General features: G+C 44.4%; 3 protein-coding genes across 13 annotated transcripts in view; 1 reads left to right on the plus strand and 2 right to left on the minus strand.

Annotated features, from left to right (window-relative positions):
• The window catches only part of LOC306965611 (serine/threonine-protein phosphatase 2A 55 kDa regulatory subunit B delta isoform), a 5,180-nt gene extending 2,992 nt beyond the window's left edge, over nucleotides 1-2,188 (minus strand). Inside the window, exons 1-7 of the mRNA XM_079560127.1 lie at nucleotides 2,015-2,188; nucleotides 1,746-1,820; nucleotides 1,206-1,303; nucleotides 939-1,104; nucleotides 740-852; nucleotides 486-663; nucleotides 212-376 (exon numbers count right to left, since the gene is read on the minus strand). Coding sequence (XP_079416253.1) covers nucleotides 212-376; nucleotides 486-663; nucleotides 740-852; nucleotides 939-1,104; nucleotides 1,206-1,303; nucleotides 1,746-1,820; nucleotides 2,015-2,021 — 802 coding nt within the window. The 5' untranslated portion in view covers nucleotides 2,022-2,188. The remainder of the gene's footprint in view (nucleotides 1-211; nucleotides 377-485; nucleotides 664-739; nucleotides 853-938; nucleotides 1,105-1,205; nucleotides 1,304-1,745; nucleotides 1,821-2,014) is intronic.
• Nucleotides 2,189-13,491: 11,303 nt separating this feature from the next.
• Nucleotides 13,492-82,569, plus strand: LOC306965784 (transcription factor COE3). Of its 4 annotated transcripts, none has more exons than XM_079560338.1 (16): nucleotides 13,492-14,166; nucleotides 14,480-14,636; nucleotides 14,894-14,957; nucleotides 15,235-15,290; nucleotides 17,060-17,133; nucleotides 18,831-18,899; nucleotides 55,369-55,450; nucleotides 58,020-58,137; nucleotides 62,589-62,722; nucleotides 63,620-63,746; nucleotides 74,850-74,938; nucleotides 79,744-79,809; nucleotides 80,032-80,203; nucleotides 80,550-80,735; nucleotides 81,140-81,307; nucleotides 82,403-82,569. In XM_079560338.1, exons 1-16 carry the CDS (start codon nucleotides 14,036-14,038, stop codon nucleotides 82,432-82,434), a joined length of 1,725 nt encoding a protein of 574 aa, XP_079416464.1. In that variant the 5' UTR covers nucleotides 13,492-14,035; the 3' UTR covers nucleotides 82,435-82,569. The 4 variants fall into 4 exon arrangements, with proteins under 4 accessions (XP_079416464.1, XP_079416466.1, XP_079416465.1 ...); XM_079560340.1 differs by having other exon boundaries at nucleotides 81,140-81,229; XM_079560339.1 differs by having other exon boundaries at nucleotides 62,592-62,722.
• Nucleotides 82,570-92,865: 10,296 nt separating this feature from the next.
• On the minus strand, nucleotides 92,866-113,627 carry LOC306965740 (methylated-DNA--protein-cysteine methyltransferase-like). 8 transcript variants are annotated; one of them, XM_079560270.1, is made up of 6 exons: nucleotides 113,553-113,623; nucleotides 112,239-112,280; nucleotides 110,194-110,339; nucleotides 101,620-101,783; nucleotides 97,096-97,235; nucleotides 92,866-93,078 (listed from the first exon to the last, which is right to left on the minus strand). In XM_079560270.1, the coding sequence occupies exons 3-6, from the start codon at nucleotides 110,328-110,330 to the stop codon at nucleotides 92,962-92,964; spliced, it is 558 nt and encodes a 185-aa protein (XP_079416396.1). In that variant the 5' UTR covers nucleotides 110,331-110,339; nucleotides 112,239-112,280; nucleotides 113,553-113,623; the 3' UTR covers nucleotides 92,866-92,961. The 8 variants fall into 8 exon arrangements, with proteins under 8 accessions (XP_079416396.1, XP_079416394.1, XP_079416393.1 ...); XM_079560268.1 differs by having other exon boundaries at nucleotides 110,194-110,342; XM_079560267.1 differs by lacking the exon at nucleotides 113,553-113,623 and adding an exon at nucleotides 113,406-113,450.
• Between the last annotated feature and the right edge of the window lie 21,662 nt (nucleotides 113,628-135,289).

Genomic DNA, 135,289 nt, shown 5'->3' on the forward strand with positions numbered 1-135,289 from the left:
TAAAAAGAGAATTACGATGCATACTGCTGTACAATGCTGTGAAATCACTTGGATTCCATCAATTAATAATATCTGATAATCAAAACATCCTGCTATACAAAAAATTGCTGTGAATAGTGAAGTAGGGTCGACCTAAAACAATGTCCATAAGCCATCTCGATTGCAATGAATTGAGAAACACAGCGTAAGAGATAATTGTAAACAGACTTACATTTCGAGTGCCTATCACATAGTGCTCCCGCTCGCATGTCACAGAGGCGGATGGTGCCTTTGCTACTGCTGTACACAAATACATTGCATTGGTGTGGATGGCACTCTGCAGCGGTGATTACTTCTGTAAGCTCCTCCATGTTGGCAGGCTTGATGTCTACAATATCTGAGGGGAAAACTGTTAAGGTTATAACTTGACAAGCCTTAATATAGTGATCAATTCAAACACAGTTAAAACTGAAACATGTTTCTCTAATGAGGCAACAAAAGGATACTAAAACTTCTGTCCGTTATTTCCAAGTGCCATAGATTTATTCTTAGGTCATCCGCAGAGAGGTACGTTTCATGATCACTATTTACAGATATGGAATTAATGTGATAGGTGTGTGCGTTTGCAAAGATTCTCCGTGGGCTCGCCTCCACCATGAGATCCATTGGCATCAGCACAGGTACCTGAAAAGCACAGCACACATGTTCACTTGTTTGAAGCAGGAGGGGAAAAAAGAGAAATGCAATACATTTAACATACCCGTAAAGAAGTGATTCTAAAGGGATCTCTAAGACGCCCATCTTCATCTTTTAGGTTGTAACCTTCTGCTCTTTTATCTCGTTCACTAATTTTCCACAATTTGATAGTTTTATCTATTGAAGCATAGAATAGACACATTACATTAACATATGATAGAGTAGCTTGAGGGAGTACAGATATAAAACATGATGAATCTTACCATTTGTTGAAAGTAGAAAGTGAGCAGCATTTTGTTGTGGTAGCCATCGTATTTTATTTATTTTCTCCTCAATTTCTAAACTTTTCAAATAGTCAAATTCTGGCTCATGACTTTGAAAAGTACTATAGACATTGTATTCACCACGCAAATGTGGACGATTCTTTGACTGAAATAAGAACAACATGTATAAAGTGTTTAAATTAGGATTAAGACAACACACTGACTTGACACCGGTGTAATAGATGCTTAAATGTGCGTTGATCTTACCTCCTGTTCATGTTGAAAAATCACTACTCTTCCTCCTTTATCTCCAGTTGCAAGTAATTCTCCAGAATAATTAAATTCAACAGTTGAGATTATGTCAGCTGAAGTGGGCACAAATCAGAGTTAGTCACCGAAAACAACTGAATACACTTCACAGAGGTCCTTGTGGTAGCTAGAATGTCCTTCAGAAATGTCAAGACTATACAAAAGGCACAAACCATGCAAATATGAATGGATGAACTCCAGTGTGATGTCATTTACACAATTTATGGACGCAGAGCATTTGCGTCATGGACGCGGTCGCTCCCCTTTAATAGCTTAGCCACACACTAGCATAAAGCTAACAGGCGGCACACTTGCTTCACCACAATCAGTCAATGTTTACAATAGATTTCACGCAGCTAGACTATACATTACATTTGAGCTCAATCAAAACACTCAATTACCCTCTTACGAACCATCGCTTTTCACACGGAGCATCACCACACAAACTAACTAGCAACCGCTTGTAGCCTAGCCCCAAAGCTAACGGTAGCAACATACCTTCCGCAACATCTTCATCTATTGCTCCTTTCACTTGAGAGAAACACCATTGGAAATCATTTCCACTTGCAACTCCTGCAGGAAAGAGCACATTATTAAGCAGTCAGTAAAAACTGCAAATCCTATCAATTAAATAACCTGACAGTGCACATTTTGACAACTAGCAACTTAGCTCTCAGCGCTAAAGATGTGAGGCTAACTTGCAGATTCAGGCCATCACACACTGCAAGTGAGGTGGACCCCTTTCCCTCCTTCAAAAAGTCGCTTACCCGCCATTGCTTCATTTAGCAGCTCTTATTGTACACAACGTCCAATACCGTATGAACCAATGTAGCTTGCTAAGGGAAATAAATAGCATCCAAAATCAGTGTGAAGACTCGGGTCCAGATCTGTCAAGACCACGGAAATTATCCGTGATTTTTTTTTTCCTCCAAAATGGCGCACGGTACATGGCGAAATGACGTCATGCACGCATGTTACATCCTGGCTCCAGCCCATCCTCATCAAACTTCTGACCTGCTTCTACTCTGGCAAATAATCAGTGAAGTACAGATTCTTTTAATTCACTGCTCCTGTAGAATCAATGGAGCATAGTTTTCGATAAGTGTACACATTAGAACAACGCAATATCATCCAAAAAGACGGTAAACGCACGCATCTAAGTATACTGTGCAATTAAAATCAATTAAGAGAAATCTGTGAGGTACGTTTTTCCCCTCGATATCATTATTTCCGAAAATGCTTAAAAGTTGTCTCGAACTGTTTAACTTTGTTTAACCCAATGCATTTGGTTGGAACTAAAAAACAATCAAAACAATTGGTGGATTAATGTATTTGCAGAGTGATAGGAGACAAGTGCCCTCTGAATTTTCTGATATGACCTTCGCTGTAAAGTAAATACACCTGACACGCTGAAGAGCGTTTATTCCATGATCATAGGGTGACACCTAGTGGTGTAACAAGGGAACTTCACTGATATAAATTTGGTGCTGTTGTACTTTACAAATACTTGTGTCTCACTCACAAACTTAATAAACCCAAGTGTTGCAATATGCTGTATGTTTTATTCTTTTTTGACAGACATGCTTCAATTATGTAATTAATTGCGCATATATTTACGACAATGGGGTCATTTTATTGTATGTCAAATTACATTGGCTGTGTACTTTATGAGGCTAGTTTTATTAACATTGTACATTTATATATAGTGCCTCTTTGGCTATCAATGCAACCTATTTGCTATAAAATTCTGTGGGCAGTGCGTTAAAAGAAAGCGCTGACCATAATTTTACTACAATTCTGTCATTTAATTGGTGTTTAGGACCAAAAAAAAGAAAAGAAATATCATTGTATTATGTGGTTACACAATGATCTGATATAGTCTGGGGGTAACAAATTATTCTCATTAAGCCCAAGTGTGATTACATGAAGACAGCTGAGGATAATACTGCGCATGTGGTGCCTCAGAGCTTTGTTTGTTTTCTACATCTGCAGACTGTCCTGGAGGTGGCAAGTGAATAAATAGGGATGCACCCTGCAAGACCTGGACCAAGTCTCACCTAAACCTTCTCCCCGGCATCTCCCAGGCTCCACATCCCTCTCATCACTCACAACGCGTCCCGTGGGAGCCTGCAGTGCACAGGCCTGGAGGTTAGCAACACACTATCTATATATAAAGGTGGACCAAGACTACTGCTGTATTGGCTGCACTAGAAGTTAGTTAGTCATAGAAACAGAAATAGAACTGCCCTGACAAATGAAACTGGAATACATTATTGGACAAGCCCAAACATGAGCACTGTTGACAAATCATACAGGCAACTTCATTCTTGAAACTTTACTTTTGAGCACTACGTTAGTTGTTTATTACACTGCAGTAATAAAACAAAAATAAGAGCACGAGCTTGTATCGCTAACAATTCACAAGTGTCAAGAGAAAATACAACACAACAAAGGTAATGGCAAAAAGAAATAAATTCCCTTTTTTTAATTTTTTTTTATACCAACAGAACAATTAAACCGATTCCCAATAGCATTAAAATATGTAAAATGATCAATGTGTTTTAACAATGTCTCCTCATTAAACCCCAAATTAGTCTGAAGAATATTGCTGCTGGACCTCTAAGCGCTATTAAAAGCCAAAGAAAGAAGAATGGTCTCAGCGTGAAGGAGAAACATTTGAATTAGGCCTAATTTGAGATTTAATAAACAGCACATCTTAATTGCTGTGTACTTAGTCTTTTTTTCCACATTATTACTACCTCGGTGTATACAGCATGTGTGTGTGGTGTGCCGTAGCTTCATCAGGTATAAGGAGAGGTGTTGACTTTATTCCGAGCCTCCAGTAACACCACTGACTCTGATAGTTCCCCATCCCTGTGGGAATTCATTATAAGACAGCTAGAGGCTGCTTGTGGATGGTTACTGTGCTGCCCGTATGTTAACTTGTCGCTATCGCGCAAGGCAAACATGTGGTGCAGCTGCTTTCTCTGGCTGTGGGCAACCTGGAGAGATTGATTGGTGAGCCTTCTGTTTTATCCAGGATCAGGGCCACATTCAGTAGACACGGCGCCTCCGGAGAAGCAGCCATTTTCCCCAGAAAATATGGCTCATTACCAGCGCAGACAAAATGAAGGTATATTGACTTCCTAACATCTTCCAACATACCTATTCCTGAGCCATTTACCGACCAGTGCTTTTTTTGGTCCAAAAATCTTTACTTCATTTTAACTGCGAGCGAGTCCAAAAACACTTTGTAGGGCCCCCGTGAACTCATCATCATATTTATGCCTTCTAAACTCTCCTGGCCTTTCTGTGTGAATTTTCACTGGACATAAATACCGATACTCATGTGTGTACGCCATCCCTTCCCCCCACTGCTGGCCCATCAGACAGTTTTAACACAAACCATTGGCCAGTGTCTGCTCTGCTCAGGGGCATGTGCTGTGTCCAGACCCTCAGTTTCAACTCTGTCTCGCTCACACTCACACACACACACAGACAGACACTCACACACACCAAAACAGCAAAGACAAACACAATCAATTATTCAACACTCTTGTTTTTGGCTTGTGTGTGTGTGTGTGTATGTGTGTGTATTTTTTTTTTCTTATTATTTCTGTTGTTTCTATAGCATCCAGTGGCGAGCTAACAGCCAGGAGGCCCGACGGGTGAGATGTGAGGCCTGATGACTTGAGGTTGGTCTAAGAAAAAGTCTTTGTAATTTAGATGGCAGGAGTGCAATTTGCATGCACAGCCTTCAACGCCGTCTCATTGTCTGACGGAGATTATCCTTGCGGCTCCCTGCTACTGAAGGTTGTCAAAGACTTGGCTTGGAAGACGAACCTTTGTCTCCTTGTTTATTTCCCCCGAGTGGAAATTTTCAGTGTGGTCATTCGGTGTAGTTAAAGCGCACACATAGACTGTCTCTTTAAATGGCGCTGTCCTTTCGCTTTTATTATTTAGCAGCTGTGGCCATTTGACCAGGCTTTAAAAGAGCACATATAGCTGTAGATTCTTGCATATTTAACTTGCGCCCGGCCCCCCCTTCCCATGCGCGTCAGTGTGCGGCATTGTGCACTAGATGGCACTATGGCACTTATTATTCAACGTCAACCTCCCCTTCCTTGTCCTGGAGAAGAAAGTGTGTGCTGCTGAAACAAGTGGTGATCACAAATTGCTTGTTTTCCCCAAGCCAAAACAAAGTTGATAAGTATCTCAGGAAATGGCTTATGCTTATGCGCAGGAATTAATAAAGTTTTTTTTATTTTTTATGTGTGTTTCTATTGCTTTAAAAATGCCGTTATTGCAGAGGTTCCATCATGCTTCTGAAAGATAGGGATATCAGGCAGAGGAGAGGCGAAATAATTGACAGATTTTTAGGACTTTATTGAAATTCAGACAAATATGCTCAAATGAAATTGAGCAAAAACGAATCATGTTGAGGGGCCCGCTGTATATTAGATGTGAATCCTTGCAGCTGTGATGTCCTTGTAGCAGATCATATTGTAAATAAGATGGGTTAAATTGCACTTGTAGCTTTCCCTTCAAACAGTCAAGCCCCGTCTCTGGGGTGTGGTGAGGGGGGGGGGGGGGTTGGGGAGAGTGCTGCTTGCACCGACTCTTCCTCTAATAACCGCCAGACAATGAGATCCCGGCTCATAACGTAGGCCTCCGCTATATAGAACAAGTATTGGTGGGGGGGCTTAGCAGCTAATAAAGTGGCAAGTCTTCAAATCCATGTCAGAAGAGCGGTAGCGCCAACGGGGGACCTTTCATAACACTTGTATGTGCAGGTTCAACTGCGGTGTAAAGGTTACACATCGGCACATTGTACTCGCCTAACCTGATGAGGTGCCCTTAAGCCCCGCAAATTCTTTTTTTTTTTATTACCGGGGCTGTTACTTATTTAAAGAAGCAGATTCTCGGATGTAAAAATGGATGTTTGAGATTCACTCGACATCAGCAGCTAACAGGGGCTGAATTTGGGGGAAGGGTGGGGGGGGGTGATATCGAGTGCGGCAATTGCGATCAGATTTCCGATACATGCTTTTCGAAATTGCGGTTCAGGCGCACGATTTGAATATAGTAACGTTTGAGAGAAGGCTGAAAGAACAAGAGCTGAACTGATACAAGGATCATGTGCCTTTCAGAACATGTTTGTCAAAGTCTGAACTCCCTTTAGAAGCTTTTGCAAATGTCATTGCACTGCACAGAAATGATTGCGATTTGGATTTGCCCGCCGTTGCCCCGTCATCTTTTGTGCAAAATCGAAACAAAGAAAAAGAATCGGGTTTATTAATTGAGGTTTCTAGGTGAGATGCTTGTTTTGACACAATTCTGTTAAGGTTGTTATTTTTTTTTTAGGAGAATGACAAACACATCAATTTTCTTGAGTAAATGGCGCTGCCCTGTGAGTTCACTAAACACGGTGGCAGTAATTAGGCGCAATTGCTCAGCCTGCGCCTCCTAAATGGCTCTCTCTCCAGTGTACCTGTCCTTCACTCCGGCACAGACACTCCTGCAGCATTTCCACCCACTTTGTTTGTGCCTCTTTGATCCACACTATTCCAGTTAAAGTTACACCCATGCGCTGCAAGTTGAAACTTTGAGCATTGTTGCTCTGGGGAACCTTATACCCGTGGCGCCTTGTGCTTTTGTCCTTCCCTTTAGCTACAGAACTCTCCTATGGTCCCGGACAAAAGACTACTCACGACACCATTTTATGATCTCTGTGATGATACCGGTTCCCTTCCTCTTCCTTTTCGCATGTTACCTAGGTGTGCTGTGCTGCTTGTCCAAAATGTTAATGCCAGACAAAAAAAAAAGAAAGAAAGAAAGAAAGAAAACATCATTGCAGCTCCTCTCTTGAGACAATTGTTGATTTGGAGCAAAGGACAATGAAGTAAAAAAATATCTTTTGTCCTTTTACTGCAAACAGCAAAACTAATTTAGATCAGCGCAGCCTTTTGACTTCTTCTTGATAGATATAAAAATAAAATGGTAAAAACAGATGGTAGTAAGTTGATAATTGAATCATAAAACCTCAACTATAATTTCTTTTTTCCAATTATATTGATGTGCATTATCAGCTGGACCACAATCACGGAGCTTATTGTGCACTGGGTGATTGTGTTTTAGCACGAGGAAATATGAGGTGCGCATGCCAATTTGCTTATGTGTGCGTGCTTGTGTACTAGAATTAGACATGCATGTTAAGCCTAATTGGAATGGCATTAAAAACCATTTTCGACACCAACGGCACAATGCAGTGCATGAAAACACTTAAAGGCGACGACAACAAACAGGCTATATTAAAACAGGGCGTAAAGTGCTGCGGTGTCTTCTGCCTCTCAGTCTGTCTAATCACTATGTGAGTGAAACATTCATGGTACACTAGATCAGTTCAATATTTAATTTCTTAACAAAGACTACATGATGGAACAGATGCTCAAACTTTGTATGTTTCTCAAGAGAGAAGAACTCGCTTTATGGATGCTATTGAACACAGGCAATCCCAGCCAGGCTTTTTTTTCCCGGACACCTCACCTTCGCACAGTTTTTACAGTTATGGATAAGAAGGCCTTTTTCATGTGTGCATAGTGCGTCGAAAGCATGGACTGAATACATCAATTGTTTACATCCAGGGGCGCTGATGACTCAAGTAATGGGAGCCACATTAGACATGCACCAAGGTTGCCCTTTCGCCTTCATGTCACATTTCAAGTGAAAATTTGACTTGGCATGTTTACATAGGATTTCTTCATCTCCCTATTCAAACCCCTGTGGGCAGGCTGAAGGTGAGGGGAACTAAGATTATTATCCCCGCGTTCCTCTGAGGAGCTTTTCTTTATGCACACCCTCACAGATGTCGACATTTGGTTAGGCGGTGTTCGGAGAAGCCCCAGATTATCCTTGCGCTTCAGGAAGTCTGTTTGGCTAAAGTTAGGACTGGTTACTTTCCCTCCACTTTCCCTTTGTGTGTGTGTGTGTCTGCGCACTACTGTTCGGAGACCTGGAGACCTCCGTGCTTAGTCACATGTCTGAGCAAAGAAAAAGAAGAAGAAAAAGAACGATTCGGACTCGACTTTGTGCTGTCCATTCAAAAAAAAGAAGAAGAGATTTTTGGCTGCAATGATTCAAAAATTAGCGCCTGCAAACAGGACTCCCCTCGCGCAAAACCTAGTAACAGGAAACCCAGCAGATGGTGTACTATATGTCATAATGCTATTAAATCCAACAGGAATTGACGACTGAAAATCCCACCCTGGAGTTTGCCTCTTTTAGCTTTGGCATAATCTTCCCCCGGATTTCAATTGCAAAGTCAAAGAGAATGGTGGAAGCACGTAGGGACTAGTTATCTGGGGCAAACGCGGTCTAAGGTTGACAATGCTACGGCTATGTTTATGTACATCACACTTGCTATATCCAATGTTTCCGAGAGTGGAAGAACATCCTCCCCTGAATTCTCTGCTGCTCTTCCCACGTCCCAGTGTGCTGCTGCTGCTGCGGCGGAAAGTAGGCCAAGTGGAGCACCAGGGCGTTGCTTTTTTAAGATGATCAGTTTGTCAGTAGTGTTTTTGTGTGTGTGCGTGTGTGTGTGTGTGTGTGTGTGTGTGTGTGTGTGTGTGTGTGTGTGTGTGCTGAAGATGGCTATTCATGTGGCTTGACTCTGTAAGAACAAAGAGCAGCATTATACAATTTGCTACACTTCCAATGGCATGAAAGAGGGAGAGGTTCGGAGAGATGAAAAAGAAAATAAGGACAGGACAAGCACGGATGAAACAAAGACAGAATTTGGCTTGTGTAGTGTAATTCATTTACTTCCTCTACTTCCACCCCTTTGTTGGAGCAAAAGGGTCCCTTGCCAGTAACACTCCTCGCGCTTGCACCGAGGATGGCAAAGGAGTATTTTTAGCTATTGCTGTGCTGCTTTCACCTTGACTCTTGACATAATAATTAACATTTCTGTTAATAGTGGCGCCGCCTCGATACGAATCCAGATTCCTGCCCCTGTGCGTTGCAGATATCACCCTATATATCTATATATTAAGCCACTCCATTTGAGCTAAAACATTAAGCAAATAGAAAATAAACATATAGAGCGTTTGATGTGGACCTAGCAGGTGAGCGTGTGTCTGGCAGCAGCTCAATCAGCGAGGTCAGCGGTGGAATGAGTTCTCTTGAGTGCTGTGGCAAAGGCTGGCAAACGCATGGCAAGGAAGAAGAAGAAGAGAGAAAAAAAAAAGAGTCAAGGTTAAAGCTGATGCATCCCGTTTTCTGAGGACACGACGCAACACGTGCCCGTATCATACTTACTGATGAGATTTTTAATAGACCTCTAAGTCTGATTTGGCACCTGACACTTGTATGAAAGAGTAAATACGGTCCAGTCAGGGCTGCATTCAAATTTCCATCAGCGAAATGAGTGACGGGCGTAATAACTTTTCAGAAAAATAATTTCAGAAAAGGCCTACAAAACATTGATGGACACAATTGAAGTCGTGGCTGCGTGAGCGACGGCGCCCAGGGTATTTGGTCATGTGTATTTTGGTCTAAATTTCCAGGGGATATTTTAGATGTTAATAGCCCTGAAGTGGTCTCGGTTTCTTATTTAATTTCTCTCGCCTTCTTTAAATGTAATTCGCCCACAGACTTGCGCCGCGAGGCTCTAAACCGCACAGAAACTCTTCTCATCATTTCCACAGCAGAATGGAAATGCAAATTGTGCGCGCACGGGCAATGCCCTTGACAGCAACTCACCACTGCACACAATTAACACGAGCGCTCTGACAGAAGTTAGTGACGAAATGTGAGGTCACGCCGCCGTGTCAGGGGTGGCTCGTGTTTATTAGGCGCGCACTCACACTTTGATTAGGGTCATGCCATTCAATAGGCTAATAATAACAATAATAATAATAATAATAATAATAATAATAATAATAATAATAATAATAATAATAATAATAATAATAATAATAATAATAATATTTCCCTTTTACGCACGATGTATCGCCCTGCGTAAAGCGGGATTGTATGTTTCCATTGTTGTTCCTTGTTAAAATTACGCACGGGATGCAGATAAAAAGTGATGTTTGGAGATGTGCACCCAGGCAGAAGCACCCAGGCCTTTGGATTTGGCCGCTGCCGTGCACGTGGCTTCACCCAGAGCAGTGTGTAGAGATGTGTTGGGGGCGCGCACCGTACTTGCCTCCTATCGACACAATGATCTCAAGTGTAACCAACGAGGGGCGCTGTCCGTCTATCAGCTATTACCACTTGACACCAAAAGCCTGTGTGATTGATCTCATCACTCACGGCCATTTGTGTTTTTACCCCTGTTATTAACAATGAGAGCGAACGCGTTTTAATGCGAGATTTATATATGTGCCACGAGGAATTCCCTCGACGCGCTTTGCAGGCCTTATAAGCCCAAACGAAGTTCGAATGCAAATTCAATCCAATAAAGTCCATTTTAATATTTGACAATTTAATAAACAATTTAAATGTATGCATTTCATTTTGTATTGTTGAGCAATAAAGCGATTGAGTTAAATATATTGGAATAAATCCACAAGTGATGCAATTATTGAAATAAAGCCCCACATATTTATGCTGCCATTTTATGAGCACCTGCAAAATATATACAAATAAATGGGGCCTGGTGACAACACAAAAATGTCACCCCTCTGAACAAAAGTGGGTCTAAACAATGGAACAAACAATGTGCAGTAAACACAGCGTGGGCTGCTGCCTGTTTGTGGCATATGGATTTGGAATGACGCGTAACTGTAGGCGTTTGATTAATATTTAATAGAAAATGGCTCGTTTTAAACCACGCTATGTGATATGTGTCTTGTTATGGTGCTGATAGAACTTGTATTTTTTCTTCCCAATCAGTCCATTAAGGCACAATGCAGGTGAGCGTCTAATCAAAGTGTTGTCCCAATAAAGTGCGCGGATGGACAGCTGGCCAGCGGCCGCCTGATTGACTTTGCCTTGACATCTGGGAGGCCCGCTGGCCCCTGGCACGCGTATAGGCTGATGTCGCCATTTACATGCAAATTTGTGGAGATCATGAGGGCCTCGCCCCGTAAATTCACACAAAAAAGAAGACGTCACCCTCAATACGGAGCGAGCTCGTCCCGGCGAGACGGGAGGTCTTCCAAGTCACCGCGTGGGCATTTTATTGGGAGCCACGCGCGTCCCCTACACTTTGGTTTTCTCTCAGTGGTCAGGGATTGGCGCTATGGGGGTTCGCTCTTTGTGGCCAGTCAATAGAAAGTATGAGATAAGAGCCCCGTGTCATTACCGCGGCTTGAACATAACTCAATTCCAAGATCACTACAGTCAGCCGTCACTCACCCCCACTTCAAACTGCCCGTATAGGAAGCGCTAATGCGGCCGCCTAAAACAAACCCTTTATTTCACCTAATGATGGAGAGCGCATTTTCCACGGTGTAAGCCCAGCGCACAGATGATCCCACAGAATGAGCTGAGACGGATTCAGGCTCCGCGCCTCAGTGTGTGCAGCAGCTGACTCCCTCTCTCCACGTCCAGATGGCTCCTGCACACAGATTTGCATTCATTTTCCTCTCTAATATCTTCTGAAATAGCGGGGCAGCTGCATTTGTTGTCAAATACGGTTTAAAAGTCCCTTTCAGGACAGCATCGTTACCTACGTGACGGCTGCAGCCGAGACCCATTCTGCTTCTCCAGTCAACAGTATCACATCTAAGAGGATTTGTCTCAAAGTCCCCCTAATTTGATAATCAGATTTAAATCGCCCTGGCGCGTGTAATCGCGGGTTAAGTTATAATAAGCGACTTGAGATGTGCGCAAAACGGCCAAAAAGCTGTGTTTTGCAATCGCGCGTTTGCTTAAAAACGTAATCAAACAAAGAGGCCCTTAATTAAATAAAAAAATATATATATATACACATTAAAACATTAAGATAGAATATTCAGAATTTATAGTAAAAATCCACAGCTTCATTTTGTGATTGGGCAATTTAGAGAGAGATCGTGTCGAGGTGAAAGCAACAGCTTATAATTCACTTATCTTTGGCAGCAGCTATTAACCCTCAGCAGCAGCGAGATAGATGGCAGAGGATCCAGCACATCTCTCTTCCCCGCGCCCCTCCTCTTGTCCATCCTCTCCTCCTTTCACCACTAATGAACCGGACAGTGCTTTTTTTCTTCTTCTCTTTTTAAGAAAATACACTGAATAATACGATTTTTTTTTGTATCAGAATAAAGAAGACACACAGTCACGTTTTATCCTGAAGTTGCTTTAATGTCACAGAGAAGACTGCTGTTAGTAGTAGTGTCCAAAAAAAAGAAAAGAAAAAAAGTGACCTCAACAACTCAGAGACATGACATTGATTTGCCCTGGCACGGAAATCTATTGCGCATACCGTGGATTTTTACGCAAAAAAATAAATAAAATCTGCAATTGTATCTGTGCGCGTGTCTAAAAAAGTATGTTTAAATACAATGCAGATAAATATATGAATATAGCCTAATGCAGTATGTATTCAGATTAATATGCAAACATAATTAATAAAATGAGTGCAGTTTAATTACTTTTCATCCAAGCTGAATAACAAGCAATTGGAGAAGCATAACAGAATGAATGAGAAACTTGATCTGTCTTTTGTTGAAATGATTTATGGACTGTATTCACGCAGTTACAGAGATGCTCCCGACGAATTACGGAATGAATTATATCCTCAAATCAATTTGTAGTAATCCGAATCAAATTAAAGTTAATAAATATATCAATTACTACAATTCCTCTTAATACAACGCGATAAATCATACGATTTGCGTTCATTAAATCCAATAAAACAAGACATATTAAGAGGCTATTATTATTAGTATTTGTCTGTATTAGTTTATTAGGTGTGATGTTACGCCCCGTTCAATTAAAAAAGTCCAACTCACCGCGGCTGGGGCCTAAGCATGAGGCAAAAGTAGCGAGAGCGTTGTCGGGCTTGTGCTTGGACGAGTGGAAAGCGCCCGCCGCCTGCCTGCGCGCTGCTCTGACAGGAAGCGTCACCGCTCCATATTTGGTCAAAACCCCGCCTCCCGCCGCGTCACACTCTGACAGCGCCTCTCCCGTGGGTTTAGAGTTTTGGCTCCCGGGAAAGATTTCAGTCCTCGGGGAAAGAGGGCTTAGTTTTGCATGTTCCCATCCATCGTGCACGACGCGCAAGGGCCCCTTATCCAGCTCTCCTGTGTACGAGGAACACCTCCACTGGTGATCAGCCTTCGCCCGTGTGTTTGTCTTACGGAGAAGCAGCGAGCAAGCGGCAGCAGCAGCAGCAGCAGCAGCTACAGCAGCAGCACCGTGTTCTGCAGGAGTGGGTTTTTTTTTTCATTTACAACTAGAAGAAGAAGAAGAAGAAGAAGTCCTGAAGGTTTTGGATGCGGGTGCTTCGGGGATGTGGGCACTTTGAGAGCAGCATCACCCACCAACACAAACAACTGACATCGATTTTTCTGTGAATAGCACCAAAAACAAAGAGGAACAATAGCAAGACAACAACAAAATCTTGTCTCTTCTTGAACACTTTTTTTTCCCAGCGTGTGGATACGGCTCTAACTAAGTAGTGCACTTTGAGAATTGTTCACATCGGACGGACTGAAGAGGGAGGCAAGACCTGTGGACCGGGTTTGCTCTCTATCCCGAGACCCCGAAGGATAACTTGGACGCTTTTTTAATTTCCCCTCGCTTAATTTCACAGGAGGCTCGGCTCTTTTTTTTTTAAAGAAAAAAAATTGTCCTAAATGTTTGGGATTCAGGAAACTATACCGCGAGGCGGGACGACGATGAAGGAAGAACCGCTGGGTGGACTGAACTCAGTCCGCTCATGGATGCACACAGCTGGGGTGGTGGACGCGAACACAGCCGCCCAAAGGTAACGCACTGCCAAAAAAAAAAGAAAAAAGAAAACCTCATCTCCCTTCCCCATGCCTCATCATATCGACCCCTCAATCCCCTGAATACTCTGTATCAATTACCCAATAAGTGCCCCCCCTTCGGCTCCCTTTGCCCGTCTTTCATTACACCGCATTATTGTGACAAATCAAGAAATCTCAAAGCCCAAATGTTTTCCCATCCACTTCTCCCCTCCATCCCATCATCCCCGTGTCTCCCCGAGGTGTCCGCTGCTTAACCGACGTGCTCTCTCCTCTTTCTCCCCTTCTTCTTGTCTGTCTTCCTCCCCGCAGCGGTGTCGGCTTGGCACGGGCACATTATGAAAAGCAGCCTCCATCCAACCTCAGAAAATCCAATTTTTTCCATTTCGTCCTGGCGCTGTATGACAGACAGGGTCAGCCCGTGGAGATCGAAAGGACAGCTTTTGTGGACTTTGTGGAGAAGGAAAAAGTAAGCATCCTCTTTTCACAACACAATCAAGGGGCACATGTGTCCAAATTACGCCCCGCTCTTACCGGACCAGTCACGTGTAATATTGATTTGTTTAAAAAAAAGAAGAAACTCGATTGCTCCATGACAGACAGTCGTTGCAAAGTGTATGGAGTGAAAAAAGTGTTTTTAATTTTTAATTTTTATTTTTATAGCACAAGCGTAAAAGTTGTTTCTGGGCGTGCTTTTTTTGTATTAAAACCTTGTCTCTTGTACAGGAACCAACCAGTGAAAAAACAAACAATGGGATTCATTACAAACTACAGTTATTGTACAGCAATGGTAAGTCAGGTTAAATACGATTTTATACAAAAATACATTTTCAACATAATAATAATAATAATAATAATAATAATAATAATAATAATAATAATAATAATAATAATAGGCTAATATTTGGCTAATGGCACAATCATGAAAAATATTGAATTCATCTTCTGATTTTAAGTTTGACATAATTTTTTGAAAGCTTGATTTTTATTCCTGCAATTTGTTGTTTTATTGTCTGCATTCGAGGTCAATTGTTGACCTGTATTTTTGTGTTTTTCTGCCCACGCAGGCGTCAGAACAGAACAGGATCTTTACATACGGCTAATCGATTCCATGACGAAGCAGGTAAGCTTTGATTCCACGTGTTCTACGCGTTTCTACAATTTTACGCATGCTCCCGTTTCTCGTCAAATCGCTTTTTAAAGATGAGGATTTGATTATTTTACAACACAATAAAGAAACACAAATGAAATAAATATGGGGAATGTTCAGCGTGTGACCTCAATAAAAGGTAATTAGCGCGATAACAAGAGGAGACAGCTTCTCTTTGGAGTGTTTACGCGCGGTCCTATCATGTTCCAAAGTGGATTTTTTTTAGCCTGACACACTTGGGCTTCTTTGTAGGCACGGTTTGTCCGGGCATTAAAATTTCAGCAGTACGTCTACTCCATATGATCTGATTTGACTTTGCAGCGAGGAGTCAAAGGTGACGGCCCAAACTCATTCTCACATTTACATATACGAGCGAGCCCATCTTTAGGAAAAAATGGCCAAACTCTTTTCACTCGAAACACACGCACACACACAACACACACGCACACATAACACACGACTGAGAGACTTTTAACCCGCAGCTCACGTTGCCATTATGGAGGTCTTCCGCGCGCTTTGGAGCGACACACACAGGTCACCATGCGTAATTATAATTAAGGAAATAAAATGAGGCGGCGGCGGGCGCTGGAGCTGTCCACGTGCTGGCTTGCTTTTCCTTTTCTTTTCTTTTTTTCCTGTTACGCGCGCAGATTTAAGACACAGTGTCGCGCGGCGCAGAGCCGTGCAGCCTGGGCCACCGGCTCACAGGCATGCATTCCTGCGCGAATGATCAGAGTCAATGACGCAGAACAAGCAATTTATGGATTTCTGTTTCTACAGCTGCAAATAGTCACATAAATCAAACCGATATAGATAATCGGCGGGGGGAACAAAAAAAATAGAGGGACAGGCATTTATCAGGTCAAATAGGACAGGGTTATAGGAGCAGTCGAGGCGACCTGGTTCTGATATGTCAGTGTTTCAAAGTCGTTTCAGAAATTGGCCTCAAGCGCAGCTCAGAAAATACCGTGATTTATAAAGCTCAACTACGCAGCTTAATAATTCAAACAAGAGCTGCGGCGCTTAAAGAGTATTTATTCAATATTGCGCTTGTGTTTCCACTTGGTGCCGGTTCAGTGTGCGGAGAGAGTAAAGTGTCTCTCCTCAGAAATAGAAGGAGCAGGAGGGAGGGAGAGGAGCGGCACAACTGATAGCTCCACGCCATCTGTTTCAGCCAATGCTCAAAAATTACTCAACCGTACCGCCAGACACCGCTTTTTATCCACAGAAAGATCATTGTTAGCGGCTCAAAATAAACAACAGATTGCCCATTAACACTTTCCCCCAAATATCCCCAGATTATAAGCATATTGATGACACTTCTATTGGATCTGTCCTCATGAAAATCCCTCTCCCCCTCTCCCTTCCTCTTCTGTCTGAGCCACCTAATATCAGCAGATTAAAAAAGAAATACAAATGAATTCGGCTTGTATGATTTTTTGTGTGTGGTAATTACGCTTTTATTTCCACAGCCGTGAAAATGTTGTTAAAATATTTTAATAGTGGAGATTTAATTTCCGCAAATATGACATTTTATAATTTAAAATGTGTATTAATTATTATAATTTTAAACACTGGGGAATTGCTGTGATTAGCTGACAATAATTCTTGCTTAGCCTCTGCACCTTTTTAATTTATTTTGCTGTCCTCACATCATGCTCTGATTTGTTTTATTAAGTGCAAAAGAAGCAGGTCGCTGATTTAAATTAATTGTGGATTCTTGTCTCGTTTTCTTTTCAAAGGCCATCATTTATGAAGGACAAGACAAAAACCCAGAAATGTGCAGAGTCCTTCTTACCCATGAAATCATGTGCAGGTAAGCACTGTGCCTTTTATTCTACGTTTCCCTGCGCTTTATTCGTGGTTGTGGTGGGCAAAGAGCATTTCCCTTCCCTCAATACGTTTTGACAGTGGTGATGTGATGCAGCCATTTAAGGCTTGACTTCCAGTGCTGCAGCTGACATCTGAAACTTTGATATGAGCTGATCTTACTCTGATGTGAAAATGATGCTCTGCTTTGAATATGACAGTTAAAAACCACTCGATCACTGCTGTCTTTTAGACACTCTAAAACTTTTAAAGTTACAGTCAAGGCACATTTGTTTATTTACATGTTCAATGTATTTTTAAATTGAGTGAATACATGCAGGCGAGCTGTAAGCCTGCCACAGACAATATGCCTGCTGTTAAGTTATGCGTAGACAGTGCTTGCATGAGTTTTTTTTTTTTCTGCCAGCACAGAGTCAGTTCTCGGTTGATCCCACCTGTCAACAATGATCAGCGAGCCTTTTAGCGTCATTTAACCACATAAATCTCAAGCTCTCATATTGCGCTGCTATTCAGCAGTGTCATTGATACTAAAAGGAAAAACGTCTTTTGTTGTTATTGTCGAGCTCAGCATGAGCTTTGTGAACATTGAATTCGGATACTGTCGGTTAACCTCTCCTTTGTTGCACCGCTGCATTGTTCAACTTAGTGCTGGAGAGCAAGTGCACACAGCTCCGATGATTTGTCTTTTTCCATGCATAAACTCATCACTCACGCTCAATTTATACATGCATCCATCACTTATTTGTGACACACCGAATATGCTCCTGCGCTGGAGGTAATATTTACATGTCACCAGGATGTGGCTTTTTCTGCACAATAATGAACTGCTTTAACTGCTTCCTAATATACATAAGACGATCAGTCTAATAACAAGTACTGCTATATTACCCCTTTGATATCTTATCTTATCATTCCCTGTGTTTTATTCTAGTCCTGCCTGCTCTTTGAAAATGTTCTCTAGTATTTTTTCTGCACCTCACTCAGAAAATAAATCTTTGTTATTACCCTGGAAAGGAATGTAAATCAGAGTTATTTAAATAGTGTGCTTGACTGGCAGTAGCGTAGCACCAAAATCTTGTTGTTTTTCTCACAGCACCATATGGCGTAAATCAGTCCGATTCACATATGTTTATATGTTTTCATTACCACTGGAAGCTGCACATGATGTATTTGTTTATTTTTGCAGCTTCTGATTCAAGCCTAATCAAAGAACTGAAAGGCAGCTTGCTATAGGCTTAGGCTGGAGATGGCTGGAACATGTGGTGTAAGATAGATTAGTGCTTTTGAGGCCATAATTGATAAATGCCCCGCAGAAATATTGGTTGAGGGTGGCACCTTGCATCTCCCTCAGAAATAGCAGCTTGGCAATTAGAGGTAAACAAAAGCTGAAGCTGTGAAAAGTGACTCCCCTGCCTCCTGGCCCAATCCCCACTCCCCTCCCCTCCAACGCTAAGCCAAACAACACAACATGTTGTTTTCACCATTTTTATCAGCCATCAGCATCAACGCAATGGTGAGATTGAGTGAAGGAAATCTCTTGGCAATATTTTTATTTTTTCTCCTCGATATCAGAACCACTGTGAGGCACTTAATAAATGTATGCGGTCTGTGTGCATTTTTTATTTATTTGATTTATTTACCAAAGCATTGCCCTGACTCAAAACGCACTGTCTTGTCTCCTAGCCGGTGCTGTGACAAGAAGAGCTGCGGAAACAGGAACGAGACCCCTTCAGACCCTGTGATCATCGACAGGTAAGGCCTGCCTTCCTCTGGTGGGAATGAGCGGATGGACGGGCGAGTGGCTGAGAGCTGGAGCACCTTAGCGCGCGGTGGGGCGCCCCGCGGCGCGTCGGGTGGGGGACCTGTGGGCCGCGTGAGGTGTGAGAGCGCACCAGGGGTGTCTTTCCCAGGTATCTGCTGCTCTGAGGGGCGGTCGCCACCTGGATAGGGTTTGTTCAATCACAGGTGGTTCAATCGCTGGAGGATCATGCTGGGAATACTCCTAATTAGCTTCGGCAACTTCACATTCATTTGGCTGGCTTCCCTTCTTTGTTTACGGCCGCGCTGCTTACACTGTCAATAGTTGTTTTTTTTTCATTGACTGTTTCCTTCTCTCAGGTTAGCAGTGAGTGAGGTGCCATTAACTTTAGGAGGCTTTTATGTCCGCTGGTTCGTTGTGCAGCTTTAGGGAAGTTACCTACATCTGCTACAATTACGGCGCCTCCATCACCCCCTAAAAAAGACAGGGAAAAGGCGGCTCGTTTTTGTTTCACCTGACAGTGTTTAGATGGTGGTAGATAAAGAAAAAAAAAGGTGAAGGAGGGGGTTCCGGGCAGTCTCAATGTAACTCTCGCCACGTCGCAGGGAGAGACAGCAATGCTAATGTTTGACTAGGCGGAATCACTGTTTGCTTAGCGGAGAATGCCCGGTATCTGACAGAGGGGACAACTCTCTTATTAGTAATCAAATAGGGCTGAGCAGTTGTTGCTGCCACTCCACTCCAGCGGCTTCTCATGCATCAGGAAGTAGGAGCCGGCTGCCCTGGGAGCCGGGATGGATTACCCGAGCTACTGCTGTCTGAACTCTCCTCCCCGCACAGACAGACACCCACGCACACCCGCCCCCACCCTCTCTCTCATTGCATGTGCCGAATGTTTAGCTACATCCACGCTGGGTCAGAAGCACAACACATGCATTTAGACTTACAGTGGGTGAGGAAGCAGTCACACCACTCTACTCATTTCTATGAGGCTTCTACTGAAAATGAACAAATGACTATGTTTTCATTCCTTTCTGTATCACGGGCCAGCAATGGAATCCCCCACAGACTTTTTGCTCAAAAACAGCACAACTATGACAACTATAAGAGCAATAGAGAGGGTCTGAACACCTACACTTTTATTTTTCAGAACTTTTTCATTGTCTATTTCTAATGTAGCCCAGTGAGGTCGTAAGTGTCATCAGTTTTTATCCACAGAAAAGAAACGCAAACGAACCCAAACAAGAAGGCGAGAATTGAGCTAAATTGTGAAAAATCACGGCTAAATCTCAAACATTGCACATTTTCAAGTCACCGCGAGTTTTTGTTTCAGGATGAAAGATCGAAAAATATCGGCGCTTCTCGATATTATGTCATTCGCCTGTTAACGTCTACTGTCCCAGGTCACCCGCATTAGCGCCCGAACCTGAGACTCGAGCCTAATTTCCGCTGCTTTCATGTCCCCCTTTGTGCCACTCCGCTGCCTTTTTACTGTTTAGAGTTTCGCACAACATTGTTCTTCAATCGGCGGGACAAAAACATGTAACATAAGTACAATAAGCAAAATGAACGCGCCGGTGAGTTAAAGTCAAGGAGAAAGGGGTGGGAAGAAAAGGCGAAGGGGAGGAAAAGAGAAGCGGGGTTGGGATATTGTAAGCTCAAACTGGCTCAGGGAGGGCTCGGATTCTCATTGTGACAAGGCTGAATGGGAGCAGAGTATCCCTTTCCTTGCACAATGAGCGGCTCTGTTGAAACACAAAAGCATATGTTCCTCATTAGACCCTCCCATTGTCTCCATGTCGTAAGTATGAGGCCGTCACAGGTTCCCAGTGACTGCAGGAGGCTGCGCTGCTGAAAGGTTGCAGGGTTGAGGGGAGGGGGGAGAGTTATACCGACCTGGCCGTAGCACCCTGGATCGCGGAGGGGAAGGAATATTTACTGCAATTACCCGACTATTCCCCGCGTGCATATGGCTTTTAGTTAAGGCCCGCGTGTTTTACAGCCATTCCTGTTACATCTGTCATTTTCTCATGCACATCATTACAGGCACCTGTGCTGCGGTCGCTGCTGGCAGAAACTGATTATTTCCAATTGAGTAGAACATAGTTGAGTGACATAAACCTTAGAGGAGAAGTTTGATTGTTGAATCAGGCATGTCTCATCTGTCTACAATTACACAGTGAGAAAAAAAGAAAGAAAAGAAAAGTAAAAAAAAAAAAAAAAAGTGGCCTCGCAGTGCCACTTTTCTCAGAGAAACAGTAGCATGGCCGAAAACCTTAAGAAACAGATTTGGAGTGAATCATTGATGGCGCTCGTTCGCTGTAACATTTTCCCAGATGGTAAGAGAGGGGAAAGCGCACACAGCTCCCTGGCATCTAGCAAGACATTAACTGGCGTTCCCATGGATCTGGCATATCCAACGGAGTTTGGGAAACTTATCATTCCAAATGTGTCCTATTTTCCTGCGGTCAAGCCAGACATCTGTTTACCCTATTTTCTCTCGCGGAGTTTTGATACAGACTCTAGATTTCTGAAGAGGAAGGATTCTCTTTTAAAAAAAGTTGCTGCAGATATAGGCCCAACAGCTGTCACAAAGTTTCAGCGCTGCTCGGCCCTTTAAATATTTCAGCACATACATTTGATGCCCCCTGGATTATTCATACTCATTTTTGTGGATGAAGAAAGAGCCTGTATTTGTTGCAATTGCTTGTTTTTTGTTTGTTTGTTTTCCCTTTCATTAGCCGCGACTCGCATCTCGACATGTTTTAGCATCACTCGCCCCCCCCCCTCTGAAAACGGTTGCCCCTCTAAATTTGCTTTACTTTGCCTCTCCAAACGCGGAAATAAAAAACTCGCAAAGCTGCCGTAATTAATAAAAGTGAAGTTATTTTTAATAGTGACTAATTGCGGCGCTTTTCCTTTGGCCGCAGCACTTTTCTTTTTTCCCCTTTCTGGAGTGCTGTAATCATCTCCCCTCTCTATAAATCCTGCGCGGCTCCACATGCCACATTTATAAGTTAATGGTCCCTTAAAGTAAGTGGGGGTGTAGGTTTATTCACTGATGAGCTTCCCAATATCTGATGAGATGGATTCCCCCATTTACAGTGCGCGTAGTGTATAACCAAACATAACTCAATTGGCTATGACTCCGCTTGGCCCTGCTATCTGTCTCCTGCTCCCCTTGCATATTGACTTTGTCCTCTCTCGTGTGAAAGATTAGATACATTGTTGGGGCTTACGCATGGATTTTGTAATAAGGCGGCACATGTTGTTTGAAAGAGGAGGGAAAATGACTCATTCGGGCCCTGTCAGGGTTCAGAGGTCACCGTTTTTTAGAGGCCAGAAGCCCGCCCCGGCAAATGTATGCACCGCGGGCTACTGCGCGAGCGAGTTGGGGAGGGAAAAGATTCTCCTCAAATATGAATCCCTGAATCTAATACGTGTTCTTACGGCTTAACGCGCTGTGTCAATTTGCGCTGCCATTCAGGAGCAGATCTGAAGTCGTCCGGGCCCGTTTATTCCAGCAGCTCCGGCGCTCCCTTTCACTTCCTGTCACAAAGGTCAAAGAGCGCCGACCTCTGGAGAGCAGCCCAGCCACTGAATAATTCATGTCATTGACTTGTTTTTCCCCCGATTTCTCTCTCCCCTCCTCTGTTTTTTCTTTTTTTTTTTTTTGGTCAGCAGGCTCACCACCGCTACCACCAGCCAGCGCAGCGCGGTGCAAGTGCAAGTGGGAGGCTTTTATTCGTTTAGCTCATTTATAAAGGGGCCTCGCCGCACCTGTTCGCGTGTTAATGCAATTACAATCCGGCCCTAATGTAAATTTTGCTTAGCTTTCCGTTATGTCCCCTCATTAGCGCGCGGCGTATTTCCTAAACGACTTTGCGTTATCGTTCATTTGCCGGAACACCTACGAGGTCATTTCCCAGAGTGTGCGCCCGGCGCGAACGACTCGTTGTTGTCAAGTTGTTTACCCGCCAAACAAAAGAGAGCGCGGCAGCCTTTCTGAAGATGACGCCTTGTGTGTGGCGCCTTTTTTCTTTTTTTCCCGCCTTCCCCACACTCGGCCCATCGCGGAGAAACAAATCGGGAAACGCGCGCGCTCCCATCTGGTTTTTGCAAAAGCGTGATTACCTCCAAAAGCTGAACAAATGCCAGTATTTATAAGGTCAGCCCTTTATGTGGAAATGCGATGTAAATGAGAATCAGCGAAAGGGGACATTAAACAAAATTAAATTCATTGTCTCCTTTAATGCCATTTACATTTTTGGCTAAGCCCCGGACTGTCAAAGAGGATTTCTAAAACCATTTTAATTGCACATCAGCATTGGAAAGGAGGGGGCGTGTCGCCGTCGAGCCGGCGCTGTGATAACCTGCGAAGAGAGAAGTCTGCTCACCAAGTACCTAAATGACATGTTCCCACTGCATCCGAGCAATTAAGTTGGCACTCGGTAGGTAGTGTTAATCTCGCTTTTTGCACCCCGCCGTCCATTAGGGGAGCGGCGCAACCTCGCAGGTCACTGTTGTTGTAACTGAGAGCGAGATGCTGCAGGTGTGCTTTCGGATTCGTACAGTAGGGCTCCACACTTCTGGTGAAACAACAAAACGGCTCATTGCAAGTGCGGTTAGATCAGGATTCGGTTCACATCGTGAGAGAAGACCGGAATGTGAGCTGCGAAACTAATCCGAAAGTCACTTGCATTGAAAACATGTTTGTAGAGGTCTGAACTACAGTAGCTTTTGAACTTGAAGAGACCACGTGGACTCAAGATATGCTGTTGATCTCCACTTGGGTATTCGTGCAGCCCGATCGTCAAGTTTTTTCCTCCCCCTCAGCTTAACAGTCAGTCACTTACAGCTGTCAACTTCTATAGGAAATGTTCCCCATATTTACACACATGCGCCAGGGCGACGCAAACACCTGCACGCACCTATTTTATTTGCGCCATTTTACAACGTGTCCATCTCAGCCATTTCTTCTTTTTTTTTTTTTTTCGGGGGTATTATTTATGGCCGTGTTTGCTGTAATTCATTCGACAGATGTGAGTTTCCCCATTTTTTTGTCGGCGGGGCCCATTGAGAAAAGGAGTGGAGAGAATTAACTGGCCACCCCCGTCTACTAAGTCAACGTGATGTTTGAGTGAAGCCTGTCTCCCCGCGCCAGGGTAGGAAGAGCAGGAAGTGTTGAGAGCGAAAGCTGTACTTGGCAGCTCTCCTTTGGCTTGCACTTGCCGAAAAATGAAACCCAGACGTCGAGCGTGGCCCCAGAGCCAGAACCTCCTTTCCCCAGCACTCCAGCATCCAGGATTGGGTAATACTGTTCACTAAGCAAAACATTACCTCAAATTATTCTCGCCCTGTTTTCTGCTCCCCCTCCCCTCCCCTCATGTCGGTTTTATCGCAGTTTGTAAATGTCAAGACACGTACAAAGACGCACAGTATAAATGATATTTTCCAAATTATGCTCACATGTTTGGGTTCACATGAGTGGCGGCTGAACGTAACGTGGTGCCTGACGCTCCCCCGGGAGACCCACCTCACTGGGGTAGGATTCCCCAGTGGCATCAGCTAATGGCAAGACTTGACAACAGCAGAGAAGCCGGGGGTGTTGTGTTTTACTAGCGCTGAGCAGGGGTGATGACTTTAACATGTGTGCAGGGGAAAAGACGGGGATGTTTGTGCGCTGCCGTGTGCCTGTGCGTGTGTGTGTGTGTGTGTGTGTGTGGCGTGCTAAAGAGAGAGGTGTGCAGTACGAAAAGAGTGGCGCGGGCCAGCAGAGCGACGGATTCGGCTCCAGCTTGACGGCAGTGAAAGACGAAACATGGTTCCACATGTGTTGAGAAAGAGCAGTCCATCTGTCCATGGAGACAACCCCCTCCCCCCCCCCACCACCTCCTCTTTCCTTCTCTTCCTTCTCTGCCTCTCATGCCCCCCCCCCCCCTCGCCATCACCCCGCGCTCTACTCCCCTGGTTCACTGCTGACAGAAACAAGGCCAGAGCTGGGCTGATGGGATGAACGCCGGGCCAAGACCAATACTGGCCTTTTGCATCCTTGTACACACTCCACACAAAAGGTTATCAAACATATTTACTGTAAAGATTTGTCTTTGCTTAACTCCCTTCCCCGTGACTCACAAGGGGGGGGGGGGAACTGAACGTGAGCGAAACGCTGCTCGAGAATTATTTCAATATTAGGAAATGAGACAATCTATTAAGGTTTATCCCGTGCCTTCCGACGCCCTGCTGCTAGGAGCACTGCGGAGAAATTGTAAAAAATGTAATCAGATGTGAATAAAACATGGCGCTTGCTCAAATATTTAGCACCTCTCTTTTATAATTAACTTTGTGGCTGTTTGGAGGATGTTGTGCGGTTGCTTTAAGCTTTAATGACGCGAGCTTTGTCAAACAGCTCCTGATTCTGCAAATCACATTCAGGTCACTCAGTCCATGTTTTTATTTTGATAAAAGTGGGACTCCTTTCTTTCTCTTGGCATGTCCTCTCCCCATTCAGTCCTTATTAGGTTTCTCCTAATTGTCAAACAAACTGTTGGGTCAACCTCAGTCGTATCTGGCCGTAAAACAGCACATTAGGCCCGGTGAGGGATATATGTGGTATTTCATCGGAGACGCAGTAATGCTGGGGTTTTATGGTTAAGTACCAGTTCACGCCCACGCCATTTGTTTCACATTAGACTGGAGGTTTTGTAAATCAGATCAATATGTTCACTGAGATGTGATTCCTTGTCGGGATCTCCCGAGTCGTTCTTTTCCTCAAGTATTTTTCTTGGGGGACTGCTTGTCGATGCTCGCTCCTCTGTGCCCCCTCCCCTCGGTCAGGCCCTCCTTCCAACCCACCTCAATCTATTTCCATTTTCTGAATGTAGCAATTTGTAGTGTGACACAGCTGAGATTAGGATGGGAAACAGTCTGAAGATTTCATCGGACATGGTGCTGCTCCCGCTGGTGTGAGGTCACAGGACAAAGACGGGGGAATTCGGTGATAGGGTCATCAGTTACCGGGGGAAACGAGCTGGTCTGCTGGCTGCTCCGCTGGCCCCAGGGGTGCCTGGGATGTATCGGAGGAGAAGCCCCTGAGAAAGAGCCCTGAACCAGTGTCATTTATTAAAAGTGACAAGTTATTTCTAACTATAGCTCTGTTTTTATTGTTTTACAATGCTGTCATTTGGAACAGTGCGTCTCTGTTCACCAATCACTAACAGGTGATAAATGACCAGTGTGACCTGCTTCTTTTTTTCTTTTTTCTTTTTTACACGGACACACTGGTGACACACGCGCTTCAGTCTGATCAAGTCTGAATCAAACAAATGTGTTGTGTCCGCAAAGATCAAGCGCATGATAAGTGCTATAAAAATATCTCACCATTCACCAGTGTTCTCCGGGACATTTGTTCAGTAAATGAAGAACAGCTTACAGTATGAATCTGAAGCTGACCTCTGCATAATCAAACCCAGACGTCCCACCAGAACATGACCACAGAGTGTTCGCTGCACACAGAGCTCCTCCTCCGTTTCGCTTTGACTCCTCGGCTCCTTTTACATTCCTCGAAAAAAAATAAAAAAAATAACACAAGATTCATGCTAATAATGGAATATTTATTCAATGTTTGACCAGGGCTCTTCATCGAGGGTCAGCGAGGTACTCAACTCCCCCTCTTCTCCACCGCATGCCCCAACTGTGTTAATGATATATGACAGAAATTTCCTTGTGCTGGTTCAGTGGCAAGAAAGGTCCTGGCTAGTCTATATCAATCCATCTGACTTATGTTCCCATGTCTTGAATTACCGCTTGATGGAAACCTGCTGCGGGCTTCTCTTGCCAATTGAAATCAGATCTCCTCCGCAGCCTGGTGTGATATTGATCCATATTCAACACCCAGGCTGCCGATCGATCAGTATTGATTTACAATAAAAAACACTCCTCTGCTTGTTCAGCACTGCAATCAATACTTTAAAGCAAAAGGGGAGAAAATTTTAAAAAGAAGAAAAACCTGGATCTGTGCTTGTGACTGACCAGAATGTATAAAGCGCGAGGAGGTTTTTCATTAGAGTCGTTTAAGTGACCAAACCTTGACCGGGGCTGCGGCCGTCGTGCTGAACAATGATGGTCTACCGCCATGTAAGACAAACCAATAAAAACGGTTTAACGGGATGACACTTCTATAAGCTGCCATTTATTGAAGGAGGTGTGTCTGTGTCTGAATTAGTGGCACATCTGTACTGCAATGGGGAGTGCTAAAACTGTCACATCAAATCTGTGGGAAAATTGAAACGGAATGCTCAAAGTGCTGGATCAAGTTGGAGCACTTAAAGCTCGATTTCTGCATGTTAACACGCTGACATGACTTCCTGTGGTTTTGATAATCATTTGTCTTCTTCTGCCCCTCCACACAAGTGCACACTGCCCCTGTTGCCACCCGGTCATCATTAGCGGCCGCTGTAATGTTGAACATAGTGAATAGACCACTCCGGACCCGTCCAGATCCACTTTTCTCCCTGTCACATCTAAGTCCTAATCTCTCGGACTTCCTCCTCTCTGCCAAATAAGCGTTCCCATCCAGCAGGTCCCAGCGCTGGCCAGGGCTGCCAACATCTGAAAGTTATTATCCCCAATCTCTGACATCCAGGAGTTTACAGTTATATAATGATGGGGAAAACCACATGTCCCCAGAGGCGCTGAACATTTTTGAGATGCCTCCCCATCTGTTTTGGGGGAGCTGCCCATTTTGGGCCAAACTCAGAATGGCAGGCAGGCAGATTTTTTGTAATCTTTTATTTTGGAGCAGTGGAATCGGCCAGTCTGGGAGTCATTATATGGGGTGATAAAGCAAATCCAATTGGGTCAGGTTCCCCTCTGCACAGTGCTGGTGGCACCAGCTCTCCCCGCCTCACTGCTCTTCCCTCACTGTGTAAGTGCTGCTTGTTTGTTTGTCCTGGAGAGGCTGGGGGGGGGACTAATGTGAGCCCGGGGGCCAGCCAGGTCGGAGACGCCGGTAAACCCGAGCTGCCGGCTGCAGTGCTCTCCCTGGCCGCTGCCGGGGCCTTGTTTGGACTGCAGCTCCGGTTTGCTTTCTTAGAGGAAGCTGAGCCTCAGTAATCACTGAGCCTGCGCTCGGGTGGGGAGCACAGCCGGACCAGAGGGAGTGATGACATAGGTCCACAGAGGCCTGGCCCACTCCACCCCGCTGCTCTTAGCATATTTATTTTCTCTTCTCTTGTATGCTTTAACTCACACCAGATTATGTTCGGACCTTTGCATGTGCATCTGCAGATGTTAGGTGGTGCATGGCGTAAAGCTATAGCTTTGTTTTCACTAATAACGTCAGGGATTAGTGGCTTGCTGACCTCAGTGTAATCTTTATTAGTTTATAAAGCATATACTTCACTTATGGGCAGCCATGTTGATGTGAGGAAGTGGGTAAGTGACACTGGCATTGTCAGGGGAATAATCCTGAATTCATGTCAAACAAATTGTAGACATTAAGTTTCCTTTAAGCGTGGGATCTGGCAGAACGACACAGAATTAGATCTGATTCAAGGCCCATTTGACCCTATGGGCAGTCCTCACAAATGTTTTATTCAACATCAGCGCTGTTGTGTTTTGTTACGTTATTGAAATAGGTTGTCGATTCGAATGGAGTCAACCTGGTGGGCCAATCTCATTGTGGCCAGTGAAGAGTGAAAGCCATTGCTGCAGCATAGGCTCAGAACACACACAGAGATTGGACAAGGGGGGCAGTGAGAGTGAGAGTGCCTTCTCCAGATGGAGATCCCAGATAGAGGGGGAAATGTCCGGGCCATTTTCCAGGCTTTCCATAATGGGAATCCACCCCTTGCTTGCTTATTAAGTTGTGCACACAAGAAGGAGTGAGGACTGAGATGGAGAGCAGACCAGATAAGGCCAGGCGAGGCAGGCGTCACCTCTGTGTTGTAGTGTCAAGCAGCCCCTGTCGGAGAATGCATAGGTTGTGTGGACAGATGATTGTCAAAGCAGCACATTGATATAAGGGCAAGCTATATTTCCTTTCAGCTGCGCAGGCTCGTGATAAGATTTGTTTTTGTTTTGTGTAGCAGAGGGAGAAAGTATGGCGCGCAGGTCAGGAAGGGCAGAGCAAAGGTCACGGGGTCGCAGCCTTGTTGGTACCTGAGTAACCTCACATGGCTAAGCCATTTCTCAGGCTCCTGAAATGATGGTGGGTGCACGGAGGAGGGGCTGGAGGCTGGGCAGAGCGATCTATCAGCCAGCGCAGAGACATGCAGACAGCATGGCAGCTACTGCAGCTAAACAGAGTGAGACAGATAGGCACAAGTCTCTCATACGTAACACCAGGAGCTCCAGCAGACAGCCCTGAGTGTTATGGATGCTTGACATTGACCTCTTCCACACAGATGGGAGATTTATCAAGGCTGTAGGACAATAGTGTTTTTGTTTGTAAATTATTTAGTTCAGTGGGTAAAATGCTACTTCCCCCACATAACAGTTGCCATTTATATAAAATACAAAACATCCATTTTCATTCTTTCATTTTTCTCCCTGTCAGCTGTTTTCTGTAAGGGTTAGAATTTAGATGATCATATTTCCAACACTGTCAGTTCTATCAAGTCCTATCTAGAGGAGAAGAAAAAGCTCTGAAGCCTACATTTTTCTGGAAGAGAAATATTTGTGTACAGATAGGCCTGTCATTTTGTGAAGCAACATTCATGATTCTTTTATTGGTGCGCAGCCATCACCTCTCTCTTTCTCTGTGGAAAAAAGGCTAGTCTACAAAGTGGCTTTTTGTCGTTTGAGAGAAGTAAACTTCATCAGGTCGACGCGAGGTGTGCTTCACATGTCACTCAGCCGAGCTCTCTCCTAATGAAATGCTGCATACAGATTTGTGCCTCCGGGCTCAGGGGGATAAGACTGTGGTAACAGAATGAAACAAACCCTTCCCATTGGCTTCACTCACAAACACACATACACACACACCCTCTCTCCTGCTGGAGAGCATCCATGTGAGGAGATCCAAATCTGCAATTTATTCAAATATTGATATTTCTACTTGTCAGGAGAAAGGTGCCTTGAAATTTCCTCTGAGTACTCCTGTCAAAAAAATAGCAGGAAATATGTCAGATAATTCATAAATGGAGTTCAGCGCTGCAAAGTCAGTTGGGAACTGCGAAAATATATATATGCTTGTCAATGAAGAATTGGAGCAATATTACAGAGACTGCTGCTCATTCTTCCATCATGTCAAGCAAACAGCCTTGGCAGGGCCATAAGTGTCTGCTCCCGGACGCTGTGTATTTGTGTGTATGCCTGTATATTTGTAAATGTCCTGCTCCGTGTACATGTGTATGTATATACATTTGCTTGTGTGTGTGTGCTCCCACTATGTTGTGACTCCTACTTAGATGTGTTTGTTGTCTTTTTCTATCAAGTCACACTATTTCCCATCCTGGAACAGCCAATGAAAACGTGTCCTTTTTTGCAGAGGTCCGTAACCGGACGCTGGCCTCCATGTGGTTTGAATTAGGGCCCCTGAAACTGTGAAGGACGCCTCGAATGACGTGAGGCACTTGCAGACCAAATTCCATTCTGCTGAATGGTGGAGAAACCAGCACTCCAGAATCCTCCGAGATTTTTGGCTCGGGCCCGCAGCGATTAAAACAGGGCGGAAACCAATAACTCAATGAATCATGGGGCAGTGTCCCATGAAACCTCTCACTGCTCTGTCACACCCTCATGAAAAAGCGAATCAAGTCGAACTCTGCTGATTAGTCTTTTTTTCTAAGTGCCAGAAAAGAAATCGGACAAAGGGAAATTCTGCTCTCTTATTTATGAGATGTTAGTTTAAACAGTTGGAGCAGAAAAGCCACTGTGTCCTGTTCCTGCTAGTTAGCTCCAGTTTGACAGTGTGGGCTTCCTGATGATGCATGGCTTGACCATGTTGTGCCAAGGCACCACAGAATAGGACTGCACATATCTCCTGTGGTCATGTGATGCCATAGTTCATAGCTGCTGATGAGATGCAGTTTGGCACAGCTTGGGACCCATCTGGGAGATGCAGATACGCAGACAGGAGAAGTATTTTACAGCAATGCATCTGTGCGCTTCAAGAGCTATTTAGCATATGCCGCTATACCAGAGAATTTAGTTTGCTGTTGCCAGATGCAGATTAGTCTTAATTTCTCAAAAAAAATCTGACAGAACAGCTGATCCACACAAGCTTGGACCAAAGGCTGCTTTATGTAAATGAAGCATGGTTTGAATGTTTTTCTTAATTAACTCTGCTTTAATTATGATTATTTGACTAAAGTAGCTCTAGCTAAACAGAGGGTGTTATTAGTTTTAGTCTTGCATCAACAGTGCCAGTGTCAGGACAGTACAGCTGCCTGGGCTGGTCAGTTTGTTTCCCTTAGCCCTCGCTGCTGCTCTAACTCAAGTGGCTGATATGTTGGGCCATCTAGGGCATGGCAGGCGCTTGACAGTCCATGCAGCCTGTCTCCCCACAGGACATCTCCACACAGTGTGTCCACGCAGGGCCAGCGCTGTCATCTGGCCCACTATGGACCAGTGCTCTGCTGACAGTCAGAGGGTAAACGTTTACCACCTCAATCCCCCATTAACTCGGTGAAGGCACTTCGATCCTTTGTGAAAATAATGATATTGATTGGAGCTTGGCTCTACAAACGAAACGGTTGCAACTAAAAGAGGGATGGGCCCATGCATTAGAATATGGGATTTTCGAGGATAAGAGAGTGTTTGGATCTTGTTATATTTTCCTCTCCTCTGTCTCCCTGCAGCTTTGCCCCACCTCTGTCTCTTCTTCTGCTGCATTTTTATGTGTGTGCATGTAGTGTCTCCTAAGATTACCCTTCTCTATCCCCACAATCAAACAACAAATGACAACATCATTGCTTACGCCTTTCAAAATACGACACCAAAAGTGGGTTGTAGCTGCATTAACTTGCAACAAGCCCCTAATAGACCCTTGTGGCTTTTGTATGTCTCCCCTGCGTGTGTGTGTGTGTGGCTGTCACACATCTTCCCCCTCCCAGAGCAGCGAGCCTCGCCGGAGATCAGGAGCTCCCTGTCGGAGGTGCTTTGTCACGTAGCCCAGGGAGCGTGGAACTCACCCAGAGCTGTTGAACAAACACAAGCGCAGGGGCTGTCAATAGCAGCTCCGCAAACTAATTGCCTGTCAAATGAAGCACCCTCGTTAAGCTGGCCTCACACACGCGTACACGCAGCCATGTGCGGAGCTGTGACATTCATACTCACACAGCACAGCCAATTTGATTCAAAGACTAGTGATACCTTGTTAGAAGAAAAGACACACGAGTGGCACTTCTCTGTTTGCCTTCTTGTTTCTCCAATCGTTACTGGCGTGTGCAGCGCAGTCACTGTGAGATTGCCTTTTTGTTATTATTAAGAGGAACATAGTATGGTATAGAACAGCTGATGTAATCCAAACACATCCCACACTGCGTACAATATATCAGCTCGCGTGATCTTTCAGTTTTTAAACCCTCTCATTAGATGGTAGCAGAGCTCCATAGGCCAAATGTTTTTGTTTTGGTGTTTGTTTGCTTTTTTCTGCAGTCATTAGGCGGTAGCAGTGGAGTGCCCAGCCTTGCCTTGTCTGGGTGCCTGTAACAGTGCTGTCGGATTGACACAGCTGGGGAGAGCAGCTTGAGGCTGCACGCTCAGGAATACACAGGGGTGTTCAAAGCCCCTCTCTGAATCCTGATCAGAGCGCTGCCCCGGCCAACTGATGGCCTATTAAATATACATGCGCAGAGGTCAGAGCTGGAGGTCCCGGCTTCCTCCCAGCCATGTGCACTTAAGCGGAAGGGCTGGGCAACAATAAAACCTCCTCTCGCTCCAGCGAGCTCTCCCCTGACACCCTCACCTCCAGTGTGTACGTCAAGTACAGTGCTCACCTAGCGCTATATTACAACTGTCTTTGTGAAAAGGCCAAATGATGCATTTTTAACACCGTTATTATAAATTTATATTCAATAACACCGACGACCACACAAGCGTCTGTCTGTCTCTCATATTTTTGTGTGTTCGCTGATAAATAGCCTCATGTGAAACAGGAGTACACTGGATGTCTGGTCTTTGTAGTTTTCCAGCGGCTGAGACGAGGAGGCAGAGGGAAGAGACCCATAATGGCCAGTCATGATTAACATATTCAGAGTGACACTGTGTGTGTTCCTTCGTTAAGCCCAGTCTGTCTGACTAATGAAGTGGAGCGGCAGTTTATCAATTAAGCCAGCACTGAGCCGTTTGTGTGGGGAATATCTCCGTGGCTGGTGCCCTTTCACCTCGACCAGTGTCCAACAAGCACCACTCTGACAATGACAGCAAGGTACACAAGTGCAATCCGCTAAACAGGATTTGTGCCTGCACTTCAGTGGCCAAAGCAGGGAAAAGGCGGTAGGCTGATTGGCTAATAGGATGATGACAAAAGATGTCTACAAACTAACATCAGGGGTGTTCAGCCACTTCTCGCTTGGCATAGATCATAGCAAACAACTTAGTGCTGTCTCTATTAGAACAAGCCCTCCCTTGCCATTATCTTTCCCCCCACTGCTCCTTCCTCCATTTCACATTGTTTGTGTTCATTAAGACATGGGCGACCTGCCTTATCCACACATCAGACCTAGCTCTCAAGAGTAATTGCGATGGTCTCACGGAGGATAATGTGGTTTAAACTCAGTATAGCCTGTCTATTAGGAGAGACATGATGGCAACCACAAATAATAAAGAACTATTTATTCCTCTCTCTGTGACGCTAACTAGGTAACATATCAAGGCGGCGCTGCTAAGGGTCTCTCTTACTGTCAGATATGGCACCCTTCATCCATTCCCAATGGCCCCTGCCTCGACATCTCTGCTCTTCATTTTCTGCATGAGCTTGGTCATAAATGCACACACACCTCATATATATTTGATGGTTAATATTTATCCTCGCCAGGGAAGTGCACTTTACATGTGGTAACATACGATTACCTGCAATTCTTATAGCAAAGAAACAAAATCGATATGGATATATAATTCATGACAGAGGGGCTATCAGTTTTTATGGCTCTCTATCCAGCCTCATTAAAGTTTTATCGTAATTGACTGCAAGCAAGAGTTTTTAAGGCATGTTTCTCCCTCACTTTCTACCTTTAATAATTAAGTAAAGTTTAATTGGTTGTATTTTGAAGGACCTAGTGGATGATAGCAGTCTCCAAAATTCAAAACCATAAATTATAGAGTGATACGTTATGCATTAACCTGTCAGTTTGTTCATTTCTTTAAGCAGAAATGTATGCCCTACATCCCAAATCACAAGTTGGAAAATAAATCACATAACTGCTCGTGGACTTCAAAAAAAAATCCTATTTATGTCTTTCATTGGCCTGTTAATGTAGTGACATGACGCTGTCACTCACAGCGCTGTGCCGAGCGGCAGCCCCGAATCGACTCCGCTGATTGGTGGTCAACTTGTTCTCTTGAAGGGAGATTGACATGAGGAAAATTGCACTCTCAGATTTCACCCTTCATTCGTTGCAGTTGTTCTTCCACTCGTCAACTCTGCGCCTGCATGGCTGAGACAGACAGAGGCTTTATCCATTAGCTGCCGGCTTGGTGGGTGGGTGGGCAGATTGAGGTGGGATGGAGGAGGAGATGGGGGTAGGAAGACAATCCTACATTTGAGCACTCTGAGGGAAAATCAATCATGTCATCATAAGTGAGAAGTATGGATGAATTTCATCAGCTGCTTTCTGTCCTGTCCACGCCGCTGGCTTTCTGACTGGCCTGTCCCTCTGATTGGCTTCCTCAATGACCCTTAAATCTGAAAAGGGAGACCATTTTGAAAACACTCTAATAAGAGGAAGTGGACAGTACTTTCTGTGTTACAATTTCCCACATTCCCTGCAGCTACACTGTGGGAAACCTCAAGTGGGTTGCCTTGACAAAGTGGTAATAGATTTACCATATGATTTTGTGCCAAACTAGCAATAGACTGTTTTGTAAGAAAATGTTTCTCAACTCTTTTTTCCATCTGCAGCGGATATGATGAAGTGTTATAAAGGGCAGCGGCACTGCGCCACTGAAAATTTATTTTTATAATTCCCCCCATCATCTCACAAGGTCACAGATGAGCAGTAAAAGTATCATAGGTATAGGGTGCGAAGCAATCAGAAATGGATGAAAGTGAAGACATGGAAATCACAGATGAGAAATTGACAGGCGTTTACAGCCTTGTTGTGGAAGTGAGTGACAGAGAGGGGCTGAGAGGGTGAGGGGGCGAGGAGAGAGAGAGCGCCCAGTTAAAGTGGTGATAAATTTAATGGAAAAATCAAATACAAAACAAATTCATTCCTCTAAACTTGATGCTTGACTCGTCCTTTTCTCAGCCTGTGCTAAGCCTTAGAATAAACTGTCACTCCTTATCGATCGCATCTGAATTGTTACCGAGATTTCTGAAAAGTAGTCTTGACACACACCCTGCGAATAGTAATCTGGGGAGATGAGAACATCCCAAGCCAACGGCTAACCCCCGGACTTAAAATAAAGGAGGCTTTTCTGTGCTCCCTTCTTTCAAATCCCAGTTAATACACTTTGGTGAATTAGGAATTCAGCGATAAACATGTTGCTGTGAAACATGTGGCCTTGTTGAATTTATTGTCTTTGCTGAAAAGTGTGAATGAAGGAGGGGAGAGAGGGGGATGTTTAGAAACAGCAACTGAGCATGAAATGTTTTTACGCAATTTGTTTGCCATTTGTGATGGAGATGACATGATCAAAAAATCAATTGACTTCACATTTGATTTCCAGCAAGCTGTTAAATGACTGGTGTCGACAGCAGCAGAGGAATCCATGTATCATGGTATGGTTCATTATATGGGGATGGTGTATTAATTATGGCTATAGATAGAGAGCTCTGCTGCAAGCTGCAGCGGGCCGCTGTGTGCCAGGGGGAGCTCGCCTGAGGAGGAAAGCTCTGCTTGTATCCACTCATCCCTCAGCTGACAGGCCTGCTCCGGGAGAAAAGGATTTCTGCGGATTGAGTGCCATTTTCTCTTCTTTAACAAGGAAATTAGTGTGTAAAGGAGATCTGTCAGGATAAAGTGCAGCTTGACTGCCGGCACCCTCCCCTCCTCTCTGCCTGTCTTTCCCGCCCTTCCTGCTGCCGCTGCTGGTCCTGTACTGTCTCCTACTCTTCATCTACTCCATCGACTCCTCTTTTTCTCCCCTCCTCTGCTCTGATCTGTCTCCTCTCCCTCTCCTCTGCTCCTCTTCCTCTCCCCCTTTCCCCCGATGTGCCTTCTTCTCTTCTGCCCTGCTCCCTCACTCAGTGGCTCCCTCAGGGGATCATCCTTGAGCATTAGCAGAACACATCCAATGTCCCAGCTACATGATTTCATGATATGATTTGTACTGGGGATTTGCAATAATCCGCAAATAAAGTTAAAAGTGAATGACTCTCAATAAGAGGGGCAGACAAGCAAAACCAAACCCTTTAAGATTTGTTTTATCTTTAATGGCATGAAAAATGAATTTGTTTTGCATTAGATCACGACAGTTTAGCTGTGGCCAGAGTGTGTTGTTTTGTCTGTTCCTTTTATGATCATGATTAATTCGTGCACAGGAGCCTCAGTCATATACATAATGCATCATTGGCTCATTTAAATCTTCACTTCCTCTCCTGTTGCAGGGTGCTTGGTAGCTCATTACACATGATCCGTGTGTGCTGGGGAGTTGAAGCTCCACTGACTCTCTTGTATTCAAAGATACAGTATGTGCTGCTTTAGCAGGCTGTCATAGATTGACAATGCGATTAAACTCAGGTGTCATTCCTCCATTCCAGTTCCATTCACCTCATGTTAGCCCCTTAACATTAGTGCGAGGGAACTTTCCACCTGCAGTCCACACACAGGGAGTCCCACTGGCAAATTTTAATAAGTCTGCCTCAAAGGTGAAGGGGGGGAAAAAAAAATCAAAACATCCTGGGTTCATTTGAAATGTATTCTGCATCTGTGATGGGAAGCGGCCTCACAGGTAAGTAAGGCAGACAATTAGGAAATATCCATAAGTGAAGGCGCTGCATACTAAAAACGCAAATCACTATTTTCCCATCTGGCCCCCACTGTGCTAAGGAGTGCAGCTGAGGTCCGATTTGAGCCGTCAATCACAGCAGCGCGCGGTGGGGCGTGTGTCCTGGTGAGAGAGTCTCCCCCCGAGTCATTAGCACACACAGTCCAAGTGTAGTGAGCAGTGCCCCGCGCTGCGCACGGTTTAAATATCCCCAGCCTGTGACAGGATCAGTTTAGCGATCTGTAGGATTGATCTCCTCTTTAAAGTTTTGCCTGAGGCGACTCTAATTGGGAACGAGGCTGCCTCCCACTCCCCTCACTCCCTTAACTGTCAGTCTTGGCTTTGTTTACTGAGGACATGCCCAAACCTATTTACTCAATAATGAGGAGACGTGGTGGGGATGCTGCTGATCACATTCAGGCTCCCAGCGGGACTTGTGCATGCTGCGAAGGGCGGGAACATCATTTTAGACTTTGGAGCTGCTCAAAGTTAGCCTCTGCTGCAATGTGTGAGTTTTACTCCCTCCCCGACCATGGTTTAGAAAGAAACACTTGTTCACATCAGGAGGCGTCATAGTCATCATGGCTGCCGAATGAAGGATCAGAATTGAATCAAGTGCAGAACCATAATCTTCATAATAACAATGGCCATATTTAGTTTTCTACCCTATTTTATAATGAATATATTTGCAATGTTTGTCCATTATTGCACAATATGTGTTTATATTTACAACACACATAATAATCACACATTTTATATATATATATATATAGCAATTATTAAAGGCGTGTATTGGACTTGGCCATGGTTCTTTCAGCCTGAGATATTTCAAGACCGCGATCCAAGCGTAAAGTGCAAACCCCATGCTCTCCGCTCAAACAGAACTAAAAAGCCAAACACAAATGGTATGTTTTTACACTTGGTATAATGCTCTCCATGTGTCCTGTGTCATTTACAAGGCTGAATCAGAGCCTACACAAACCCCACTAGGTGCATGTGATGTTATGCCAGTGCCACGCTGTGGAGTGGACCATTCATGGCTGGAGTGCTTTGGCCTATTGAGCCATTTCCTTGTCTCTCCCTCTTTTTCTGGTGAATTCCTCAGATTTCCGCTCCCATTTAGCTCGTGTCCGTTTGCGGCGAATGACAAAGCCCTCCTTTTTTTTTTCTTTTTAGGGGGGGGGGGGGGGGTTAGCCGTAGAGTCCATTGATGCCCATTGGGATTATGAATGATGAAGTGGAGGAGCGGCCGCTATCAGAGGGGACACAACGCTGCTCTTAATAGAAAAGCATTTAGAAAGGCAAGCGGTGGAGAAGGTGCGGGTGGGGTGGGTGGGGGGGTGTACTGGGGGGCTTTCTGACACTCGACTGATAAGAGGCTGCTCTTCAGAGGTGCTAGTGTGTACAATGAAACACGCTGATGGGGACACAATGACACACATGTTGCGCCTGACAAGCGGTGATTTAGACGTGGCTTTCAAAAGGGTAGAGGGAGAGAGAGCGCGGCGTTCATTTCGCCCATTCAGTGCGATATTTGGCTAACCATTAAACAACTAAATAAAACAAGTAAATCGTAAAGATTAAAGTTATGGACGAATAAAAGTAAAACAAAACTGAACAGAGGGGTGGGATGAATGGATCCGAAGCTCCTGGTAAAACAATTTTGAATTCATGCAATTTTCCTCCTGTTCAATCGGAGTGCCCCCAAACCATACAAATTCAACATCCCAGGAACAAGTCTGGTCCTTTGCACATTTGCTAAACGCTCCCCGAAGCCATATGAATAATAGCCTTACAATTCCCATCACTTTTAAACGCAATATATCCGACTTTCGCGTGACATGTCAACGAGAGCGAAAAAAAACAAAACAAAATCTGAACTAACTTGTCTTCTGTAGTGTACATACTTATCGGCTCGATTTGAAGGGGGGGGGGGGGATAGCGCTTTGTCATTACTCATCGACGGCCCGTGACAGATTGGAGAGGATGGGCGGATGGGCGACGCGTCGGGCGGGTGGCACGTTTAGTAGCGGCGTGGCACGGGGAGCGAAGACAGAGACGCGCGAGGAGGAAAAAAAAAGGGGAGAGCTGTCAGTTTGAGGAATGAGCCTGATAAGAGGAAGGGACTCGGCAGATGGGCGCAAGGAAGCCGCAGCACACTTCTCAATTAAACATGTAAATACCGAAAGCAGGCAGGCGATGGAAATGAGAATGTTAAGTAAACAGCCGCGCGGCGTGCTGTGCTTACGAGCGCGCCACCTTTGCCACTTTTTTTTTTATGATTTTTTTTTTTTACTCCAAACTTTTACTTTATTACAACCATTATTTTTTCATGATTGTTTTTACGACCATACCCCATGGTTTCGCAGCTCCACGCCGAGTCAGTTTTGCGGAGGGGAAACTTGCGAGGCCCACCAGGAAGTCTTAATACGTCTCTAATTGAGCTATCCATCCACTCTTACTTTCTTTAATATTTTCGGCCGCTAAACTGTCCATCATCCCAACATCTGTGCCCCCCGAGCGCCGGCGAACGACAGGGAGTCTTTTAAATTCTTCTGTAGACACTGGCCTTGACATACATAACAATGAGTTGGCATAAGCACAATCTGAATGTGGGAATGGGGGGGGGGGGGGATTCACGGTTTGACATTCAGCCCAGATGCTATCTCGCATGCCCGGGACGTTTAAGACGGCGCCCAAAGACGGACATCTGTCACTTGTTACCTTTTGAAGTGAATGAGAGAAGGATTTAGGGGAAGAAGAAAAAAAAAAAAAAAACACACACACACTCACAAGCCGGACAAAAGGCCATTCTGACCACGGAGCCGCACTGTTTACAAACGGGGGAGAGGGAAAAAAAAAAAAAGGGAGGAGTGACAGGAGAAACTCAAGATGAATGGAGGGTCCGCCGCTGATCTCCGAGTCTCATTGCATGTGCTAAGATATTCCACGGCTGCTCCCTCGGCGGGGGGCGCAGGGAAACAGGAAGTTGAGAGAGGAGAGCAGAGGCAGACACAACGCCTCAAGGACTCGAGCGCGGGAGAACATCGCAGCCTGCATGGGAAATAAAAAAAAGAAAGAAAGAAAAACACGACTTAACAACTTACTGTACGCTGCTCTATCCTGAGGAGCCAAAGATTACAAATGTGAACATAATCCACATTTTAATGAGCGGATGATGCTATATTAGGGCAATATTTGCAATACTGTTGATCTGCCTCGTGAACGTTGGACTCACCGAGTTCGATTGCGCGAGCCGTTGTTGATATACGCGGGCCGGTCCCGGGGAGTTTTCCGTCATATTTTGTGGATGTGGGGAAATGTTTCACCTGGGAAAGTGCATGCCGTGTAAACAGAGCAGCCGGGGTTCGATTCCAGGTTCTGGCCCATTTGCTTCAAGTCATCCCGCTCCCCCACATGTTTCCCATCGGACAAAATTCTGAAATGCAAGAAAAGTGAAAGACAAACCATCAGTCTTTTAGAGATCTAACTCATGATACATACACGTATAGAGTTCTTTTACATTTTTAGTAAATCGATATAAAAACAGAAGACCTTTATACTTTGATATGGCTATTTTTCTTCTATCTAACTCTGTACTAATGTTTCATATTTCTCAACACTTTAATTTACCAAAAAATGTACAAATGTACTGTAGTCGGAATTCAAATATAGTTAATTTTTTCAACAACAATTTTCTCCAGGATGAGTCAGATTTGAGCGATCTGATGTCATTTTGTGGTTACAGGCTGAAGAAGAGTATTTTGATACAGTTAATAGAACAATGGCCGTATTCATTTATCTCCTGTCATGTCTCCTCAGACCTGTTTCTATTTCAGGTTGCACGTCAAGTGAGAGCAGCTATATCTGGCTGGCAATTAAGCCGGTCCTGCCTCCCCTTGATGCTTGATTAGTCCGATTGATGGAGGAGGCCATATGTGGCGGTGTCAAAACTTGGCAGCCGGGCTCCATCCTCTCAAATGAGAGGCAGGCAATAAAGAGGCAGGCTGCCCAGAGTGGGTGCACGTATGTGGGGCCTTGCAGCGACCCCCCCGCCCCTTCTCGCTCAGAGTGAGTTTCCTCTAGAGGTTCTTCTGCCTGCTGACCGCTCAGGCCAAGTCTGCGTCAGGGCAGAGGTGGCTACCAGCTAGGGATGCCACTGTACCGTGGCCTCTGGGGCACAAGCTCCAGGCTAGGCATGGGGGGCATGTGTATGCGCGCATGCAGGGAGGGGGGGGAGGATAGGGTGGGGGAGGTTTAGAAGGCTGAAAGATATGGCCCCCTTCCCAATCTCTCGGAGACAACAAAAAGGGAATGCTTGAGAAGGGGAAGCAGCGGGAGGAGAGCACAAAGACAAAGGCTCGGGCAAGGTCAGTCTAGCTAATGGGCCTGAGCCGCGGGCTGCCTGGGGGCTAGGCACACTTCTGTTCTGCCTCACACACTGGGCCTTCAAAGAGCCTTCAGTCCAGCCCTCTCCTTCTCCACGCTCGTCCACTGTCTCCAGCTCCGTGACACTTGTGCATCAAACACTAAAGACACAGGTGTCTTTAAAACACATTAGCCATGAAACTTCCTCACCACTCAGTTTAGTGTTACAAACTATGATCAAGTCTGATTATAGACGTGGAAATAATTTCATTAAGTTTCTATAAGTAATTACTGAGGGAAGCATCTGCAGGATTCTTCAGCAGGTTGAGCGGGCATCATTAGGTCCAAGGTGCTGGAAGTGCTAAGAGGAGCTGTTGGAGGCGAGCAGGAGGAGGAGTGTTGTTGTCAGGTTGGCTGGCAGGGCTTGCGTGGCTTGGCTCCACTCAAGGGCTGCTTTAATGTGCAGCGGAGTAGAATAAGTGAGTGGCTTGTGGGCACCAGCTGAGCTCGCTCTCGTCTTCGCCTGGTAGCCACCACCTGACACTGCTCCTCTTGGCAGCGTGGCAGCGCACACATGTCCCCTCATTTGGATGGAGATTCAGACACAACACACAAAGCTGTGCCCCGCCCCGTCCCACTCAGTCCATCCTCCCCCTCTTCTGCTTTTGACGGCATCATAATAATCTGGGGATCTTCTTGATCATGCCCCATGTTTTTTTTCCTTCCACTCTTTCTTCCTCATCTTCTCAGAGACGAGTTTGAAATTGCCTGCGTCAGGACTTTGCTAATTAAAGTCATACTTTCAAAAATGCCATAATAACTGTTAATTAGCTTGATGCTATTTTCAGCATAATTTGCTAATTAGTGGAAAACCTGTACAGCGTTTCTCTCTAATTACAGTATGGCTCTGCACGGCGCATCTGTGCCTTGACTCAAATGATACCATTACAAAGTCCCGTATTACGCATTCTCTCAAAACAGTTAATTGCCTCCACAGATAGTGAGATACTTCAGTCAGCTGATTTTTATGGTAATAAATGGACAGGCACAGACACGAGCCTCCCCGGTTCATATTTATGAAATATGAAATAGGAAAACAACCTCCTTATGAGATGCATGGAGTTAGTTTGGAATATAATCTGGTTGGTTCTGTGATGATTTTGTGTGCTCATGCGTTGAGTAGCCGAGACTTTTAATGAACTTTGATGTATGCTGTGTTTTAACAAGTAAGCCCATAACATTGTAATTAAGGCAAAAGAAGTAGGAAAAAAAAAAAAAAAAAAAGACGGCCGCTAATAGCATCAAGCTTATATTGCGGCGGGGGGAAACCAGCGACCAGATGGATTTCGCTTTCACAGGTAGCCCGCCATGTAAATACAAGTCGGTGCATAATGCGGCCGTGCCACCGCTTATTACCGCGACTGCTCGTAGCATGTCGGGCCTGCCACTTATTTCCATGCGGGCAGGCGGGCGGGCGGAGTCGGGCAATGGGGGAAGCAAATATGGACAGGACCGCAGGTTGACCCCCGGATACAACGTGTACCCCCCCTCCCCCCTCATCCCCATTTACGCGATGTGATTGGCATGACCCCTGACCTCTGCGCGTCAGCGTGCCCATCCTCTCCCCCCCCCCCCCCCCCCCCCCCTTACTCACTCGCTTGCTTTTGACAGCCACCGGTTTGACAGGGGCTAGCATCGGCGCCGGCTAATTAATGCGCCACTTCAGAGGCCCTTTCATTTATGGCTTCTGAAAGGGCATTATTAAATTAATTAAAGCACCAAGAGTTAGTCATTATGAAATCAGGAGGTTTACATGGATGACAGCGTTTATGAATTAAACATCTCCCAAAGTTCCTCGCAGGAGATACCCCGAGCTGCAACGCGGGTACCTAGTGCGACAGATGTTTGCCCCCCTCCACCACCCCCCTCCCGCTTTTTTTTTTTTTTTTTTACTCCCCCCCCACCCTTCCTCGAGCTAACCTGTATTGCAAGCGATTTAGGTCTCATTTGGGGGTTTGAAAACTGAAGGCAGCCGAGAGAGAGGTTCAGGATAGCTAATGAGCAGAGAAAGAGAGGGGGAAAGGAGGTCAGCCGCTCTGTTCATCTGTAGACTGTACAGATGGTTCGGTTTTATACAAGGCAACAATGGCGTACATCAATTTGTTGATCGTTAATAGATAGCTACTCTCAGAAGGATTGCGGCCCGAGATCAGTTGTCGGCATTTTTCTCCTCTCTCTCTTTCTCCTCTCTCTGTCTTTTTTTTTTTTTTTTTTTTAGCTCGCAACTCTTACATTCATAGCCTGGAAACATTTAGAGAGGCTGCGAGCCGTTTTTAACTCAAATCATGTGATGTGCAAAAACTACAAATGGCTGCCGAGATAAATCCCATAAACTCGGGCTTAGGCGGAGTGCAGAGGGCAGAGATGAGTAGCGCGCGCAGGAGCCTCCACCATAGACTGGCGTTTCATGTGCGGACTGAGATCCACAGATTATCTCGAGAGGCTCTCTCCATCGCTGTCCTGTATACTCTTTTGCTTTTTTTTTTTTTCTTCCTCCCTCTCCTCCTCTCCTCCTCTCCTCTCACTCCTCCCTCCCATCCCTGATTCAGGAAGTTTGCCAGCTCCTGCCTTTGTTTACAATGCCAAGGGAAAATGTCAGCGCCGTTGAGAAAAATATCCTTAGAATCTTCCCCTCTTCTTTTTTTTTTTTTTCATCTTCTTAATCTAACAGTTTACTGAACTTGATAAGTGTCCTATCAACATGCTAATCAAATTACTTCGGAACCAAAATTGACAGTTTTCATTAATTATACAAGATTATTCTAATTGCAATTCAAATTTATTCATTCCGAACAGAAGGTATTCAGTAATATTTTACAAAATTTGCATATTAAATGGAGGGAGTTGTGCATTATGCATGGTAATGTATGCACAGTTTCTTATTTTTAACTTCACGGCCATATGTGGTGTCGTTGTAGGAGCAGGTGAAAAGTCTAAGTGTGTTTAATTTGCTTGACAAACATTCGGCTGGAGCTTGTCAAGGGGAGTATTGTGAATGCCAATCTTTATTCCCTCTTTATTGATTACCCCAAACTCCAAACATCTGGAGGTAAATGGCACTGAGAGAGATGAACTGAATCATGGGATTAGTACCTTCAATGACTGAATCACTATCAATTACTTCAGTGGCGTAATTCAAGTGGCGCCGCATAAAAGCTACAGTAACTTGGTCTCAGCCAGGATTAATATTGCAATTTAACGTAACAATGGAAGCATGGGAATGATATGGATGGCGTCCAACTTTTTCTTCTTCTTCTTTTTTTTTTTTTTTACCCCCCTCCCCCCCACACATTGATGTCGCACAGCTTAATGCCGTTATCTAAATACGACTGCGTTTAATTCCTAATTTAGGCTTTGTTTGTTAAAATGAAAAGGCTCAACGCATTAGGCCCGGGCGTTTTAAAAAGGTAATGGATTCTGTGAGTAAAACAACCTTATTTATTCACGCAGACGCAAAACCCCCAATTTGCGCTTTGTTTTTATTTCCTAGAGCGGGCAGTGAAGTGCAAACAGCTTACCGGGGGAAGCTGTTTACTACAGTATATGACAAAGGGGGCGCGCGTGCATGCGTGTTACTTGCGTGTTGTGGTGGGGGCGTGGTGGTGGTGGGGGGGGTGTTGTGCATAGTGGGTGAAAGTAGCAGCGGTAGCTCTACAGGCAAGGTCTTGTGTTGTAATGCAAGCGTAATAATTATCAAACAGCATCGGGGGCTCCGTGGCCGGGGCTTTAACAGGGGGAGAGCGTGTTTGATATGTAGAATCAGCCCATAGTGCATCCATAGAGGGTGACTAAATCGCACGGTTCATGGATCACATTAGTATTGCTCCGCATCCGCCCGGCGCTATAGGTGATTTCCATTTAGACACACATTTCCACATGAAGATAAATATGACTAGAATCGTAATTTCCCTGAAGTAAATATAACACAAATACAACATAATACACTGTCGGGCCGGGGCCGGCTAATAGATTACTAGCGTGTTTTCCATTTGTATGGTAAGTGGTGGACCTGGGTGGTGGTCTGCATGGGCGGGCGGTGCGGGCAGGAGAGGAGTTGAGGGGTAGGTGGAGGGGGGGGGGGTGTACAAATTGAATGTTTAATCCATCTCAGTGCAGATTGAGGGTATCGGCGAAGATGGGCTGGCGGTGCGTAAGTTCTCCCAGTTTGATACTCGAACTCTTCAGGGCTTTGAAGAATGCGGTAGGATTAACAGGAGGTGCAAAGTGCTCGATAAACGCGTTATTTTCCTTATCTTGTCCCAGGTCTGCCATTTTTTTTTCTTTCTTTTTCTTCCCACTGCGAGCGCTCAGATGTGACGTTTGGGGAGGGTGATGCTAGGGGTCTGTGCTACACCTCCAAGAAGAGTACTATAATAAACACAAGATGATGTTTGATTGGTGGGCAGGGCTTACTCCGGCTGCCACTACTTTACTAATACTTTTCAGTCAGACAAGTCGCAGTGATTTGAATCCTATAAGTTTTATTGATGGACAAAGATGGAGGACTGACTCTTACTGAAGTTGTACTTGAGGAAAAGTACAGCACAGGCTCATACTTTTGCCACTTCTTGTGTGATCTTGACCACTTTTTATAGATAAACCCGTCACAAAGTAAATATGTGTCGCTATAATGTCACTGCAACTATTACTTTCTACTACAGCCGCCGGTACACTGATCCAACTACTTTTTAAAAAGCGATCACAGTAATTGCATTCCCTGAAAGTAATCATTTAAAGTGATCCAGTTTCTTTCCACCTCCGCCGACTGCGTAACCTGTAATTAAACCGCTCTTTACCTACAGCTGCGCATTCGCCGGTCGCGCGAATTAATAGTATATATTTAATTTTGTAGCATCAAAGCAAATCATTAACAGAGAGCCACTTAGTCATGCGCGAGTTAACAAACATACCTCTCTGCGTATTACAAAACATTTCCTAAGCACATACTTTAATTCTTTAATAAATGTTTGCACCGCGCGCACTTCCCCGAAACCGCAAAGCGAGATTAGCGTCAGGCCGCGCCGCGTCTCGTATAAAGTGTGACAAATTGATATTTTTATATAGCGTAATCTGTTTACTATGATGTTTATGTGCGGAATTATTACAAACTAATTAAAGAAATCACTTTGATATAATTAGTCAGATTTCAGGAAGCTCATTAGTAGTAATTTGCATGAAAAATAAGCCCTGTAGTGGTGCTTAGGCCCAGCCATTCGATCTGCGTTTTATCTGGTTACACATCAACCCCCCCCCCCCCCTTTTGTTTGTTGTTTGAGGGCTGTCTGAAGTGGGCCACAATATTTTCAGTCATTGCCCCAGAAGCGGCGGGGTGTCTTTCAGCCCCGAAAACCCTCCCCTAAAGCGAAGTCAACCTGTACGAGGGTGCGGACACACGCCGCTGTGTGCACAAGCGGGAGGAGTGAGCGGCAACACACACACACAAAAAAAAAAGACTGTCTATTTATCTGTCAGCCTCTTGACAAAGAACTGAGCTGACAAGTATGGGTTTCCCTCAGCAGCGCAGGGGGGCTTTATTCAGCGCACTTACATGCCCAGTCTATGCCCAGAGACTCATGTTATTTGCAAATCACACTCTTTGAAAACTCACAAACGGGGCAAGACATGCCACGCGTATACGGGTTTGTCAGCTGCCTTCACAACAGCTAGCTAGATCGCTAACAGTGCGCGCCTCGGTTAAGGAAGCAGCTTTCTCTTAGCATTTGCCTCGCTGTCACTTTTTCTTTCTTTTTTTTCTTTTTTTTCCCCAGCACATGCGATCTGTGTCTTCATGCTTGGGGTCTCCTCTCCCTCTGAGGGGTTGCCATCTTCCCTTTGGACTGACAAATAACACGCCCACTCTCCTGCTGAAATATGAAAGAAGAGGAGAAAAGTGTGCTTCACGTGCTGGGGCAATTCGAGCAGAAGTAAAAAAAAAAACTAAAAAAAAAGGGTTTAGGAAATCGTGCAGTAAAAAAAAAAAAGCTTTGGTAATTATTTACAATGCAAACTTGTGTTTAAGGGGAAGCTTTCTTCAGAGTCTCGTCTATCCCAGGCACAGGGGGCACAAAAACACTCCTGTTTATTCTCTATACCCTTTTCCCACCATGGACGAAATCCTTCCCTAAACATCCGGACAGAGGAGCACTTGTGTGGCGCTGATGTCACAGACCTACCTGGCCTCCCGTTCACAAAAGCTAAGGTATCATTAGCTAGGCCCACACAATGGCCATTCAACCAAACCACTGCTCTCCTCAGGACCGGGGAACAATGTTATTTTTTGTCTCAGAATTATAAAGACAGAGTTTTGCAGGAAACCTGACAGACAAAACCCTTTAGAGGTAAATGCTCCAGGCGGCTTTTGGGTTTAATCTTTTCCCATTAGCATTTTGCCCCCCCCCCCCCAACCCCCTCCCGCTGCTGCTCACACACAAAGACCATATTTACAGGGTCAAAAGTAGAGGCCATGAGTCTCCTGAGACTGTTTTTCTATAGACCTAACTTTACACTGACAACACTTCTACTGTTATTCCCGCTAATACACTTATAACCGGCTCTGCAATATTTCCTAAATCCACTCAGCTGTAATTGTGTTAAATAGATTTGCACAGCGCTGTAACAAAACAGAACAATCACAGGAATAAAACCCACTTATTTTTTAACCAAATATTGAGGGAAATGTCATGAGCAAGCATATTAAAAATTATTAACCCATATTGCAAAGAGTGTTATATCATGTAATTGTATATTGTCAACAATACGACAACTGCTCGGGGTTCATATGTGCTACCTTTGTGTGTTCGGGTGCGTGCGCGTGTGCAAGTGTGTACGTGTGTGTGACTCCATGTGTGTGATTCATTCCAGGGCAGTTTTAGTCCTTATAAAATATTCATTTTGGTTGTGCAGGGCCCTGTAATTGCCATCTCTCACCCTGAATTATTTATACCTCGCACAGACTGACAAAGCTTTGCCATACGGCCCCAGATGAATCAGAAAGCAGCCATCTCTGCTGCCAACAGCACTGGGCTTTCACACAAATATGGCAGCCACGTCTCTCTGCCTGGCCTCTCTTAATTTGACATTTTCTTTTTCCCCCCTGCCTTTGTCCTAGGTGCACAGAAAGGTTACCTGTTAGCTTTAAGCACCGACCTGCGCTGTGTCTTTCTGTCTATATCCCCCATGCCTACATGACAGTCCACAGTAGGGGCTTTTTCCCCTCCTCTGAGGAAGCGTTAATGTGGCGCTGATGTCAGAGTGGCTGCCTCATGTTTTATGATGACTGACCAGTCCTGACAGCCACTTTGGATGTATGTATTATACATTAGTAATAATACCATGTAGAGATACACTCACACACACTACAGCATGCATGGACAAACAGCAAAACAGTGCACATTCATGCAAATACACCCGTAGTGTCCTGCTGTATCAGCATGTGTGCAGTAAACGGTCGAGCCCCCTGCTGGCCTCCTGGACAGCCTGGATCGCATCCCCTCTCAGCCACAGGAGAGCGCCGCTGCATGGCTCTCATTAGCACTTCCACATTGGCCCTGGCATGTGTGCACATGTTTGGAACACAAATAGTGTTAGTGATAGACAACCCAAAATGTGAGCCTTTATGCACAGAAAAGGTGGCCAGTATCTCATTATGTATAGGCAACATGTCAGACCAGATATTTATAGAGCTAATTGAATAAACAATGTTAAAATACGCTGTGCTAAATCCTAAAGTAAGTCCACATGGCTAATTTGCATAAATCAATACACACACAAGCTATTTGTGTTTCCATCCCTATTTCTATATATGGCTTGTTAGTAAAGCCGATCAAGGATGTTTACATTGGAACAGAGTCAGCTCAGTCATGCTTCTGTTACTGCTGACATTTGTGGGGGAAAAAACTCAAATCAATCCAGTCCCCGATTGTAGGAAATTACTGAAGTGTAAAAAAAGAAAAAAAAGAAAGCTAGAAATTTGTTTCAACAAATCAGATTCCTGTATCAGTGAACAGTGTAAGCCCCCTGCTGTCTCCTCTGTCCCTGGATGGCATCCCTGTGCACAGCCCAGAGGTGGGCACCCCTGTATGGCTCTCATTGTGGGGCCGCACCGTGGGGCCCGTTCCAACACCCTAAATACTACTATTGACCCGGGCCAACTTCTCCAACACATGCTTATCTTCCATCTCGCTGGAGCGCAGAGGTGCTGACTGGTATTTCCTTGTGGGCCCCCAAGCTGCGACGCTGACCAGTATCCAAGCACCATATTCCTCCTTGTGCTCGAAAATAACCTCAGGATAGTTCTGCGCCGGGGCCAGCTGGAGCACGGAGCAAATAACCGCCGGATTATTTTTAGGGAGAGCCATGATTGACAGCTCCGGCGATGTTGATACTTATTATCAGTAATCATGTTATTTTTCACCGCTGACGGTTCAACGTTATTTACGGAGTCTAGTTTGAATGTAAATGATGCTAGCTCTTGAGCGGCAACCCGTGTTTGATTTGTTTTTACAAGGGGGCCGCACAAGACAAAACAACGCAGAATTATTTATGCTTGGTGTCTTATTATATTGTGTTCAAAGTCATTGTAGAGAAAAAGCTAAAACAAAGAACACAACACAGAGCTAGCCAAGCAGTGTGTGGATGGTACAAAAAAAAAAGAAAGAAAAAGAAAGAAAGAAAGAAAAGGAGAATGGGAGAGACAGCGGGAGAGCTCCGGGCTAAACATGCAGTGTTATGTGGCGGGTCGGAGCTAAAAGCTGCATAAAGCACACAGCCTCTAGTCCACTGTTAGCAAGTGATGGATAGTTAGCAGGAGCTCAGAGTCTCCGTCTAATCCGTTACAGTAAACCTGTGCCAAAGCCTGAAGGGAATCGGCGGGGGTTATCTCGCGGTGGGCTTGACGCGGAACCATTTGTGAAGACGAGCCATTCTCTTAAGTAAGAAACTAACAACGTCCGAGGCGAGGTTTTGGGGGCGAAAGCGAGCCGGAGAGAGATAGAGAGAGAGAGAGAGACAGGGAGAGATGGCCAGGCGCGGAAGGGGAAGAGATACCATAATGAGTCCGGTAGCCATGGAGTAAATGAAGAGGGATTGACAGAGTGAGCGATCCTCAAGTGAAATAATGTCAATGCCACTCTGCCCATTAGAGTGAACAGGGCCGGATGAGGAGGAGAGGGTAAAGAGGGATGAATGGAGGGGACACGGCTACATCTTAGGGCGCAGGAGAAGACCCATCAATTATTCGCGACGCGTGGTCCCGCAAAAAACACTTCCGACAGCGCTAACAAAAATATGAAATGTGTGGAACGACAAAACCACATCGGAAATAAAAAAAACGGAAAAAAAAAAAAAAAAAAGGCAAGAAGAGGAGGAGGCCTTGGAAGAAATACTCGATAAATTCCCCGAGACGCGCAGTCTGGGGATATTTGATGCTGAACAATAATAACGATGGCGACATCTGCCTGGCTGCTCTCCGAGGAGTGGAAAGGGTTAATCTCCCAAACCCAATAAGGTTGGATAGTGAGGCACTTGTTCCCTGATAAAGAAGTGATAGGATCTGTGGGTCTGGTCCCTGGGCGCTTGTACAGGGGTAGAGCAAATATTGTTAATGTGCTGTGGTTTACTTCGGCTAAGGCGAGAAAAACAGCTTGGCCTGACGAGGGGAGACAGCGGCCAACCGGACTAGGGCAAGGGGAGAACACGGCCACGCGGCTTGCCTCGGCCTCTCGGGGACTTCTACAGAGTTGCATAAATAAGCGCCGGCGAAGATTAAGATCTATAAGTGTCTCTATTTTCTCGTTTTACCTGCTCCGCCTTGTCACAACAGGGATGAATGCAGTTCAGTGGAGTGCCTAATAACTGGAGCAGTAGGTAGGCAAGGCAGGAGGCTTGACATTAAGACCCTGGCGTTTTGGAAATCCGATACGCTATTGACCCGTGTACTACTATCTCAGCGCAGAGATCTGGTGTCAGCATATTGTAGTCTGGTGTTGGGAGCCTCCTGTAACAGGGGCCCATTGAGTCTGAGGCAGCTGGGGCCTGATGGGCTGAAGCTGGGCTGCTGATCGATACTCACCGCCCCGCAACCGATGACCTCACTGTCATGGCTGCCGGCTGTGGACACTGCATGCTAGTCATTAGTGCCGGGGCACCAATCAGGAGCTTAGACTTGTCAATACCTGACTCTTACTGATACTGTGGCCATCTGTCAGCGTATTGTGTAACGGCCCCAAACACGGAGGGAGGTGCGCGGGTACAATGGGTACAAGGTGTAGCACTCAAGTCGAAAAGCGCAGCCTTGAGCTTTCATTGAACTTAATTTACTTTCACAAGTTGCTAAAACAAAAAAAACAAAAAAGAAGAATTGACAGCGATGCAAGATTCCATCGACTGTGGAGTCCTCTTAATAATACAACATTATCCTTATTTGCCCTGTTCACTCAAATCAAAGCCATGCACATTTATGCATGACTGACATCAACCCGGCAATTAAGTTGGCCATTTAAATGAGAGAGGGCCTTCTTCACCTCGCCTGTTTGTTTTTACCCGGCTCTTTTCCCTTCTGCCGTTTGATGATAGGAGAGGGTGAGCTCGAATTAGGGCGATGGGTCTTCCTTTGAGTGTCAGCCTAAAATGATCAGAGTAAAGATAAGAGGGTCTAGCAGCCCTCAAATCAGTCAAAGTGCCAAAGTCGGCCTTTTTCTCCTCAATTACCGGGTCTGTGAAGCCAGAGAGTGGAAGGCGCAGAGCCTGCTGCATTACTAAAGAGACAATCTATTTCCCCTTTGACCAGAGGGAGAGAAATCATTATGGCATGATTAGTAGCTTCGGCAGTGGGCGAGCATGGAGGTACTACAGGAGAATCCTATTAATTGCCGTCGACCAAGGCATGAGCAGGATTGTTTTAACGTTGATTTGTGGACCTGTATGACTAGCTGTCGGAGATAAAAGCCGATGTCAGGTCTTAGTTATACTGGCAGACTTGAGGCGCAGACAGAGAGGCTTGATGTCAAAATGAGCTTCCCTCTCTGGCTGTAGAAGACTTTCTCCATGCCTGTCGATGTCTTCCTCTTTGTCTTTCTTCACACTTCATAGTTTCCCTTCTACGCCTCCCTCCATCCCACTACCCCTCCCACCCTCCTCAGATGGACTACACCCCAGCCCTCCTCCTTCCCCACGCTTCCTCTCTCTCCCCTCCAACTGATAGCTGCCTGGGCCGATTATTTCATCCAGTGCGGTCCACTGAGAGCCTCCTCTCCCGGCTTTGGAAGAGCTTTAATTAGCCATGTTAATATCCCCTTCATTGGCCTTAATATCACTCAACACCTTCCTCCATCTCGGCGGCCACCAGGGTCCCCCTGTCCTGTCAGAACAGCTGATTATTGAGAAGGATAGCTTTAATCAAACCTAATTGCAGTTCATTCTTTCTCTCTATCCCCCTTTGCCCTCCATTGCCAACATCTAATGGCAGCGACGACTTGATATCCCATTAAAAAACAATTAAACAACCTCCTTTTGTCTCTGTGCGTGCCAAAACACCAGCACAAACTTCTGTAGATATTTAAGAAGTAAAAGAGAGAGAGGGGCCTTGTCTTAATTGCTCTCGTTTCCACCAAGGACCAATTTGCTCTGTGCTCATGGAGAATCTTAACCAACTCAAATGTAATGGATGCTATAGCGCTGCCACTGCTGCGGACTATGAAAATTAAGCTTATCTTTTTAGCAGAGAAATTGTGCTTAATTGCCTTCATAACAGTAAACATAAAGGAGCTACTTTATGATAGCGTGGGCACTTCATTTCTTGCCTTTATTGTTTCTTAACTTTTGTGTAGCTGTTAGGAGCAGTATGTAAAAAACAAGCAAGTCTCCAAGTAACAGAGACAAGAGCAACTCTCAAAGTAATGTGTTTCTTTTATGAAGTCAATGCATTGCACAGGAAATGTATTCTATCCAGCGCTCTGACATAAATTGTCTGCCAATGCGTGATGCACACACACACACACTCGGGGCTCAGTACACTACACACATGGCCTTAGCCAATCGCTGTGAGAGGCGACAGACAAATAAAAGTCGTATTTCAGGTCTGCTTTCCGCAGATGTCTGCTGCTCTACATTATGACTCTTTGGGGAAATAAAAACAGGGTCAGGGAATTAGAGTACATAATGGTCATTTTGATGATCAGCCAACAGATGCAACCCGAAAACACAGTCAACACAATCGAGTGAAATGCACTAATGACAAGTCAGGTTTTTTATGGGCGCACCACACACCGACAGGCAATCAGCATTCTGGCATGGGTTAAAGCGTCTTTTATTGATGTCCAAGCCAAAGCTCCTTGGATGTGGAGTGAAAATATTTTCTCACCTCTCCTCTCCCCTCCTGGGCCCTCCGAAGAGCACAAGGTATAGGAGTCTATCGAAGAACGCTTCTAAATGACCAGTGCATGTGTTAATGTGGCCAGGGTTAGAAGGGTCATTTCAGACTCTGATTTATGGGCTGGCCAGGATCCCACTGGGCGAACCAGGAGACCTAAGTGTTGCGAAAGCGTCCACTCAGGCCACACAAGCCACTGTATTTAGCCCCAATGAAATGGCCCTGCAATCTATGGTGCAATCTATGGTAATCCAATGAGCCGCTGCGATCGTGTGAGCTAACTTAGTATTACAATGGAGACCGCAGTGTTGCCCATAGTAATGCCAGCGTGGAGTGATGAAAAATAAATATCACTGCATGATATTTATAACAAACAGGGGAAGGCAAAGCCGCAATCAGTCCCGAGTCTGTGGGGAGAATTTGCAAGAACAACAAGTCAATTTCATTGTTTATTCAGTATGGCCGTGGTTGTGGATGTCAGACAAATAGCCAGCGTGAGGGGCGATTCTTCTTATTGGTCGTATTTTGATTTTCCACATCTTAAAAACGCGCCTCCACGCTGGGTTTGTCAATACACTTTGGGGGTGACGCGGAGTAGGATCGGGACGCACAAACGAAGAAGGCCCAGATCTCACTCAGACGTGACATTTGCTCAGAGACGATTAGCCAGGTTGTAATTTGTGGCATAATTGCCTCACCCACCCACAAGTGCATGGGTGTGTGTACGCCTTATATGTGTGCGGCATACGCAGGTCCCAGGAGTGTCCGCCTAATTGCCTGACAGGACTATAAGTTTTGTGGCGCGCTCTCACCTTGTTAGGTCCTTTATCCCTGATGCTCTTCAAACAAGACCTGGTCACAGGTGGGCCTCATTTGCCTCCCTATTGAACAGGAGAACTTTAATTGCACAGGGGGTGTCCTGGGATTAAAGAGGTGGGAGGAATATCAAGTGACTTCCTGGATGCTAGTGGCAGATGGGTGTCGGGGAAGACCTGTGAACTCAGGTGAGGAGACGCGGCACAAAGATGAGACTTGGGAGACTCCCTCACTGGAAAACACCTTTCAGATTTCAGAATTACAGATTTCATTAAGTAGGATTGGAAAATACATCAATTAAAATGGGTAGTCTATACGAGCTTGATTGTATTTGTTGTGCACTTTTGATAAACTATGCATTGTCAACTTTATGCGGACAACTAGCCTACCTTCTTATTCTCCAGTGCATGCATTTTCAGAGTACACGAATTGCTTGGTCTTGTATTCGCCTTTTTGGCCACCTATACAAATCTATCGGCTTTTTCCATGAATCCTCAATTGGAAACAGTTGCATGGATTGTTTTGTTGGGCTCTCTTTATTGCAATGTCTCAAAAACAAAAACTTTTTAGGAAGTGTCTTTTTCCCCCCATATTTAGCTCAGTATTTCAACTCCTGCTCTGTATGTGTGCACGGCTGAGTGAGAGACTGAATCAAATCAAGATGTTTTAAAGCCATGTTTCACACTTAGCCACCCGATTAATCACGCCGCGTGCTCTCTCTCTCTCTCTCTCTCTTTCTTTCTTTTTTTTTGCAGATTCTTCCTAAAGTTCTTCCTCAAGTGTAATCAGAACTGTCTGAAGAATGCGGGGAATCCTCGGGACATGCGGAGATTCCAGGTGACTCCACACATAATACAACCCACTTCACACTTAACGTGCGCTACATTTCACTTTGTCACTTTGTCTGTTTTTGGTCCATCACACCCGACTCCACATATGAATACAATTCTATTACTGGCACGGATACGAGAGCGAGCGAGAGAGAGTGTGTGTGAAAGAGGGACAGGGAGAGCGAAGGGGGATTTGGTGTCCCGTGCGCGCTCCGGACAGAATATTTATAAGGGAATACCAGCTGACACAAATAAGGATATAGGATTTAAGAGCGCCATCAATTGTGTCGCTGACAGTTTTCCGAGCCGCGGCGCAGAGGGGAGGACGGATCCCACCACATGTAACAACAGTGTTAACTCAGGGATCTGTCGGGGGCCAGCGGAAGCCCCCATCGCTCCCATCACACGTATGCGGCGGCACGAAAGGAGCGCACACGCACAGATGCGAGCACATACTTATATTTACTTTCTCCGTATGTCCTCTCCCGTTTCGCTCATCCGCACATGCATGCACTTAAACCGACACATGCGCCAGGCCCCCGCTCCCACCGCCGAAAGACATCTGAAAACCATCACCGTTGTGGTCGGACAAAACGAAAGATTTACACTCGGGGAACATGACTGGGGAAGGGCCACAAAGCCGTTTTTATTTTTTCGCGGTCACGGTTCCAACTCTTCTCCTTTACTCCTTAACATAAGCATCGATGCTATTTCAGACGTGCATGTATCATATAGGAATGGAGTTTACATATTTTATCAAATTATTACTTATTGCTTTGTTGGGGTTGCAATATATCAGGATTCGGGTCACATTTTATTCGCATCCACATGCATTAAGAACTCAGGGGAAGTCCAAACTTTAGAGCTAGCAGGTTTTACACAAAGTAAGAACCCCGTGGAGACAGAATATGTTGTTGCTTGTGGAATAAACGACTAATAAACCCTTCTAATGTGACTGTATTGATTAGGGTTATTGATTCAAGTTTCCCTCGAATGCGAGAGGAACTTCCATACGTCCTTCTCTGCTGATCTCATCCCTCAAACGTTTGAAAGGCTCAGCCCCGCCCCGTTCACACTCTCGCTCCACACCTTTACCGATCCATTTATCGGCGCATCCATCCAAACCCGACCCCCGGACGGACAGACAACGCCGCCGAGCGCTCTGGGTCAAGGTGAAGCCGCCAGAGTTTAGCTCCATTTGTCCTATCCTGGGCTAGAACGACAAAACTCTGGTTGAAGGCGTCCGTCACCGTCACCGCTACACGTACATCCCCCCTCCCCCCCCCCTGACAGGCACACAAGGCAGTCATGCTCCGGGTGGAAAGCGCGGGGACATGAAACAGAGCAGACAGGGTGTTCCGTCCCCATGTCACCTCCTTTAAGAAGACCTCCCCTACCTCCTCAAATCTCCCCTCAGGCTGAATCTGGACTGACGCCTGACAGAACCCAAGGGCTTTCCGCCCCCCCTCTCCCACCCTGTTACCTCTTACTTACTCCACTGTGCCAAAAAAGAAAGCGTTTTCTTTCTTTGTGAGGTTTTCGACGTGGCCATTAATCTCAAACACAACACGGTTTTACATGTATTGTTAACTTTTAATGATCGTCCTGTCCTCGCTCCAACAGTTAGGATGACATTTTCCCCCCGGATAGGTTTCCCAGATGCTCCGGTATAGGTGTTCCTCCCCGGCCCAAAAGTTGTGTATTCTGCATGCCTTCCACTCCACTTATTACCCCCAAAAACCAGCTGGAGGCCAGAGAGGGCCCAATCCATCATCCTCGCTTTGGCCCAGCTCTGAACCTGCTCACAAGAATGGAGCTCTTTCACTTCCCCTTCTCTGCGCCCACCGGCCCCAACCCTGGACCCCCACCCCTTCCTAAAACCAACCAAAAAGAGAAAAAAAAAAAAAAAAAAGAGAGAGAAAAAAAAAAAAATCGCCCCCTAAATTCCAGTGCTACACCGAGGTCACTTACCGGCGAAGCAAACCTGAGAGGGGCTCTCTGTTTCCGGCTTCGGAAAGGAACACTTTGGCCATTCACACGGACCGCACTGTTTGGAGATGTGGTGGGCAAAAAACAACAACAAAAATAAGCATTATGAAATATGGAGTGTGGCTTGGAATCCGATCCTAGTAAAATGTTTGCTGAGTGATGGGATGGAGTACGGTTCACTTGCTAATGACTCCAGTAATATTTTAAAAGGGAGGCCTTCCTTCCTCAAATAGATGGACACGCTGATCAATAATTCTGAGCTGTCCTATATGACAGTTGGCGGAGGGAGTAAACGGAAATGGTATTTTAGTGATTGAAAAGTCAATTAGCTGTACACAAATGCAAGACACTAAAACGCCAAAACAAAATGGCCGAGAAGCAGGGCAGCTGTAATGTGATATGTCCAAAGAGAGCAAAATCAAAATCAATAGTGCACAGCCATGCACCTGGTACAGCAGGGTTTGTGAAACATTCATGTATCGACTGGCGCCTCTGTAACATGCAGCGGACTGTGGGCCTGTTAAACTGGCCTTCATTATTGTTCTTGTGTTATTTTTAACTCTCCCTCCTCTTCCTCCTTACTGCAGGTTGTCGTATCGACGACTGTCAATGTGGACGGCCACGTCTTGGCTGTCTCTGACAACATGTTCGTACACAACAATTCCAAGCATGGGCGAAGGGCTCGCAGACTCGACCCTTCAGAAGGTACGCCTCCTTATCTGGAGAATGGTAGGCACATTTTTACATCCTATAATTTGCTATACTCCTTTTTCCTCTAGTTTTCTTTTAGACACCTTTCCATTCCACATCTCACGCACCTAGTCACTTCCTAGTTTTAGATTGGTACCTCCATCTCCATTATTATTAACTTTTAGTTTCTTCTGCCTCCTTCATACCTGTTCTTCAACTGCACTACTCAGTGTATTTATCATTTGATTACACTAATGAAGATAATGCTCAGACTTATCTATAATTTAGAAATGCTCGACCATTTCCAGTTGTCTATTACTAAGCGCACACACATTTGTCCTAAAAGCCGATGTGAAACATGATCAAATTGCTTAAGAATTTGGCTGTGAGGTCAATTTCCTGTCATTGGGTTCTGCAGATTTAAGCTGTGAGAGAGCTGAAACAGGGAACGGGGGAGAAAGAGAGAAAGGGGGAGGGTGTGTGTTTGAGTAGGTGGTGGTGGGGGGGGCGAGGGGGGGGGGGCGCTCTATGAGAAAAACAGAACTTACTGTTTTTCTTCCAACTGATTCCATATGATAGACTGATTGCCTGCTCAGCCAAAAAGAGAAGAGGAGAAGGACCACCAAACCATGGGAAATACAAAAAGTAAAATGCACTAAACATAACCTTGTGACCCTCACGGCCTCCACTCGCAGCTGGGAGCACAGGCAGCTGAAAGATTGTAAGGAAAAAACGCGCAGAACAGACTTGCTCCAATTGTGTAAATTGCTTATCTTCAGATTTCAAGAGCCAATTATAGCTGGGCAAACAGTTTATATCCACCACTGAGTAAAACAAGCTTCTCCACACATTAATGGCCATTAATGGTTCTATCACCAAAAGCAAATGTAATGTTTAATACAACAACGTTTATAAAAAAAAAGAAAAGAAAAAAAAAAGACTAGACAATTAATATATCTCTGTGCACCCTAGTCCTAGTGGGGGGAAAGAGCTAATCTATTTGTTTTTGTCTTTATTAATGACTCTTCTACTGGAGAACAAAATCAAATAATTAAAGTCCTGCCCGGAGCACCAAAGTCATTATGTTCGCTGACGTTCTGTTTGTGTGTTTCACGTTTATGACACGATAGGTGTGGATCGCCTAGCAACCGGTTTCTTAATGAGGAGAGCAATTAAAGAGGTTGAGCCCTCGCCTCCGTGTTCCCCCGCTCCCCCGGGACCGCCCGTGTTGTGTGCGCCGCCGCGTGCGCCTGTGTTCTTTACAGGTTACACCACCCCATCCTTTTCTTCCCCTGCACTCTTCAAAGCGCCGGAGTGATGCCCCGTAAAGCGAGGAAGAGGCGCTATTGTCAAGCGCCCAGTTGAACACGTCTTTGTCTTAAATACACCTTCCCCTTTTTTTTGTGTGTGTGTGCCTGAGCGAGAGCAGGCTACGCAAACTAATTTAACATGCATCAACAACGCTTTGTCGGGAGTCACCTTTAACAAACAGAGATGTGACACGGGAAGGGGAGAAGGAGTCGTAAAATGTAATTCTAAGCGCGTCCTCCATCGCGGCCTGACAAGTCGCCGGCAGACAGACAGCATGCTTTAAATTAGCAACACATTCTTTGCCGGGAGTTCACTGGGCGAGGAGCATCCGATATGCGAGTGGCTCACTTGACTGACTGACTGGCTGGCTGGGAGGTATCTCTCCTCACACTACAGCTGCCTCATACTGATCAAGAGGTGCTGCCCCCTGTTGGTCTGCACTAGGCATAACCCCCCCCCCACCCTGGATGACAGGCTGAACCCCGGTGTGTGACATTTTTTTTGTTCACTTGTGTGCACTGTCACACAACAAGCATATTATGCATTCAGACATGGGCGCGCTTTGTGGCGCTGTGTCACTCAAACATGTATAGATCTGGGCTCAAAGGTGAATAAACACGCTCACAAATAGTCCAGTCTTTCACAGTGAGCGTCACGCGCACACCCGGCACCCGGCGTGTCACCCGCACGTGCACGCGCCTCCGCTCAGTTCACCATTATAGAGCCCCAGACAATATAGGAGACTCAGCACAGAGCCTGCAGCGCCTGCCTCATTTGCATGCCAAGTGGCTGTAATGCTGTTAGGGTTTATGCAATAAAGACAAGTGAATCCAGACTGCTGGGCCTAAGAGGAAGAAAGAGAGGGAGGACGAGGTGAGGAGGGAAGGAGAAAGGGAAGGAGAGAAAGGCAGGAAGAGTGAGAGAGTCAAAGGGAACAGATGGCCCAGGGAGAGGTAAAAGGTATAATCCCATCAGCTGCACTATCAACCGACCATCTGGACATCCCACAGCACAATTACAACACATTTCAGCAGGCAGAACAAAGGACGGCTTCGCGGGGCCACAGCAGACCTGTTTGAGTGTCACAATAGCGGAGCGGGGCCTCCTCTGCTCAGATCCTGGATCAGTCCTGACGTCCTCCTCGGCCGGCCCTAACTAGAGAGGAATAGAGTAGGACACATCACAGATCGGGCTGTCTGCGGTCATTTCACAGCGTAGCCACTTTGGAAAATGGAAGCAGACAAAAAAGGATAGATTTACATCTTCATGCATGTGCGAAGACAGAAACAAGTTAAGCCCTGTCAAATGAAACTCGAGCGAACTTCCCCTCTACAAAAAAAAAAGTTTGCGAGGACTTAGCGGAGCAACACTTTGCATCCTCATCCGTCCTCTCCTCCTGATGCCTATCATGTGCTGAGGGGCATTGTGCGTGTCTGTCATCAGATCGCCTGCGCGGACTGTGTAATCCACTTTGCCACGGTCCCCATTCAGCACATGCTCCCCTCTCTGTCTGCGCATTGAGACATATGCAAATGTTCAGGCAGAAGGGTGCAGGCTTAGGGCCCGAGCCGCTGCCTCTCCATGGGTGCCTGTGTGTGGGAGGTGCTGTTTTGTATGCCTGTCGCAGGGCCCAGGCTACAGCTGCCCCACAACCGCCACCGCACGGCCCTCCTCCTGCCGGGGCCGCCCCCCCACCCCTTCCTCCCTCCCTCCCTCTCTCATCCCCAAAGTCAATTTGTTTACAGTAATTTTGAAGGGTGAATTATTTGCTGTAATCGTCCGCACTGATGAAGGTCAGGCCCTTAGAGGGGGCCCAGCATGCCCACAGAGGCTCGGTCCTCTTTCAGACGCTCCGCTTCGCAATTAAGGAAAGCAAATGTCACTCCTCCAGGCCTCACAAATGAAAATCTGTACGAGGTGATTAGCATGAAGTCAACAGCGCCCGGTTAAAGTCAGATTCCCTGTAGTACCCGTGTGTGTGCGTTCACTTTATGGGCAGGGAGCGCGAGCAAACATGACCCGAGCGGACCCAACAGCAAGGCAAACAAAGGGAGATGTCTTGTCGAGAGGTGATCCATACAACAATGGCCGACTGCGATTTACTTACTGGATGAAAGGGATAATGGAGGTTCTGAACTGAGCGCCCCCCCCACCCCACCTCTTCCAAAAAAAAAATAGGAACTTTGCCGAAGTAGTCGCTCGCATTCTGAGCAGCAGCGGCGGAAAAACATGCGGCGCTCATCGCATATTCACAGATATTGATGGGAATAGATTAAATTTGATATTGCTACTTTATGGCGAGCTGTCATGCTATTTCTGGTGTAAACACAGCGCGGTGGCAAACACCATATTAAGGTAATGCATCAAGTGACAGTGAACGTGAGGCGGCAGATCACTCAAATTAGATTATAATAACAAGCCGCACTGTTGATGAATGACAGGGCGAGCCAGCAGAAGTCACGCCAGATGAAAAGCATTGTAATAAACAATATGAAATGGATTGAATCGATCACAAAACAGAAAGAAAGGGGAAAAAAAAAAAAGAAGAAAAATCTCGGCGTGAATAATTCATGAGCGCATTCTACGTTATGAAAACTGATACTTATATGCAGAACAAAGGTAATGGAATCACATGGAGCAGCCGGAGCTTGTCATCTCCACTTTACCAGCTCACGTTCTTGACTCATTTGAGATGTGTTCAACTTTGAATTTTTTTTTTTTTTTGACTCTACAATCTCTTACTGCCGGGGTGCATGCTTAATCAATTCTGATAGCTACATTTGCCCTGACACATAATTTGCTCTATCAAATCATTTTCCGTTGCGAGCCCAGCGTTTAGCCTTTGTGAAGCGGACCATTTGAAGGGTCTGCTTAACTACACCACTCCACTGCGCTGATAAATGGTTTTGATTCTCACGCCTTAAAGGACAAATCCATCATTTTCTTCTTTTTTTTTTTAACACACCTAGGGGCAATTTTCATGATACGTCTTTGTGAGGGGGAGAGACATTGAGGGGCTTGAGAATATATATATATATATATATATATATATGGGGCGGTGATGGGCAGTGATTTGTCTGTGTAGAGTAGACACACATAGGCCCCGCTGTTTGAATGTAGGTGCTGAATTTGCTCTTCTCTTTGTCTCGCATAAGCAGCCACCCCGTGCATCAAGGCTATCAGCCCAAGCGAGGGATGGACCACCGGGGGAGCCACCGTCATCATAATAGGGGACAACTTCTTTGACGGACTACAAGTCGTCTTCGGCACCATGCTCGTATGGAGTGAGGTACGGAAATTTCTGTCAAAGCGTGCAAAGTTTAAAAAAAAAAAAAAAAAAAAAAAAAAAGTTCAAAAAGTCTGCTCTGAAGTCAAATGATTGTAACTTTGAAAAAATAAGTTATGGCAGGAAGTGCTCAAAATACCTTTGATAGTGACAAACTTATACTGAAACTACTACAAACTATATTACTGACTAATAACCCTTGCTACAATTACTACTGCTACATAAAAATACAAATGACAGTTACTCATACTACTGCCTCATAACATTATACTGAGGCAAACACCAATAACTTCGGTCATACGACTACTAGCACTACTACTGCTGCTACTGCAACAACTACTTCAGACTGATCCCGTATTGTTTGTAAAGAGTAGTATTTCTGACAAACTACCACAACATTTTACACAACTTCTGCCATACAATGGCAGAAGTTGTGTAAAATTCACTCCACCGATTCATACTCCACCGAGTATGGAGAGAATGTACAATTGTCTCATGTAAAGCGCTTTGTGACTATATGTCTGTGAAAGGCGCTATATAAATAAAGATCTTCTTCTTCAATCTCAAACACGGCTAATGCTGCACTACTACAACTACTACTACTACAGTAAAAAGACATTTGTAATTTAGACTGTTTACACTGCTTCTTTGACTACTGCCTTTACTACCACTTCAATACTTACTACTACTACTACTACTAGCATTACTCGAGACAATTAATGTCTTTTTTTCCTTCCTCTACAGTGTACTCATGAACGCTTAACAAAATATACTAATTATCATACTCCATAAGTATCTAGTTTCTCTCCAGCGCTGTCAGAACAAGCTAGGAGCAATTACACACTAGACTTAGCCTCTTGTTCCTCAAGAAAGAGCTCATTATTTCTCCTCCTTTTCCAGCTGATAACTCCCCACGCCATCCGGGTGCAGACTCCGCCCCGACACATCCCCGGCGTGGTAGAAGTCACGCTGTCCTACAAGTCCAAGCAGTTCTGCAAAGGCGCCCCTGGGAGATTTGTCTATACTGGTAAGTCCTAGCCTCTCGGTGTCTCTTTTTCCACAGGCCGCTGCTTCTGCTGCTACTGCTGGTGCCTTCGGTTTCAAAAAAATGTTAAACAAAAAAACTAAACAACACTGAGAGAATGTATGCTGCGGTCCCAAGCTCATTCGCAACGCATTTCTAACATCCCAATTCTTCTCATAAGCACGTTTCACAACTTCCAGAGAGCAATACTGTCACGGTACTGTTTGCCAAACACATGGGAAGAAATGACTCCCCCCCCCCCTCCCTCCCTGCCTCCCCCAAACACACCCCTCTTCTACCCCACTCCATGCCCCCTGTCTGGATGTGCAACTCTCAGGGCGCCAATAATGAACTGACCAGAGAACCCACGCGCCGAATGTTAAACGTGCGAGTTCTGCTGCTAGGTGCTTCTTTTTTTTTTCTTTTTTTTTTAGCTCCTACAAGTGCAGTCCAATCCCCCCCTGACCTGCCATCATACAAGGTCGCTGCCAAGCCCTGTTAAACTCAAGCTGTCAGGATAAGTCATTGTGCCAATTCTCTTTATCTACCCCGTCGCGAGACAGATAGCACGTTCGGCTAATTTCCCCCATTTTGTCAAACCTGTGTAGATGGTTTCCCTTCGCATTAATCAGATGAGAGGAGATTGAGCGAGAAAAAAGAGGAGGTGCGCTTGTGTTTCAATAAGCCTCGGAAATCTGATGTGCGGAGAATATTTTGAAGGTTTCACACTCTCTACTGTAGATTCTTGACATGGTTTTGGTGCGCGTGAGTGTTTTGGTGGCATCCAGTGGTTATTTTGCACAATTGCAAGTTCCTTCTCTCTTCCTTTGGTCTTTTTCACCTTTTTTGTTTTCAGATTGACGTTGAAATATGATCGTGTAATAGCATCGCGTCGCCGTTTTAAGTGGCATAATGAATGGTACTTAATCTCCAGTTGTGCTCAGTTTGTCCAACTCCGATCTGTAACTTTGTTTTGAATGTGTTTCTGTGCAACAGGCCTTTTAAACATAATCCACTTTCACTCAGAGTACGAGCTTATGTCTCAAGTGGGAAAATATTGGCTATTATGTCCTCTCCTTAACAACAGAAATCAGCGTCTTGAGTTTGCCTCACGAGTTCTGACGCTTTACTGAATGCTTTCCCATTCTTCATCCCTAAAAAAAAAAAAAAAAAGTTTCAAATTGACAGGGCATGGTTTGGTTAGCTGATGCTTGTGTGAAAGTATGTGTGACTACACGTATAAGGATCGCGGCTCGCCCTCGACGGAAGTGCTGGACTTATCTGTCATCATTGGCGAGGAGACGAGGGCCGTGGAGGTCACAACACGTCTGACCTGGAAGGCTCTGTCTCTTCTACCTCTGATGGGCAGAATGAGCCTCCCCCCCATACCCACCCACACACACTCACGCACACACACACACACTCACAAGCACCCAGCTCAGCCCTGGCCTTGAGCACGGCAGAATTGCAAAGTGGGTGCCTCTCTCGACCCCCCCCCCCCCCCCTTTAAAAAAAAAAAACGCCTAACCAGACCCCTCCGTCCTGGGGCAGCTGTTTCTCATCAGCAACTACCCCCCCACCTCCCTCCTCTTGTTCGCTAACTCCCCCAAAACCTCCAGCGCACCCCCCAGTCATCCGTCCCCTTCGTTCTCCTCCATGCGTGCAGTCTGGCCCTGCTCTCCTGCGTTTAACCTCCCTAGCAGGAGTGGAGCAGAGGCCAACGAGGCAGCGGGATAATGAAACAGGAGCGGGAGTGTGGCGCTAAGTGTGTCTGTTTGTGCAGAGAGGCAGCCCTGAGAAGGTGTATAAGTTAAGACATTAATGGCTTCTATAGCACCCTGGTGGAAGTGCCAGGTCCCAGAAGAACAGACCCCATTAGTCACAGAGGCTAAGCGGATTGGGACGATTACCATCAGGTTTTACTAGGGAAACGTGTCCCCTTCTCTATCTTTGTTGATTTTTCCCCCTATTCTTCCTCTCTGTCTTCCCCTGGTTCCTACTCACTTCCAGTTAGTATAAAGATACAATTACCCCTAGAGGCAACGCTGGTACAATTGATTAGTGCGCTGAATTAAAAGAGAAAGTCACCAATAGACAGGTCCAACTCGTCTGCTCTGCTATTCCCAGTGTGGCTCACCCTGATTGTATGAGGGTTGATGCTTGAGAGAATGAAACTGTTAAAGAGAGCATAACGGCAGAATTAGGTATCACTGCTTGTATATACTGTAATTGCTACAAGGAAGGATGTTAGCTACCTCTGTCAAGCATTACATTGTGAACGAGCTGAGAGCAAGAGGCTGGATCATGTATTTAAGAGTGAAACAGCTCATTTCAAAGCGCCGCTTCCCTTCTGTGTTAGAGCACTTGAATAAATGGGAATGCATGAGCAAATAGATTTGAAATGACCTGGAGTTACAATAGCAAATCAGCAGAGCTGAAAAGGGCAATGTAGTGACACGGCGCGGTATAAAGGACACAATGTCCTGGTGTCATATTTGAAAGCAACATGTGCATATCAAAGGTCTGCTTATCAAAGCATATGCTTCAAGCGTGACCCGGAGCCCTGCTTGAGAGAGTCCTTTTTTAGACTGCTTTTTTCATGTTGACTCTTCTTGCACCACCAACCTAATTGTGGAGATTTAACTCGCTCAATTTAAGAAATTATCACAAATTACTGTGAGTCAACATCGGAGAGACCTGCAGTGGGTTTGGAACAGTCCTCTGTCGAGTTAGTACTCTGGAGCGGCTCCAACACTCACAAAGCTTTCGCAAAGAGAGAGCCGTGTAGTGGATGTCAAATAATCCTGTGGCCATTGACTATTCAAAGTATAAAACACTAATGACACAAACAGACAGACGGCGTAAAAGTTTAGTGTGCTGCGGTTTAGTGACTGCTCCGCTGAGCTTATATATGTGCACTCTAATTGGCACATTTTTTACAGAATGACATATGGCTATTTTAGCTTTTTCACCGTCTATACCTTTTCCTTTTCTGACCAAATGTTGTCCCTTGGAGCCTGCTGCATGTCCTCTGTCTAATCCATGTATTGGTTATCCATTGGTCAGGACAGGACTGGTAGAGCTAACTGTCAGCAAGGTTGTAGAAAATCAAAAGGAGAAAGTCCAAGCTGTGCCAAGTCAATACTTTATTATACTTTACACTTTATTAAACATAGCGCGAAGTGTTCTCTGAACCATTTTCAGCCTCATTTACAGTGTTGTAACCTATTTTTATTACATAGTTTTAGTGCTGTGTGAACGAGTAAATCATAAATAAAAACTTTGACCAAACAATTTATCCAATTTAAGTTCCTAATTGCATCAGAGCTTTTGGTTTTCTATCTTTGCCAAGTTTCCACAAGCGCTCCCCTCTGGGGGCAGCGGTGCAGGCCCTTGGTAATATGGTTCTGCAAGCAGTCCTAACACACTCAGCCACTATTTATCCTAATCAGTGACATCCATATAACCAGGATTGCTTAAAATGAACCCCTTCCGCGCCCCAGAAAAGGCACATTTAGCGGGACCCCATTTGTCATGGGTAAATTGAGGGTCAGTAAACTTCGCCTGTATCCTCCAGTGGGGATCCAGGACATGCATCATAACGTTAGAGAGAATGATTGGCGAAGGCGAGCTGTCACACATTTGTCAGGGGGAAGGGAACATTATTTGCTAATTTCCCAAGCTGGGCACTGACAGGGTGCTTCGTCTTCAGACCTTTGGTGACCAGCAGGGCTTCCCAGCTATTAGTACAAGTCAAGTGTTTTTTTCTTCTTTTTCTCCCCTCACTGTAAAGCAGTGGTAATAAGAGGTGCTCACTCGACCCTACACAGCACACTGGGTGAAGGATTTTGGACCAAACTGATGCCCCATAGTGAGAGTTGCTCTTGCCAGGCCTTTAGCTGAGGCCAGACAGCCTTGAGGGCTGATGGATCACAAACTTTCCTTGTCAAGGTGACGCTATCGACTCCACTGCACCAAAATCTGACAAAATGGGTATGAGGCAGTCATTCATCAACATAAGGACAAAGGGGTCATGTGTGCTTCACTCAATACTGCTGGAGATCAAGAAATGTCAGGCCTAAGGGATGGGAAAAGAACATGTGGCCAGAGTAAACCTTCTGTTTACTTAAAGTGGCAACACATAATTTTAGAGCAGTACACCACAGATAGACAGAGTGATATCCAATTGTCAAATCCAAATTTAAACACACTTCCTGCTTCGCTCTTGGAAATAGGAAGACAACATTATGTACTTTAGATTTAGAGTCTCCCCCAGCTAAAATGAAGCAAACAAACAGAGACGTCTTTATCGGGGCAGATCAGATAGGGCCTTATGCTGTGCAGCCTGTGAATGGGCCTATCCTTACGTCTCTTCTCCACCCTGCCGACAACTCCACTTTGAAGTCCCAGACTCACAAGCTGATCAGATGGGGAGCTTCCTTTTCATTTCCTGTACCAAAGGGTTGGGCCACGCGTACCAGTCTTTGGCCACTGATGGGGTGGGGCCTAAAGCAAAGATATGCTATAATGAAAGGCATGGTATGTAAACAGATAGGGGACATGCACACACTACAAACGCGGTGGACAACACGGCAATATAAAGTTATATTTGAAGGATTCAGTGCCCACTCACTCTGGCTATTGGACAGCCTCATGCTCTGGGTGAGTGACAGGTGTGACGCTCACTCACTCAATCATTACTCTCGAAGAAAATGTTATTTTTTGGCCATATAGCCCACTCCAACGTTAAAGTCTAAATGGCACGGTTTATCCCGCCTTTCTTTGCCGTCATCCCCTCATTCGCGCACAAGTCAGACGAACTGCTACGTCGGGAAAGTGAGCGTTTTCCGAGAATGTCAGCGCCACAGTGGAAGTGGATCGTAACCAGTTGGCACAACAGTTTTAGCATGTGTCAGGGAGTGTTATCCGTGGCCGTACCCCCCTCCCGCCAACCCCATACCTGCCTGTCTCATTACAACTCTGGTATTTAGCACTAGCGCGGCAGGACTTGGGAGCCGACACCGGTTGCCAAGTTAGATGGGCGCGGGTTTTTGAAGGCCGCCGGTGCAGGGAAGGTCCTTGTGTCCAATTAGGGGCCTGACGTGACGCGCGCTCCGGCTCCCCCGCTGTCAGCCGCACTTGTCAGGTAGGCTTTGAGGAGCACACGGTGGCATTATTCCACAGCGTGTTATCAGCAAGTGACCTGTGAAATCCAGCGGCCGGGGAAATTGATTGAAATAAGCACTCCGCAGTTGAGGAGCATGTATTTTCCCCATTACGCCGTGCGAAATGCATTACGGGTATCTTTCAAGAGAAAAAAAAAAAAGAAAGTATCCCGGCATATTTCTCTTTCCCTGGAAGGAAGGAGTCTATTGATTTCATTTTAATTGGGTGTTCTTTTGGTCCTGTAGTGTTGTTAGAGTAGTGTTTTGTAATGACTCTTAAAACGGATTGTCCTCACTAAGTCACGGCATCACTCCAGTGCACCGACAAAGACAGACAGAGGAGGAAGAAAGGGAAAAAAAGAAAAAGAAAAAAGGAGGGCTGCTGTTCGTCTTCTTGCCCCATTTTCAGTGCGATCCACGCCCAACGGGCTTTTAAAGAACTCCGCCCCCCCACACACACAGCCCCCCCCTCCCCTGCCGCATTTTGATTGAAATTCATCGGCAAGTTTATTGAGAAATGAATGAGGGAGGCAGCGCGGTATTGACTTTGAGAGGAAAACACAACTCATCTTGAATGAGGGGGAAAACGCGGCCGTAATTTAGCCGCCATCGATCTGTGCCCCGTCCATGTATTGATCTTCATTTTACAATATTAATTTGCGCTCGCAATCAGCTGTGAAGGGAACCCATTTGATTTCTGTTGGTCGGTAATGTGTGAAAGTCCGCCGGCGTCCTCAGAGAAGTGGCACGCGTACTTTAGATGTCATCTAAGGGGATTGAACAGGTGTCTTTGGCCCTTTCTAATAATACCAGCGAAATGAAGGGAGCGTGAAATTATGGATGTGCAATCTGTAACATTGCTCCCTTTTAACCGTGTTAATTACATTTTATCTGTTGCAGGAGCAATATCTGCTGGAGACTGTAACTGTCTAGGCTTTTTTCATCTGTATTGGCTCAAAGTTCATGAAATTTCAATGAACATTGATCTGTCTCCATTGATTTATCTTAACTGCAGATCTTTGAAATTTTAATTTCCTGTTCATCTTGAGACTGCTGGAGATGGAATCACTCAGTGATAACTGGCTGCAGTGGATGGAGATGATATGGTCAGTGTTAAAGCAGATGGGATTTGCTTTGCGTGAGTTTGCTGTGAAAATTCCTATTTGACTTTGGTTTGTTTTAAAGATGGCCCTCTTATCTGCATGCGTGTACTCTCTATCCAGCGGATGTGTCTACTGTGAGGCAGCAGCATGACTGAACATCTCACCCTTTATGATCCTCAACGTTAACTCCTGTAACCCTGAGCTGATAGTCACTGTCTGTCTCCGGTAGACAGGTCACCGCTGCATCTCCTTATAACAGACTGCAGGTGCCTTGGAGGCTTCACTCAAACTCTTTGACAAGTCACAAACGCAATAACACTCCAATGAACTTCTGCCTGCGCTGTTTATCTGTCTCCCCCTTCCAACTCCCACTCCTCCTCTAATTTGTGTTAAGGGGAACGAAAAAAAATAACTGCTCAATGGTGTAGGAGGAGTGGAGATAAGCTCGAAGCAGTTAAGTATAATTAGCGAAAGTAATAGCTGGCAAATGGCAACAAGGCTAGGTTTTTATCTCCTGGAAAGATAGAGTTATCGTAATAAGCTGTAATGGCTGGCAGGAATGCTCGTACTCTGTGCAGGCTTCCATTCAGCCTCATAGACTTAACAAGGAACAATTTCCCTTAAATTTACTGCTCGACTCAAACATTTCCCTATGTTTATTCCCCGATACTGTAAGTCAATACGCGCGTTCGATGCACTTCCATATAGGCCGAGGGCACACAGCCTTGTATTGCCGTGTAAGCACTTCTGGCTGCCAACGCCGCGGCCATGTTACACCGTTCTCGTAGAGCGGTTACTCATGTCCTATTTCCAGAGAACACGGCGAAGGAGCAGCAGATGCCATGTAAGCGCCGCCGCCACTCTACATTTTAAGTGAAGTGGGCTCGATTCGGCCCGGGCAAGAAATAAAAAGTGGCTTTCACGAGAAAACACGTTAGCCACATAAAAGGGGGGCCGAGGCGAGATTAAGATCGAAATAAGATTGGGGAGAAGTGCACATTCCAGGCAAAGAGGAATTCCACTGAAGCCGCGCCACTCGTGCACAATATTCAAAAAATCCAAGGGAACAATATGGCCACAGCTGCGCAGCGAGCCCAAAAGTCATGCATTCCTTTTTTTTTTTTCTTCTTCTTCTTTTCATATTCGGAAACATGATCATACAGTCTCTGGGGTGGAGGGAATTGGTAATATTCATTGAAATTTCCTGCCCTACAGCCAAACCTGCATGTTTAAAATAAGTTACATGTCCGTTTTAATATTTTATTTTGAAATCTGATTGCTGCCTGTTTGAAATTCACCATATCAAAACAGCACTGCAGAAACCCAGGCTTGTAATGCGGGTTCAGGAAGTTTTTCGTAGCCCTCTACTCCTATATTGCATTGAAGTGTGATACTGAAAATCTTTTACTTTTTGTTCTGAAACAAATGTACACTTACATAGAGGCTGGACTTGTGTTTTCCACATTTTTGTTTTACAAAGCTTTTTAAATTTCTTATTGTAGGGTAATCAGTGGATAATTGTTATAAAAAGAAAAAAAATAGAAAAAGGAAATGATCAAAATGAGTCTGGATACATTCTGTTCTATGGGGAAGCATAGAAAGTGATATAATTGAACAACCGATGCAACCTGTCCAAAGCTAAACAGAAGATGAGAGAAAATGAAAATTCTATTAGTCCATAATGTCCCACCACCCCCCCTCCCTCCCATCCATACGCTCTTCATCTGCACCGCAAAGTATTCAAATGCAAGCCCTGCCTTACCTCCCCGTGTCTCTTTTTCTCTAATTATCCGTGAGGTCAGTAAGCAAAATGGGGAAGAAGCCAGGAGATCAATACAAATTATCCCTGAGCAAACCAGTGCTGACAGTTTGAATTGCAGCATATGTTTACCCAAAATCAGGCAATTTATCTTAATATCAGGCGAGTAATGCAGCAGGGGTGAGAGGTCACACAATCTCTCCACCTCATAATTACCCGCCTCTAAAACAGGAAAGTGGTATTGATTGGCCGCGGGCCGGGAAGCGGGCGTGACTGGAACGTGCCAGTGACCCCACCACCACGGCGGCCCCCACCAACCCACACGCCCCCCCCCCTCTCCTCCTGGCTCTCCCCCCCTCCTGCTCCCATGTGCTAGACTCCCCACCCAGAGCAGGATTTATGGGATGTGCGCGGAGGGTTTCATGTTTCCTTGCAGCGACTGAGACCCTTACAGGAAGGGGTGGGGGTGGAGGGGGAGACATATGCCCCCACCAACACCACACCCTAGACCCCTCTGCCCCCACACCCCCCTCCCTCCACTCCTATCCCACTCCACCCAAACCCTGTCTCTCTTTCTCTCTGTGTGTGTCGCTGCATTGTGTCGGACAGGCCAAACTCATTTTGGCAAGTGTGGAGTCAGGCAAGGGCACCACAATAAGAATCTGACCCAAGTTGAGGTTTGGGACAGGCTGTGGCGTTTTAATAGAAGTTTTTCAGTGTGGCGTGTGTGTGTGCGGTGGAAAAAAGTCATCATCTCAATGTTTCTTGTAAAAGCAGAGCGTGTAAAAGAAAATCTTTTGAAATAAAAACGTGCAAAGCCGTGAATGCTCACATAAGAGCTTTTATAGTGGGGAGTGAAAATAAGTGCTCAGTATATATCATCAGCGCCTCTTACGGGATTATTGACATTGTCTGTCTGCACCAGTGTACACGCTATGACTACAAAAGTGTCAACTCATCAACTGACAGCACCGTTTAGCACTAATGCAAGTCTCCATCAGCTGTCAAAAGCATTTGCATGAAATCAATAGCAGATGGCGGTCTGTGTCACCAATTTCATTACACGGGGGTTGTTACAAAGATCATCTCCATGATAGATGAGACGTCGACATTCTGGGATCAGGGCTGGCTCTCTGAATGGGCTATCACAGGTAGACACAATAGGTAACAAGTTCAAAGACTTCACTTTGGATTGGATTCTGTGCCGTTTAAAGGAGTCTGTACCATTGTTAGTGCTTTCCAATGGGAGCCTGCTCTTTGAGTGGGGCATCATTATCATACAGTAGGAGACCTCTCCCAGCCTATAGGTCTGGTCCGTACTGTACGTCTCCCCGGCTGTGTTCCCAGCATGCCTGGCGGCTTGTGCAGGCCCCAGCTGAGGCAGAGGACAGGAGAGCGTGATGTATCACCCTGAGAGAGCCCACTGACAGCCTCTGATGATGGATGGCCTGATTATGGAGTGCTTTTTACACATACACAATTTACATCACACTGAGCAGAGGGCCGTGGCAGGGGCTGGCCTCACGCACATGCACTCACATACATCTGTGCACGTATCGGCTGCATGTACACTTGTACACATGTATGAGACCCCACAGTGCACAGATAAGAAAGGGGGTGGAAACAACAAAAGAAAAGGGGCAAATTCCTGGCTACAGCCTTGTCATGTACGATCAATACTGCAGATCAATCCTTTATTAAGGAGAAGACGGCGTTCCCACATTCAGAGCGCCATGTTGTTTCTGCTTGCATGATGACATGTCAAATCACATTTCCAGCAGTGTATGTTGTCACGGTGTGGGGTTTATTCAGGTGTGCCCCGCCAATAGGACTACCACTGTATATGCAACCTAGATCCTTGCTATCGATTAGCACCCTACATTGTCCATGCTTGAACACATAATTGCTCCATTTTGTCACGCTCGAGCTGGCAATTACTGTATTCAGTTTGTACAGGAGTAGAGCATGTGTGAGCGCAAGGACACACACGAGTGCAGTGCTGCACAGGCACTGGGAGCAGAATGAACAGAGGAAAACTATGGGGCATAAATGATCATTTTTATGCCTGACAAGTGTGTGTGTGGAAGGTGCTGGCTCGCTCCACATTGTCGGTGTTCAGCAGGTTCAGCGAGCTGTGCGGTGTTAATGCTGAAATTACATGCTGAGTAATGAGTGATGGGCCAAATTACAGGCTGAACAATGAATAGAGGCAGGCAGCTCTTATTAGTCTCCATAGAAAGCCATTGATTTATGAAGCGCCTTGCACGGCGGAGTTACTCTCCTGAAAATGATATCTACATTGAGAAGTGATGTTCTCTATTAAGTCGTTCCTTTCCCCTTTACACGTCTCTCCCTCCCACCGGCTCGCCTCTGCCCTCCTCCCTCCTTCTCGCTACTGTCCTGTCTCCGACTCACACATGATTGTTTAGAATCAGCCCGAGCTAAGGAACCCTTCAATTACCCATTAGGACTGTCAGACATAAACCGCCCCGCTCTCACCAAAGTCCGCCTTATGATTCATTTACTTTGTGCCTCTGATTCATCGCCCAATATGCCTCGTGCCCCAGATTACTATTTGAGGGGTGGGAGAGATTAATGGCTCCATGGGATGTGCCGCCGTATTTCACCGGGCCAGTGTTGCAGTACAGTTGGTGCAGAAGGGTGAAATGACAGCAACTTACACTAGATCAATGTGTGGACAGCCTTTCACAGATTATTAAAGCTCTGTTAGATTAAAGGAGCCCGGCTATGTAGTTTGCTGTAGTCAATATTCCTGAGCAGATAAAAGGGGGAGGGCGGCTCATCTGAAGGATTCTCACACTGATGTAGGTCATCATGGCTGTTAATGGAATAACACTCAGTGACACAAGTGTCAAAGGAACTTGTGTCATTTTCCATCACTGGGCCCGGGAGCGGCTGACGTTTCATAAACCGCTGTCTCTCCCCTTGAGCTTTCTGTCAAATTAGGCATTCTGAAATGACTTCTGCCTGTAAACAGATTTCTCAATTAGCTCCTTCCTATTTCTGACAAGATTAACCCCGAAATGTTTCTAATTTCCATCTTCTTTTTTTGTTTCAGCCCTTAATGAGCCTACCATCGACTATGGCTTCCAGAGACTGCAGAAGGTCATCCCCAGACACCCTGGCGATCCGGAGAGGTTACCAAAGGTCAGTATACAAAACATATGCGCGCACAAACGAGATAGAAAGCCCGAGCAGAGCGAGCGGGACGAATAAACAAAACAGCATTAGCATGAGCGGCGGCGCTGTGACCCCGGAGCGGAACAGCTTTGCCTCACATATGTGGCTTCCCCAGTAACCCAAGTGGTAATGGTATTGGTTTAGTGCGGGGAGAGAGGCGTAAAACTCTCTGTGTGGTAAAATAGCTCAATCAGGCGTTTTCCTCTCCAGTAGTCTGTGGAGATGGTAATCTGGTCAGAAACGACGCCTGCACCCTCATTACCCCACTCATGTTTTCCTTTCATTTTCTGCAGCTCGATTTGGTTTAATCTTTTGTTTACAGAGCCCTGTGCCGTAAACCCCCTCGTCTTACCGCAGCTAATAGACAAAGACTGCATGTTATTATGCTCCGGCTTTCTTATTGTTTTTCTTTTGAACCTGGGTAAGGCGGTTGAAAGCCACATCAGTTTTTTCCGACACGCCAGTGTGGCACATAAATAGGCTGCCAAGTTGATAAAGCTGGCCAGGAAAAGTAAGGTGCACGCTGCTTTTCCTTTGAATCTTTTAGCTTTGATATTTTCTCATTTCCTATTGATACAAATGTATGTGTGTTTGCGCTAATTGCCGCCCGCCAGCAGCCATTTTTGTGAGTGACGTTCCAGATGTGTCAGGTGTAATAATAAGAGTGATTAGCACATTCAAAAGCCCTCGGCAGGTAGTAAAGCGCAGGCCACCTCCGAGTTTTAATAATACTGTAAAACCTTTAAAGACCTGATCTATTAAATCTCAGCATGCAACACAGCAATATCATTAACGTCCAACGGACAATTTAATAAAGAACAGACTGTGTGGTAGCTTTAGACATTTGACCGAGGCGATGTGAAGAAATAGGACAACACAGCAACTCCCTGGTTCACTATATGAAGTGTTTCAATTAGACTGAGTCCCAGCGGAGCGCGGAAACAACACCTAGACATGAAATGTTGCTCTAATTTTAAGGGTAAAGCTAAAGCTAAAGTACACTTACCTTTAATATCTCTGCTGGTCAATCTAACAACAGTCTTTCAATTTTAAAGCTACAGTGTCTGGCAGAATCTGCACCGAGAAGTGGAAAAAAAAGAAAGCATGTTCAACACAGCGTTATTACAAAAAAGGCCCGACTTCTTTCCTCAGCAGCGAGACAGACTGACACTGAAGCCGAGATTAGTTTCCCGGGCGTGTGTATACTTAATATAGCAGGCTCTCTCGGCCTTTGCATGAAACAATCACAGAGTGAGATGAAACCCTGCACTTCCAATAAACAACATAAATATTTGATTTGCTCTCTAATGGACCCAAATATGGGGTTCAGGGGGCATGTAAATGATCCCGCCGAGTGATTCGTCATTGTTAAGCTTGCCATCTGAGGGTCAGCTCTCGGGGTCAAAAGCACATTCCCAATAAAAGAGCCCGCGGCAGGCTGGGGCGCCCGCGTACATTCGGAATGAGAACACAAACGGCATATAGAGAACAGCCATTATGGGGTGCAGGTGAGCCGGGGAGACTCTATAAAAAGAAGATAAAGCTGGAGGACGCGCGGTGTGCATTAGCAGAAAGGCAAATCGACACCAGGCCCACTCACCGCCTCTACAGCCCCCCCCTCCCTCCCCATGACTTCACCCTCCAGTTGATAATATTACTGCGCTATTGATTTCCACCAGCCTTCTCCCTGGGACCAGTAAGACACGTGGTAATTGTAAGGAGACAGAAAGCCAATATGGGAGTGCTCATGGATAGCAAGGGATGCACGCTAATATTGTTGCTACACAGAGAAAAAAAAGGGGGAAGCTGCCTCTGATTGAAGTTTACCTCGTAATTCTAAGACAACATCGTAGATGACAGTCTGACCCTGTGGGAGGAGTGCAGATATAAAAATTCAATGCAAAGTCCAGGGTGAATATGAAAGTAATAAGTGTGAGCAGTCAAGTGATGAGAAAGGAGATTGGTTTGCGGGCATCGCGTTAAGTGAAGAGAGACTTTGGAATTCACCCTCCTTTTTAAGATCTTGTTATAAAACAATTTTCTATTCATAATATAAAAAAGACAATTTATAATACCATTTTGTGCCCTCTGGCAGTAATGGACAAATAGACTGGATATCACATTATATCACACTCAATTTCTCTCTTCTGTAACAAATTAGATTCATTATGAAATTAAAAGTGGAAACTCAATATTGTTTTATTATTAAGCTGATTGCCTTGGATTCCTTTCTTTCCTCCCAAAATGAGCATAAGCCCATTCTTTTCCAATTCTTCGTGTAATCCACAAGGAGAAAATATTACAAATGTGTTCATGTCAAGCAATTACCCATGTATTTAAATGAATCTCTCTTCCTGTGCTCTTTGAAGTACCTTCATCTAATGGCCCTATGCTTCCAAATGCATTCATTACCTCGGGCTAGAGCTAACAGAGTAATTGCCTTACAGTTTTATAATGGCATTAGCACTCCAAGCTACATAACCTAGGCCCTCTTTTATTAACTGTGATAACATAAATACAAGCTCCATGTTAATCTACTGCTCCAAGACTCACTTTTGGGGCAAACGTCTTATTGTTAGACGTTTTTAAAAGACATCATTTGCTTTAGCTTTTCTCTTTTTTCTCCAAACGGCTTCCACCTCGAGGTGATCTGTCATTAGAGCAGCCCATTTAAACAATTCTTTGAACATGGGATCTTTATGCAAAATGAGGCAAACAATGGCGAGATCTGTCACGCATTTGTCACACCACAACAGAAATCATTTGAGGCCTTTAATTGTTTCAATTTAACATGGTGTGTTCTGATATGTCTCCATGACACGAAAGCCAATTACACTTATACTGGAGTAGTATTGAGATTTACATGGAAATGCCCTCAGAACACTATTCCGCGCTAATCGTATTCACAGCATGAGCTGATACGCATGAAAGCTCCTCGTCAGAAGAAAACAAACTTCTTCCTTGATTGGGTGCAGCACTTCTCATCATGCGCGGATATGACTAGGTTGCCACTTAAGCATAGCCCTGCGAGTCGGCGTGGTTAGTTAAGACACCACGCGGTAAACGACAGATTAAGGATGAGAGGCAATATCACTTTCTCTCCTCCTTTTTCCAAGCTGTCCTTATGTCACTGCTGCAAAGCACCATATGGACAAGCAGGCAGAGGACGTTTACCCAGAATGAAACATGGCTGCGAACGCCACAGTCTTAATTGCTTTAATTGTTGTTTAAAATTGAGAGCCATGTAGGAGATCTTGAAATATGATAGAATAGATTATTGGTAATTATTAACTGCAGACAAAAAGAAAGAAAACCACTTTATCTCACTCAGCAAGAGAGAGAGAAATCTGTTGTGCCTGATGAGAACACATCAAGACAGCTGGTCCTCTCATTTAGTCTACCTGCCTCACGACAACCATAATTCTTTATTTGTATGCAAACTAGATGCATGCAGCATTGAGCATACACACCAATTTCAGAGGTAAATGCCCATTCTAAGAGCCACCCATCCGGTAACTTGGGGTGGATTAAGCGATATGTTTCTATAAGAGAGCATGGCATACGCTGGAAGTGGCTTCTGCAGTGATTCATCTTGATAAATCAAGGAGTGTGGTAGATATGCTCCTCAGGATGAAAGGGCCCATACACGTCCATACACACTACATACGCTGTGCTTTGGAAATGCAGGCCAAGTCTTGGAGGCCGCTGTTTGAAGGCGCGAAGGCTGTGTTTACATTCATTTACGGCAGCTGCCGTCTTAATCCCACACTGCTATTGCCAAGTGATGGAACACTTCAGACAAATTACCGAGGCCCGCAAAAGAAAACACAGCGAATGTGGGAAGAAAACAAGCACCATCTGAGATGTTTCTGCTGACAGATTTGCATTGCTTTTAACCAGGGTTCTAACAGCACAGTTGACAAATCTCTGCTCTACAGCAGGTGACAACAAGCAAGCATTTTAAAACATGCAACCGCCATGTCTGTTTCTGCCTTTGTCAGATTAGATGCACTCTAAATGGTGGAGAGGGTCTTCATACAGCATATTGCCTTCTGTATTATAGAAGACAAAGAGAGCAGTCTGCTTTCTTGAGAGGGATTTAATTGTAAGTGGTGAATTCAAAGAGCAGATAAAGACACAAACGGGCCAAACCCCACCTAGCTCAACGCCCAAAACCAAGTGGGGGAACAGGATTCAGGGCCAACTCATTTTCAATGTTAAGAGCCAAAGCAACACAGCTAATCCGCATTGTCAAGCAGGGGCAAGCATGCAGACATGGATAAGACCACATCCTGAGCATCCGTGTCCCCAAGGCACAAGCACCCAGCTCTCGCTGGATGGGAAGTCATTTGTGAAGTCCTTTGCAACAGCCAGTCAAAGAGGTTAATTGAAAAATTCCTTAATGTCATTACAACAGAACTAGATTAACCCAGAGCTAATTCACTTTATTGTTCTGAAGAGAGGGGCCTCGGCGCTGAACTCAGGAGCAAACGTGTAGCCCAGAACCAGGGCTGAGGTGTTGTTTTTAAAGGACTACGCCACTTTAATTAAGATAGGGAACATTATTCACTGCTCTGCACGGATGGAAGCAGCAAAGTAATGTTGTGTAAATGCATCAGGGCACCTCTTAAATGAGGATGGCTTTTATTTAGACTTGCCTCCGGTATGTAAACATTCAAGAGGTGCTGGAGCTCATGTTGCTTGCTGCCGTTGGGACTGAGGGCACGTATGATGTGTAGGTCATTGCGCTGACTCTGGTGTTTCCTCTGCAGGAGGTGTTACTGAAGAGGGCAGCAGATTTGGTCGAAGCCTTGTACGGAATGCCCCACAACAATCAGGTTAGTACACTTGCAGCTGTTACCTCTAGTCCACTGCTAAATCAGAAACCATTGAAATTTTGCTGATCGTATCACCAAAGGGTATTTTCACCACTATATCTGGAACAATGTAGGCTTCATACGTTGTGAGTTAACCATATAGCCATGAACCTTGCATCAAAGCCAAGCACAGCTATAAAAACACCATAAATAACAAAACCCCTGGCTTCTCTTCCTTCTCAGGAGATCATTCTGAAGAGGGCAGCTGACATCGCGGAGGCCCTGTACAGCGTTCCTCGCAACCACAACCAGATCCCCTCGCTCGCTAACACAGCCTCCCACGGCATGATGGGAGTCAACTCCTTCAGCAGCCAGCTAGCAGTCAATGTGTCTGAGTCACAAGGGAATGACCAAGGTACATATGTGATATAGGGGATGACTCCATAACTCGGCTCTCAAAAGTGGGGTCCAAAGACCTGCAGGGGTCCTGGAGGGGATCCCTGGGGGACGCCAGTAAAATGAAATATAGTTTCACTTTTCTGTCATTACAATGAAGTATCTCTCACTGCCAAGTCTAACAAATGTATTACAATTTTTATCTTGATTTTGAATAGATTTTTACTTCTTTTTAGTGTTCTATTTATCATTTTTTCTTCAGCTAAACTATATATAGAAGCCTTTTGTTTAAGCAGTAAATATTTCCCCTCAGTGCGACAAAGAGGAATGACAGAGTTTTCTGTTCTGCCTTGCATGTTATACAGTGGGATACAGCCGGAACACCAGCAGCGTGTCCCCTCGGGGCTACATCTCCAGCAGCACCCCGCAGCAGTCCAGCTACAACACCGTCAGCAACACCATGAACGGCTACGGCAATGCTGGTATGAACCTGGGAGTGCCAAGCTCCCCAGGGTTCCTCAACGGATCCTCTGCCAACTCCCCATATGGAAGTGAGTAGCTTGCCACTACTACAGTGTAACGGCGCTAAGCTGCTGCTGATTTAATTCAGGCTCCCACATTTGTTTTCACTTTCTTGAATCACTTCTGACAGGGTTGTAAGGTTGATGATAATAATGCTAGCCTTCATTTGATGGAGGTGCTTGTTTAGTTTGGAATACTCACACCAGGGCAGGAAGAAAGTGCTTTTATGTATTTTTCAACATATGCCACCTGCACTTGTTGGAGCAGTGGAGATGTTGATGGTAGGGGTCTGTAATGCCGTGTGCTGTATCCCCCCTGGCAGTAATACTATCCCAGTCTTACCTCAACTGCCCTCTCCCACTCGAGCACTACTCACAGCACGTTCTCACTCTCACCCTCCCTCCTATCCTTTGCTTCCCTATCGTCTCTGCAGTTAAACAAAAGAGCGCCTTCGCCCCTGTGGTCCGACCCCAGGCCTCCCCACCCCCCTCCTGCACCAGCGCCAACGGCAACGGACTGCAAGGTGAGCCCCCCTCACCCCCTCATCCCTTCCCTACGGACTACTGGTCAGATACCGCTGCTCAGGCCTCTGTCCGGTTTGGTGAGGGATTAATCATTACCAATATATGCATTTTGACAGGCCAATTTACACCTCTCACTTCACTGGCAGACACGCAGCCACACAGCAAATTTACATGACTCAAACACCATGTACACACACGGCGCAGGGCGCGTGTCGCTGGCCTCTGATACAGACGATCTCCTCCGATGTGGCAGGAAAAGACCTTCCCCGAATTGTTTTAGTAATTATGTTTATTAGGTTTTGTGCGTGTGTCATGACCAACATGATTGCTTTGAAAACAAGCTTAGCCGTAGTGTGTGCCCCAAGATTAATAACATTGGGCTTAATGAAGTGGGAAATTAAAGTTCATCTTGCTACACGTTCATACTTATTAATACATGTTGTGCAGAAATTAATGAGCAATGCCTTGCCATCATCTGCGCTGGCAAACTTAAAAGCATTTCAAGCATGACTCTACAAATATACTCAGCAATATAATAATATATCATCCAGGCACTTCACTAGTTGCCTAATTGTTAAAACGTGTGAAAATACTGAATATATAAGCTGCGAGGCTGAGGTACAGTTGCTAATGATATCCTCAGCAGATGGTCTTGGTAAAATAGGGGAAGCTACCTTTTGATCTTGCCTAATCTCTTTTGGATAATGACGCACAACTCCGGGATAGTACAAGGACTACCCGCTCTGTACCAAGTAATGGAGGCAAAGAGAGGAGACAGGCAGAAGAATCAGAGGGGAGTCTTGAGTCTGTCTACTACTGTAGCTTTGTGGCATTGTGGGAAGTGACCGTGTTGTTGCTCTGCCGTCACCATGGCTGCCTCTCCCGGGAGTCTGGGCCACTGTTTGCCATTACCCCAACGCCAGGAGAAATATCACACATAGCAAGACTGGCGTGCTGAGGGCTGAAATGTCAGAGCAGGAGGGAGCTTTTCAAACTCTCCCGTTAGGAGGCCGTGCACAACTAACACACACCAGCACGCACACGCACACACACGCACCCACACATCCACACACACATGCATGCACTAAAGAGCATTTCAATAATTTCAATAAATATCCACGCTTTGTTTGTCGCACTTGAACTAACCTTCCTTCTCCTATCTCTGTTTGCAGCCATGTCCGGCCTGGTTGTCCCTCCAATGTAAATGCACTTTGGTCATCTCAAGCACCAGTCACACTACCACTTCACAGGGCACCCCCTGAGCACACAGCCAGTCGCTGGTGTCATGTATAGTCAACTGCTTGTTCTGTTTTTAAAGATGAAGAAAAAAGAAAAGAAAGATTTTTTTTTCTTTTAAAAGACTGAAACCTGCAGAAAGGAATTTCTGAACTTTGTTCTGTGGGACATTTGTTTCCCCCTCCCATTGGAGCACCCTTAAAAAGGACACGGGATGATGAAGGGTTTATTTTGTATACTGTCGGACTGCGTCGGCCTTGGACACGCCCACTCTCACACATGACATGTTCTGTACTGGAAGGACTCTGTGGACTCACACCTGGTTGTAAAGTAAAACACTGTTGTACAGTACATTTGCCAATGAACTCGTTTGCCTCAGAAAATCAGCTTTTCTGTTTCAACTCTCTTTTAATAGATTCACAACAGTTGTGTGTCTTTTTAATGTGACTTTTTTGTATTTTTATGTGTGAGAAAAATACACAGGGGCCAAGACAATTTCAACTGGAAAAATATATGAGATATATAATGTAGAAAATTGAGCTTAAAGTACATCAGATACAAGTAAATGGGGGTCGGGCGGGGATGGTTGTATCATGTTTCATTCCTGCATTTTAACTTAAATTTTGTAATTTATTGTAGCTAGAAATCATCTTCAAAAGTAAAAAAAAAAATCTCTTTGATTCAACAAGCACACTGACGTGTACAAAACACTGCTCTGTTGATGAATATGATGTACTTCCATGTCTAGAGCTTCCTTTAAGCAAGTGTGTTTTGCCATGTTTTTCAACCTTTTGCTAGCACTGTATATTAATGCATTCCTAGGCTACTGTGAAGTCTGTTTCTTGTTGATGAGGAGCAGTCTCCCTGTTCTAGCTCCAACTCCCTTATGTGTTTTATATGTGGTTCAAAATTGTAGACTATTGTGATATTGCCAAACTTGTGCTAAATATTTATACATCTGTCTTTTTCATGTTCTTTTAGATCAACAAAAAACATTGAAAAAACAAAATTAAAATCCATTGAGAATGTAGACATATAGTAGTTCATTGTCATTTTTCTGTTCAAATACACACTTGCGCTCACTGAGGGAAATTTTGTAACATATCAACTATAAATAATGTATTTATCTCTGAAATTTTGTATATTGCTTTTCATTATGTATGTATTAATCGTCATGCCCTTAATATAGTGATGCAGCACAGATAATTCAGCCAAGAACTGTTGCCTTCATTTCTTTTCTTTTTGTATTTGATGAAAATGCAGTGTGCATATTCACGTGTATCCTCCAAATTTGTGTTACTCCGTCGAGACTCTCTGTCCATTTTCTAAAGGGGAAGTCAAACTTCATTGTTTATTTTTATATTGATTTTAAATTATCTATACAGACCATTTTGGAGAAAACTTTGTTGGTTGTATTGTCAAATAAATTGTTTGTGACCCATATGATAGTTGTTAAGATCCAATAGAGACTAATGTGCATGAGGGACAACCTTGGAGAAAAATCACTCCATTTGTGGTTGTATTTTTTCTGTTTTGTAGAATGTATAGAAGTCATTTTTACTCACCACTTATGACTCTGCCACATAGCTTACATGTGTTTACAGGGAAGAAGGTTTAAACATGTCAACATTTGGAATGGAAACAGAAATGAATTAAGTGATGTTTTATTAAAATTTTCAGTAAAAAAAACACACTAGCTCCTCAGCTGTGGACTTCTTTAGCTGTAGGTGCCGCTTGGCAGACAAACTGACATTTAGATCTCGTAGAGACAGGAGAGGAGTGAGGTCTGGCAGCTGGAGCGTAGACCAGTCGTTCCCAACCTGGGCTTTTTGCCATAGTGTGGTGTACTTCTCTGTCGGATACATACTGACAAAGCAGTCAGTAATTAATAATGAGCAAACGTATACATTCATTATGTTTATTTTATTCAAACATAAAACTTATTATTCAACAACACACTAGTTCACCAATAACCAGGTTTTCCATTTCTTTTTTCAAATGTCAGGGATTCAAAATGAAACACTAAAAAACTAATATGAAAACAAGTACCCTCAGCAAAGTGCTTAGTAACACCTAAAAGTCCCTGTACCCCTGGTTGGGAAACACCGGTTTAGGCTTTACCCAAAAGAGTGGAAAAGAGCACTACTATCTGACTTTGTCACTGCTCCTTCTATCAGCGTATCCTGCATCAGTGGAGCCTCAAAGGTTCATTGTAGTCATTCATAAACAAGCTTTTTATTCAAAGCAGACCAAATGGGGCTCATTCAAATCCCTCATTTCATTGCATTAAACTGCCTAGTTAATAAAGAATCGATATGCTGAAAGAGCAAGGTTATCCTTTGTCTATAAGGGCTGGTATCGTTTTGAACCTCTCATAGTTGGAGTGCTGAAAGAGGGGGGCGCTATGAAATCTATACTCATCAAGTGGGTCAAATGGACTGATACAAGTGCTCGCAGGGGGAAGAATGGTGGCTTCTCCTTAAAAACAACTGCGCGTCTTATCTGGCATCGAGAGTGGACGAGGAGAGCAGGTCACAAAATGTCAATTTCTCATCAAGGCAACATTGTCCGCCGCCACCTCTCCCTTTAATGCACAATTAAAAGCCCTCGACCCGAGTGGCAATCAGCATATCGCGGCTTATTATGTCAAGCGGCATTGCATGGATCTTTGCGACGCGCGAGATAGTCCAGGAGAGGCTGATAGTGCCGAGGACAGGGCGCATTTCACTTCAAATCAGTCCCTCGATAATCCAGTGCGTGCGATAACAATGGGCACACATCTGTTTTAGATAAGCACATCTTACAATCTATCACCTTGCTCATGTTTTTTTTCCCACCAACCTTCCCCAAAGGTATAAACGTGGCTTCTTTAAGAAATGTCAGGATTGTTTCATTAAAAGCTTACACAGTTGGAAAAGCGAGCGGCGGGTTGGCACTTTGGAGCGCTCCCCCTGGCTGGCAGCGGGCTGGAGGTACAGTATATTGTCTGGGCAGGTCTCGGTGCAGCAGCCTCTTGCTCTGCCACAGCACTCAATCATCGTGAGAGCCTCTTTATTGGAGAACTCTAATGGCCACCCTCCACCATGATCTTAATGTGTGCATTAAATATTTATAAATCCTGGGTCAATAATGCCCCATAACCAGAGCCTGGCAGACCCCCACACCGTAGCATGTGGCCGCCTCGCTCTCAGACACAGGCAAAGGTCGCGGGGTCACGCAATCAAAAGGGAGCGAGGCGCGCCACATCCATATGTTGCCACTCTTATCAAGACTTTCCTCAGTACCGGTTATCTGTCAAAGGAAAGAAATATTGAAAGCAATATTGATCTTAACTAGCCTTGTGTTTGCCCAGGGCCACGCTTCAAACATCTGCTTGTATGTTGTTGTATTCCTTTTTTGTAAAGTCTTCTCTTCTCAGTAATACAAGCCCGCGCAGTTATATTGGACGTCTCTGTCTGACAAAAACTGCCGGAGCGTGACTAATAATCGCTGTCATAAAAGGCAGCGGCGGAGATTTACCTTAAGTTAATCATCTTTCTTCGTTAGCGTTTGCGCTAATTGCGGCCGCGTTTGCTCCGATGGCCTCGAGTGAGCCCTCCCAGGCTGCGCTGCCATGGCGTTCAGGTGAAAGATTGTGCTCCGGTGATAGCGGGCGCACAAAAGAGCCGCTGGACAATGAGCCAGTCAATGGAGAGCAGCAGTTGAAAGAGCCACAATGGCCGTGCATGCTGGGAATTGGGCGGGATGATATAAAAGGGAGTGAAACCTTCATTGAGGCCGTGGAGGACAGGCAATCAGACGAGGTTTTGTTTGCGCTTTATCAATCCGCCGTTTCCCCGGGAGAAAAAACAATTCAAACTGACCTTAAAAAACGGAATATTACCTTTCGCATCCGCTCCCTATGTAACTTCTCTAATATACCTTTTATTGTCACCTTTAAGCGCGCAAAATCAAGCAAGTACGGGCCAGACTTCACAACGTGTAGCTCCTAAGCATACTTTTAATGACAAAGAAGGCTTTTCTCGACTGCAGTAAAGTTAAGAGTTGGAACAATAGTAGGATACGGGCTCATAAAAACTGCACAAGCAAAGCGGATCAAAACGACAAGATGACAATGGATTCAAATAGGAAGCCTGACCTTTTTTGAACAATTGCGCATTTGAATCAAAACAGGGAATGTGACCCTTTTTGTAAAATAGTGCCGCATTTGCACAGCCCCCGTGTCTGTGAATCGGCACATCAGATAAGACCCTGCTCCCCTGCTACTGTACACTGGGAGTCAGCTCTGGCAAGAAAAACTTGAGATCCTCGCAAAAGATTTCCACTTCACTCAGTGCGAGTCAAGAGGATGAGCAAAGTATCCCAGCGCTTCAAAATCCATTAAACTTGTATTTGGGTGTCATTTGATACTTCATCAATGTTTCAGAGCGTTTCAAACCCACAAATGCAGGAGTTACCCCTGGTAGGGATAACACTATTCGCCAGATTTCTCCCTCTATGAACCTCACTTAGTCCAAAAAATGATCCGGAGCAGAGAAGTTGCTGGTCAGAGAGTGTAAGGCTGCAGTGATAAAATAATATCACTGTCTGTGTATTTGCTGCACCACATAGAGCTCCTTTCATAGTGCCCCTCTGTAGTGCTTTGTCCAGTACTTCTGGATATGATATCATCTATTAATAATGTATTGGCAATGGATTACATAAAAAGGGAGCAGAAATAACATCCAATATTCATGCCCCCTGAGCTCGACTGTGTCCAATCCGTTTGGCCCATAAAACCTTAGCCCCATTTCCATATCCGCTGTGGGTCACGACAGGTCTGCCGCACAAAGGCGCACAGAGCTGCTCCACTCAGGAAAAGGCCAGTAAAAATCGGGTGGATTTCTGAACCCTTATGAAACAGCCCCCATTGGAAAAAAGTGAAAAAGGCCTTTTCCGATTTGAGCGCCTGTGAAAACCCGCACTGTATTTCCCTCTTTAATTGTGCCACTTGAGAAATTGACGTGCCTCTGAAACATGGCATGAATCTCACAGTTATTGCAGTCCCCTTGGCAGGGAATGTTGATACAACATCTGCATGCTATAGAAAGTAATGGAAGTAGCAGAGGTGGCAGCTGCAACTCTACAGGAAGTGTGCCATTTTCAGGCAGCGCTGCTGTGAGAACCACTAACTGCCAGCCTGGTCTTGCAGGCGCTCTGATTGCCAGGACACTATGACAAACACGCAGGGGCTGCGAGTGTTGCATCCTGGGGGATGACAGCTTCTGTTTGATTGTCAATAAGGCTCATTAGCAGAAAAAATGGAGAAGTGAAAAAAGATTAAATAGCTGGAGACAGGGTCCTCCTCATGTTTCATTATACAGGGTCTATCAGAGCTTTTATTTCATCAATTCCATCAAGAAATGGTGTTGCCCTTTGGTGGTTCATATACAGCACTGCACTAATGTCTATATACAAATCTATGAATGCCACTTGTTTTAAAGCCCCTCATCACCGCACCTTAAACCAGCACCGCTCACAACAGTTTTAAGAACAGTGGCGGATGTTTCCTCCATCTTGGGGAGGAACGGCCAACAAAGCAGCGTGTAAGGGCCTTTCCCTGAAGAGTCCTTGTCACGCGGCGCCAAACCTCTGTGATTATCGTTGTTTTTGCAGAGAGTGTCCATGCCTGCCAATACCGCTGTTCCATAAATGAATTTGGCCCCTCGTCAACGAATTACCTAACACGCAGAACTGTGTATGTGTCACATCCAATTCCAACTCACCGGCTTTGCTGGTGTGTGTCAGCTGGAGGACTTAATCATCAATCGTCAATCATAATAAGCAAAGCACATTGATAGCGCTTTTTTCCTCCTACATAGTTAAATAAAGTGTAAAGGGAGAAGTTAAGACTGACCTTGTTAAATTGGGACCACAATTTATATTCCTAATTTAGTGTATGGATTAATTAGACTTGGCACGTGCGTGTATCCATTTGTGTGGCACTGCTTAGGAACTATATCCACTTGATCAAATTCAAATCATTGCTCACTTTCTTTGGAAAAATATCAGTCAGTGTGATCATCTGTCACCATGTGTTTTTGCCCTGAACAGGCTTTGCATATTTCAGATCTACACTTTTAATTAATGCTTAATTGGACAATTTATAAAGAAGATTTTTTCCAACACGAGATGCTAATCAATAACTCCACCTCACGTCATACAAAATTAATCAGTACGACCTGTTATCAAGCCTTAGTGCGAGCACTGAACATGACTGGCATGCATTTGTAAAAGAAGGAATCTGGCTCATATTTTCCCTCTCCCTGATCCAATCCACTCCTCGCCCCCATCATATAGATCGGGTCTGCAGGGGCCAGAGGCGCTGACAGAGCCCAGATGCTCCCAGTCTGTCTGGGGGACTGGGAGACTGGTGCCATGGGGTCCTGGAGCCTCTGAAGTGCCGCCCCTCCGTCAACATGACCAAGGCTAGACCTGCACTTTCTCCAGGCGCAGACACTGTCCGGGCCACGCTGACAAGTGCTGTGGACTCACAGATTGATACATGCGGCGCAGTGCTCGCAGGCTGCCGCTCTCACGTTATGTATGGCTGCTCATCAGCCGGTCCTAATTACAGCACGCCAGAACAACACAGCAGTTCACAAGGTTACAATGACACACGGGCACAAGGTCACTCTCTCATTCATGCACGCACTCACCACCACTCAGACTTTATTTAAGCCTGCCCTGCTCATCAGCATGTCCTAAAGCAGCCGAAGCAAAGGCTTCTTTTTGTTCAGAAGAAAGAAAGAAGACGGTATGTGAGTCCATCCCTCACAAAACACAAAGATCATTACAGAGCATCAAAGTGTGGCATGTCTGAAGCCTCACTGTCTTTGTAGTGGTGGCGTAGCGTAGCGTGTGTTGGTATTAGATGCTGCTGTGGCAGCTGTCGTGGCTGGCTGCGTGGTGCCTCGGTGTCAGGGCCGCAGAGGCGGGCTGTCCCGACAGACCCATACAGAGGAGGAAACCTGATAGCACGGCCAAGCCCCAGCCTAATGTCTGTCTATGCAGCTATCAGGGAGCGTCTGTCTCACTGACTCTGTGCCTATCTGCATGGCACACACTGCTGAGTTCTCAGCTATGTGCACCACTTACAGCTAAACCAAACGCCCAAAAAGTTTCACTCTTGTTAGTTCAAACTTTGGGAAATAAAAGCTTTTTTCTTTTGTCATGTTGCTACAGTATTAAGTCGGCCCGATACACCTCTACCAAGGGCCGTGATGAGATTAGAATTATGAGGTGACATGTATGAAGACTTAGAGATGGAGGCGCTGTTTGTATTTGATGTGGGGGCAGAAAATTGCTCTATAATGAGGAGGGTGCAGGATATGAGGTGGGAAATGGGGAGTTGAAGACAGGATATAAGTTATGAGAAGCTCAGTAATGTTAGGAAATGCACTGGTTGTTGTGTGTTCTGTATAAACTAAAATGTATCTCTTACTCAGAGTTATGATTAATAAAGCGCAGCCAGGTCAGAACCTGGCTGTAAGTGTGCGGATGCCACCATGCGTATCCCTCCTTTTCTGGACTCAAATGCGTGTGTGCGTGAAGTGAGCAGGCCGGTGTGTGTGTGAGGGGGTTAATAAATGTTGAATCAAACGCCGCACGAGACACTCACACTCCTTAAGGGTTGCCCATTAGCGGTGTGTGGGTGCATGGGGAGTTTATCAGTGTCTGGGTGATTTATGAAGTCAGACTCAATATCATCCACTTCACCCACACACATATGGACATACACATGTGCACACACGCATGGCCACATGCTCACGCTCACACGTACGTGCACGAAAAAGTCTTTCTCGAACAAGTAAGGCTTGTATTAGGACAAAATTAAAGATTTCACAGCAATTAACAGAGTGGATGATGAGAATGTCTCAAACTCTGTAATCCAATCTGTTTTATGTTGAGCCAGAGTTCTATGAAAGTGGTACACAACAAAATAAGGCACAAATAGTGAAACATGGCTAACCATGTTGTACACTGAAACACCACAAGAGCAGCAGAAATACAAAGTGAATTATTTGGAAGAGAATCCTCTGTACCTACGCAATTACACCACCAATTACTGGCAGCCTGAGCAGCTTTGAAGCTGGACTTGTTTTTCAACATCAACGGCACAGCACTACAGACATCACTATCTCTGCAGCTAAATTCATAGCATTCCATAGAATTTACTTAGCCACAAGCAAAAAAGGAGGGTGCTTACAGTGCACTTCAGAGTGTGGCTGGCTTAAATGGGACCCCTTGTGGCTGTGTCACAGCTCCCTTCGTTAGGGGGCTGACTGTAGCCTGTAGTCACCACAGGCATCATTAGCCCTGTGTGAAGGCACAGACAGAGGCCCATTCTTCATCTGCCTGTCTGCTGCCTCAACATCTCCACTGTGCTCCAATGGCAGAGGACCACGAGACAGCCACCAATCGGCCCACAAGAAATTCAAAAATGCAGCTAAGTTCAAATGTATTCAGCGAGTGGGCTACTTGAATGGGCTGTGGAAAGGTGAGAGCGAGGTTATTTTTGGAGGATGCATTATTAGGCTACCTGGGCCGTACAAAGGAGGAGTTACTGCGGGCCACGGGGTCACACTCCAACTGCATTACACAGTCAGGAGAAAAAAAGATCACATTCTGCAAAAAAAAAAAAAGCTGTAAATATTAAACTGTCAAGAATTATTCTCACAGAACAATCCCGGACATTTTCAGTAAAAAAAAAAAAAAAAGTATTTCTCACACACGCTGCCACTGCTGGCCTTTTTAAACAGTCTTTTTACCCCAAATAATTCTGCCCAAAGGGATTAAGTGGTGTTGCGCTGAAAATAAAGTAGCACATAAACATTTAAGTTGGAGATTAAATGTGCAGCAGGAATTCAAGGCTGAAGCGTTGATTCCGGTTTGCCGTTCTGCACTGCCCTCTAATGGAAACACTCGTCAGGAATAAAGATCCAGGCGGCTGTGGGAGAGAGGCGCAGAGCGGGAGGACGCAGAATAATGAAGCGCGAGACCAGGGCTGATGCATACCAAATAAAATATAAAACACTTAATATTAAATACAATTAAGCTGATAAAAGCAGAGGATTGACAATGAGGATGTTTTTATTTCAACACATCTGAGAGGACAAGTACAGTATAGAATGCATAAGGCACTTGCAAACTAGGTGTAGGGGAGAGCAAACAATGAGATCTAAATGGAGACTAAACAAATGCTCCACTACAAAGCTTTGTACGAGTAAAAAATTCAGAGCCTTTATCACTGGATGTTGAACAAAGCACTCACTTGGCAGAAAATTAAAAAAACAACGCGAGGTACAAAGACTAATTCTGCTTAGGAGGAGGAAAAAAACAAAAAAAACATGCGCGCACACAACAACAATGCAAGAGACGTATTTTTAAGGGAATAATAATTCTTTAGAAAAACCATTCCAACACTATCTGGCGAAGGCGAACGGAGGACCCCACGGGAGCATATGTTTGTAATTCCTACTGTTCTCTGTTTAAGTTATTTTTGTACGTTCTAATTCCGCAACAACTCGCGCTATCGCATTAACTATGCAGCATCTCTATTCTTAGATTGTGTTATTTAAAAAAAATAAATAAAGGAATATTTACAAGGAGCTGCAGTTGTTCCGCAGCGTGCGCCAAAGCGTCTAAACTTCAGTGTGTGTGCATGTACAGTGCTTATTCCTCTGTTATTCTTCATCTCATGCTGAAAACTTTTTATACATTATTTAAAAAAAAAATCGACACTCAGGCTTGTATAGAAGTGGTCTTTTTTTGTATCATAGGTAATGAATGGGATGTACTAAAAAAAAAACCGAAACTTTTGTGAATATTGAAAATAAATCGGCCAATTATGATGGAGAGGAATGGAATGGTTCTGCAGTTTGAATAGTAGGGCCGCGCAATTATGGAAAATGCAGTTAATATAAAGCGTTTCCAAACGTTTGCACTTTAAACATGTCCAGGAGTGGTGACATTTGAGAGAAGGACGAAAACTGCACTTTAGTAAGTTTTCCATCACTGGAGCTTCATGACAAACTGCGAACCAAACCAAAAATATTGATTTCAACCTTATGATAAAAAAATATATATCTGCGGTTTGGTCCTGTTTTAGTGTAATTAATCCTTGATTCAAGCATTGATGATAAAGCAGGCTATAAAAAAAAACAGAACAATTCCGTTATTTTTGGCAATTTTTGGCCATGTCCCGCGACCCACTAGTTGAGAACCACTAACCTTGAGAAATGAAACATAAGAATTTGAGCGTTATTCTCCATTTTTTCGTGTTTTCCCCAAACTTACACTATTCAAATTAATATTTTCCAACTGAATCCATATAAAATGTGTAGAAAACTAACATAAACTAATAGAAAACCTAACCTAAGTATAGGATGGTATATGAAGTGTGTGTGAGTGCGAGTACAGTGAATGAAGGACAGTTTGGGTTGGAAATATCTCCTCACTGACTCTCGTGGGTGAGCAGCCATTGTTTGAGGTGGTCGCCCTTGCCGCCCATGTACGGGCCGCTGTGTCCGCTGCTGGAGATGACGCGGTGGCAGGGGATCAGGAGGGGGACCTGCGCACAAACACACACACACAATAAAAACACACATACAATAAAAGGTTGGGACTGAACAACTTTGGAGATTTGTGAGAAAAGTTAAAGGCTGCTTTAACTTTAGAGGAGGCACTTGAACGTTTGAGATTCGGGTTTTCACGTGATTCCAACATAGAACAGAATGTGTATGAAATGTCTATGTGAGTTGAATATTTTGGCATCAAGCACGAGTCAAACTAAGCTTTCATTTTCTAAAGCTACAATCCCAACTCAATATATTATGTATTGAACATCCAGTCAAACTTCAAAGTCGCCAAAATATGAATGGGCGCTTTTCCTCCTTGTTCCATGTCGTCACTGCCATCGAACTGTTTTGGCGTCTCGGTTTTTGATCGCGCTCCATTCAGGGTTGCAATGAGCGCGGTCTTCGGGCGTCAATGTTTTCCGCTTTTTAATAGCGTAAAAGCAAAGACGCGATCAAAAATTAATGGGCAAAAACAGCGGCAGGATGAATATTCAATGGCGAGGGTGTCAACATTAAGATCTGATAACCCTGTGATCATTAAAAGGAGGAAGTCGGTGGAGCGTTTACTCTTGCTGCACATGGCTGCCAGGGGGGGTCCCGACTTCTTTGTAAACTAAATGGCTGGAGAAAGGATTAAACAAGCGAAAGCCTAAAACACTCCCATCATTGTGGATTCTGAACGTGCCGCACAATTATGTGTCATTGGAAATTCTTACCCACAAAAACAAACGTGTCTTAAAGGGCCTGTATCGCTCTGAACGGCATCTTGTCAAGGCTGTTTCCACATGAAAAAAGGAGAGGTTTGTTTCATCCGTACATACTTGAGAAACCCGGGATATCCGGTGCGTTTCCTTCTGACGTCGCAAAAAACAAGTCCCCCCACTTGCTGATGTCATGACGTGGTGCCCCTCTGTTTACATATTATTTCATTTGTTTGTTTGTTTAGTTAGGACAGCGCATGTTAATGAACACACAAGACTCATGCACATAAGGGAAAACTGGAGTACACCCGAAGGACAGCTTCACCAAACAGATTCTGATCCTTTTCAGCACCCAAATTGCCTGTTGCAATATCTGTCAGCCATTGTTTTTAGATTTATTGCTCAATGCCTGCAGAAGAGGGGTTCAGGAAAAACAACAAAATCGGACAATCCCTGTTATTAAAAGAAATCTCCACTCAACATTTCAATTGAGGTGATGTGGAGCTTTACTAGGGCTGAAAGATACAGTATATCGTTATTGTATCGATATCGAGATATGAACATTCAAGATATTAATATAGAAAAGCAAGATATAAACGATGTTGATTCTCATCAATCAACTACAAGCTTTTGTATTATGATGTTTTTCATTTCGTGAAAACTGCTTTTCACTGAACCTGTAGTTATATCATATCATATCGTATCGCATCGTATCGCATCGATAATGAGATATCTGGCATGAATATCGATATATGAAATTTTGTCCATTTCGTTCAGCCCTAAGCTTTACGCCCGTTTCTTGTGGAAGGGCCCAGTGATTACATAGGAGATATTAAACAGGCCAAAACATTTTCATTTTGGAAGTTAAAAAGGCACATTTTACCAGAGAATTCTGACCTGTCCTCCAGATCAACATAAAACCAGGCTCTTTACTATGATGCCGCATAAGTTTACCGATCTTTTACCTGTTACTTATACACACAGATTATTTTAGTTTATCAAATATGACAAACCAAGGTAAGGTGTTCCTAATTACTTTGAAAAAGCTGTTTAATGCATAACACAGGTCCTTTGACAGTGGCTGGCTTGCGAGTTTATTTTTTCCTCTATTTGACGCCTTCACCTCTTGCCTTTTTAAGAGAGAGACGGGGGAGATGGGAAAAAAAAGAAAAAAGTTGAGCATGCAGCATGCAGCATGTTACAGTCCAAATCCATCATTAAACCCACTCCCATATCAACAGCAATAAAACCTTCCGAGCCCTAGATTAACCTTGCAGACAGAGAAATACAGCTCCAGTGTTGGGGATCAATACTGTTCCCCGGGTTTGGAGGCAGAGCGGGGGTACCCTCAAGGCCTCCGGATCTGCCTCTTCACTTGGGGGGAAAAGAGCACTGTACGCCGGGCTTATCAATACTCAAATCCCGGCGAAGGAGAAGGTGCCACGGAGAGAGGCGCGGATCGATCGGCAGCGCTGAGCTCCTCGCGGCTGAAGCCCGAGCGCAGCGGCACACACTGACAAGTAATTGACACTGACAATCTGACTGTGGATCTGTACGAGAGAGGCAGCTCAGGGCGCGCGCTCCCAGCCTCCCCGACCGAAAGCGCGGCGCCTGTAAAACATGAGACTGAGCCGTGGAGTACAGAGCAATGCAGCGGGCTGGGGAAGGATTGGCACACCTCTGTTTATTATATTATCATGTTCAAGTCCGACGCTGAAAATGTTCAAATTCATTTATAAAATCTACACTCTACACTTATGGAGAGGCTGCTTTATCACAGACTTAAACTTTCATCAAAGTTCAAAAACACATGACGGTCTAAAATGTTAGTACAGTATCAGTGTAGAATCTTTAACGTCTTAGAGTAGTACTGCTACACAATAAAATAAGAATAAACGAGGTCTGAAAACTCTCTGGGGGGGGGAGTTACTTCTAATCATCATAAGTGTAACCTCTGAAGATAATTGTATTTAATTTCTTGCGATACATCACAAAAAAAGTTATTTAATGCCTAGCTCATCATAAAGATTTCATGCAGTTTCTAGAATGCAGTGCACTCTATCAATCATGGAGAGCGAGATGATGTAAGGACATAAAGTGTGCTGACATTGACAGAAGTGTAAGTATTGTAGGGGCCCCCTCTCTGCTCAGACATAAGCTGAACCAGACTAAGGATCTGTGAGCGTCTCCTCTCACACCGGTGGTGCCCACAGCACTACATGGGCAGAGCTAAACGGCCTTTGATCAAAGGGTTTGATCAAAAGAAGGCACACCACTTGCCCTCTAGCCCTCCATTTTGTACACAGCGGATTCATGGGCGAAAAATGATGCGGGGCCAGGTTTTCCAACAAGAAGCGGGAGATTTGCTGCTAACATCTACTACAGTAAAGACGTGGAACAAAAGGTGTGGGCTCAGAGTGCTGCTGTAGGTAGACTTCCTCCTCCGAGCTGTTCTTTCCTTTTCTTTTTTTTCTTTTCTCCACCATTCAATGTACTCGCGCACTCCTACAGCTTTACAGGGCACCTCCAGCTTCTACTACTACGCATCCTACCGCAGGGACACGGAGACCAGGAGTCACGGAGTGGGCACAGAACGACCTCATTTAAATGGGAGAATTCTTCATTATGTGCTGGACAACACACCTACACAAACAATGCTACTTTTGAGTGTTTTCGCCCCTTCTGAAATGGAAATATGGGAATAGAGTAACACAACTTTTGTATTGAATAGTTGCAGGAAAGAAATAATCTAACTCAGTGGTTTGAAAACGTGCCTGGGACTGTGTTAACTTAACTAAAAATCTATATATTTGTATATATTATACTGATGTGAGGTTCTTGATTGATAATATTCATAGGTTGTTTATTTAAATATGGGGGAAAAAACTCCTCCTGTGTAATTATAGTTGAATTGTGATGTTATCTTTGTGAATTAACTTGTGTTAGGGTCTGTGTATAGAAAGGATAATAATTTACTGATAGCTAAATTAGTTGATTATTGGGATTAGTGTTGATTATTTTTAAGAGTTGATGAGTCACAGGGGCATTGTGGGGAATTGTTTAACTTAGTTTTGTCGAGAAAATTCAAGATATTGTCAAATGACTTTGAGGCTTCACAGTTGCATTAAGTTTTGGTCGCTTTGTTTAGAGTTAGAAAAGTATAACCCTGTATATAAGATAACCATCTATATAAAAGCCTTGTACGGTTCATCATAAATGACTCACGCTGATGTAAATACATGGCGGTGTAAAGTGGACGTGATGGAAGTGGCTACGAGCGAGGCCTGTCAATCACTGTCAGTCACTCACCGGGTTCCTCCGCATGGCCCCTCCCACCGCGCGCACCGCTTTGGGGTTTCCCGCCATCTCCGCCAGCCGCTTGTACGACACCGTCTCGCCCAGCTTCACCTCCCTCAGCAGAGTGTGCAGCACGCGGCTCGTGAAGGCGTCTACGGCGACGCGCAGGACACCAGAGGAGAAGGGGGAGAAAAGGCACTTCATTTAATCAATCAACGTCAAAACGGCTGACAAGCACAACGAGCTCGTCTCAACGGCGTGTTTACCGGTTTGATTTTTGGGTTCAAAGAGAAAAGGCCTGGAATATCCCCAAAACATCAGCGTCTTACGTAATAAAATAAATCGCATGCTTGGCTAGTACACTGCATTACACTTTCTAATCATGGGAACGTGAACTCAGTCCTTTTTATTCTTCACTAAATTCATTAAACAACTATATAAGTAGATGTCCCTCAATTTGACCTTAGACGCAGCATTAACATGCAGTAGTAGCTGGTGTGAGAAAATTATTTCTCCAGCAGAAAAATCTGGGTTATGCTTTGAAAGGTCACAGCTAAAATTAAAAAAGTTCGCTCCTTCATTTAAAAGGATTAAGAGAGGCCAAAAAGACTGCAAATCTGCTCCAGATTTTTAATAATAATAATTTGAATGTTGCACACCATTTGTGGCAGTGGGATGACTTTGAGGTTAATCAGACCAATTTGTCCTTTTAATTGCTTTCTATTCAGAGTAGATTCATTATATCATCTTCGCTTAAATGGCAGAATTCTTCAAATCATGCACAGCTTAAGCGACCACATTAACGGCTTTGATTTCATTAGCACGTTAGCAGTAGCATTATCTTTTTTTCTGGATTAGCAGGCGGTGTCTGAAAGGCCTGTTTGTATAGCTCTGATAGCGCTGGAGAAGAGAAGAATGTCAGACATTTTGAACACTGCACACACCAACTCTGCACTTGTACTGAGAGTGAACAACACATTTTTTTTTTTTTTTTTTTTAACAAGGAACAAGAAGAGAAACAATAGTCTCGTTATCAAAAGGGACTCAAAGTCTGCCGGTACAGTATATACATACTCAGTCATGAAAATTCAATTAGTGATCTCCCATTCTCTCTCATTTATATGGTCTAAGAGAGCACATGACAAGTGATCTATGTGAAATCCTTCTAAATTGGCATTGTGTGAAAACATGTCACACCCCTGTCTCTCTTCTACACAGTGAACATTCTTTGCTCCCCAGGCTCCCTCGCTACCTTATAGTCACTCTCCGCTACACAAAGCCACGCGAACGAGGCAATTTGCCTAAACTGGGGGGAATAAGTGTAAAACCTAAAGGGGATAGATTTGATTGATGCGCACCCATGTGAGTTCTTTGTCTTGAACAAGGCCCGTAGGTACTGTTTAATAATTTTTCAGGTAATAATCACGCTGTCAGCGAGATGACGGGCTCTTACGCAGACAGACTTAATGTTATGAGGAGATAAGAAACACCCCTGAAATTTCTTTTATGCATTATTCTCCCTCATAAAGCTGGGATTTGGCCACATGATGTGCGCTGCAGATATCGCTTTGTCACCGATCGGGAGACGACAGCCCACACTATGGTTACGACAAATCCCTATTGATGCAATCGTTATTGACAAACAACCAAAGTCAGAGTCAAGGCGCCACTCACTGCTGCTCCTTCACTGAGCGAGCAACAAGCGGCAGAGTTGTTTACACCTTCCTCAGATCCCCATCAGCCCTTTCTACTGCAGGTCTCACATCTCCCACATTTGGGGGAAAACAAGTGTCTGTGCTGCTATCGGCTGAGCAGAGGTTAAAGAACTTTGCCCTCATCAGTGCTAGTGACAGAGAGTGGAGGCGGGTCAGTGAGGTGACCAGCACTGATTTGGAGAGCAGTCCCCCAGCCCCATACTTCATAAAGAGCCTAATACACTGTGTCTGAGGTCAGGACCCTCTTTAGATAGGGGTTCACTGGTGTCAATTGTTTAAATAAAAGTTGAGAGGAACCACTTACATGTTTACAGACATCCCATAATTATGTCACAGATCATTACCTGCTGCGAGGCGAGCTGATAGGGCCAGTGCAGCGGCAGGGACAGAGTGACCTGCACTCAAATCGAATGCTTCTAGCGATTATGACGCTATTGGCATCTATGATTGATCACCTCATAATTCTGTATGAGAGAGCAATTTAGGAGAACAACAAAAAGGGAAAACAATAAATTGAATTTTATCAGCCTTGCTAATGAAAGCAATAGATTAGGGCAATGACTTCCAGCTGACAGTCACCTTATACATGGTTGTGAGAATAAAAAGACAATAGTGGAAATTCCACCGGCTCATTATCCTTTGTGTCTAATGGGAGGGAAGACTTTGACTCCCAGTCAAAGTGTCTCTTGAGTCTGGAGCGATCCATACTTTTGAAGGCTGACGGGGTGCTGATGATTCTCTGATTATTCGATATTCTGAAAACGTTCATTTCCCTAATTCCTCTCCACATCACAGGGGCGAGTCCTGGTGAGTGTCTCATCTCGCCCTGCGCTGTGCACAGAGGGAGGCTCAGGCTCCTGCAGGAACACAGTCATTTGGGCTTTGAAGAGCGCCCTTCCCCCTCCACCCCCCCTCACCCCCAGCACATTCCCCGTGCCGCTTACCGAGACTAAGATCCTCTCGTCTGTTACATATGGATGTATAATTAATGAGATAAGAATATGCAGCGTTTTAAGGAGTGTCTGTGTTTTTGGGAGATGAGGGCGCGCACAAACACAATCACAGAGTTCAGTGCACGTGCGCCAGTCGCCAGCGCTGCACCTCTGACAGCTGAACTCCTGTGTGATGTTTGGTGTGACAATCACTATAGAAAACGGCACCTCGCGTCTCCTTTCATGTCACCTCTGTTGCGCGGCTATATCATGACAGCTAATATGAAAAGTGGCTTGTTTTGTCAGAAATGTGTAAATAAACATGGCAACACTTCAAGTGAAGGTCACAACTCAATATTACATGACAAGTGCTGCCGCGCGCCGCCTCGTTCGCGCTCTCCCCGAAGATAACTGTGCAAACAAAAGTTGGTTGTCACAGATTGTAATGACCTGATTAAACTTGTATTTTGTTCCCGAGTAGACAGTGGTGACGAGTTGTAGCAGGAATTTGTAAAGCAGGCGGGCTACATCTAATCCTTCAGTTTCTTTTTTTTTTTTTTTGAATCGACTGAAAAAAAGAAAAAAAAACACACTATTATTTTCATCCCTCAAAAGGCAAATACTCTTGCTGCACACATTTAACATTTTTACACCGGCATGGCCTATGGTTCCGACTACTGAGAGCAATCCAAGCCTAAATCCAGTGTTTACTGAGCCCCAAAACAACAGGCGAGGGAGAGAGGTGGAACGGGGCACAATCACCTATTCAGATCAGGTACTAATGAAGAATTCCATCTATCCTGAAATTTAATTAAAACCCCAAAGACTTGAGATGAGATGCGATTTGAAAGAGCCTGGGGCTGGTACACAAGCACTTGGTGGCGAAGGGAATCACACTGAAAGTTGATATCGTAATTGGTCCTGATGTATTTCTGCATTGCCTTTGCGGGAGCGTGGGACTCATAGCTGTATACAGGGTCTCGATGGACTACCTGCTCATTGAAAATGCCATCACTCAAGCACTGCAGATCTGCATGAAATTAGAGAGCAACTAAGGCCTGATTGCAGAGGAAGGCAGGCGCCATTGTTAAACGCATACATTAGTTATTTTTCCCCCCTCCATGTGTAGGTGTGCTTCTGCCTCTAAATGAGCACTTCTCAAAGTTAAAATGCGGACAAGCCACACAGTTTGACAAAGCCGGGGATTGTCTGAAATAAAATGTAAAAAAAAAAAAACACTGCATCGAGATATGGCTGCAGAAATGAGTTGTCAAGCCTCGCTATTGTTTGCTTCCTAGAACAAACACTTGGGACAATTAATCCCTCGTTCCTCCGCTCGGTGCTCTCAATCATCGCCTCTCGGGTCGCTTTAACTACGAGCTGACACTAATTGTGCCTTTTTCCCCTTTCCCCTCGCCCTAGGTGACTGGTCACGGCTACAATGCGCTCATTCAAACATTTTACCACCATTCACATGTTCTCATTAAATATAAAAAGTTAAAAAAAAAAAAAAGACACAAAACGGGGGAAGAAAAAAAAAAAAAAGACAGAAAAAAACGCTGCTTCCTGTCTCAAAATGTCAAGAGTGGAATTCGATCAGTTTCAAAGAATGTGCCAAGAATCATGGAAAAGCTTGCCAAGACTAACACGCGTGGTGAGGGCTGCCACAGATTACTGAACCAAGTTACAGCCCTGCGTTTTCTGTTCCTTCCGTCTTTCTTTCTTTTCTTTCTTTTTTTTTTGCTTCCCCCCTCTCCACTCTCCCATAAAGCCGTAAAATACTTCATTATAGCACGCCGGGCCAGTGAGTGTAAGTGATGTAACTGACAATTAAGAGTGAAAGCCCGATCCCCGAGTCATGGCTGTGCAAATATTTATCCATGACGGACCTCCGCGCAGGGCCGGGTGGTGGAAGGCGGGCAGCGGCAGGGTCCCGGCGGTGCGCGGCTCGCTGAAGTACGCCCGCAGCCATTGGACGCAGCGCTGCAACTGGGGGCTCGTTTCGCCGGGGCTATCGTTGACCACACAGCAGCCCATGGGGCCCGCGCCGCTCCTGTGAGGGGTAGAATAGAGAGAGAGAGAGAGCGAAAGAAAAAGGGGAGAGAGGAGAAGAGGGGGGGGGGGATCAGTGGGCCGGTCATAATGCTCAATTCTCGCGCTTAAAATGTGTCGCGGGAGTGTAATAACATGCTACGCGGGACACCGGGGCAGTATGACATCATTTGCTGAAAGAAAAGTTGTTAATCGTGATGTGTTTGAAATGATTAAGATATACGTGTGGTGTGTGGCACTGGGGCCAAGCACTTATTGTTGCAGTGAGAGAGGAAAAACTTGCTGCGGAAAGTACAAGACAGTAATCCGAGAGTTGTTAGAAAATATATATATTTTTCTAAGGCATGCCTGATGAAGTAAAAAGGAAAACATTGTCAGGTCATGAGGAAAAGTGTTAACAGTTTATTTCAAACAACTGTAAGAAAGCAGAACCAATGGAAAAAAAAAAAAGAGTTTAGAAAAGTCGTGCAGCTGCAGAGAAGTTAAGAGCTGGGCTTCAACAACAGGCTCGTCTCTGCTTGGGTCTAGTTTATAGTTCATGACAAGAATAAATGGATTTTTTGGCCAGAGCGGCGCTGGCCAGCGATGTGCCGCACTTGGACGTGCATCTTAGCATGAGCTGATGCTTGGAGGAATTTGCCGATGGTTGAGTTGGCATCACTTAACAGCTGAATTTCTCTCCGCTGCTGACCACCCCCCAGGTCAACGCAAGCTGACTGACCCATATTTGACACTTAAAGACCCTACTGGGAAGGTCCTCTCTTAACATGTGCATTACTGCAAAGTGGACCTCAAGCTGTGTTGTGGATCTAAAGCAGGCCGCCAATTCCATTAACTGCTGTACAGGACTTATAAATAAATAATAGCGCCATTTAAGTGCCCCCTCTTCAAAATTGGCTTATCCTGTATGGTATTAATAATAGACATTTACTTTGTTAAACACACAGGGCGTCTCTCTCCTCCCGGCCGGAACAACACGGTCCTAAAGTGTTTTTACACTTGTGCAGGTCACAGTTTGAGCAGCCTTTTATATGGGACATGTGAAGCTGAGCTTTACTGCACAGTTATGACTGAGCAGGTCAGTTTTCAGGGAAAGCGCTGGGCCCGCTAGTTTGTGGCTGTGTGATGGAAGTCTCCCGGGTGCCGTTTAACAGTGGGTGTAAATACAGTAAAAGGTGTAAATACTCTCATTTCCAAATAAACCACACAGCAGTTTATAGAGGAGTGCTGAAAAGTCGGAAGCCCACTGGCGGGTCCTGAGCTGAGACCCGCTCAAACAATGGCCATGGCTCATGGCAATCTCTGTCGGCATGGGTGAGTGCCCAGCCAGCCCCTACTTGTCATTGTCTCTCCTTTCTACCCCCACCCTTCTCGCCCCCCTCTATTTCTCTATCCTCCCACTCCAGCTTTTGGCTCCATACCACCTCCACCCCCCACCCCTCCATTCCTCCTCTTTCTGTGAGCAGGGATCTTCAGGCCACTGTTCCCTCTCCACTGCCTCCTGCCCCGGTGCTCCCCCTCTTTCTCTGAGAGGATGTTCCAGCCGCTGCACACTGACAGCTCGGGGATATTGTGTGTGGAAATGTTCCTGTTGGACCCGCAGGCCCCTACAATCTACCGGACAAAGGCTAGAGCACCTTTGCTTAAGGCTTGGCACCTTTGACCTCTAGCTCACACTTCAGACTTGTCACCACGGCTAATTTTCTTCTCCCCTCAGTCCACGGCCGGGGACGCTGCTGCTTTAAAGCACTTTTGACTGATACGACATTGACAGTACTAAAAGTTAATGCAATGCAGTACATGTTATGGCCGGCAAACAAGAGGGAAATAAATAAATAAAAGGTGAACATCAGTTGTTGTGTTGAAGTCTGTCACCTCTCGGTGCTATGGGGGATTGTTTTTAAAGAGCATGTGGGCAGCAGAGATGTAGCTCCTGTGCTGGCAACATTTCCTGCCGCTTCAGTGAATCCCAATCAAGCCACATCATGTGATCTTTATGGAGCCCAGGCTGGCACATAAGAAAGTATGCCCTTGAAAATTAGAGATTACAGATGTGTAATAAATGTCGGCCTAATTACAAGGGGCCTCTCAGAGGGGAAGCAATCTTATATTGTCTTCAACTAATGGCTCATCTCATGTATATAAACCATTCCCTTTAATTAGTCTGAAATATAAAAATATATTCTTTTAATAATAGGCATCAATACAAAGACTTTTTTTTTTTTCCTTTTCATATTTTTTCCATGGGTTAAAACACTAATATAATGTCCTACAGGCACTCAGTGTTTCATCACACTTAAGGAAATAAGAAACTAATTCCAGACTGGCCAAGACTTGGCGCAGTAAAAAGAATATTTCCCTTGATACAAGATTGTGATTTGAGAAAATTTCTAATATTGTGCTCCTGTCACAATCAATTTCCAATTACCATAAATCATGGCCGCGTAAAGTGGGAGTCGTTTAGAGTTCTACCTATTTTCTAACTCTAATATAAAGAATGAATTGAACATTTATATAATGTTGGAGGTTATTTCATTCATCTTCCAAGAAACAATCAAAGGAGACACTGAAGAAAGAAAGATATCGCTCCTTTGGCATAATTTGTATCTCGTGTTGCATGAGTTCTCAGTTGGACTTTTTCTATCAACTGCAGTGCAGGATGAAGCAGGTTAGCCCCAACATTTAATTGAAAGGGATCTGGCGAAGGGTGTAATGGTATATCGCACAAAGAGTCTGAAGCGGTGGCTCCCTTCTGTGAAGCGTGATGGCGTTCATCCCGACTCGATGGGCTGTCACTTTTGACACAGCCTGCCAGAGTTCTCCTTCACCGATCATGGGGAACACGGCAGGTCAGAGGATGAAATAGAAAAGGCCAAGAGCACTCCAATATTTTCCTCAGCCTTATAGCCACAGATACTTAACTCAGAGACGTCAAAGACTCAAGAGAGCATGAAAAAAGCCTAAAATGACTGTCTAAAAAGGGGAGAAAAAAAATACAGCATGTCTCTATGAATGTCAAGATCCTGATGGTCTCTGAGCCAAAGGCTGTGATACAATTGTAAGCCACTTGCTCAATGCAGCTCGTTCAACCATTTGAAGATCATTCAGATGCCTATCTTGCTTCTGCTGCGCTAAAGTCAAGAGCTTTTCCAGTGGTAAGCTGTAAAGAATGCTTCCTATTCGGCCGTACCATGCACACTCTGTGCCCTGGTATTTGAAAATAAAAACAACTGGGCTGGCTAAACTGCTCTCTAGATATCCAACAACTCTTATTAGCAAATGTCCACCGAAGAGGCTGCAACGCTCAGTCCAATACATAAAGGTGGTGGTAAAATACTGCAGAGTAGGCAACAGAGCACACAACAATTAGGTCTTCTCCCAACTGGCCAGCCACAGGAGTCAGTGCAGGCATGTATTACCAGAGCCTTAACTCTTACTCCATTATGTAGTGGATCCACACCTCCACGCAGCAATGTTTATCTACAACAGACTACTGAGCAGTTTCAAATAGCGTTTTTAGCCTCTATTCTCAAGTGCCACAGTAAGAGATTCCAATTACGCGAATGGTAAGGAGCCAGTGAGGGAGGCATAAAGTACATTAGGGAGCGCTGTAACTGCAGGGACCTTTTAGAGGCTCCACTGAAGAGGGCCAGGAGACTGGGGGGACACTGACCCTGCATGGATAGCCTCTGTCAAAATTTGACCACGTCAAGCACAAAGGCATTATGGGAATCTAGTGTCACCAAGTCCTAATTGCTGTCTGTGTTCAGAGCAAATTACTGCCTTGTTCCTCTGATTAGCGAGGAGGCTAATCTTCACCTGTGTACGCCAGCACTGCTGAGGGCCCTTGAGTGTTAGTGCTTCGTCTTCTGTAATTTATTTTTAAATCAGTGCCCGCTCCCAGGAGTTTTGAGTGTTTTGTTGTGAACCGCTTACCATGATCCCCACCACCGCCCCCTCACCCCTAAATCCTTGACTAAATCCTTGTTTGGTGCCGCAGGAAGATAAGCAAGAACAACACTTGGGCATAATTGACTCGTACTCCTCTCCAAGATGTCAGAGCAGAATCATCTCTGTGCATATTGCCTTGGTATGTCACACACTGTACACTCTGCATGTTGAAGATATAGAATCCAATCAAGTTCGAAAACAAACTAGTGCAAACACTGTACCAGAGAAACTTCACTTCGACAGCAGGCAAAGACACACCAAAAGTGCAGCGCTGCTTTTTGCTGCAGCGTCAAAAACTGAACAGTAACTCCCTCTCGAGTGCGTCCCAGCCCAGGAGAATGCCTTTTAAAGGCACAACATTTGCACATTTTTGTGAGTGAATGTCAGAGTCCCGTCTGTGAGGGGCGGCTTACAGGTAGTGAGTTACACAGGTGTTGGTTTCCACAGGAAATGGCACATGCAGCCTGATAGGAACTGTCCCGGGAGACACTGGCATAAACATAGAGCACAGATGGGTCCAAGGGCCAGTGGGAGCAGCACCTTAATGAATACGCAGCTGAGTACTGCACTTCGCAACATGCAAAACAATATTCTACGGACGCAGTGAAAAATAGAACAAAATCATCTGAATATCATTACACTATGAATTATTCATACCATATCTAAAGGGACGACTGCTTTATTGATGATTCCATTCAAGATCTCAGCAGTTCAGTTTGCATGACAGCGCAGTTTAGTGACAAAAGTAAGCATTTTATTTAGGCCAAACTGTACTACATTAGTTTAAAGCAGCTTTTGAACTGAAATATAATAGAGGAAGGGGCTCTTGTGAACACATCGTGTAAACAGGGCCCAAACAGGAAAGCCATTTGGCATGCTGCTATTCCGTGTGAAGCAGGACATTGATTCACAACACTACATGAGTGTGAGAGAACGATAAATGCATCACCTCAGATATTTCACACTAGTGTGGGGAGTGTAAAAGCTGTTGTGACAGCTTGGGTATTAGGGCCGAGATAGATGGAAAATGAACGTCATGTGACTAAGGTGACGGCTCCCACGCAAAAACACTCCACCTCTGAACAATTAGTGTGATCCAGTGTTGTGAGTGACAATGGAAAGCTGTGAGGATAAATAGACGTGAACAGCCTCCTGCTGAAGCGCGCTGCAGTCCTGTACTCCTCTCATATACTTAACTAATCGTGGCCATGGCCAGCAAATTCATACAAAAGACTAATTACTGTTGTACTTCACTGCAGTCTCAAAGGCCTCTTATAGAAGGACTTGGGGGTTCTTGTGCCTCTTTTCTCCCCTTGATGGGTATTTTTTACAAGTAGGCCTCTTGCTACACAAAAGCATTTAAAAATTGGTGATTGCTTTCATCCGCTTTAATTACATTCAGAAATGGCATTTCTGCCACATAATACACCTCCATTGTTTCAGAATTATCTGGCTTGGGGAGGAAAATCTACAATATTTGACGATGCTCCTGAGTTAAATCGCCTCTTGAAATTGAAATATGCAGTGGAAATACAAAATAAAAGCCAGCCTTTGCTGCTGATATACTGAAAGCTGCTTGGCTTTCTGCAGAATGCTATTATTATGCATATCCAGGTAGAAAGTTAATTAACCCACAGCTTAAGCTAATTATGGTAGCAGAATGCTATCAACCAAACGCTTTCAGTCAGACAGCTGTCCAGAATTTCATTTGCTAATCATTTGTCTTTTGCCGGAGCATATGGTACATTTCGCCGCTATCACAGCAACAACAAACAGATGAAAATCATTAACTAAAAACAATGTGAAAAATCAGACACAGATTTATAAGGCTTTGTGTCAGAGAAAAAAGGGGGATTTATGGTCTTGGAAATGCAATGATAATTTTGGTTTTAGCCACTTAGGATTTTAAGCATATCACGTGATGCAAGTGTGCTGGGAATTTAGATGCATAAATACATTGTTTATATGTAAATGCAAATGAGAGGGAGTTTATTCTTTATCCGTGTAAAATTAATGACTATTTTCTATAGGAGCACAGAGCCAGCATGCCCTTAACCATTTTAGCTCCGAGTACATTTGGTGTCTTCTTTTCAAGTACACTATTTTTAGGTTGTTATAAGTAGAACTCCCTCTGTGCTGCATTAGATCAATTATTTTCTAAGAAATGTTTCATGCATTATTCTTTTTTTTTCTTCATAAGAACATATCATAGGGGCTGTTAAAGTGTGATTGATATCAGCATTGCCTCGCGACATTATCAAGCAATAAAGGCTACTCAGGTTCTAATGCAACATGTCATGCACCGCTCCAGTAGTACACTTCTATTGAGGACCTCACAAGCTAAATTGCTTTTTTCCTGCTCCCCCACATCTCAGGCAGCTTGACAGACAAATTGATCAAAGCATTGTAAAATAATATGCTCACAAAATGTCTCGGGGCAGGAGTCCAGCCCTTTTTTCATTTTTCACCCTAATAAAAAAGAGCTCTATGATTTCCTCTGTATTATGTGTCTGTACACTGTGTGAAAGAGGCACAAAGCATCATATTTCAGATAATAGCAATCTCTTGTAAACAAAATGCGTATCATTTTTCTGTGAGTTACACAGTGGCCATGCTAAAACCAAAGGCAGCCGGCTGGTTAACACAAGGCTGGTGCAGAGGGCCCAACAGGGGTTGTTGAGATGTAATGAATTTGTTCATCTGATGGTGCCTTCAGGGCTGTCGTTAGACTGGCAGAGGAGGTTGATTTCAGGAAATGTTCCTAAGATCAGTTAGGAAGCAAAAAGGGCTTGAGACGTTTCTATTAGAAAGAGCTGACGGTCATGGTGTGTAAGCAATACTTCAAGGGCGTTTATGTGGCTATAATGGCCTTTATCAATAACTATCTATCAATGCCATGACTGTTTTTGTTGCAGCAACACCAGCCAATAGTGAATTGTGAGAGAAATCACAGAGGGCAAATGCTGCCATGCAAGCTACTCGTCCTCACCACACCTTCCATAGGTTTCCCTTTATTCTCTGCATAGATGCCATCTATTTTCTTTATCCAAAATATGCACTTAGAGATCATTTATCAGTGTGACTGCCTAAGCCTGTGCCACACCTCTGCCAAAGCTGGAGAGAGCCTTGTTTAGTATGTCATAAATAAATGGATGGAAAGGGCTGATCTGAACTGTTCCTGCTACACACAGGCTTTTGTGAGATCTACATGTAAAGCCGCTTGCAAAGATAAGCCGTTATTTTGTCACTTTATCTCGCGTCCCTTAATGCCTGTTTACATTTGCGTTACTCCATATATCTGTGCCGGCTCGAGCTCAGTCCTGAGACAATAACGCCACATTCAACTGGTTGTGATAAAATGGAAACATTTCATCAAATGATTTCCTGCTCACACCTTTGAGAACATACAGACAGCCGTGTGATCGCAGCTTCACTTATGACCGACATAGCAAATGATATTAAACTGAGAAATGATCTAGTGATGCGAATCATTAAATTCATTTGCATATTCCTACTGAACCTGAACACACAAATTAAACCCCGTTCACCAGGAGATGGGGAAAGGTGCTTGCGAATGGTTACAGGACATCTTCCATAATCAAAATTCCATATTAGTAATTTTCTCCCTTCAACTCATTAACAACAAGTGGAATGTTTTTACTGCTTGATGAATTTTAGGAAATAGCCGACACTCGAGGAGGAAACACATGTTGAGGTATAATATACAAGGTCATTAATGGGTTTCCATAAATTAGAATTTGAACATACATTTTCAAAAGGATAACTTCCTAACCGGCTGCATTTGAAAATGGTTTAATTTCCCAAATCATTCAAGTTTATCAAATGTGAATCGGCGATACACGGGTTTTTAATTTCAATCTAATCAAAACTAATCGGAGATGTAAGATGTGGACCTGTAAAAATAAGAAGTAAAATCTTATTAATGCTGGGTTTAATCAGTTTCCGTCGCTTGAGTTGAACTGTCAGTGCTGTGACACTCTTGAATGATGAGTAGGGCTGGAAATGCAATCACATCCTACATTTGTGAGTGCTGCTGACACTCTCCACTCCTGCATACAACTCCCAGGCAACATAAATAAACAGGGGGACAGTCCATGCTCCCTGTGGCCTTTGGTGACCCTACAGACATCAACTTTAATCATCTCCCTGGTGGGTAATAAACAAGTTATTTTTCAGAAATTTCAAATATACTGCTGGAAGAATCACCACCACATGCCATCAGAAATCTAATTTCAAGCCCAACTGTATTCTAGTGCCCCTCATATTTCTAGTGCCTGCTCATATTTGCCCAACTTTCTCCAGGATATTTCTTGTGGGATCTACAAAAATGCCCTGCTTCCAATGAGGAATGGTGGCACTCCATCACAGGAGTGGATTCTGTCTGCCTGTAAATTTCACACCTTTGTTTATCACGTCAGCGGCCGGCTGTTGTACAGTACCTTTCAGCAGGTGCGACATCCATTAGGATCCGGATGGTGTGCACACCATTCTCACATCCACTGACTTGGATCTTCCCCAGGGGGCTCAGCAATGAGATGGTCTTCTGAGTGCACTGACTCTCCCTCTGCTGCTTCATCTCCCTGCCCTGCTAAAGAAGCACAAATTACACTGCGTTCATTGACATATTCATGTGGTAACGTTCAGATTTTCCCACACACATTTGCATTGAATGATCTATTGAAAAGCTAGCGGGCCACCCAACGAATGATGACTTACATATTTGAACACCTAGCCTCCAAACAATGTCATGATGTGACTTGATCCCAACATTACTATCCAATATTTCTTTTGTGCATGGAAAAGAATACGCCTATCTAACCAATAAATCGCCCATTTTTTCCCCTCTTTCTGTTCTATATATCACATAAATGAGAAAAACAATGCAGTCTGTTCCCTTGTCTGGTGGGGGATTCCCAAGATAGCTCGACATTATTTTCAATCCGTCATTTTTGGTTGATGGCCGGGATGTTTTTCTAGCATTAAATTTGTTCCTTAGGGTGCAACTCCGATGGGATTCTGGTTTCCAGCCCTTAACAACAGCAAAAACGTGCAGCTTTTCTGACGACTGAGATGGATACTGGCAATAACCAGACAGCAGTTCCTTTTTTATTTTTACTTTGAGGGAAGGAGAGATGATTGACTATGTTATATGTGAGTTTTTGAGAGATGGGGTTATAATAAATAAAGGTCACATTGATTGCAAGAGTTTCGCGGAAACCTTTTTCTTCATGAAAACCTTGAATTGAAAAACGGTTAAAGGGTAGAAAAAATAATATCCATATTTTTCACTCTTTCATAAGATCACCTACAGACTGTCATTGTAAACATATGCACAACGGCTGTATGTTAATTGTCAAATTAGCATATCTATCACTGCTATTGAACATAAAAAGGTGTGCAAATGTTGTCAGCAGTGACTTTAAACAATATGGACATTTTTATGTACAGACGTCTATAAAGCAGCTATTATATAAAGAAATGACATAAAAGCTCATCAAATTATCTGACATCTTTCTTGTCAAGCGTAATTGTTAGTTTGCATATTAATAACACTTTTATTGTACATACTATTAGGGTAGGGTTGTATATGGGAAAATATTGCAAAAAAAAGATTGTTGTAATATTAGTTTAACTATTTCAACACAGTATGAAATTAAACTGAAACTAAATTTTAAGCATTTTTTTTATAAGTTGGTATCAAAAGACTGAAATGGTACTAGGAGTTCTAGGAGTAACTATGACTAAAAGTGAACTTCTGCACATTTTTAAGTTGCCTTTGGAAAAAAAGATATAAGTAATTTTGTGATGTATTGTGTCTTCTTGCGATATACAGAGTTAAGTGATATATTCTGCAGCCCTACCGTAGTGTTACAAAACACTGAAATGAAATATGTTGAGCAATGAATAATTTTCCATTATTCTCATAAAATTTCACAGACCAGAAGCCGCTAAATGAGAAAATTAAAAAGCAGCTAATTGCTAATAATTTCTGCAGCTTGCTAAATTTAGTATGTTTGTAGAGAGATTACACAGCCTACAGTACGTCTTTGACAGAGAGAAAGGGGAAGGGGTGAAAAAAACAAAACAAAGGTTATGTGTTAAAAGTAGTCATGCATTTACAGTGCTTTAGCTCTCCCCTTCACACACCAGCAGCACATCTGTCATGGTACGCGATCACAAATGCGTCAACATGCCTCAACTTTCTTGTTCCTACTTTTGCAGCTCTCACTGTATTCATCAGGGGTTTGCCTCGACTGACAATAAAGGCGAGAAATTTCCGAGCCAAACAATGGTACAGTGCACTTTGGATAAGCAGTGCACTCTCCTGTCTGCCGTTTAGCAAAAGGTGTAGTAATGGAGCCGCAAATAGGAAAAAGAGGCACTGTAATGTCTTTGAATTACAGAACAGTATTGTGATTAGTTCAAAAAATATCCTTTCATTTTTGGTGTGTGTGTTTTTTTTTACAAATTTGTTTGTAATTACCTGCCACGTGAAGTTTGAAGAAGCAGACAGGAAAAGAACACACTAGAGAGACTTGAAAAAAGAAAAAACGGGGACAGTGAAAATTAGGTTTTAACACCTTTTATTTACATCGAACCTCTTCCATTTAAATGTGTCGTCTTTGGGGAAATATTTCGACAATGACAAAGGGCTGAAATTTAAGTACAATATACAAAAAGGCATTTTGTGAAGCTTTGACTTGCCATTACTGCAGGTACGTCATTTAAAACGGGGGTTCAGGGACATTTTATCCTGACAAGTATTGCAACATTGAGTTGGCCCGTCCAGCATTCGAATTTGAGAAGGGATGGAATATGGACTGCTTAACTAATACAAGGCTCTCTAGGTGGATTGACAAAGTTAAAGAACATATCTATTTGCTTGATAAAGATATTTTACTGCCGAAATAATGCCGTTTTTGCCCATTGCAGCCATCCAAACTTTGATTTTGATCATTTGCGGAGCCCTAGAATAGGCCTAAGAGACGCATGTCACAAAGGAATTGACAAAGATTAGCAAGTAGGCTACTTCCTATTGCTCAGTGTTAAGTCCAAAACTGTTCTGCAATCCCTGATGTAAAAAAAAAAAGAAAAATCAAACCAAATAGGCTACTGTGTGTTGTTACATAGCAACATTTGAGCAACTCCTATGACAGCTGGCCACTGCGGGGGAATAAGTCCAACAAAACAGTGGTACAGGACAATGCATGCAACTGGCGGTCCTCAGTGTGTTGGTGTGTGCGGCACATAGCACCACTGCTGCACATTACAGCACTCCTTCCAAGTGACTGCTCACGGGTCTGCGAGCATATTTGGATGTTTACCCAGCTCTTCACGGTGAGGGACAGCAAACAACAGCCAGCTTGTGTTGTTAAAAGTCATTGGCATCTTCCTCACCCTCGTCAATCATCGGACTATTTCTCATTAGAGCGGTTACCGGTCAAACCTGCGTGCTTAATTAACTAGAAAGCGCAGGTGTGAAAATGCAACATGTGTCCGCTCCGCTAACGCTTCCATGCTAATTTATCTTTAGCTATGGAAAATTAAAAACGGCACCCGAAGTTAATTATAGTGAACAGCGCCGTTATCAGTTGCCGGATAGTGAATACTCGCACACTGGCAGGGCCTGTGTGCTTCTTTCCATACTAACCATTTATGAAAACAGTGTAGCTGTAGCACGTGTAGAACAGGCCACCAACAACGACTTAGCTTTCTTTACAGATAGCGCTCAAGCAAATTGTAATCTAGATCTGCAAATGCTTACACCCGGCAAGGTAAGAGTCTTTGAACGCGATACCTTCGGCCAATGTGATGTTTCAGAGCAGTATACATTGGTCTCTCACGTCCTGCAACTCTTCTTCCTGTTTCCCCCGAAAGCATGGCCGAAGGAACCAATCACAAAGGTCCAAAGTCCACTCTGGCTCCGCCATTGGCCACTACTGCGTCTCCGCCCCGCCCACATTAGGGACAGACGCAGATAGTTTTCTAAAGGGGATTTGTGGTCCTTGAAGTGGTCTTCAGTGTCATAAAGTAAAGATATGGAAAAGCGACCGGTGCAAGCTCTATTTTAAGTGATGGAATAATACATGTCTTATATTAAAACTTTAGTATTCTTTATTTCATTTATAGCTCATATCTTGCTGGTCAGAGGTGTTAACTATAATTTTGTCCAATAGTTACAAGTAAAAACGATAAAATAATACTTTAAAGTTTCAAAGAGAAAAGACACAAAGCCTGTGTCACTCGGATGTGATCTTTAAAATTACTACAAAGGAATAGGCGATTTAATGATAAGAATGATCTTCTCCCCCCCCTGCAAAATTACAAAAATCAGTTTTACATAGGCCTAGCAATTTATTTTTGCCAGATGGACTGTAACTGAAGAACAATAATTTGAGTAAAATGACCGGGTAACATTTGTGCTGCTTTGTTTAAAATGCTCTGCTGTCCTGTGTGTCTTGGTTGTATTTGGGAGCAGTCCTGGGCTCCCCGCGTGCCTCCGTTTGGAGCGTGTAGGCCGGCGTGGGCCTCGTCGGTGAGGGTGGGAGCGGGGGGGAAACGCCACCCCTGCAGAGACCATTTTGAAATCTGTGAGGATTTCCGTGCCATCTGGACCCGCTGCCAGTCTGCCCCAGATAGTAAGGGTTGGCAACGGTACCCGACGGTGCAATATGGCTCTCTCTTTAATGAACTACTAACTGTCCCCCGTTTTAATTGATGTGACATTTGAGCCATTTATCTCTGACATTTCAATGAAGAATGATTCTCAGCCTTGCCATTTACTTTTTTGTGCTATTTTCTAAGAGTCATTTGCATTTTTCTGCTCTAAACCTGCTTTTTGTCTCTCATTAGCTAATTAGAGAGCAACATGCACAATTAATAAAAATGAACATAACCTAGTTTGATATAGGCTGATGAGGGATAATCAGAAAATCAGTGTTTTCTTAATATTTATCAAAATGATGTGAGGGTTACCTGTGTTAAAAGGTGACTTCGATAAAGCCTCGCAACCTTTACCCACATACCAACATGTAGCCTACAGTGTGGGACAACTTATGTTCGCAGCATGGGGAGAATCAGGCTCAATTAATCAGCATATGATTGCAGTAAGCAGCCCCCTCTGCTGGATCTTCTGAGCCATACCGTTTCAAATGATTTTAATGCTCTATCAGAAGCCAAACAATTATCCTATGTGGCACTACCAGACCGTGTTTTTGTGTTTGTTCCAGTTTCAGATTATGAAAGAAAAAAAAGATCTCCCATGTCCAAATGCAAATGATTAGCTATTATAATTATTGTTTTAAGCTAATCAATAATCAATAATAATTCCCCAAATAATGTTCCAACATTTCAATGTAATTGTTTTGTGCATTTTATCTGCATTAACTATTGCAGATATTATAATGTATTCCTATTATGTTAAATGCGAAAACATCAAAAACAGGAAATACATTTACCAACGATGCACAGAAAGACACAGCTTAAAATGGACACAATAACCCGGTACACCAATTGTTTTCCTTAATGACACATATTTTCAATCTTTTACAGATATCCTTCAAAAACAGCGCTGATGACGACTGTTCCTTTGATTGTGCGCGGCACCGTTGCCAAGGTGTGGTGCCCTGTCTGAGCTGGCAGCGGGCTGCTGTCTTTTGTTTGAGACTCAAAGAGCTCTTTTTCCTGTTCAGTTTCCCTCACTATTTTGTTTGTGAAAAGTGATGATAGACTTATATGTTGCTCTGTTTCCGCTTGGTACAGCACCAGATGTGTGTGAGAATAACAAGCCCAGCCTTTATGTCAAGTGTCACAAACTGTTTATTAGTAGCTTTTGTCCATCCGCCTCATGTTGGATTGTCACTGCTAAGTCGTATGAGCTGTCTCTTCTGTGTTCAGCCTCAGTGTTGGCGTGGGAGGAGTTGAAGTCATTTATGATATCAGATATTCTCTTGGAGAGCAGGAAAGTCCTGACAGACTGAACAAGCACTACGCTCTCATAGTGTGTGAGTGTGCATTTTAATCACACACTGGCTCTGTGGGCCACACTGCATAACCAGGAGGTCCTCGTGTACCAGCTATGTTATGTTGATTTCTCTTAATCAGAACCTCAAGTAGGCATGAAAAAACATTCCAATATTTTTGTGCTTTTTACTTTGACATTTTGTTATTCTTCCTCTCTCAGCAGAATTAGCCTGATCATCACTAAGCCAAACCACAACCGCAAAGACGTGACAAAATTTGTGTGTTGTCTCAAGTGCCCACTTATGAAGTGTGCCTATGCGCCTCTGTCCCTCCATCGCTGATATGAGCAGGCTTCTCTATTTTACTGTTGACACGGTGCTATGAATGTCTGAGCACTTTGCAAATGAAGAGGCTTGAACTCCTGACAGGCAGTGTCGCCGGCACCATGACACACTGGCCTGCACATGCTGTGCGGCATAATGATGACATTAGGATCCAGTGATAATATCAGGACGCACTTCAGATAAATGACTGATAAACCAGGGGTTGTGCCTCTCGTATTACACGCTTGACAGAGCAGCTAATCAGTGTCCAAGTGACTGCTATTACATAAATCATGAGCTCGACTTTGATGCATATTCCATCGGTGTTCCCTATTCATCACGTCATCTGGGGGAGACTCTCTGGATGACTGGCTGCCGGGCCAACACACATTTTAAGAGCACATTATGTTTTCATTAGAATTTGATATGATCCATTCCAATGTTGATTTGATTTTACGTGCTCGGGTCATTTGATATCAAACTACCAAGGAGAGCCGGTGTATTGTCACACTTCATAAGATGCACTGATTTTCTCTCACCGCCGATATTTACAATAAAGCTTTCTTTTTTATTATTCTTTAATATTGCATTTTATTGTAGGTAAGCTTGACTCGAGGCCCTCGTGAGTTTGTCTAAAAGCTAATCAGTCCCCATCAAGCCTGTGCAGTGTTGCATTGCCCCAGTACAGGAGACCGGATAGAGCTGAAGTTGTAAGACGCCGGGTGCCAGAGTGAGTCGCATGTATGTTTTATTCTTTGGTATTGGGGTCAGAGGATGTGAAGGTGGGGGTGTTAATTTAATCCCCATTCTTACCCAGAGCATGGCCACACTCTCTAAGGAGCTTTATCTCTGACAACTGTGTCAAATTAGAGAGACCACGAGCCCCTCATAAAGAATATGTCTGTCAGACTACATTGTTCCTGGCCTCGGAAATATACGGCCGAGAGAGACAAAAATAGCAGATAACACCGTAGTCCCACAGTTGGACTCGAACATGATGAAATAATTTTCGAGCCATGTGATCCTGTCAGCGAGACGGGCCTCTAATAAAACTGACGCACACCTATTATTCCGTACCTTTTGTGCTTGGCTATTCATAGGTTTCAACGCAATCTCCCGTTCTCGCGGCAAAAAAAATGGACGCCGTGCAATTATTTAACCAGGCATATGCTAACTAATAAAATGCTTAAGCAGAATTATTAGGTGAACTTTATTGGACGGTAATTTAGCCCGCTGCGTGTGCGTAATTGATGGCATTTTTACATTCTATTAGCCATGGTACATAACTCTAGGCGCGTCCGGGCCTGATAAGTGCCTATCATTTATCAGGCCGCTGGTATCATGGCGGCCCCACAGTCAAACATGTAAAACAACTCTTAATGTCCTCCCCAGTCCCCTATGGGTGTTTCCCCCATGGTTATCATCATTGCCTCCTATCCTTCGGGGACCCACCTCCCGAGACAACATTTTCATAGACCTTTTGACCCGAACCATATTTTCCATTTGAATGCTCTGACTTGTGAATATTTACCAGCATGTTTAATGTATAATAGAAGGTATCAGCGGCAGCAGCCATTTTTCTGCTCAGTCAGGCTGCAATGATTGGCCTTGCCCCACACACAGCCAGAGGTGGGGTGAGTTGCCGAAACACCTACTCGAGCAAAGGGAGGGGATGTAATATTTGATGTGATATTACTCAAGTAGAAGTAAAACAAACGATTAAAGTAGTCAGCCAAATAATTGTTCACGTAAGAGGAGAGAAACGTTTGGTGAAAAGACAAGGAGTGGATAAATGTGTCAGTGTAGAAATCTGAGTTATGTTAAAATAATGGAAACATTTAAGTTAAAATGAAAAAATCTATTAATTCAGAGATAACAATAGATACATAATTCTGAAGATAAGGTGCAGGAAAAGAAACAAATAACTTTTTGAGCTTATGGGAAGAGTAACGGAGTTGAAAAAGCAGTATTACTCTAGTTGAAACTGCCACTCAGAAGTATTTTTTTCTTCACAGTTACTTAAGTACATATATGTGAGTAAATATAACAGATTACCAGTGTTGGGGAGAATACTTTGAAATTGTATTCAGCTACAGAATACTGAAAACTTTTCTCAAACTGTATTTCAATCAGTGTACTATATTCTGAACATTTGCTTTATATCTATACACAAATGTGGTGTATATACGATGAAAAACATGAATTCATTTACATTTGATTTCCGTATAAATACAGTGTGTGCTTATATTTGTTGCCCAGCCTGTTTTGAACTTACTAAAGTACTCTGCAATAGCACATCGGGAACACAGCAAAGATCACAAAACTTTTCCCTGGTCATTTTGATCTTTTCCCTCTCAGTATCACGGAATATAAAACAGAAATGTAATGACTGAGCATACATCCCCTTGATTTTAGGAAAGTGTCTCTATTATAAATAGTTACTCAAAATTAGTGTTTAAAATACCTATCCTAAATACATGTTTTTACTTTCCAACACTGCAGATTACTACTTTGACGTAAAAGCATGTTGGCAAATTGAGCATTGAGTTGCCCTGTGTACGAAATATGCGGTATAAATAAAGTTGCCTTGCCTTATTAAAATATTAGTTAACACAATTTCCATATCGCAAGAAGCCACGATAAGCTGCAAAATTATGGAGGTGTGAGGTTTGCACATTTTTAGCTGGCACAGCTTAAAATGAAACCGCTTAGGGGGTCATTTACCGTTTAATGTTTGCTCATGTGCAAAGTGAGTAGCACGCGTAAAAGTGGATCAACAGCAGGTTCATTTATGCATTTTGTACTCACGCAGCATTGTCTTATTTACAAATCAGATTTGGTGTCCGGATACTGTAATACAGGCAACATCAAATGCTTAATTGTGTGTTCACAAAATAGCAAATTTATTTATTTTTCAGTTTGCACCCACTATTTAGCACCCGCCTTGATAAATGACTCCCTTAGTAACGTAAAATGTGCAAAAGTCCAGAATTTCCTATTGCGGTTCTGTTTCAGCCTTGTTTTCAACACACAGAAAGCCCCACTTGTATAATTGTTTTGTTAACTTTAAAGTGCATATGACAGGTTTTAATGCTTTTGAAAATATGAAGGAAAACATCAGTTGCAAGTTCAACAGCTGCATTAACATCATTTTATTTCAGTGAAGCAGCGATTTTAATGAAGAAATGTTGGGCAGAAAAGGTATTTTTATTTGATGTTTTTAAGCTGCTGACAGGAAGTGACATAGGTGAAGGTAAAGCTCCATAACGGTTTGACTCATTTCCCATTGACTTAACATGGTTGGCACGGCAACAGTTTAAAATTGTTTGCCTCTATCTATGTCACTTCCTGTTGGTGTCCAATAAGGAAGTGAAACTATAAACATCACAAAAATGCTGGGAACAATATTTAGCAAAATGTTACATATGTTAACTCTGTTTTAGAAAAATGTGTAATGTGTCATTTGCACTTTTAAGGGAATGTATTACGTAAAAAAAAAGTATAAAAAATATTGCAATTTTATCAGTGTCGCCCTATGCAAGACACTTATTGCATATTGCATTTTTCCCCCCATCATACTGTGCAACCCTAAGTACCCGCCTCTGCCCACACCCCCCCTGTAACCCCCACCCTTTCTTTTTTGCTCGAGGTTAATATTGACCCCTCTTTAAAAACCAAAATGACCCGAGCGCCTCATTTAGGGGCCAAGTAGTATGCATTGTACAAGTCCTGGGGGCATACATGTTTATAACAAGGAAAGCTCCGGTCTCGAATGTAAACATCTTAGCACAGTAACATTATTGTATCAGCCGACTCCCAGAAGGTGCTAGATTTAATAATGTGGGTGGATTATATAAGAGAGAGAAATAAAGCAGTAATTTGAAATTGTTTGGGGACCTTTTTGTGTCAACGGTTATGGAGGCTAGGGGACAACGCGGCTCCCTCAGGCCAACAGTTAAAAGGCGATGACTTTTCTTGTACATGCAGCGTTTTGGAATCTACATGCATTAACCGGGCGCTGAAAGGCCTTTTATCATGTGATTAGTAATACATAATACATCTGATTCTATTATCTCGCCTTGTATGGGGGGGGGGGGGGTGGGGGGGGTGGGGGGGTTCGGATTGTATAAGGGGTGGCGAGAGGAGGGACACGTCTTGTGATGAACAGTGGCACTCGAACGTACACTGAAGACAGGCAGTTTGCGTCTCATAACACAAGCGCTGGGCTTTTTAATCTGCTGCTCAAGCCATGAAAGTCCCGGTAATTGCGATATTTCCCTTTTTGTTTCAAGGACCTTTGATGATCCCTTGGCTTGCATCAGAGGGCAAAGTCATTAGTGGAGAAATGAGCTCAAGTGAGGAGAAGGAGATTGCGCGGCTCCCAGCGTGATTGGAAAACTTCGCCCAACGCTGCATCCTAATTTGGAGTCGATGTCCAATGTATATATGCTATAGATGCCGGCAATTAGGAAACATAATATATAGTTAGTCGTAGTGGTGAAATAAATAGTGCATTTGAATGAGATAGAGCCAAACTATACTATATTTGCAAAAGTAGTATTCTACAGTTACTAATTCAAGCTTTTAATTTGCAACGAATGCAAGAAAACTCCTTGGCATAAGAAAATACTTTTAGGGAAAAAAATTCAAAAGCATATCGAATTAGAATGTGTAATGTGTTTTCTGTGTTCTTTTGGCAATAGTTACTGCTAAGACAGCGTTTTTGTTTCACAATATTTTCCATAACGCTGAATTACTTTAGAGAAACCATCCTTGGAAATGAATTTTACAAATAAAAAGCAGGTTTACTCTACACTATGTATGGCCTTACATGGATTTTCTTGGTGTCCAAATGAAGGCCTTGTGATCGCAGTCAGTTTTGATTATAGGCATGTGAATGTGGTGAATGGGTAAATGAGAGTGAAACACAAGCATTTAATTTTCGTCATGCAAAAAAATACAAGAGAAAAGCGGAAAATGACCTCTTAATCCATAGGGCACTAGCCTCAAAACGTGTACATTTTTTTTATCTAGGCATTCTAACAAAGAGGCTTCTAGACTTTTCGGGCCGTGATCCCCCAAATCATCAGATCAATAACTCGGGAACCCCCACTGTAAAATATAATTCGTTTTTTATAATAAATCCAGATGCACAAGCTTTAATAATATTTGTTTTGATAGTATGTTTTTATATTTGGCTTGATATCACTAAAATAATCAAGAATAATCAAAAATACATCCAATTTATTGCTATGAATTTTTAAAAATATTGTCTGAGAGGGACTAGGTGGAAGTTGTTATTTTTTATACTCACTACTGCCACCTCAGGTCTTACGCGTAACTGCAGTTTCTATATTAAGCTTGTGCATGACGGCACTTCGGACCCGAATTAACACCTTTTGAGAGACAGTGCAGGATTTTAGAGGCAGTTGTGGTGAACAGGTCTGGACTCATTCTACACATTAGGACATTGCTGGAGACTGTAGGGGGTGGAAAATACATAATTAATAAACTCTGTCTAGTCATAAACTCGGTGCCACATGACCCCCACATTGGGAACCCGTGTTTTAACACAACGGGCCAGATCTTGTGGCGGCGCACGGGGCGGCGCAGGCTCTTGGCGAATTATTTTCCGAGTGGCGGAGCTGTATGTGCCATTCGCCTCCGCCACCTGTGAGGGGGCGTCACAAGAGGAGGTGACTGCACTGATGGAAACACGGCTGACATTCACTTCCTCGTTTACATTGCGCTGTCTTGCGTTCTTTCTTAAGCCTTAGGCTCTCACAGGTCAAACTAAAAACTTTATTTACCCCATCGGGAGCTAAACGATGTTCACGTCTCGAGAGAAAAAGAGCTACAGCGTCCGCTGTGGCGCGGATCGGCCGCGCTTGGCGTGAACGCGAAGCAAAACAAAAGCACATGTTCACCCTCCACTCCCACACAACCACTCTCCTGGACGTGGAGTCGATCTGGTTGGAGGAAAATGTGTATGTCTCAACCCACTTAAATGCGCCAAGTCTGGAGTGGCAAGATCACAAAGTGCGCCCCGACTGAGCGCAAAATGTCACGCTATCGTCTCCGTTTTGATGCACAAGATCGGGCCCAACATGTCCCCAGCGCATTGCCTTGTAACGTAGTCCTGAGTTGGCAAAGTTAAAGCAGTACTAAGTAACTTGTTTACCTTAATAAATCCTTTTCGTAGTCCCTCTGTGGGTAATACAAGTGTTGATGGGATGATTGGAGGGTCTTTCATCTCCCCCTGGTGTCTCTGGCCAGAAAACCACACTTGCAGCTTTCCTGCACCGGGTCGGAAGCCCCAATACACACTAATGGAGTCACGAAGAAGAAGCTAACAGGCTAACGGGCAAAGCTAACTGCGGGCTAGTGCCACCTAAACAGTATTTAATGAGTAAAAAAACGTGCTACGACTCCTGCAGTGGTGCTTATGGCTTCTAGGGGCATGAGTTTGATTAGTACTGCTTTAAAGACAGATTTTCATTATTCTTGGATAAGATAAGAAAAGCTTTATTTCTACAATGGGAAAATTGCACCAGCCAGTCGCATCAGATAGAAACGGCAGGTGTTTCATCTCTCTTGCGGGGTCATATTCCTCAAACCTGGGGACCTGAGTTTGGCTCTGGGGCCTGACATTTCCAGGTGCCGGCCTCATTCATATGGCGGGCGGGTTCACTGTAGGTGTTAGTTGTAGTGACACTTGTATTGCGGTGCTTCGCGCAGTGGAAATTGTGTTTCTGTGTGCACCCTATACACCTGATCTCAATTAAGGCAACCACGACCTATAGTGGTGTCACGTATGTATAATGCAGTGACTATGCCCCCCGTTACAATAAAACAGGACACTTGGCGATGATGTTACGAGTGCAGACAATAAAAATATCATGTAATGCCCATTTTAAACATCTATAATTGCCTTCCTCATTGCCACACTCCCCGTAATATGCCGTTACATTCGAAAGCTGCAATCATCATCAAGTTGTTGTGGGAGCTAGTGCGCGGTTTAGTCGAGGGGTAGGAGGAGGAGGAGGAGGCGGAGGGGAGGGGCGGGACTTGTGAAATATGAAACGCTGTCAATCAAAGTGCGGTATACAAGGCGGTGGCGGCGATGCGGTTGGGCGACGCTGGTTTTTCTTTCATGTAAATCACAGACATTAGGAATGAAAAGGCAGGCCTGTTGACTTGTATCACGCTGGGAATCGGTGGCCCAGCATGTGTTGCGCTGTCTGCTGCGCCACTCTCCTGTGGAACGCCTCTCCCAAGGGTCCTAGCACTGCTCCCTGGGGTGCACTGCATATAATTACCCACAATCCACCCTGAAACAGCTCTCATTTACAGTAATCAACAGTCTGCACTTCAAAGGATCTCGCGTGGCATCAGACAAAGAGTGTGTTATCACAAATTATTATTATTATTGCCTTTGAGTTACCTATACAAAGATGAGGAGACGGGGGGACCCCTTCCAGTGTTTTTTTTCGTATTATTTTTTTCCTTATTTTTTTTAACACTATTAAGGCCTGATGAGGGCAAAGATGATTCGCTTTATCCCACTTCAAAAGCATCCCCAGTTCAATAAGAGGGTCTCCAATATTTAATTTTATACAGGGCTGCCCCATCAAGGGTCTGAATTTACATGACTAACGAATTCGAGCAAAAGAAGCGCGCACAATCATTTGATCATTTGGCAGACATGATGGTGGTCTCGGAGATAATGGTCGTTATCATAAACCGGGAGCCCATCATTAGGCTTGATTTCAGATAATGGTCAGCGCAGAAAGCCATTTTACACAAAGCAAAGACGTTCCCCATTAAAGGCATATTAAGTGAATTAACTGGCATCGCGTAGTAGAGACAACACTGTGGCGGTATTGCCCGGGAACATAATGTGCTTATAATGTGAAGCGATTTCTCCAGACAAGTCCGTTAGTTTGCATTCATAACAATTGGCCTTCACCCAGAAAACACTCAGCCCGCCAGCGAAAAACAAATCGGGAGAATAATGAAGAAAATAACATTAAAATCGCGGGATGTTTAATTGTAAGTGGGTTATCTCAGAGCTTGAGTGTGCACTTTTGTGACATCGGGAAAATGAAATCTTTGTTCAGATAATGTCCAGTGCATTGTGTCGTTTCCATTGCTTTACAAACACATTCATGTTGTGATAATTATACATAGGGAGCCATACTTATGATTACACATCGGCTAGCTTTAGTGTCAATGGATTGGAACATGTCCCTATAAAAAAAAAAAAATACGGAGACATTTGTTTGTTTAGGGCTGTTAAGTGCAAATTTAATTAATGTTTTACTTTTTGTAAGTGTAATCAGTGGGCTAATTGTACTAACTAATTTTATGCATGCATGGGCAACTATATTAATCAAATTATATGGGGCATTAAGAAGTATTATTAACTGCCAAATGGGCTAAAAAAGGCTACAAAGTGTGTTGCTTGAATATTAATGGAGGTGATGCCCAGACTGGTGTAATGGTGGTTAAAAGCATATTGAAAGAGATAATACTGACTAGTGTAAATTTAAAATTCTCTCCTCATTTACCTTTCGGCCAAACGGCTGGTGAGTTTCCGTGGAGACCACCTTCAGACATGACACGCTCTCTCTGGTGGGAGAGCGGCTGCCTCTGACCCTCTGGCACTGCTGGGCTCATCATTGCCGCTCCATTAGGGACGCTGGAGCCGGCCGCACCACATTACTCCTACCCCTCACTGCTGGCAGGTCCCCTAGTGGCCAGGTCATGTCATGGCATGGGTGCCCTGTGAGTGAGCTTGTAGCAGGTCTGCCCTTGACATGCCCCCCTCCCTCCGCACTGCCCCCTCCCACACTGGAGAAGGCAGAGCGGTGCGTCCGGATGGGGCACTGGGGGTGCCAGCTGGTGCCAGCTGCGAGGGGAGATATCCAAGGTGGCGGACACCTGTCCTAACTCTCGCCCCCCAGCTCCCACAATGCATCTGGTGCGGCCCCGCAGACCCATCGTGGGGAAATGAGGCGCTAACCTTGAGGAGAAATGCTCCCAGCGTCGCATTAAGAGAGGCCCTAATTGCTGAGCGCTAGCACTGCCAAATGACATTAGGAAGTGCTGTCGTTTACTTTAACATAATGGCTCAGCGTGTTTTTTGGCCAAACTTCCTTTGCTTCTCTGAGGTGTGTCGTCGTGGTGACCATTCTGGTCCTGTCACCACCAATGGCTGGACCGCTGAAGAAGTCACTGCTTCTTGAGGGCCGTAATTGTTAAGACACTGGAGAGTTGGGCGTTCATATAGAATTAAGCACTAGAGAAAAAACAAGAGGGCTTAGTACTGAGTCCACTATGCCATGTAAATGGGCGCCATTTGAGAAACAGCAAGTGCATTAAGCATACAAGGCGACTGAGTGATTGTATTATTTATTCCCTTTCTTATTGGGCCGCTGCTTGTATGGGTTTGTCATTTCAAAGAAATACTAACACAGTCCACTCAGTGTGATTAAATGAAACAGGCGCGCTCATTACATTATGCATACTGTAATAAGAATAGCCCTGACCGGTCTGTAGCCGTATAGAGGCTCCACTGAGAATGATCACATGCTTCGCCGCTGCACTAGATTTTGGGGCGCCCATTAGCAGAACAAAAATCACCTTTGATTTAATGAAAGGTCCTCATTTGCTTACCGGCTCTCCTCACTTACGGGCACGGTTAAATTAAGCCCGTCCTCCAGCAGCAGTAGCAGCACCACACCACCCCCCATATGTGCAGGGCCGTATTGGAAGGAGAGCGCGTCCCCTCTCCTGCAGTATAATGCGCTGATGATTCTATGATCTGGTGTTTCAAGTCTGCGGGAGTGTCAGGAATCCACTGCAAGGTGCTTCTAATTGCAGATACACCTCAGCACTTGAAAGTAATGAATGTGAGCATGGCCAAACCTCAGAGGATCAAACGCTAGTAATACATCATCAGTTCTGAAAAGGGTAATTCGTTTCCCTTCGCCAAGCAAAATATTAGAAGTTCAGATAGGGGGGTTTTATTATTAATTTATTCTTTCCCCCCAATACATGATTTTGTAATTGAAGTGCTATGAATAAAGAAAGCCATATATCTTAGCGAGCCACTATGCATCGGCCGACAAGACGTGGGATTTGAGAGTGTAAATATTGTCTGTAGCACGGGATGATTCTTCCTCAAATAGACTATGGTGATGTGTTTGATTGGATTTTGAGCCATGTATTTCCCAAGACCATAACAAATCACGCTTTATTGTGTCCCATCTTAGATCTATAGTGATACTTGCCGCGGCTTAGAGCATTCATTTGGAGTTCTGTTTCGTACACTGACAGTTTGGTTATAACTGTTCGATTGTGGACTGTGGTTTTGCTCTAAAAAAAAAGAAAAGAAAAAAGAGAAACGGGTATAAACTGGAATTTGAGGGAGTAATGTGTTGCAGTTACAAGGCAATCAAAGTTTAAAGACTGAAAGATGCCGTGCACTCAAAGGTCGGCCAAGATTCTCCAGGAAAAAAGCCGTCAGCTAATCCAAGCTAAATAACAAGCATTTGGCTCTGTTTTCCCTTTGCTTTGAGAGAGTGAATGAAAACATTTCCTTGAACAAATTACATTACGACAAACAATAAAAGCAGCCTAAATGAAACGATGACAGAACTTGTTGAGCCGCTAAATATAGAATAAATGATGTAACGTCCCTTCTGGTAGTGACATATTAGGTGATAAGTAAGTACTAACAACAGCTAATTCCTGTGAAGGCTTCTGTTAGCAAACTAAGTCACTCTTTTTTGTGATTGAAGGTAATGTGCTCTAAAGACAAATGAAAACACAGCAAAAAGAGTGGGTTGACCGATTGTAAAGCCAGGGTTGCTTTTCCAGATGTGTGACCTCAAATGCGCTCTGGGACTATTACAGAAAATCTTCACATTTGTGTATCAAAAGTCTGCCAACATATTTTTGCACTCCGGGACATTAAGAACCGCACTTTTTCTAAGAAAACTAAAACTAAACAATAACAACAGTAGCTCTACCTTGTGCCTATACTACATCCTTCTCCTTCTCCTTCTTCTTCTCCTTCTTCTTCTTCTTCTTCTTCTTCTTCAGAAATCAGTTGAGACCAGAGTTAAACTATTCAAAGATTTGCAGAAAAAAAAGAAAAGAAAGAAAGACCCTACTGTTTTGTTGGGAACATTTTGAACTTGTCCCAACATATTATCATCCCTGACCATTTTCCTATTACTCCTAATGTACTTGAACTCTACTACGCACTGCTCCCTGCCAATGAAATGTGATGTGATTCTGGTTTTAGTTGACAGTTTGGACATGCTGAGAATGTGCAGGGATCGTACCATTTTACAGTCATATATCAAACATCCCTTCACAGGGATGGAAGTTTAAACAAGACAACAGGATTTCAATGTTATTTGACAGATACCAACATGGAACTTTTCATCCAGAGAGCCTCCTCATGGCAGTCTTCAGTTACCGTCAAGCTCGCCAGATATAGCCTAGACATGGCTGTGGGTGGTGGAATTCCAGTGAAGTCCAATGACATCAGCCAAAATCTGGAGCCAAACCATGTGTGTTTTACGCAGGTTCTTGCTGTCGCACACTGCTGGAACTAAGTCCTCCATGCCTGTTGAGGCCCGGGCGCACCGATCGCTCATACACAGCCTCCGTCACCTCTCTCTCAAACCAGCGTAGCTCTTTATCCAGCAGGCACGTGTCCATGTCCTCAAAAGAGCGATCTGTCTCGTTCATGTGCAGAGTCCATGCCAGAGGATGTTTCACGGCGGAGTTGGTAGAGACGTTTCTCCGATGGCTGTGATGTGTACCCATTGTACATCCTGTTGCAACTCTCTGTGCGGCACTTAAGAGCATAAACTACTCCTGTTTTCCTACCCTTGGGATTTTGTCCTTGGAGTGCACAAGCCGGGACACAGTTCACAGGGGTGAGTTTATAAGCACATTTTACAACTTGCACATATCTTTTTGTCAGGGTAATGCAGACAACGATAACAGCCTGCTTGTTCACCATCGCTAAAAATGATTTATAATTACATGGACTTAGCACAAAAAAAAAACAACTAAACTTAAAAGTATGGAAGGACAAAACTAATGTCTCTCTTCTTCTACAAAATAATTCTTAATCACAAATCTAATTGCAATAATCAATTCTTCGCGCCCAAAGTGACGCAGCCCTACCATCCTTCAAATGTTATTATCGTTGAACGTCCTGGAGGAAACCGGACATGTAACCTATCAGAAGCAGTTAGGAGCTGGCTGTAAAGTGCAGTATGTTATTCCTGCATGCTTCACCTGATCCCTGTGATAGCATCACCTCCAGCCTGGTGAGGTAATCATGCCACTGGGACTAAGTCTAAACAAGTGCCTTAGCTTCACTGGAGGATGGCCTCTCATAGTGCGCCTTAACCTTTGCGTCCTCCGAGCCGTTGACCCCGGGAACAGCGGGGTAAGAAGTTCAAAGCCCAGCTGTCCAGGCCTGATCTCCTCACCGGGACACTTCCCCTGCTGCCTGCCTGCGTGGAACCCCTCACTCCCGAAACTCCAACAAAAACAGACTGCAAGCGGGGGCAGTAGGTAAAATGATACAAATTCTACAAGGTGGGAAGCAATAGTGGTAAAAATGTTGTTTTGTGAGATATAAAAAGTCTCAGAATTGATATGGACTTTTGCACTATAAAACAGTAGAAACTTCCTGGACATAAATGAATTGTTTTGTTGCTGGTGTAAGAAAGTGAAGGGACTACTCTCTCAGAGCTCTCAACGGGGTATTCTTTTTACTTGTGTATGTAGTAAAAGTGCATTCTGGAAATTCACTGTATGTCATAAGGGGCACCCTGATAATAATGAGATTTTAATATAATCACATTAATCTTGATTTGAAAAGCGTTTTATAACTAGATTGTGTTTATTTACAGGAGCGCATCCACACATTTTTAAACATGGGGTGGTCAAGGGGGGCCACTTCGGCAACATTTGAGATTTCATTTTATTAACTCATTCTGAATTATATTGACTGGTTTTGGCATTTCATTTTTTTTTCTTTGTTCTTTTAAAGAAACTGATCTACCTGTTGGATAACAAAGTTCATCTTCAAGTTCTTTTTTTTTTTCTTTCACTGTAACCCTTGTGTGGTCTTTGGGTCATTTTGACCCGAAAGATTTTTGTAAAAAGAAGCAGAAAAAAATGTGAATGTATGGTTATTTTAACACTCTTTTTTTGGAGTGTACATTTTTTGACATTAGGGTCTTGAAAGGGTGCCACAACAGATAACTATGCTTAAAGAGATTAGATGCAAGTTGGTCATTTTATACTCACAACTGCCACCTCAGGTCTTACACGTAACTGCAGTCTCTATATTAAGCTTGTGCATGACGGCACTTCGGCCCCGAAGTAACAACTTTCTGAGTGACAGTGCATGATTTTAGAGGCAGTTGTGGTGAACAGGTCTGGGCTCATTCTACACATTAGGACATTGCTGAAACATGTAGGGGGATGAAAATACTTGGTTTTGACATTTTTAAACTCTGTATAGTCCCTTTGATGTATGAAAAATATACATTAGAACCACAATAACCTATTGCCTTGGCATCCATGTGTCAAATTTATGCAGATAGCTTACTTTTTGTTGTAGTTTATAGACGCTAGAATCCATCTTACATCTGCGCATCCCAAGCAATAACTCATGGAGACTTACAGGTCATTATAACTACTGTATCCTCTCGACAGTGCACTGGAATAGACACAGCTTTGTTTCCCCAAATCTATTGCCCTGCACGAAGAGAATAACAAAAAAGTTTTCATTCAAAAGGGGGGACACGTACCTATAATTTACACACATTTTACACACACACAAATAATAATAATAAAAAAGTAGGCACTCTCACTCACTGTCTTAATCTCCTTTCATTTTTTCCTAATCATTTTGGTCCAGGTTACTACGTCTGCGTCCCCCCCCACGTTCGTGCGCTGGCGGGATGTAATTTACGGTGCGCCTGCCCTGCCTGCCTGGTACTCGAAAAGCGTGAGTGCTTACCAACCTTGGTGCAGGGAGCGGTGTAGCGTCGGCTCGTGGCATCTGCTCACGCGGCCACCGAGGGAAAGCCCTATAACAATGTGCCATTCACGGGCCAGATGATGTCCAACTGCGAAGAGGAGTTTGGACAGGAAGGGGAGGACAAGGGCAAAACAGACAGGCGCGCTTGATGGACTTTTACAAGAAGGCTGAGACAATCTTACAGAAGTCACTAAAAAGGCGTCAGGTTTAGGGGGAAAGTATGGGGAATGTTTTGCAGATTTCAGATGAGCGTACTAGCGCTCATGAGGAATGCTTTTAAGAGAATATATAAAAGAAATAAGTTGAATCATAACAAGGTACATAATCTCCTACCTGATTTACTATAGACCAATCGTAAGAACTATAGTGATTTTGCTCTCTCTTCTCTCACTGACTCCTGTTTCATTAGTGGATAGATTTGCCACGGTATCTATTTTATTTTCAATAGATAAGGATAATAATATAATACTGAAAATGACATCAGCTCATTGTAATTCTATCCGTCTATTGGACCTCTTTTGTTGGAAGTGAAGTTTCGGGAATTGGAGTCCCGTTCCTGAGGTTGGGAATAACTGACACATTTGATGACCAATGTTTTTTTCTTTCTTGGTCCATTATTGAGAAAATAATGTTTCAACGGGCGTGATCACTCAATCTGGGCCTAAAATTTGGCGTTGGGAGTAGATATCCCTTATAGAGTCTGTATTCACGAATACTTCGAAAGTCCATTGGCTTAAGACACACGAAGCTAAATATTCCTCATTGTATGAAAGGCCCTATAGGTCAACCTGAACTTTCTTTAGCACAAACGATAGAAGAGTGAAGACATAACATCCCATGTCTAACTTCCCAATTCAGATGAGTTCACGTTTCACGACTTTCAAGCTGCAATACCTTTGCAATTATAGAGGACAGGACCGACTTTTTTCAACGACTGGAAAAACAAAAACAGGGGGTCCTTAAATATTTATATTCAGTTGGGTATATAGCACGGGGAAAGAAGTACAATTTTTGCTTCTGTAACACAACAAAACCATGCAGGCTTAGCTGCGCCCGAGATGGAATTTTTTATATTGACACTTTATCTAATACATTGTGCTGGTTATAACTCCCACTCTCGCCACTGTCACTACATTACCCGCCGAATCAATCCCTTGTTATTCCAACACGGGGACAAATCAGAGATGTGGTACGCACTTAAAGCCAGGTCTCGGGTTGGACTTGTCATGTGCGCTGTACAGTTAGGAGGTGGCTGGCCCCTGGGGGAAGAGAGAGAGAAAGTGCTGGGGGGTCCGAGGTGTAAAAAAAAAAAAAAAAAACGGGAATTTTCTTGGAGCTGATAAATGAGGCTCTTCCTAACTGCATATGGTATGTGTTTTTAAAGTGCCTCCCCCCTCGGCCCTCCTCGTGGCCAGCCATCCTTCATGGCGGGTTCAGGGGGCCCCGGGTTCGCTTGCCAAGACAGGCCCCCTGCACGGGCTGCATATGGGACCTGCGCCGGACCCGACTGGCTTGGCCGCCTTTCACGGAGGATTGTTGTGCTTGGTGTTATGGGGGGCGGGGGGGACGGGGAGGCACGGCGCCGGGTCATTGTTAATTTACACTGACTTTAGAAGCTATTAGCTCGACAAAGGAAGCGGTTTGTCACTCGGCGCATACACCTGCTACCTGAGAATAACAGAAGTAAAATTACATTAACTCTAAAGGGAGAGCAGTCCAAAAGGCATACGATTGCGATGACATCTGTCTGACGGCTTCTTAATGTGATGGAAATGAAAAGAGGCCGGCGCCGCGAAAACTGTCTGAATGGAGTGAGACATCAGGCCAGAAATACAAAGGCCAATGAATAACACACTGTGACTTTTTATTTATTTATTCCTTTTCTTCTTTTTTTTATGACGACAGCAATAGTCGTAAATTTTAACTAGCGACACTGCCTGACCTCTCCGGTGCAATGAGCAGTTAGTATTGGTCGTTGGCGTCGCGTTTACAGTGACGCTTGGCCACGCCGCGCGCTCCCTCCGTCCCGTTCGCTGTTTTTAAAGCAACCAGCCGGACACACATGCCCCGCGGTTATTTCAAGGGACCTTTACCTCCTCTCTTATAATAGCACCCCCCCCCTCTCTCTCTCTCTCTCTCTCCCACTCTTTCCAATGTATTCTACTCATTGTTTACTGTACATGCGGGTCCAGAGTAATAATAAATAAGGTGCGTGTGTGCCGTGCCAACATGATTGATTACGACAGGGAGGCAAGGTCAGGATGGAGGAACAGGCTAGGGCTGTCCGACTCATTGAGTTAACACTGTATCCGTATTGTATGAATGTCACCAGCGATCCTGTGATTTATTACTATAGCCACTGCTCAATTCTCCTTTTCTGCCTCCCCCCCCCTCTTTTTCTTCGGTACCTGACCGAGATACAGGATATGAGCACAAAATTCTCCATGTCAGCGTCCACCTAACAATCGCACCAAATATTATTGTTTGGGTATTTTCCATCCAATATTTAGGGTATTTTTTTTCCATCATTTAAAATTTCTTTTGGGGGGAAATTTGTAATAGCGGTTGAGAAACACTGCGATTATGGTTAGAATTGGGATTTTAAATTTCGAAATCACGGTTCATGGTGCACATTTTAGTCACGTCCTGGAGCATTAACATTTGAGAAATGACTTTAACATGAGCTGCTAAACTTATGCAAGAATATACACATTTCAGAACAGTTTGGAGAGGTCTATACCTCAGAGATAGCAAGGCTTATACATGATAAAACCCCATTTTATTGGTTGCAAGGGATGTCGTCAACCGTCGTGTTGAGATTTTGTTTCGATTGCTCCCATTGTTGGGTTATATGTTATTCATAAGGATCACTTTGAATAAACGTTTGGCAACTTTTGAGCTTACAAATATCTCCTTGAAATTACTTTAGAGATAAAATGGTGTGTATGGCATCATATCATTTCTAACAACTGTATGTTCTTGGCTCCTAAACACATAATAATGAATAACATCAATACAACATATGGAATCAATAGACCAACAATGCAGTATTAGTTAATATGGCATAAAATGACATTGTTATTACTAATATAGAATCAGAATTGTTTTATTGGCCATTGTTAGTGAACACAACTACGATTTTTTTTCATTTACTCGAGCAACATAATAGATATATCACATAACTTAATAAATAAACTATAAAAACTTAAAACGAGACATGTAAATTTGATGATGGATTTGGTGGCAGTTACGGTTAGTCTTGTGATTCTGTGCTGGTGAGGCACAAAATATTTCTCTTTGTCTCGATCTGATAAATATGATATTGAATAAAAGCCTGTTCCTGTTGCACCTGGGCTCCGTGGCTGCACAAAATAAGCACAACAAAAACATGTAAAAGGGCTGACTGAATTGTTTACTTGCTTGAGTAACACAGCTGAAGGGGAGGGGGGGGGGGAGTCATTGTCACTTCCAACAATGCATCCTGAAGTGCTCTTTCTTTTGTGAGGATCTAACCTTTCGTCTTGGACTGAATACACAATGCCCCACTGGACCTCTGGACTGCTCACTCTTTAGTGCATGTCAAGAAGACACCAGTCTGGACTATTTCCTCTGGGAGGTGGGTAAGCAAGCGCCACGCTCTGTCAGTTAGCGTAAAATGTTTCAGACTGAAGATGGATGGAGACGACGTGTCACTATGGCTCAAGCGGCCTTTCACTGCTGCCATGGCCATGTCCTGGTCACATCAACCCAAGCGACCGCATCGCTAGGACCTGTCCTTCCTTTTGAGTTAGCATACACACTACATGACAGAGCTGTGGCCTTCACTCACTCAGGGCACCGCACTCCATTTCCATTTCCATTTCCCATTTTCTTTTTGTCTTTCACCGAGATTCCCAAGAATGAGCAGGGAAAAAGTTGCACACGAAAAAAAAATAAAAAAATTGAGTTGTCAGAAAATATCAGGCTAAGGTCCGCGGGTTGATTTGCGACTATAAAACATTGTAATTAAATCAAAGCAGCAGAACTAAAAACACTCGAGAGGTCTAGGGAGACGGGACCTTGACATGGAAAGTCTTGGCGTGTTGACCTTTGGATGTGACCTCCCCAAATATGTTTCCACAGGCCATTCCATAACTCTCAGACCAACATTTAAGCGCTTCCTGTTTGACAGGAAGTTCCACATCACTCTGTGGGACAGGCGCTGCAGCTCAACTGTGCGAAACGGCAGCGAGAACACCCCGCACTTAATTTATATCGCGTCTCATCACCTTCGAGCTCGCACATGTAGTCGAGCAGGCGCGCGCTAACGTGTGAGCGGGCCCATGTGCTCATGCTGCGTACTGTGCCCACCATTGAGCTGGAGAAAGTGGATGTAGTGGCTATCGTGGCAGTAAAAGTCCCTGTATGACATGATATTTTTCTCACACTTGGAGCCGTCGCAGTGGCTGTCTCTTACTCACTATTTCACTGCTGTTATTGGAATGTGAGTGTGTGCTGGTGCGGACTGTGAAACTGATGAATGACCAGCCATGGCAGATTCATAGTCCGGATCCTGGTGCAGCTGGAGAGGAAACTAATGGCAAGCTGGGACTATCCAGGTCTCAGAGCTAATACCTGTCTCTTCCATCAGGAGACCTGGGGGCATTTTTTTACACCCAGCCAAATAAGAGCCACCACCACCCCCCCCCCATACACACACCACCACTACCAGCACTCCTACTTTTAACACCTTCCAACTCCTCGGCCGGCCCCCCCGCCAAAACATGACGCCCTTTCTCTCCAGCGCTCGCATACACATGAGCGGCCAAGCACACACGCGCACGCAGATGGACTCTCACCCCCGCTGAGCCCCCCCACCACCACCCCCCAACACACACTGTCCAAACTGCGGGGTGCTGTGGGGACACTTTAATAGTGAATGGGTGACTGTACAGGTAGCGGGCATCAGCTGTCTGGGAGTAAACGCGCGGCACAAAGACAGAGATGGGCCACTTTTGCGGACACCGGCGCCTGCTCCCTGCTGATCAGCCGCTCCGTCAACTGCTGCTTAACGCGTCTGAGCTAACTCTGAGCTGAAGTTAATGTACAGGACCACCGTGGGGACAGGGATGACACCACTTACTGTTCTGTGTCGTAAAGTTTTTCTAAGTTCGTTCACACCTT

This window comes from Gobius niger (assembly GCF_951799975.1).
Source record: "Gobius niger genome assembly, chromosome: 7".
NCBI classification, from domain to species: Eukaryota; Metazoa; Chordata; class Actinopteri; order Gobiiformes; family Gobiidae; genus Gobius; species Gobius niger.

Excerpts from the sequence above, each read along its gene's own strand:
- LOC306965784 (XM_079560338.1), top strand. The coding sequence starts at position 14,036 with ATGTTTGGGATTCAGGAAACTATACCGCGAGGCGGGACGACGATGAAG. Across the intron at positions 55,451-58,019 it reads GGGACATGCGGAGATTCCAG|GTTGTCGTATCGACGACTGT; the intron begins GTGACTCCACAC and ends TCCTTACTGCAG. Across the intron at positions 79,810-80,031 it reads GAATGCCCCACAACAATCAG|GAGATCATTCTGAAGAGGGC; the intron begins GTTAGTACACTT and ends CTTCCTTCTCAG.
- LOC306965740 (XM_079560266.1), bottom strand. Across the intron at positions 110,343-112,238 it reads CTTCAAACTTCACGTGGCAG|CAGGGCAGGGAGATGAAGCA; the intron begins GTAATTACAAAC and ends GTGCTTCTTTAG. Across the intron at positions 97,236-101,619 it reads CCACCCGGCCCTGCGCGGAG|ACGCCTTCACGAGCCGCGTG; the intron begins GTCCGTCATGGA and ends GCGTCGCCGTAG.